This window comes from Temnothorax americanus, unplaced genomic scaffold, assembly GCF_048541705.1.
Source record: "Temnothorax americanus isolate GAGA-0224 unplaced genomic scaffold, ASM4854170v1 Scaffold119, whole genome shotgun sequence".
In the NCBI taxonomy this organism is placed as follows: domain Eukaryota; kingdom Metazoa; phylum Arthropoda; class Insecta; order Hymenoptera; family Formicidae; genus Temnothorax; species Temnothorax americanus.
Window position 1 is genome coordinate 138042 of NW_027509252.1, and position 101733 is coordinate 239774.

The 101733-nt window shown below is 40.1% G+C and overlaps 2 protein-coding genes, 1 long non-coding RNA gene and 3 pseudogenes across 4 annotated transcripts; 3 read left to right on the forward strand and 3 right to left on the reverse strand.

Moving 5' to 3' along the window:
- The first annotated feature begins 48052 nt into the window (after nucleotides 1-48052).
- LOC143908885 (uncharacterized) lies at nucleotides 48053-49735 on the forward strand (annotated as a pseudogene). The gene is made up of 3 exons (XR_013260289.1): nucleotides 48053-48304; nucleotides 48397-48593; nucleotides 48681-49735. The product of XR_013260289.1 is annotated as an uncharacterized LOC143908885 (transcript).
- LOC143908884 (uncharacterized) lies at nucleotides 48309-51757 on the reverse strand (annotated as a pseudogene).
- A 10356-nt stretch (nucleotides 51758-62113) lies between these two features.
- Nucleotides 62114-66941, forward strand: LOC143908878 (uncharacterized; annotated as a pseudogene).
- A 381-nt stretch (nucleotides 66942-67322) lies between these two features.
- On the reverse strand, nucleotides 67323-68602 carry LOC143908881 (uncharacterized). The gene is made up of 4 exons (XM_077426710.1): nucleotides 68431-68602; nucleotides 67868-68214; nucleotides 67697-67786; nucleotides 67323-67658 (listed from the first exon to the last, which is right to left on the reverse strand). Exons 1-4 carry the CDS (start codon nucleotides 68600-68602, stop codon nucleotides 67323-67325), a joined length of 945 nt encoding a protein of 314 aa, XP_077282836.1.
- A 7721-nt stretch (nucleotides 68603-76323) lies between these two features.
- On the forward strand, nucleotides 76324-77404 carry LOC143908883 (uncharacterized). Its single transcript, XM_077426712.1, has 3 exons — nucleotides 76324-76543; nucleotides 77067-77239; nucleotides 77334-77404. Exons 1-2 carry the CDS (start codon nucleotides 76327-76329, stop codon nucleotides 77186-77188), a joined length of 339 nt encoding a protein of 112 aa, XP_077282838.1. The 5' UTR covers nucleotides 76324-76326; the 3' UTR covers nucleotides 77189-77239; nucleotides 77334-77404.
- Nucleotides 77405-79361: 1957 nt separating this feature from the next.
- On the reverse strand, nucleotides 79362-80528 carry LOC143908886 (uncharacterized). Its single transcript, XR_013260290.1, has 3 exons — nucleotides 80383-80528; nucleotides 79663-80071; nucleotides 79362-79583 (listed from the first exon to the last, which is right to left on the reverse strand). It is a non-coding gene; the product is annotated as an uncharacterized LOC143908886 (long non-coding RNA).
- Between the last annotated feature and the right edge of the window lie 21205 nt (nucleotides 80529-101733).

Below are 101733 nucleotides of genomic sequence, written 5' to 3' on the forward strand. Positions count from 1 at the left end.
TCCGGGGCATGAAAATGAAAAAATCGCGGTTGTTTTCTGATGGGGAGGGTTAAAACATCCGGAACCCCGGGGAGTTTGAAAAATGGGGGGGGGTTTTTAAATGGGGGAAAAAAAGATATCGGGGAATCGTGAATATTTTTTGGGGGTTTTCCCCGGGCCGCGGTTTAAAAGATACGGTGATAATCCGGACGCGGTTTAAAAATACTGTAATGGTCGCGGACGGGTTTAAAAAACCGGTTCAAAACGTGGGACGCCGGAAAGCGGGCCGGAAATCCCGGGGGGGTTTGGGAAAAGGGGGGGCGTGCGGCTCCCTAAAAGGGATTTTGGGCGGGGGGTGACGGGTATCGCGGGTTTGGATTCCCATTGGGCGTATATCAGCGGCTAAAAACCCCTTTTGGGGAAAAGGAAGTTTTTTCCCCATTTCCTGGCGCCCATTCGTGTAGGCGGGAGGCGGCCCCGGGTGGCCAAGACCCCTTTGGGGATAAAGAAAAAACTCTTTACCCTGGTTCACCCCGGTTTTTAAAAGGGTTGAAGGGATTTCGAGCAAACCCCAAACTTCCCTGGAAAAAGGGGGAAAAGGGTTCTCTCCCCGGGTTTTTTGCGTGGGATTTGGGGTCCCGGGGAGGGGAATTTTGGTCGGTTTTTTTGGGGGTGGGGGAATCTAAAACCTACAACATTGCTGGTTTAAAAGCCCGCTGGCGGTCGGGTGGCGGGGGTTTTCCCAGGAAAACCCCCGCGCCCGGGGTGGACGGGGGGGGCTTGGGGTCGGGCCCCCCCAGCCCCTTTTTCTTTTGGGGGCTTGGCCGTTTTTTTGGCCCGCTCGGCGCTCCGAGTCGGTTCCCCCGAAAAGGTTTTGGGGATAGGGGGGATGATCTTTTAAAAAAAAGGGAAAAACTGCCTTTTCCGCCGGGGGTTTCGGCGGGCGGCCCGGTGATGCTCCCGGGGGGGAATTTTTTTTAAAAGGCGCATGTTAATCACCCCCTCCTTTTGAGCGCAATTGGCCCCCCCGGTTGGGTCCCCGGTTTTGCCGATTTTTTTTCCCAATTTTGGAAAAGGCCCCTTTTGGGAAACGGAACCCCGAGCCCCTCTCCGGGTTTAACCACCTTTTTTTTTTTTAACGGTTCCGGGGAGGGGGCAGGGGGAAATTTTTAAATATTCTTTGTTGCCCTTTTCGGTGTCTTGCCCGGGGTCGTAGTAATTTTTGGGGGCCCGGTTTTTGCTTTGCTCTCGCTTTCTTTTTCGCCTTTTTCTTCCCCGGTCTCGTGCCGGGAGGGGGGGTTTCCGGCGCGGTTTTTAAATCTTATACGTGGATTTTGTCGGATCCCTTGCCGCTTTTATCGCGCGGGTCCAAAATTGGGGGGATACTAAAAGGGCCCGCACCTCGGGGGGGCCCCTTTAAATTTTCCGGCGCGGGGGTTTTTGCGTTGAATGCGGGCTGCTTTTTTTGGGGGTGGGTTCCCCGGCCTCCCCGTCCCCCTTTTTTGGTGCCCCACGCTCGTGGGCGGAGATTATAAAAATTTTTGTTGTCGCTGGAACGCGTGTGCGGATGTTTCTCGCGAGTTCAAAGGGCCCTCCTCGAGATGTTTTGCGGCCTTTTTCGTGGGGGGCCGGCGGGCGGTTTTTTTTTGGGGCGGCGTCTCATTGAGAGGGATACCCCCCAAACCGTAGCCCAAATGCCGGGGTGTATCCTTTTGCCTCGTCCCGGCCCCCGTATTGTACGCAAATTGCACTCCCGGTATTTCATCCCAATTTCATGATTTTGGTCACAAAATTGTTTTACCTTGTCTTTCCCTTCCCTCCTTCCTTTTTTTTAAAAACCGGGGTTTGAAATTTTGGCCCCTTGCACGGGCGTATATGCTGTCGCACGTGAGGGGGGGGCTAGCATTTTTTTCAATTTTTTCGCGGACCGGAGCTGGGGCCCCATTATCTGCCCAAGATTCCCCCCTGGGGGGCCCCCCCGGGGCCCCGGTACAGTATGCTTTCGGGCCCAATGTTTGCCCGTGACGGCAGGGGCGGTGGCCGACGTAAGGGACGCATCTCCACCCCATTTTGAAAAACGGCCCTTTGCATGGTCAGGACCATGAAATGCCCCCCCCCTTTGAGCTTTGGAAAGGGGCCCCCTATTAATCCAAGGGTGCCCTTGTTCCCGGGGGCGGCAGGGAAGGGGCTGTACGTGCCGGCGGTCGTGTTTGGGGCGACTTTAGGGCTTTAAGCATTTTGACATTTTCGGCGTACTGCCTTTTTCCCAAAAACCCTCCACCCCAATAATATTACTGGCGCCCCCGGGGCCTTTTTTTTCCCGCGATCCCCAGAGTTCCACCCGTGGGGGCGTCGTGACTGGTAGGAATTTTTCGGGGGGGTTGGTCTTTGGCAAACCACTTTTTTCCATTGCTCCCCGGCGGGTGTTTTTTTAAAATTGAGGCTTTGGAGGAGGGGGAGGGAGTTTTTCCCTCCTTTTTTTTCGTAGTCGGATATTCGCGCGGGGCGTTTGAAAGGGCGGGGCAACGTGCGGCGATACCAGGGGAAAAGGCGGGGGGGGGTTTTAAGGGGCGGCTGCCCGTGGGCGGGGGGCCAAACAGCGCGTCTGCCCCCCTTTAAAGGGGCCCCCTTCCTGTAGCGGATCTCTATGTCATATTTTTGGACCGAATGCCCACCCCCCATCTCCCCTTTGGTTTGGTCTTTTCTCCCAACCACCGAGCGACTGGGGGTCCGTGAGAAGGGTAAAGGGTCCCCCCCCTCAAAAATAGTCCCCGCATGCGGCTTTTTCCCCCCATTTTTACGGCTAGGCATTGACCCGGGGGTTCGCCTGTAAGTTTCGTTCGGCCTTTTTTGAAGTTGGGTTTTTCGTATGCGAGGGACTCTTTCCCCCTCCAAAAATTTTTGCGTTACAGGGGCCCCTATTTCTCCCCTTTTGTGCTGGGTGGGTTTTTGCAGGACAAAACGACGCTAAAATCCGGGCAAGGAAAACCCGGGCGCGGGGGTCAGGTCGTCTTTAATTTGCTCAATGCTTTTCGTTTTCCCCCCCGGGCCCCCCCAACCCCCCCCCGGGGCCCCGTTTTTTGGGGGGAAACCGCGTGGGGTTTGCGCGGCGACGGTCCCCGAAGTCTTTTTAAAATCCCCCTTTACCAGGGGGCGACCCCTTTAAAAATTGGGGCGGATTTGTTTTAAAGGTTTTGGGGGCCCGGCCCCGGGGGGGGTTTTTGGGTTTTCTTTCTCGGGGTCTTTTTCCTTTCCCTTTTTTTCCGGCAACGATGTGCCCTAGGTATTTTAGGGGGTTTACGCAAATCGCCTTTGGGCGGATTGATTTTTTAAAATTCGCGTCGCGGAGCCGTGGGAAGGATCCTCCCCCTTATTTTTGGGAGTTTTTCCTTCGAATGCCCTCGCAAATTATTATATTTCGTCGAGGTAAAACCGAATCGGGGGGGTTCCCAAATTTTGGGTCCGACACGGATCTAGTTTTTCGTTGGAACTACGGGGGGGGAGTGTAGGCCAAAGGGCCCTTTCCTTGAAATGAAAGACCCCTTCCCCGGGGTCCCCGGTAAACGCGGTGAGGGGGCAAACTGGACGGTGTGACGGTATCCCCCTTTAAACCGCTTTTCAGATCGGCGTGGAAAGGTATTTCGCCGCCCGCGTAATTTATCAAGGTGGGGGAAATCTGGGGAAAAGCGGGTAGGCTCGGGCTCGGTTGCGCCCTTTTGCCCCTTTCCGGGAAATCAAATAAAAATGGGTGCTGCCTTTTTTCTTTCTAACCACGCTAGGGGCAAAGCTCCAGGCGCTGTGGGGGGGTTTTCTTTATTTACTTACCCGTCTCGCTCCATTTTTCCTCGTTTTCGCTGTCGATAACGGCCTGCTTTCCCGGGGTTACGGGGGGCCGGGAAATCTTTGTTTGATGGGAGGGGGGCGGTCGGTTTTCGGGCGGGATTTGGGTGCGCCTTCTGTCGGGGGGGGTCCGGGGGAGGGTTTTTAAAAACAGGGGTTAGTTTTTTGCTCGAGGAATTCTCGGGCCCTTTTTTCCCCTCGGTCGGTTTCCGGGGGTCTTTCCCCCCCTCGTCCGGCCGTCCCGGGGGGGGTTTTGGGGGCTTTAAAATTTTTTTGGCGGGGCGCGGTTACTGCGCGACCGATTTTTGCCCAAAAATCTACTCCGAGGATCTGCCCCGCTAGGTTCGGGCATGTTTTAAAAAATTTATCCCCAATGGGTGCTTCTCTTGGGGTTTTGGGGCGGTACCCCGGCCCGGGGGCCGGGGAAAAAGTTTCGGGGGGCCCGGGTTGGGCTAGTTGCACCTCGTTTTTCGTTGGGGACATCGCGAAGCCGAGGGGTTTTTCACGGGGTCGCGCGGTGTTCTCGTTTTTGAAAAAGGGTTTTCGGTTTCCCCTTCGAGTAGTGCCATGAGGGTTTTTTTTCGTTTACCCGGTGTCGAGGGGGGGCGGCCGGGAAAAAATTTTACGGGGAGGAAACCCGGGGGGGGGGGCCGGGGTTTTTTCCGGGGGTTTCCCGGCGGCCCTTTCCCGGCGGGGGGTGGAAATCCCTTTTTGAAACTCCATCCTTGCCCGCACTGAAGCAAATTTCCGCGCGGGTCCCGGCAATCAATCGGGTGTGTTTCCCCTTTTTTTTCACTTCCAGCAGCATTCCTGTCGGTTTTTACGCGGCCGGGGGCAATTGGCGCTTCGGGGGGTAATTTGGTTTTCGCGGGGCGCGTTTCTTTTGGTTTTTACTGAAGCCTTTCGTATTTGCTGGCTCGCTGCTTGGGGGCCCCGAAGGGGGTAACGGAGTCGCCTCGCCAGATGCGGCTTTTGGTAGTCGGGGTGCAAAACCTCGTAATTTTCTCGCTTTTTTTTCCCCGGTGGAGTATCCCCCCCGCCAGTCGCATGACTTATAGGGGTGTCCCGTAAATTTTTCGTAGGGGGGTCCCCTTTCCCCTGCGTACGGGCCGGTCCGTTAACGGGGCTGTAGTCCGGGACCCCGGGGGGGGAGGAAAAGTTTCCTTAAAGTCTAAAGATAATCGTGCCCAAACGAAACCCTCCGTCCCCGGTTGTTCCCGGGACCAGAGGAGCGCGTTTTTCCTCGCAGAAGTTTTGGGGAAACCGCGGGGCCCTTTTTCGCCGAAATTCGTACCGGCGGGGAATTTGGGCGATCGCCGAAAACCCCAGGGATCCTTTCCTTTAAAATGTTCCCCAAATTTTTTTCCCCCCTTTTTGGGCCATGGGTCTGGGTGGTGGGGGGTGCGGGTTTTTGGGGCCCGGGTCGGCCCCGGGAAATTTTTGGTTAAACCCGGGAAAGTCGCGGTGGGTTTCGGTCAGTTCCAGGCGGGGCGGGGGGGCGTTCTCTAACGGGTTTTTCTGGGAAAATCCCCGGGATTGGGGGTTTTGTAAATTGGGTTAAAACGGTTTTTCGGGGCTCTTCGAGGGGCCCCCCGGGTTTTTCGGCCCGAGGTTTTGGGGTTCGCTTGCTAGCTCGGCTTTTCCAGCCGATTAAAATACGGGCCCTTTATTTTCCCCTGTCTTGTGCTTGATCCTTCGGTCGGGTTCCCCCGTTTCGGGCGGCCATAAAACAACCTAAGCTTCCGAAGCGCGGATGTTTGCTCGCGGGGTCGGGTTCGAAATAGGCCGGAGGAAACCCAAACTCGGTTTAAAAAATTTAAACAAAAAATAAAAGGTTTTTTTATTCAATTACCGTGAATACATAGAGAAGCTCCCCGGGGGCGGTGAAATTTTTACCAAAAAATCCGGGGTTTTTTGCTCGAGGCACGGATTTTAAAACGATCGCGGATCGGGGTGGTTTTCCCTGTGATAGATCGCGGGCGCGGGTTTAAAAATGGCGGTGAAAACAATATCGCGGAATCGCTGAATACGTGGGATGGGTCGCGGGCGCGGTTTTTCAAGATACGTGATAAGTCCCCGGACCGGTTTAAAAAAAGATACGTTTAATAGGTCGCGGACCGGTTTCAATACCGGGTTTCCCCCAGAGCGTGCGGACCCCCGGTTAAAACGTGAGCACGGAGAAACGCTGGGTTTCGTCGCGATCGGCGGGGGGCGGGGGTCGCCCGGGTTTTTTCGGCCGGTTACGCGGGACGCAGGTTTTGGGGGTATCGCGATTGGGCGTGATATTTGAGGGGGGCTAAAACCCCCTTTGCGGAGATAGGAAACCTCTATTTTCCGGGGCCTCAAATTTTGTGTAGGCGGGAAAGGGGGCACCGGGGGGGGCCAAACCCCTTTGGGGGTAAGAGAAAAACCCCTCTTACCCTTTTGGGTTTTTTCCGGGGTTTACAGGTTTTTGTTTGGGATTTTTTAGTCCCCGCCCCAAATACTTCCCCCCGGGAAAGGGAGAGGCTCTCTCTACCCTCCGGGTTGTTCGACTGTGGATTGGGATCCTTTAGCCGGGGAAACGGGCGGATCGGTTTTTGGGTGGCTCCGGTTGGGTCTAAAAACCTAGCAACATTGCTCGGTTTAAAAAATACGGCCCGCGGGGGCGTTGGGCGGCGTGGCGGGGGGAAAGCGACGGGAACGCCGCCCCCGGAGGAACGGTTGGGCGTTGGGAAGTACGGCGCCCCACGCCGCGATTGGTTTGGTGGGTCTCGGGCCCTTTTTTCGGCACCCCCCGCCCCGGCCTCCCAGTCTTGCCCCGCTAAAGGGCCCTTTGCGGCGAACGCAAATGACTCGTTTAAAAAAAAAAACCAACAAACGTGCCCCTTGGGCTCGCCCCGGGTGGGGGTTTTGGGCCCGGGGGCACCGGCCTGTGCTCGCCGGGAATGATGCGTTTTAGGGCGCATCGTTTGTCATTGACAATTGTCATTAAAAATCCTTTACGATCAATGCATTGTACAGGCCACATTTGTAAAAGTGACAGATTTTCAACTTTGTACATATTCATGTTATTTGAGGGACTCGGATAATGTAAAATATCAGATCTGTTTAGAAATTTATTACCAAAAACAACAATCTTATTTTCCATTAATCCAATGTGCTTAATCATCACGATAGTTGCATCAGTCAGGAAGCAACAGTTGTCTGGCCTTTTATTTGATAATTCAAACATGCGGATTTGTAGAATTCGGTGCTCGTTGTGGCAACCCAAAGAAAGTTGTGACACAATTAGCTTCTTGAGTATAGGATGCTTCAAAATCTTCTGATTCTTCTTATTTTGAGGATGTTGATCGTAACTGTACTTTTCGATTAGTCGTCGATGAATTTGTTGCAAAAGATTAGCGTGTTTTTGTACCATTCGCTTCAACACTTGCATATGATTTTCAACATCAAAAGTACTGTATGAATCTAATAGACCGTACATCTTTACATCTTCATTTAAATGAATAAGAGAGTGAATGTTACTCACAACATATTGCTCCCCATACAACGTCTTAAATTGCTGTACAAAATAAATCAGCAATTCTTTAGCATTGTGAGACAGGTTGTTTCTGTAGCGTTGTTTCTGTAGCAATTTCGGGGATCGCACAATATCCGTATAGCACAATTGAAACTGTTAAAGTGAATTAAATATTCTTCAGGAAGAAAATGTTGCAAAATAATCGGTACAAGATATAACAAAAAAAAACCGAAATTCAGTGCCTTTCCATCGACATAACTCCGACAAGCATCGAGGTTTTCTATTGAAGTTCTTAGGCACCCATTGCGCTGTGACAATTATGGAATCTGACAATTTTTTTATAGCCTGTGAACTAAACCTCGGACGTCGATGATTATCTAACCAGCTCATTAATAGGTATTTCATGACACCCAAGAATACTACGTGCAAAGAATCAAGGGGAAATTGTCGAACCATATCAATAGACAAACACTCAAACGGTGATGTTTCAATATGGTGTTCTTCGTTCGCTCTGCTTCTGAAAGTATCGTCAGTTCGTAGCGGTGCTGATTCAGAAAGAAAAACCATTCGATCTCGAAATTCACCTTCCTCAGTACATTTGTCGCAACTAAAGTATCCATTGAACTGTTTGGTACATTTAACATAAGACCGTGCAGGACTGTCACAAACTATGCATCGTAAAGTAACATTATATCGTTTTCCATTTATGACAATTCCTTCATCTTGTAATTGTCTATACTCATCGATAAACGGTTTCAGGTAGTTATGAACTGAAGATGGTTCCTTGTTACCATAATAAATCCCAATTATAAATGGTCTATTCAAAGAAGAATGGACAAGTTTTCCTAAAATAGGCCACAAACATGTTCCGGTAGATTTCGCTATGGGTAGACCATCGATATTTATATCAAACAATAATTCTACTTCGTTGATACAAGTTGAATCATGCAGCTGCTCTTCGATCGCTTTCTTCAATCCATAATGAAGATATTTTCCAGGCGGACAACAACTAATTTCGAAATTAGAAGTTCGAGGTGTTCCCAATAGAGTTCGAGAATCTTGCGGCAAATCATTAAATCCTGTTTTTCTAAGCAGTTTCAAAAGGCGGTTTAAATGCATATGTTTTATTTCACACTGTACCGCAAATGATTTCAATTCCTCAGCGAAATTTAAAGTATTCTGAATAAACTGAGGATCATCTTCAGAATTTTCTTCTGAAGAATCAGTCTCATGTCTACTGTCATCTATTATATCTTGTACAATTTGATTTTCATGATCCACCTGAATGTCCTCAATATCAATGTTGTCTATAAAATTATGTGTCTCTTCAGATTTGTTATCAATTTCTGTTCCAAAATTTTTTCTTTCTTCAGGTTGCCTCTGCCTAATGTAACAAATGTCAGCAGGTTGTAGCTCGTTTGTAATCACTGAAGATGAATCAAGACGACGTAGATCCTTTGTCCATTGGGCAGCGAGTCGGCGAAAAATCTGCCGTTTTGACAGATTCGTGTACCTTTTTCGATTCTGCATTTTTTTATAATTATTATAATTTTAAGTTTTTTTGAAAATTATTGTACATAAAAAAAGTGGAGAAGAGGGAAATATGGAATCCCACTTTGTTTTTGAGTAATTTCTTGTACTACATTATAAGCTCAATTTTTTTCATTCTTGATATGTTTAGGTGTTTTAACTATTCTATTGGCCAATTCTAGCTGTCAATTTATAATTCTTCGCTTACAAAAAAAGCTGTATAAAAATTATCGAAAAGTGAGCAATTAAGTCACAAGTCGTAATGTGCTGGTAATATGGACCCCACTATTTTTTAAATGCAAAAAATTTAAAAAAATTCACAAAATGTTGAATGTCTTTCAAAAAAGTAATCTATTTAAAAACAAAGTTATTGTAAAAGAAATATATAAAAAATATATTGTTTTATCAAAACATTAATATATAAGAAAAAAAATGATCTAAAGACAAAATTTATTTTTTTTCATCTATCAAAAGAACCACACATTGCATAAATCACATATATTCTTCTTTCTTTGCTCTTGCACACTCATTGTTTCTCCAGAAATTACATGGAATCCATGTAGATATTGACCCAGCACTTTGGGGATCTATAATACAAACATTGTCATCTTGAAAAACAATAGCAGTTACTGCAAAACAAAAAGAACTAAATATATTTAAACGTATAAAAATGTGTTAGAATTTAAATAACATGATATATGTTAAGTGTCTGGTTAAGTTCTAAAAATTATCTATTTAAAGAGAAATAGATTAATTAATCTGCCGACATTAAAAATTAACAAACCTATAATGCTCTTACCCCTTACAGGACAATGTAACAAACAAGTTCTAGTCACTTTTAAATTACAACTAAGTGTTTTTCAGATATGGAGGAGTTCCATATTACCATCTTCTCCTCTAATTTATTATAAAATGTATACACCATATATATATATATATATATATATATATATATATATATATATAAACCATTTTTCATGTAATCCAAAATTATGATAAGTTATTATTGAAAAAACCTTACCGTAAAGATACTTGTTTCACTATAAAAATAATTTTAAATCGAAAAAGTTGACAGTTCTGTTAGACATTGCTGTTGTTTTCGCTTTCATTGAATTAAACATATGGCCGATATTCATAGTCGGATCTTAATTTCAAGCTCGTCTTAAGTAATATCTTAAGATGCTAATACGGCTGTGTGATTGGTTCATAACATTTTAAGATCGTACTTAAGACGATCTTAAATATAAGATCCGATTATGAATGTCGGCCATAATGCGAAGAATCAATAAGATCGAAGAACGCAGTTAAAGGTGAGAATAATTTTGTACAAATACGAAAAATTCTTAGATTATCATACTAAACCAGAGGTAACTCAGAACAAAATATATGTGTAGTGCACAATAAGCTATTGTAATGAGATTCCACTGCAAACGAGTAGACAAATGCAAAACTGTAGTTACAAAAAGAAAAATAATAACTGATGCATTGAGTAACTTTTTAGGTAAATAACATATCACGTAGATAAGGTTAGCAATAGAAAGGTATTAGAAAGAATTATTATAAGAATAATAATATATGTAAAACAATAAAAAGTGAGATAAAATGGTTGGACACCTGTTAAAAGACAAAAAAATTAGTTTGCGAAGGAGACAGATATTGGAGGTAGAGACAGAAATAAAGAGAGATAGAGATAGACCCAGATTATAAATTATTGTTCGCAAACAGTCAAAGACATAGGATACTCTACTTTCAGGGAAATGCGTAGTGAGCTTAATACTGATTTTAATACTGATAAAATTGATTTTTTTAATCATAAAAATTAAGTAAAAAGATGAAAATTTTTTATTTAGCTGAAAAGATTCTACATTATATACACGTACACGCGCTATTTTTATTTCATTTACACATTGATCTCATGAGAACATTGTAACCAATTTCTTTTAAATCTGCACGAATGTGAAAGCTTATGGAAATAAGAATAGTATATTGCACTACAAGGGCAGAAAGTTTGAGATTCCTGCACAGCGCGCCATCGTGCTCGAGGCGAAACCGAGAGCACGATGGCGCGCAGTTCAGGGCTCTCAAACTTTCTGCCCGTGTAGTGTCTGCCTGGTCGAAAGTACGGAAGAATGACATGTGTGTGTTGAAGATATTGATGCCTGCCCCGACATTTGCGGCACGAGCGAAGCGAGTGCTGCTGGTCGGGGGCAGGCAAGGTGTCAGTTTGCACTATCAATTGTGCTTCCGCATCAAAGTTTTTGGTGACTTCTTCCTCATCTGTTGACTCGCCAGATGATAGTTCATGCATTTTCTTATTTTTATTTTTATTACACTAATCACAATCACTTTCTGAATAGAATTTACTAATAAACATTATCATTGACTAACTGTAAACAAATTTTTAGGTTATACGAGTGAAAGTAAAAGTAGAGGTTGGGGCAATGTGAATTGGGTTTGTGGTAATATTGTGGTAGGGATCTTGTCATATATTGAGTGCCAGTGCACGCAACTAAGTTTTTACTCCCGCTATTCTAGATGGCGCGCATGTAGTTTAACCAAGGCATAAAAATGAGACTTTCTGCCGTGGAACCGGGGCCGAAAGTACGTACTTTCGACCGAGGTAGTAAGAAAATAACTTTTTATAAGTAATAAGAATAAAGTTAAACATGCGTAGGTTAGCTCAAGACAAGAAAAGATAAAGATACGCGTCCAACCTATCTTCAAACTTGGTGATAATGATTGATAAATAGATGTTGATGTTTGACTTCATTCTTATTACTTACAAAAAGTTTTTTCTTATTTCCATTATCTTTTACATTTGTGCAGATTTAAAAGAAATTGGCTACAATGTTCTCATGAGATCAATGTATAAATGGAATAAAAATAGCGCGTGTACGTGTATATAATGTAGAATCTTTTCAGCTAAATAAAAAATTTTCATCTTTTTATTTAATTTTTATGATTTAAAAAAAATCAACTTTATCAGTATTAAAACCCTAGCTCACTACATTTTGATCCAGTATATCGCTAGACGTTTTTCGGTTTTCTAGTTTTTACATAGTAACACAGTTTTCCAACTTTCTTATAATAAGTTCAGCTAAACTCAATTTATTTTCTTCACCTGATATTAATATAAATATTTTATTCAGATTTTGGCTGCGTTTGTTTTGACGCTTTCAGCGCTGAAAGCATCGCTCTATCCATTTAATATTCAATGTACAAAGCGTCAAGACAAATAACCCAGCCTCTGTCCTTTCAAGCCCTACATTACAAGCTTAAAAATATCAATTACAATGAAAATAACAAAGTCGAGCGGTCACACAAATTGGAGTATGATGAATTAAGAACTCGAAAATAAGTGTCGCTAGCTAGGGTTAAAATTCTCACAAAATGTTTGCAAAATGTTTGTTTATATTGCAGATTTCAAAGTGCTTCAAGATAAAGTTTTTATTGCATTAAAATTAGAACCTATATATTCTTAAAACTCTAAAGTATTTAATTATAAAGCCATATTTTAAATTTTTCCAACAGTATTAATTTTAATTTTCTGATTTTTTATATATTCTGTTCTTAGTGATCAGGAGAAAGAGTCTAAAATGTACCATTTTTGAGAATTGTTTGATGAATATCTGATTCAGCGAAGAGCCAAACTAAACAAATAACTATATGAATTATTTCATGCTATCACAGTGTTTTATAAATTACATTGCAATAAAACATGTAGTGTATAAATTTTGCCCGATAAGTTTGTCCATAAGTTTGTTTAGATAAATTCGTATAACATTGTAGTGTATGGCCAGATTAATATAATTATATATACAACGTTTCCTAATGTAATTTTGTGATGTGAGCAACATTGAGGTTCAACGGGTTATTGAAAGTTACCTACTTACACTTATAAATAAATCTATATTTATATTTATTTATAAGTGTAAGTAGGTAACTTTCAATAAACCATTGAACCTCAATGTTGCTTACATCACATAATTACATGATTAATCTATATATTTACTTTTGGCAATGTATTATAGGCGTGACGTGTCAGCTCGAATCCTTCGAGTTCTCACAATCATAACAATAAGGTTTTACCTGTGGCAAACGTATAGGCGTGACGAGCCAGCTCGAATCCTTCGAGTTCTCACAATCAGAACAATAGGTTTACCTTTGGCAATAATGTATAGGCGTGACAAACCAGAGCTCGAATCCTTCGAGTTCTCACAATCAGAACAATAGGTTAGGTTAAGTTGAATCGTTTATAAAATGTGCGATCTCGAGTAAAAACCTAGTAAAAATCGAAATCAGATGTAAATTTAATCATATCACAACGTGTGTGATGATGAGGTTATCGAGTATTTGCAAGAAATTAATTTAAGAAAATTAATAAAATGTTTTAATTACCTTCAAATTTTCTTCTCGATGACAAAAATTATTAACGCGGTCGTACGTGCCAATACGTACGTTGTCAATTACGGCCAACTAATATTACGTCCAAGCGTAATATTCTCCGATGCAGAAGCACGTAGAAGCGCGAAATAGCGAGAAAGCCGCCAGGAAGACCAGGAGAAGACAAATAGAAACTGATAGAAACGCTGCAATGCTGCCTCGAGACGGCTCGAGAAAGCATTATAGACTGCGCATGCGTATTAAGTGAATTCTCTTCGAACCTATTATGAATAGAAAAAGAATTCCTTTTAAGACCATTTAGATTAATTCCATAAGAAGTCATTTCTATGGAATTCTTTTTGAAGGAATTCTTTTTGAGTTTATTTCGGACAAATTACGGGTATTCTTAAAGAATTTGAAAAGGTAAAATCTTTTCGAATTCATAACGATCAGCTGTGCTTGAAACAACTTATTGAATATATATAATTAATTAAATTTTGAGGTTAGAGATATTAATATGTACTTACGTGTGAAAACTACAATTGGAATTAGGAAATGCTTCTGTTTTGCATATCAAGCATTTCTTTGTCATTTTAAAATGTTTTTGCTTAAATAAGAAGAAGGTTAGCTAAAAACGACATAGAGATAGAACGAGATAAAACATCGAGAATACCGAGGTACAATCTTTCATGACCTGCTCATTACTACACATGCGCGCATAGACAAAGACAGCAGGGGCCCATATGCAGCGTTCTCTTTCTATTCCTCTATCGTCTTTTCAGCATGGATATAGGAATATAGGGATGTAGTATAAGCCCAGAACATAGGTGAGGGGAGTGAAGCCGAAATGCGGGGGGTTATGTGCCTAAATTTCATTGATTACAATTGTGCGCATGCTCAGTATCTTGTGCCGCGCCAATCGTCACCGGCAGGTTAGATGTAAAATAATAAAATATACTTAAATTCTGCTGTAAGAAAGTTAATGATGAAAATATTATATAGTGTTATCGTATATATATTATGAATTATAAACATATTTATATTTGTAGGACGCGTAATATTTGTAGGTTTAAATGAAAGACAGAAGATGTATATAGGTAATTGTAAAATAAATACTACTAATGAGTTTAGTCTATACTGTAAATAAAATATAAAAAATATTACACATTAATATAAAGAATAGTATATATATATATATATATATTTAATTATACTTTTTTAATTATATTTATAATTTTTTCTACCTACTTCACATGAGTCATGTCAAATAGTAAAAACGTAAATTGATTGTAAAAGAATTTATATCAAGGTATTTATTTTAAGTTTGCAAGGAAAACGGTTTATCCAAAAATGGCCCATAAAGTAGCATTAATTAAACACAAACAGAGATAATAATATAAAAGTTAACAGAGATAATAATATAGAAGTTAAGTATATATATATAATTACGATAATACACATGTATATTCCAAAGCAATACAATTTATTTCGAATTGTTACAAAAGTTAAAACATAAAACAGAATAGATATACTAAATTATAGTTTATTATATTATTAATGAACCAATACTGTATTATATATAAATAAACAAACAAATGATTACTGACCTTTAAATAATGTAAGTTTATTTAAAAAATGACGTCGATTTTTTGATTTATCTTTGTCAATACTATTTAAAGTAATAAAATGCAGACGAATTTTGACATATTTCTGTATGATAGTTCGAATTAAATGAACAACATAATTTTCCATGACGGAATGATCGTGGACATGTTCCGCCAAAGTACTGAATATATCAGTCTGTATGAAGTATGTTAAAATTCGATTTGTTAAATTGTGGCCATGAAATTTTTGTTTTATAAATATGCCGCTCTCATGAATAGCACAACGAATTTCAGTTTCACATTTACGAGCAATCTGTATTACATCATTGAAAGGTTGGATTAACCTCCACGACTTTTTCTATTAATTAAATTATTTTTATTTGTTTTCGCTACTAATGCGGTTATACAGTTTTTGCAGCGCAGAGTGCTTCTTAATTGCTTAATTATATAGCCTGCAATGTATTCTATAATATTGGTTGACAATTCTGTTATTTGTCTGATATTGTTCATATAGGCATGATCATGAGATAGTGAAATAAATTCATTATTATTATTGTGATCTTCTTCCAATTCGTCGCTTAATCGTGCTAATCTGGAAGTGGAATTAATAATCTCTTCAGAGTTTTGAATTGTGTTTGAGGATGTTACATGCAAAATTGATATTTTCTCTAAAGACATGCAATTTTCACTGTTGGATTTACGTATGTCTGAATGAACTAAAATCTTTTTCATAGCAGCTTTAAACTGCCTCACAGTGGGATTATTATTTCCTCCTCCATGATGTCTTAAACATCCGAACAGTAATTCAACATGATCCTGGCTTAACTTATAGAATGGTACATATTGTAATAATTTATTTCGTTTACACAGTTCCTCATACAATATTAATGCACTTTCGATGCAAATTAAAAATCCTATAAATCCGGTTTTTCGACGAGAATTAATTATTAATTCGCCACTTGTAGTTTTCAATGAAAAAATATATTTTTTACATTCACTAAATTTCTCTTTGATTAGTGCTAGATTTGAAAAGTTTAACGCTTTTTTAAATCCAAGTTGATGCATATTCCTTGAATTTAAAATGTCAAAAAGATCGTTAAATATTGATAAAAACTGTATTGTTTCTTCACAAGATTGAAATTGTTCTAACTGCATATCATTTTTACAGAATGAAAGGGCGTCAGCAACTGATTTACTAAAAATTTGAGTTGCTAAACGTACTTTCATTTTTTGTTTTGAATAATTAATATGAGCATTGCACAGTTTATTACCCAAATGCATTCCCTCACTTTCTTGTATATCGTGTAATTCAGTAATATGTGACCATTGTACAAAATTATTATTTACGTCTAACAAAATCTTGCTGTCCCCAAGTGTATTACGGACTAACTTCAGCATATGGCAAGGATAAAAAAACGTTACCACTTTTTCTTTCGTAATTAGATGAGGAAATGACGTCTGTAATAAAGAAACATTACTGAAATCACATCCAAGCTGTCGAAACACACTGAAATTAGTAGAAGTCCCGTCACACGTGACAGAGATGATTTTTAAACCAGTCTCATGCAAAGCTTTCAGGCATTCTGTTAACAGGTTACTCTTTTCAATTGCAGACATTCCTTTAATAAAATAATACGCAACAGGAATTTTCCATGCACCATTAATACAGGTCACCATAAAAACCAACGCTTGTGAAGCTAAAGTGCTATCGTCACAGCCAATTTCGCTACCTAAATCTACGTATCCACTAAATTGCACACCATCATATTCTACGTGCTCACGAATAGCCATTTCATCGAATTGAACACTGCCGCATAATGTATAATTTGTATTTTGTACTCGGTTTTTAATTGACTCTAAAGCTTCTGTAGTAATTCCAGTATTGCCATTTATTGTTTTATACCATGATGAAATGGTTTTTGTATGTGGTAAACATAAATTAAAGTGTCTGCGAACATATTCATAAGCACGCGGGGAATAATAATGCAATGTTAATGCAAACACACGCAGTTGTGGGTTGTATTGTCTTGGAACACGTTCATTTTTTTGCTTTTTACACAAGCGTTTAAATAATTCATTAGACCCACCTAAGTTGAGTAGCATTTCACTTTGTTCTGCTTCTAATATGCCTTTCTTTCGCAATGTATCCAAAATGCATTTCAATGTTACAACTTGCTTGTCACGTCGACGTGTACTGTTTGTTGTAACCCTCGTATTTTTTTATCATATTTTTCCTTCTGGTATAGTAGCTGTTTTCGCAGTCGACACTTTTCTGGAGAATTATATACTGATGATGTCATTGTAGTTTTATCCTCCATAGATGGTTGTGCCATCGTTGCTTTGTCTGTTGTAGATAGTGCTACAAATAATAACAATTATATATTATATTATTGGTAATTCTTCAGTTTAGCTACAGCAGCACAAAAAACGATGAACTTAGGTTCATTCGACGTGTTTTTGCACGAAACGAAAGAATCTGGCAGAAAAAAGTGTCGCTCTGCCCCGCGACGCGAGATATTAATCGTTAAAGTTGACAGGAATCAGGTTATGATTCCTGTCATACCGACGACATGTAGCAACACTAACTGCGGCCACATGCGCATGCTCAGTGGTCGCACGCGCATGTAAAACTGCGCCAATTTTAAATGAATCAATCGTGCAGAATAACCAAGCATCTCGATTCAAGCAGTTAGGTCTCACGCTGAGAGTTTCTTTAGTTTAATTATGCGTGGGAAGCATGCATGTGCTTTATAATTTCGCCGAAGGCCTTCCCTCGCACCCCCCGTGTGTGTGTGTTTGTGTGTGTGCTTCCCCCGCATAATTAAATTAAAGAAACTCCAAGCGTGAGACCTAATTGCTTGAATCGAGATGCTTGGTTATTCTGCACGATTTATCTGTTTAATGATTTTCGTTAAAGCAGGGCACACACACACGTGTGTATGTCCTGCTTTATAGAAGTTGTGATTTTCGTTAAAAAAAAGCGTCATTTGTTATCAAGGTCACTCTCCTGAATGACCTTCGGAAGGTTTTAGCCGTCGCTCGTTACTCGTTAAAAAGTTATAAACAAAAAAAGTTTGGAAAATATAGCAGCTATTTTGAGTATTGAAAAGTTCACGCATACACTTTCCACGCGAACCTAGGTCCACCCCCACCCTTCCCCTGCTTTCGGGGGATGTGCGGTAGCCCGTTCCTTGTTTACGTGTATACTGTTTATGCACACACAATATATATGTCGAAATAGTTCACGCATACACTTTCCACGCGAACCTAGGTCTACCCCCACCCTCCCCCTGCTTTCGGGGGATGTGCGGTAGCCCGTTCCTTGTTTACGTGTATACTGTTTATGCATACACAATATATATGTCGAAATAGTTCACGCATACACTTTCCACGCGAACCTAGGTCCACCCCGACTTTCCTCCTGCTTTCGGGGGATGTGCGGTAGCGACATATATATTGTAAGCGAGAAAGGGGCTACCGCACCCCCCCCCCGAAAGCAGGGGGAGGGTGGGGGTGGACCTAGGTTCGCGTGGAAAGTGTATGCGTGAACTATTTCGACATATATATTGTGTATGCATAAACAGTATACACGTAAACAAGGAACGGGCTACCGCACCTCCCTCGAAAGCAGGGGGAGGGTGGGGGTGGACCTAGGTTCGCGTGGAAAGTGTATGCGTGAACTATTTCGACATATATATTGTGTGTGCATAAACAGTACATACGTAAGCGAGAAAGGGGCTACCGCACCTCCCCCGAAAGCAGGGGGAGGGTGGGGGTGGACCTAGGTTTGCGTGGAAATAAGTGTATGCGTGAACTATTTCGACATATATATTGTGTATGCATAAACAGTATACACGTAAACAAGGAACGGGCTACCGCACATCCCCCGAAAGCAGGGGGAGATGGGGGTGGACCTAGTTTCGCGTGGAAGTGTATGCGTGAACTATTTCGACATATATATTAGTTATTTATGCCTTTCAATACTCAAAATAGCTGCTATATTTCACTTTGCATGCGCGTGCGACCACTGAGCATGCGCATGTGGCCGCAGGGCATGGTCGTAGTCGCTGCATCTCGTCGGTATGACAGGAATCATAACCTGATTCCTGTCAACTTTAACGATTAATATCTCGCGTCGCGGGGCAGAGCGACACTTTTTTCTGCCAGATTCTTTCGTTTCGTGCAAAAACGCGTCGAATGAACTTAAGTTCATCGTTTTTTGTGCTGCTGTAGCTAAACTGAAGAATTACCCAATTATCATATAAACAATATTTTTTATTTCTACATATTATACTGTCTACAGTCTTTCAAATTATAAGCAATACGTACACATAAATATTTGTTTTACTTACAGCAAGTAAGGTAATCTTCTTCTTGTCTTTCTTCCACTTCTGTAGGTATTACATTTGGTAATATTGACGGTAATACATTTGGTCTTAGTCGAATTCGTAATGGGTTCGTGTCATCGAAAGCTTCTCGTGGAAAATTGGCCGAACAAATACGAGCAGTATTGGGGATGTATGAAGGAAGACCCAAGATATCAGTCCACAAATTGCGACTAGTATCATTTTTTGGGATACTAAAAATAAATGCTACTATTATATTGAACAATTTCTTACAAAATATTTTACTAATACTATATTATTTTATACAAATACTATATTATTTTATACAGAATTAAAAATAAACCTAACCTGTAAAATGTAATCTTCCGATTTTTATCAACGTTTATTTGTTTCCAATTTTGGCAATTGGATCGATTTTTACAATTTGGCACATAACATTGCACTATTTTGCTTTTTTTTCTTTTTTGCTAACAAAAAGAAGAGTATATTTGATAATTGTCTCACTGCAAACTCAGTCTCACTGCAAACAGTCTCACTGCACTTGCGCACCATTACAGCCAATCAGATTTAGGCACATAATACCTCGTCCCTTTGTCGCGCAATGGCTTCCCCACCGTGAACTCATGCTCCATCCCTATATTCCTATATCCATGGGCTGCACTAGTTCAGAGTTTATCTTTTTTACTCCACAAAGGAAAAATAAACTCTGAACTAGTGCAGCCAGTTCAGCAATAAAAAACAGACTTTATATCTGTGTGGAATTATATCTGAATGACAGATTATCTGACATTTCTCAAGTTTATAATTTCTAGTTTTAAGGTTAGAAGAACTATCATGTTTCTATCATAAATTGTCGGTTATTTTTAATAACTTATTTAGATATTAAATATTTGTAATTCCAAATTTTATTAGGCAAAAATACATCCAACAAATATAATTTTATTAAAATCTAAGTGAAGTAACATAAATTAAATATTTGCTAATGTCAGTCTAAACTATGATCCCAACAATATTCTTGAAGCATTGATGTTTTAATGTGAAGGGACTTTTGTCTTTAACCTATCATATTTCTGTTAAAAATTTTTCATATATTATTCAACTAAATTTCAAAGATGAATAACCATAGCAGTGCACTGTTCTCAAAAGCGTTATTGGTGTTCAGAGTATACTGAAAACTGGTGATTAAAATGTTCACAAATATCACAATATTATACTGATTTTATTATCTTTTGCAGCTATTGACAACGCGCCACGATTTCTATGTGTCATCGGAGAATCTTCAAGGAAAACAGGGATTAATTCCAATTTTATTTCAAGACAATATTCGAAAAAATCACTATTGGGAACAAGTGGCTTGATTGCGTACAAAATTACCTACTGTATTGTTTTAAAAGGTTAATTTGAAATTAATAAATACAATCAGCACTTAAAGATTAAGTTATTTAAGAATAAGTAATAACGATTTTTATAATGCATTTAACGTTTTCAATCCCATTTTCACGTGCATATCTCTATATTTTATTGCTTAGAAATAAAAAAAAACACAAATGTCTATTTTCAGAAATAAAGTAGCATATGGAATACACATTAATGGCACTTGGATTGGCACTTGGATGGAGCATTTGGATCATCATATAGTTTATAATGTAATATAATATGGACGAATAATTAGAAAGTTCAAATCTGTTAATGAAAACGGTTCAACGTGAACACATCTACTTCGTCGCATCTTTCGCTTAAATTTAAAAAATAAATAACAATATTCTTTTCGTTTTAAAACAAAAAGCTTTTGATATAGATGCGACAAGAATTGAACAGTTGGACTATTTAAAAAATAGCACGATTTTTAAGATGTTTTTAACATTTTTCGCCAAACTCTTTCCTGCGCCCAAATCTTTGTTTTACATTTATTGCATAAATTTTAGAAGAAAATGATTTCTATTTTGATCAAGAGACACGGTAGTGTCTTGCGCCAAGTACACGCGAAGCGAGACCGCACCGTGACTCTTTTACGCGACGCGACGGGTTGCGAGTACCCGAGATGTTGAGATCTCGATAACGAGTGAACGGATCAAGTTCTAAGTAGGCTTGATCGATAGCTTGGGGTCCAATTAGGGGGGGGGGGTTCTCTTATAATAATCTGCTACGTGCCTTACGAGCGGAGATATTGCGACGCAAAGTCCAAATGTGAAAATTTTTTATTAAGATACGTTGTCGTCGTCGTCGTCTACGTCGACCGCTCTTTATAACATACATGTAACAAACAGAGAACGTCACTTTCACTTTTTCGACACTGGCGGCGCAGGTATCGCCAGTTTCGATATCGCGCGCGTATTTCGAAATTAGGTCGATAGACTTATCGGTCAGGAAGAAAATTCCTATTTAGGTAAATTAGGTAATAATATATATTTTGAGTCAGCGGAAAAGAAGGTTCTCTACGCTTCGCAGAAAGTGCCGCTAGGGAATTTTTAAGTCGATTCTTATGAATCAAGCTTGATATAATATATATGATTGAGTCAACGGAAAAGAAGATTCTCTACGCTTGGCAGAAAATGCCGCTAGGGAATTTTTAAGTCGATTCTTATGAATCAAGCTTGAATTCGATGTCTAGGTGTCCCAGGTTGCCGATGACGAGGTCCACATAGTGCGCTTCGTAGTTTTCGGTGTCCAGGTGTAATAATACGTTGAATGCGATGTCTAAGTGTTCCAGGTTGCCGATGACGATGTCTAGATAGTGAGCTCCGTAGTTTTCGGTGTCTACGTGTAATTTTTTATTCTATTGGAAAATACATATATAAACTTTATATTTAAATACAAATTGTATTCCCTTGTTGGATTAAATATTTTAATAAAATATTTGTATTTTGTACTGTTACCTCTGTAATTCTTTGTGACCATTAAAAAATACACATGTAAACTTTGTATTTAAATATCTTGTATTCCCTTGTTAAATTTAAATAAAATTTTTTAATCTTATAAAATTGTTATCATACATTCTTTTCTAATTGACACAATGTAAAGATTTTTCAAAGTAGTGCAACAATTATTTTTTGAGGCAATATACATGTTCTCTCTGTAATTGACGCTCTAATTTAAAGAGATATCATTTCTTTTTTGTAATTGTAATAGATCACTTGAAGACTCTTCTTTTTGATAAGGTAACATAATTTTGTGACGTGTATCACTTGGGATTATAATTTTTCGGAAATAAAGATACTACTGCTTAGATTTTTTCGAGATTTTTCGAGATATAAAGATCTACCACTTGTTATTTAGGTTTTTTTGAGGTATAATACTACCACTTTCTTTTTTTTTTAGGTAACAACATGTACACTACTATACGTGTACTTGGCGCCTTTTTTTACCTTTTTTTAAAAAAGGTAATTTTGTGCGGATATAAAAATACGTTAATATTTGGAACGCTAGCTAGATCATGTGACTAAATTGTCTCCAATGTAGCACGGGTGAATATATTAAAAAGCTTTGTTACCAGAAGCGGATGGGCTGCGCGAGCGTATATTATGTATTTCTAGATCTCAAAGATAAATAACTTTTGCTCTAAAACAGTATTAATGGTCAATATAAATGCTATCAAAATCACATTTATATTATTTACACAGTAGTGCGAATTAAAATGTTTTTACGCTTTCGGCGAATTTTATTTCTGCGCGCGTATATCTGTATTATATTTATTGTTTAAATCTAAAAAAAATAAAATTTTCTATTTTGTCTTAAAACTACGTTAATATTCGAACTTCGTACTTTCTGAAACATGTTTATAATGTAACACGAGTCAACATTAAAAAATTTGAGATCTAGAAATACATAATATACGTTCGTAGCCCATCTGCTTCTGATAACAAAGCTCTTTAATATATTCACCCGTGCTACATTGGAGACAATTTCATCACATGATCTAGCTAGCGTTCCAAATATTTAACGTATTTTTATATCAAAATTTTTTATTTTTTTTCAAGATTTATGCAATATATGTAAAACAAAGAGACGTGCGCACAGGAAAGAGTTTGGCGAAAAATGTGAAAAAAAAACATCTTAAAAATCGTGCTATTTTCTAAATAGTCTTATTCAATTCTTGTCGTACATATCAAACGTTATCAAACTATATCAAACGTTAATATCGTTTCCAAATGAAAGGAATAGTGTTATTCATTTTCGAGATTTAAGCGAAAGATACGACGAGGTAGATATGCGTCCACATTGGACCGTTCCCATTAAGAGATTTTAACTTTCTAATAATATTCGTCCATATTATATTACATTATAAACTATATATAATGATTCTCAAATGACGTAATTAATGTGTATTCCATGTGCTAATGTATTTCTAAAAATAGACATTGGTATTCTTTTTCAATTTCCTAGCAATGAAATATAGAGATACACACGTGGAAGCGGGATTGAAAACATTAAACGCATTGTAGAAATCATTATTGCTCATTCTTAAATAACTTAATTTTTAAGTGCTGATTGTATTAATTTTAAGTAAGCCTTTTAAAACAATACAGTAGGTAATTTTGTACGCAATCAGGCCACTTGTTCCCAATAGTGATTTTTTCGAATATTGTCTTGAAATAAAATTGGAATTAATCCCTGTTTTCCTTGAAAATTCTCCAATGACGTTGTAGAAATTGTGGCGCGTTGTCAAAAGCTGCAAAAGATAATAAAATCAGCATAATATTGATATTTGTAAACACTTTAACCACCAGTTTTCAGTATACCCTGAACACTAATAACGCTTTTGAGAACAGTGCACTGCTATGGTTATTCATTTTTGAAATTTATTTGAATAAAAAATGAGAAATTTTTAACAGAAAAATGACAGGTTAAAGACAATAGTCACTTCATATTAAAACATTAATGTTTAAAGAATATTGTTGGAATCAGAGTTTAGATTGACATTAGCAAATATTTAATTTATGTTCCCAAGCAGCATTTTGACGTCCACCCGATGTTAAGATAAACACACTTAACGTTGGTATCCAACGTTTTTGCTACGTCGTTTCAACCCTCTTTTGCACTAATTTGGGGAATCAAATTTAGGTTGTACCAACGTTGGAATCCGACTTATATAAGTTAAATTGAGGTTACATTTTTTCCACCAGTTTTAACGTTGGTATGTAAACTTTGATTTTGTACACTCTGCTAGACCTGAGGTTATTTTTTCACAACGTACATTTTAGGTGTAGTTTTCGTGCTTCCATTCAAACCATATGACGGCATTGGTGTAATAAATGTATCAAAATACGTACTTATCAATTTGGCACAAATAAAATGGCTTTATAGGAAAAATATAGTTTGCGCAGTCTTTGATACTATTGTAATTTTGCCATAAATACACGAACCCAGCACTGAAATTGTATAACAAAACCCACTTTATTGATAAATGTGGAAATGATAGGTCAAAATTAGACGAATCCTTTCTAAAATATTCCAATTTACTAAATATTCTAATAAATAACTAAAATTTTTCAAAGTGTAGATTTTAATTTTTTTTCATCAAAATTACTTTTAAGATAAATATGTTGTCAAAACTTTAACAACAGATATTATATAAATGCTTTAAATTGTTAATAAAGTGCGTTAAAAAATTTAAATCTAAATATACTGGAAAATGGCGGATTATTTGCCTTCCTCTTTGAGGAATGAAAATGGCGAAGTCAGCGTTCCACACTATATCAAACTTTACGTAGTAAAAGGTGCGATAAATTCTACTAAAATTTGTCTTTTTGTATAAAATAATTAATTTTTTCCGACTTTTCCAAACTAAGTAGTATACCACTATAGGCAAAATTGTACCTATATTGACTAAAAGTCTTAACAAGGTCGCCAAACTGACTTAACATGTCGATAAAGTATTAATTAGTTGAAAATTCTATACTAGATTTGCGAATGAGTCGTATATCTTAACCAAATCCGACCTATGCAATACCATCTATATGGTGATCTAGAGCATGGTTATAGCAGCCGTGCAGCCGAGCGAACGCGCTCTCGAGCTGTGAACCCCGCGGCGCGCGCGCGTTGTTTCCCGACGACGCGACGATAACCGCGTGAGATGAGATGGACCGGTTCGGCCGTGGATCGTCAACATTCGTCGCATAGTCCTCGTAGCTCACGCACGACGCCGCGAATTGCCGTCGACGATTCCCGCTTGACGCAGCAGTAATCTGCTCTACATTTTTTTAGGCAGAATTTGTTACCATTTCTCGCGATTTCTTAACGTATTTTCAATAGTAAAAACCATGTATAAAAATTTCAGATGGTATAAAAACGTTGTGGCTAGAAATGTGAGAGATAAAGCAAGCTTATTTTCAGTGAATCAAAAGTAACTTTTTTTACTTGCACCAATTATTGATATATTATTATAGTTTTATGTGATATTTTTTATATAAATTAATAACGCAATATTTTAAAATAAATATAATTAATAAAATTAAAATAAATATATAAAATAAATTTAATTATCATAATTGCATTCGCGCACACATTAGTGCGTACGAGTGATATAGTACTTTTATAATCAAATTAACTGTCGAATTCTTCACTACTCATATCTGAATCTCCATATTCACTCTCGTCGCTGATTTCGTCCTCGGAATCTCTTTCGTACGAAACACCATCATTTCCTTCCAAAAGATTAATTGGACTGTCAGAATATGCGGTACTACACGTTGGAAATTCTTGTAGCTCTTATGTGTCTTCAGTGTCTGCAAGAAATAATAATAAATCAAACCTATTTTCACCATGCGCGAGCTCATTACATTGAATGGAAAATATTTTTTGTTACCTGAGTCAACGCTGATGCTATGTTCTTCAAGTGCTACATTATCAATAGATTGCGGTACTTGATCTCCACTAAACCAATTGAAAACATATTTATTCGCTTCAAGTTTCCAACCGCAATCAAGAGGGGATAAAGTTGTCGGGTTCTTCAAATGAGCATTGGTCCAGATTTGTGAAATGTAAGCTGATCTGAGGAGGTGTTCCCGAAGCTCTGATTGACAAGGCGGCAAAGAAGAAAAATCAAAACTCTTAACGTTTTCGAAAAATAATTTTTCATCCTTGTTTTTGTAAACTGTTAAAAACATTAATGCCCTCACTTCATTTATCTTATTAGTTTTTTTTTGGCCATACATCCGGCATACAAACTCTTCTAATGTATCAAATTCTGTGTCATCCGATGACTGACATTTACTCAAACTAGTGAATGCAGCAATATATTTTTCAGATTTTGCAAATAGCGTGTAGGGCCGTTTTTTTCCCTTTCGGAAAAATGCCGGATTGAAATCACAACCAGTTAGAGCATGGAAGGCAGCTAGAGCGTCACATATATTTGATCCCAACGTCTCGTACAATTTACTAACGTACAATTTACTAACACCTTAATGAAGTGCCAACGCCAACTTCCATCCACACCTTTACTTCAGGATGCACAAATTTCATATTGTTTAACATTATTATCAATATATCCGTGTCTGAGCATCGCACGAGAACGTTAAATGGTGGCTGAAGTTCTTCGAAATTGCAGACATGATAGATTATTTTGGTGTCGGCCTCTTCGTGGTTTGAGCACGTTTGATTATGTTCAATTGTTCTTACAACATTTCCGTTGACAACTTGATATCTGTAACATTCACAGTAGTTCACGTAAACAATTTTATTTTCAAAAAGCAATGCCATCTCATTTCGCTCCCAGCTTGTCAAAAAATATTCCACCAAGTCTTCTTTGAAAGTGATATTTTTCAATTGAGCTGAAAAGTCAGAAGAGCGTGTCGATGGACCTCTAATTTCAATTTTTCGACCTCGATGGGTCCCACAGCTATAAGAAAACTGTCCGTTCGTTAATATCAATGAAAAATATAATTGTCATGATTTGACTATGTATTACCATTTTGGCAACGTCTACCAAAGATTTAGCCACCTTTCAGCGGAGGTAGAATGTGATTTTTAATCGAAATAGTGCATACACTGCTTGTAGACAAAAAATCAGCTTTGTAGATTAATATTCCGCGGCGGAAAATGCAAAACTTCTCCGCGAACTGCAATGGCCCGGCGGAGCGCAGCGGCCGCGGTCACGGGCTTGCATTCCATTGCGTCTACCGAGGCTTTAGCAACATGAGACGATCGGTAGACTGTATTTTTTGGATGTCTTATTCAATAAACTATTCCAGAAAAAAATTTTAGCCTTGTAGATATAAGTCAAAAATGTTTATTTTTTTCACACTTTGCGTGGGTGGTAGACCTGACATAACAACGCTTCCGACGCGGTAGAATATTATTTTCCGGTATGTTTTTATGTCATCTGTGAGTATGTAAAATTTCAATCTTGTAGATATAATACATTTATGCAATTTTTTGCAACATGTTGTTTAATTTTTTACTCATTTTTGCAACATTAAAAGTTTGGTAGACTTGCACTTTCATCATTGATACTGTCTAAACTATCATGGGAAAAAAATCTAGCTTTATAGATATTAACGCGAAAAATCTGTCGCTATCTCCCGGGCTATACATTTAGATGTGTGTGGACCGATGAGAACTGCGTCACATTCTGGCGCAAAATACTTTGTGACATTTATCGATGATAGGTCGCGTTGGTGCGAGGTTATCTTTGTGAAATACAAAAGCGATGTTTTGAGTGCGTTTAAAAAGTACAAGGCCGCAGCAGAAACTTTAACAGGGAGAAAAATAAAAGCATTACAGTCGGACAATGGAAAAGAATACTGCAACAAGGAATTTGACCAATTCTTGGAGCAAAACGGTATCGCGAGGCGATTATCGACACCGCATACCCCCTAACAAAACAGTTCCGTGAAGTTGGCACCCGACTTTAACAAAATGAATTTTTTAAAAAAGGAAATTGTAGCATTTTCTTTGTAGTTGTTTGTAGTAACAATAATTTCGTTTGTAGTTTTACCAATTTTGCAAAAACAAAGATTTTTAAAAATCACTCTTGCCTAAAATTGAGATATTTGAAATTCGCTTGCGCCATGTGTTTTAGAATCGTTTGTAGTTGTTTGTAGTAACAATAATTTCGTTTGTAGTTTTATCCATTTAAAAATAACAAAAAATTTAAAAAATTACTCTTACTCAAAATTGAGATATTTGAAATTTGTTTGCGCCATGTGTTTTAGAATCATTTGTAGTTGTTTGTAGTAACAATAATTTCGTTTGTAGTTGAATAATATAAAAGTTACAACGTATTTGCAATATACAAATAACGTATCTCTGTCAATTTTAAAGATATCTCGAATCCGCTTGCGCTATGTGTTTTAGAATTTTTTGTAGTTGTTTGTAGTAACAATAATTTTGTTTGTAGTGGAATAATTTAAAAGTTGCAATGTATTTGTAATAAACAAATTACGTATCTTTGCCAATTTTAAAGATATCTCGAATCCGCTTGCGCCATGTGTTTTAGAATCGTTTGTAGTTGTTTGTAGTAACAATGATTTCGTTTGTAGTTTTATCCATTTGGAAATAACGAAAAATTAAAAAAATCACTCTTACTCAAAATTGAGATATTTGAAATTCGTTCGCGCCATGTGTTTTAGAATCGTTTGTAGTTGTTTGTAGTAACAATAATTTTGCTTGTAATTGAATAATATAAAAGTTACAACGTATTTGCAATATACAAATAACGTATTTATTTCAATTTTAAAGATATCTCGAATCCGCTTGAGCTATGTGTGTTAGAATCCTTTGTAGTTGTTTGTAGTAACAATAATTTTGTTGTAGTGGAATAATTTAAAAGTTGCAATGTATTTGTAATAAACAAATTACGTATCTTTGTTAATTTTAAAGATATCTCGAATCCGCTTGCGCCATGTGTTTTAGAATCGTTTGTAGTTGTTTGTAGTAACATTAATTTCGTTTGTAGTTTTATCCATTTTGCAAAAACAAAAATTTTTTAAAATTATTTTTACCCAAAATTGAGATATCTGAAATCCGCTCGCGCCATGTGTTTTAGAATCGTTTGTAGTTGTTTGTAGTAACAATGATTTCGTTTGTAGTTTTATCCATTTGGAAATAACGAAAAATTAAAAAAATCACTCTTACTCAAAATTGAGATATCTGAAATCCGCTCGCGCCATGTGTTTTAGAATCGTTTGTAGTTGTTTGTAGTAACAATGATTTTGTTTGTAGTGGAATAATTTAAACGTTGCAATGTATTTGTAATAAACAAATTACGTATCTTTGTCAATTTTAAAGATACGTAATTTGTATATTGCAAATACGTTGTAACTTTTATATTATTCAACTACAAACGAAATTATTGTTATTACAAACAACTACAAACGATTCTAAAACACATAGCGCGAACGAATTTCAAATATCTCAATTTTGAGTAAGAGTGATTTTTTTAATTTTTCGTTATTTCCAAATTTATAAAACTACAAACGAAATTATTGTTACTACAAACAACTACAAATGATTCTAAAACACATGGCGCAAGCGAATTTCAAATATCTTAATTTTGAGTAAGAGTAATTTTTTAAATTTTTTGTTATTTCGAAATGGATAAAACTACAAACGAAATTATTGTTACTACAAACAACTACAAACAATTCTAAAACACATAGCGCAAGCGAATTCAAATATCTCAATTTTAGGCAAGAGTGATTTTTGAAAATCTTTGTTTTTGCAAAATCGGTAAAACTACAAACAAAAATATTGTTACTACAAACAACTACAAAGAATTCTAAAACACATAGCGCAAGCAGATTCGAGATATCTTTAAAATTGAGATAAATACGTTATTTGTATATTGCAAATACGTCGTAACTTTTATATTATTCAACTACAAACGAAATTATTGTTACTACAAACAACTACAAAGAAAATGCTACAATTTCCTTTTTTTTAAATTCATTTTGTTAAAATCGGGTGCCAACTTCACGGAACTTAACAAAACGGCGTGGCGGAGAGAAAGAATCGGACGCTGGTCGAAATAGCCAGGTGCATGATGCGTCCAGTGTTTTGGGTGTTTCTCCAGTGTTTTGGGCAGAGGCGGTAAATACTGCGTGCTATGTGAGAAATCGGTGCGTGACAAAATCGCTGGATGGACAGGTACCGTATAAATTATGGAAGGGAAAAACACCTACGGTGATATATTTTCAAATCTTTGGTTCGAGAGTGTTCGTGTCGGACAAAAATCCCCAAAAAGGAAAATTTGCCTTGAGATCAGAGGAGGGTATTTTCATAGAATATTCAAATGAATCGAAAACATATCGCGTGTGGCTACCAAAATCGCGTAAAGTAATCGTGAGTTGCGACGTGAAATTTTTGAACGAGTCAGCTTTTGATCGTAAATACCAAGAGTTTCTTGAGGACGAAAAACCCGACCAAATCGAAACTAGAGGACACGAACAGAAAGACGAGTTGATTAAGGACAAGGCAGAGGAGCATCACGCCGAAGGACCTCAAGTTGTCATCAAGGAAAAACATCACACAGAAGTACCTCGAAATGTCATCGTTAAAGCATCTAAACGAAGGGCAACGGAAGGCTCTACTCCTTTACCAACGAGGCTTCAACCACCGAAACGTGGAAAGTGAAGGCTGATGATATTGCGTACCGGATCGGTTGGAAGGCCAAGAAAACTATATCATCTGGACGCTAACAACAATGACGGAAACGATGGTGAGGATAGTGAGGTTTCGGATGATGAGGGTCTACCTGGTGAAACTCCAGACAATGATGACGCGTTTATGGAATGTAACTTAACAATAACACACGATCCTGCAGTGTGGCAAGAAGCGGAGCAAAGCGACGACGTCGAAGACTGAAGAACAGCCATGGAAGATGAATACCTTGCGCAGATACGTAACAACATTTGGGAAATTGTACCAAAACCGCAAAAGCAAAAAGTGATTGGTAGTAGATTTGTTTTCTGTACCAAAGATAGTGGACTAATCACAAAGAAGAAAGTACGTCTCGTAGCAAAGGGTTGCTCACAACGTGCAGGAGAGGATTTCCATGAAACTTATTCCCCCGTGGCAAGATCGACTTCAATTAGACTATTGACGGCATTGTCGGCAGAATTGTGGTTGCAAATCCATCAAATGGATGTGGTAACCGCCTATCTCAATGGTGAACTGGAAGAGGACGTGTACATGGAGGTACCTGAGCAGTTGCACGAGGTATTGACAAAGATCATCGCTGGAAAACACGTAGATTCAAATGCGGAAATAACTCAAAAAGAAGATATTATAAGAACTGCAAAACGTTGGCTACATGCATTGAACGCACATCAAGATAGTGTGTGCTTATTGAAGAAAGCACTTTATGGATTGCGACAATCAGGGTTGCAATAATATCGCCGTCTTGTGTCAAAACTGAAGCAAATGAGTATGCGACCAACGGACCAAGACCCATGTGTGTTTACATCGCGGAGGAAAAATTGCGTGATGATAATTGCGATTTATGTCGACGGTATTGTGATCGCAACCAACGATCCGAGCTGGATGAAGGAGGTAAAGCGGAATTTGGCGGAGTCATTTGAGATGAAAGACTTGGGACCAATGAATCATTGCCTGGGAATCATGGGGTGGACACTTCTTTGTATAACCTCGGATCGTCGAATAGTTCCACCCAGTGCCACATAGGCTAGATGGCGCAAGCGTTATTACCAACACAATCAAAAGTAATCATGTAGGTGAGCGCGTCACGTGATTACTAATACAGTGTCTGCGGTCAACAAAGTCAGCAAAGAAAGTTAACAGTCAACGTACGTTGTGTGCAATACTCCATCATCAGGTAATTGTTTTGTCCGAAATTATTTTTGAAGCGTGTTACTCATGGTCCTAACGTAAATAGCATAAATAACTATAATAATGTACAATACTTATTCTTAGAGAAGCATTCGAAAGATGTATAAGTAGAATATTTTTTAGATGTTTTGTAAGATATATTTTAGACATTTACGTTATAAAATATACCAATGTTTATAAATTTATCTTTGGTAAAATTTATCACAGGTAAATTTATAATCATTGGACTTACTTTGGCTTTTTATAACCTATTTTATTTATTATATCTACCTTATATGCTATTGTTGTCTTACATAATTATTAATATCTCTTTTAAATAAATAATTTGCTATTTCGATAGTTGCCAACAGTTTGTTATCTTGTAAGTATTAAATATAAGCATTATATTATTTCAGTTATCATGAGACAAGCATGTATTGTGCCAGGTTGTGCTTCAAATGCACGAACCCCGGCACACATATTTCCAAAAAATGTTAATCAACGTTTGTTATGGCTAAAAAAATTAAAAATAGAAAACATAGAACATGTTATAAGTCTTGCAAGGTGCAAACTACGTGTCCGCTATAAACATTTCTCTGATGACGATTACATTTATTCTGCCAATAGACGCAAATTAAAAGATAATGCTGTACCATGTCTCAACATACCAAGCAGAATCAAATGTATAGCAGCAAGTAATAATATTGATTCTCAGCAAGCCTTAATATCTGATTGCAACTTAGAATTTTGCCCAGATATTATTGCATTAGAACCACGAACCACTGCAGTCAGCACATGAAAATCAAGACATTAGATATGCTACATACATACAAGAGGTAAAACACATTTTTTACTGTATATTCTTTCTTATTTCAATTTATTTATATTACTACATGAAGAGAGAGAGAGAGAGAGAGAGAGAGAGAGAGAGAGAGAGAGAGAGAGAGAGAACAATAAGTAAAATTGCAATGTTATTATAGCATGACATGAACAGTAAATAGAATTAATGAAGTAATGAGCAGTAGTATGGAAGTAATGAACAGTAATGAAGTAATAGAAGAAACATTATTGTCTAATGCAATAATGGAACATGTGCAACATACTGAAGGCGAAACGAGAGACAAAGTTACAAACTTTGCATATAAAAGACATGAAAGGCAGGTACAAAAATAGTGAGATTTTTTATTTAATTTTTTAATCTTTTCTAATATTTTTTGGTATCAATATGTAAGAAGTATCATATTTTAGAATGAAGTGCTAGCTACCCCAAATTGAAGACAACAAGAAACTAATGTACGTTTGTTCAAACAAAGAACGTTACTACTAGATTGTAGAAGACAAGCTGATCTTACACCAAAAGCAGCCAAGTTGTATAAAATAGCAAGAAACCTTTTTAAAAGAAAAAGGTGCATAGAAGCACAAAATTCTAGTATGAGGAGAATTTTAAGAATGAGTAAACGTCTTCAGAGTACAAATTTTATTGAACAATACGAAGAACTTTCTAAAACACAAAGAATATTAATTCAGATGCAATTACGGACTGCCCAACAGCCATCCCACGTGAGTTGAAATATAAGTAGATTCTCAGTACTGTCAGTATTTGTCATAACATATTTTCTAATAGAGGAGTATTATCCAACAGATCGAACAAGCACATTTATCAGTATGTGCAGAACGTGCTGATCAGCCGTTCAACACGGACTACATGTTTGTGGTAGGCTTATTTTTTTTTTATGTGCATGCTATGTGGTATACAGGCTTATTTTTATTTTATATTTTTTTTACTATTTTTTAATAGGGAACTATTAACTATTTTGTACACGTACATAAGCTTTAAACGTTTAATGCATGGAGAGCTGCTAATTATTGCGCTTAAATAGTTCACGATTAATTTTTATTATTTTTAAAGCCTTCATACGTAATGTTGTGCTTTCAAAAGTATAAAATATTTTTTGACAAATAACTCCTTAATTATACAATGCAATATGAATGTACTTGTTTGCATGATGCACTAATAATGACTATCAATATTTAGTTTAAAATGCAAGTCCACAAACTGTTATCCGGGATTTAGTTGCACATTTCGGTCCGATTTCCGAGGCGACACCTCCTATACCCCGACTTTGTACCAATTTGTACATGTAATATGTATATATAATGTATGTGAGGTACAAGAGGGTGGCAGTGTGGTCTTGTGGTAAAGCGTCAGACTCGTAATCCCGAGGACCCGGGTTCGAGTTCACCTGACCACAAGAATATTTATATTCCAAACTGTACCCCCCGCACAAGTGGGGCTCATGCGGAGAAACTGGGCTATCTTTTGGATGTAGGAAAAATTAAATTAAATTAAATTAAATTTGAAATTCGCCAAGTGATTGGCATTCTCTATATGCATCTCGCCACTTAATGGCACTGTGCATGAGAAATTAAATTTAAAATTGGTCTTTAAGCTTGGGGAGCTTGGGAGTTTTTTTTTCATAATTTAATAATTTAATAAAAGCGCCGCTTGTTGAAGTATAAAAAATTAAAAAAAAAACTCCCAAGCTCCCCAAGCTTGACGACCAATTTCAAATTTAATTTCTCATGCACAGTGCCATTAAGTGGCGAGATGCGTATAAAAAATGCCAGTTACTTGGCGAATTTTAAATTTAATTTAATTTAATTTAATTTTTCCTACATCCGAAAGATAGCCCAGTTTCTCCGCACGAGCCCCACTCGTGCGGGGGGTGCAGTTTGGAATATAAAAATTCCTATGGTCAGGTGGACTCGAACCCGGGTCCTCGGGATTACAAGTCTGGCGCTTTACCACAAGACCACACTGCCACCCTCTTGTACCTCACATACATTATATATACATATTACATGTACAAATTGGTACAAAGTGGGGGTATAGAAGGCGTCGCCTCGGGAATCGGCCCGAAATGTGCAACTAAATTCCGGCTTTGTGTTATAATAATGTTGTTTTTAGGCCAGACGATATACCGTGGATGAAAAAATCCTCGCCATATCTCTTTTGCAGCGTTCCCCTAAATGTTATTCATTGATACAAAACTTATATAATATGCCTAGCTCGAAAACGTTGAAACGTCTACTACAGAAAGTTGTATTAAAGCCTGGCTTATGTAAAATTATTATAAAATATTTACATGAAAAAGCAAAAAAGATGCATAACAAGGACAAATATTGCCTTCTCATGTGGGACGAAATTGCTTTAACACCACACATACAATATGACTCCAAAAATGATCTTATTACTGGCTTTGAAGACTGGGGAATGAGGAGAACTAATAAATTTGCAGATCACGCTCTAGTGTTCATGTTACGAGGCTTATACAGTGGCTGGAAAATGCCAATTTCATTTGGATATTGCGATAGCCAAACTAAAACACCTCAATTACTGCGTTGTATAAAGCAAATAATTACTGCTGTAAACAAAACTGAACTTGAAATTGTCGCCACTGTTTGCGATCAAGAATCCTCCAATGTGGCAGCAATCAATACATTGTTGAAAGATACTGCACGAAAATTGTGGAAACAGGAAACAGAACACCGTATGTATAGTTTTATAAGTACAAAATATTAAAAAGTAAGAAAATGTACTGGTAAACATTATAAAAATTAACAGATTTATTACATTTTAATAAATAAAATCGTAGATACTCTAGTGATTTCTTCGCTTTTGTAAATGTCAATCTCGTTTCAAGATACACAATCGATCTTGTAAGCATTTTGTATGGTGATGTTGTATGGCGATGCAAATATATGTATATGTAAATATATATGTACATTGTTATAGGCCGTGCATTCGAAGTAGATGGTAAAGAAATTATACCATTTTTTGATCCTCCTCATCTAATTAAAGGTGTACGCAACAATTTGCTTAATAAAGATTTGGAAATTAATATTTCACGTACAAGTAAAAGCAGACAATTTGCTTCGTGGAAAACGATTGAATTAGCCTACAAAATTGATACCAATGTTAATAATTTTAATCGTATGTTGCCGAAAATTACGGAAGAACATGTGGTTTCTGACAAAATTAAAAAAATGAGAGTGAAAAATGCTACACAAATATTTAGTAGCACTTTCTCAGTTTATATTGGGTTGTTTTCCCATATGCAAGGTAAACATTTTTCATATATGTAACTATAAAATACAATTAGTAATAAATGGAAACATACCATCTTGCATAAGGAAATGCTTCTCAATTTGTAATTAATACTTAACATATTTTTTCAGGGCATGTTGATACGCGAATAGGTCCTTTAAGTATACCTAAAGAAGAAGCAGTTACAATGAGCGAGACACTACAGTTTTTTAACGATTTATTTGACTCCGTAAACGGATACACAACAAAGCCGGAAGCACCTTTGCGCTCAGTGGTAAAAGAGAATAGTGCTCATCACGAATTTTGGAAGGATGCCATACGGCGTTTTAAGGCAATGAGATACGTACATCCTGTTTCGAAGAAACCATTGACAAGATCTTTATGTATACAAAATTGGATTAAAAGTATTGACGCTTTTCAAGATTTATAGACAGTATTGGAAGAAAAAGATTTTAAACAATTTAAGCCACGTTACGTCAACCAAGATCTTTTGGAAAATTTCTTTGGATGTATACGCTCGACAGGTGGCAGGGATATTAATCACACTTGTACCAACTTCTGTGGAGCATACAAAGTGCTACTTATTAATAATTTATCATCGCGACATTCAATCGGACGAAATTGCGAGAATATTTGTGATGGCCATTTGTTATTCTCATTAAAAAATTTTATTTCTGAAGCACATGAAGATGACGCCAAGTTTGATGAGAAGAGAATGCGCCAAGATGAATGCGCTCACATCGTTGAAAGTCCCTCAGAAGAAATAAATGAAAACAGATGTACTTACAAGATAGAAGTGTATATAATATTGTTGCGCCCGTGCCGAGACGCCCGGTAGAGGCCCGAAAGGCAGTCGCAAAGCGCTGCGTGACGTCGAGCCTTGACGACCAGCTGTTGCGTTTGTTTGTTTACTTCTGCCGTCTGTCAGATTCTCCGCCGGGCCTTCGAACCGTTCAGACGTGTTCATGAGCCATTGTTCTATTACATTACTGCATTAAACGAGTTCTTTTCTATTTGTGTGAGTTTATTCCCGGTAACGGGATTGCGCGCCGCGTTCGCGAGTGAGTGCGTGAAGGTGTGTGCTGCGAACGCGCGGTCGAGCGCAACAATATATTAAAAAATAATTTGTTAATAAAAGCATCATTCAAGCACTGTGATGCATGTAGAGCTACTATAACAGACAGTGCAATCTTGCAACAAATACTGAAAAGGGCAAAAACTTTGGTGAAAAAATATATTACCAGATTTTGCTTTAAGTCTAAAATTAAAAGTATTATTGAACGTGAAATGGAAAAACAGTTCGATTTCACCTTTATAAAATGTCAGCAATAAAATGCACAACTGAAAAATGCAATATTGTCTACTATTGTTACTACCTGCCTTAAAAAATTTTGTACAGCAATAAATAGATGTTTTAATGGCAAATATACATCTACAACGAAAAATCCTGTTCTCATATCCGCCCAAATAAAGTATCGATCAAGGATAAAAAAAGACGTAAACCAAAATCAGGTATAATAACATATATAACATGTACATACATACTAATGTGCACACAACTATTTTTTTCATATTATAATTTATAATATTTATCATCTCATGCACAAATGTTTATTTGTGTATGTATTTGTGCAGTACAACAAAATAGAGATGCAGTACAGAAATAAAAATACTTTTTGCCAGAACAATTACAAATCAGAAATAAAGTACGATTTTGAACAAAGTAACGCACGAAGTCCAAGTCACGGATTGGAGAACAGAACAAAAGCTGAATTCAGAAACGGCCGAATTAAGTGTATATTATATTAATGGATTATTTTATATAATGGAGCGTGTTTGTAATAGCCAAACCGGTGCTTACGTGTTAGGTAACAATTAAGATTTGTATATGTAGACGTTGCTGGCGCATACGGCTTTACATCGTACATTTAAAATTATTATATACTTTTGCTAAACTTGTATACACCAAATCTAATTTTATTTTAATAAAATACTGTAAATATATATTTACATGTTTATATATAAAAATATTTGCAGTCCTTTTTATTCTAGGAAATAATCATATCTTACAGATATATAACTATTGAAACAAGAAACAGAATTTTTTTTAACTTAAAATATATTAATTATTTTGCCACGATTAAAAATTATGTAGTTTTATAGTTTTCATCAAATAAAGTCAAAAATGTGTTTGCAAAAAAAAATTCTCATTGTTTCTTGCTTCAATAATTATTTTTGTCCTTTATATTTGAATAGAAAGTATAGAGCACTTGGTGGCTACAGCTATACATATATATATGTATATCTCGATATATATATTGTGGTAGAATCGATATATGTCGCATCGATTTTAGTTCTGGATATATGCTGCATAGCCCAGATGGCAGCACAACGATCCGAGAAAAATATAAGTAGAGTGTCCACCCCCTGCTGGGAATCGAGTTTCAACAAGACGAGAATGACTATAGTGTTGTCTTAACACAGCGTCAATACACTGAAGCTATCTTGGAGCGTTTTGGCATGCAAGATTGCAAACCAGCGAGGACTCCAGTCGATACAAATGTGCAACTGCCAAAACCGTCACAAGCTAATGAAAAGATAATGAGGCAATATCCTTTCCAACGTCTCATTGGAGCATTGATGTATCTTGCGGTATCTACGAGACCAGATATCGCGTACGCGGTCAATTTCTTGAGTTAATTCAATACGAACTATTCAAATGAGCACTGGCTGGCAGCCAAAAGAATCCTCAGATACCTGAGGGGCACCGAGGGTCATGGTCTGATGTACCAAAATCAGATATACCATTGTACGGAGTAGTTGACGCAAATTGGGGTGCTAACACAGTTGACAGGCGATCATATTCTAGATACGCATTTATCCTAGCAGGAGCAGCAATATGTTGAGAAGCTCGAAAGCAACGAACTGTAGCGCTATCGAGTGTAGAGGCCAAGTATATGGCCATGTCGGAGGCCACCAAAGAGGCGATTTATCTTCAAGGCTTATTACGCGACACAGCAAGGCCATGCGACGAGACCATACTATTCAACGACAACCAGGGAGCACAGCGTTTGGTATACAGCACTGGCGTGCATCATTCAAGAACCAAACATATCGACTTGCGCCGCCATTTTATTCGAGATCATTGTGCATCGGGCGCGATTAAGCTTCAGTATATGTCTACCAATGATATGCCGGCAGACATATTAACCAAGGGATTAACCGGACATAAACACATTCAGTGCCAGGATGGTTTGGGGATGATTGATTTGCGCGAGTAACCTAGCTCGAGCCTACGACTTCGAGGGGAGGTGTTGGAGATACGAAGTGGCTCCACTCGAACTAACTGGTCGCAACATTACCGACGCCTATCTATTCTATTTTCTGATACTCATGGGTTCAGTTCAGTTCTCTTTCTGGCGTCGCACGGTTGACCACGTGTAATCATAATCGTTGTAATCATTCTATATATTAATCTGAATAAAACCGCGTTATATAGAAACAAACTCTAATTATCACCCGCCAACAAAAGCTTAAAATGGTTATTTATTTTCCTCAACTGTTCAAACTTCTTCCATCAAAAATTTATCGGAGATATTCTTCCAGAATACGAGTCAAGCGCGGTATGTGGTGCGCAAATAGAGAATTAATAGTTACAGAAGTAACGAATTACAATGTATATACGTATATACATATATTCCAGCAATTAGCAAGTTTCTACTTGCACATTTAAAAATAAATAAGAAAGCAATGTGCAGGTTTCTACTTGCACTCTTAAAAACTTAATAGAAGCAATGTGCAGGTTTCTATTTGCACACTTAAGAACTATGAGGAAGCAATGTGGAAGTTTCTACTTGCACACTTAAAAACTATGAGGAAGCAATGTGCAAGTTTCTACGTGCACTCTTAAAAATCTAAAGAAAGCAATGTGCAGGTTTCTACTTGCACACTTAAGAACTATGAGAAAGCAATGTGCAAGTTTCTACTTGCACACTTAAAAACTATGAGGAAGCAATGTGCAAGTTCCTACTTGCACATTTAATAATTATGAGGAAACAATGTGCAAGTTTCTACTTGCACACTTTTTTATTATCTTAAAACACTATTTTTTAAAGTCTCATTTATTGAGACTTGAGATGTTCTAACTTCTCCTTCCTCTTAGAAAGAGATAGTGAGAATAGTGAGTAAATTAAGGTTCAAAGTTAACCGACGTTTGTAAAATTACGACAATAGATTTTCTCGTCACTTTTGAAGTACTATTGTTGACGCGTTTTTTTTTTAAGTGGTTTCCCCTGTAGGCCTAGTCCACTAAAAAATAATATTGGGATGTAATCAATTTTTTTTATGATTATAACTATAATATTGAATTTATTTGTTAAAGAAGAAAATAAAAATATATATATATTATTATACATATAATATACTCCTAGAGACAGAGTAGAAAATATAAAATATTTTCTCTATCATTATATTTTTTACTGTATATATGTATACTGCAACCCGATTTTCCTCGGTCTCGCTAGCCGAAGAAGCGCGGCTGCAATTGGATTGACTTACCGCCAGACGATAGCTCAAAAGAGGATACCGAGGTCAGATTCCTTACGGTAATTCCTGTATCTAAAGTCTTGGACGATACCTTGCAATTGGCCGCCAGGTGCGATTATAGACGCGCACCACGTTTCGGCAATGCTCACCGTAGCCTCAATGGCCTCGTCGCGAGCTCAGGGCGTAAGTCCGCGCGAAAGAGGTGGAGGTGGAGAAGGAGCGTGACACAACCGACACACAAAATAAAGCTCGGCGATAAACAATATTAAGTAGGTATATTTCACATAATAGGCGAACAAATCGTATCGGAAAACCAGGGCCGGACGTCGCTCGAATGGCCGGTACCAACGCGGCAATCGGATCGGCCGTTAGCGCGCGCGAAGTGCGTGATATTCACGCCCGCAAGACTCCCTTCGCGAACGAAGCTCTCGAGCGAGCCCCGCAATCTCGGTCTGGATACGCGCGACCACGCGGTAACGCCAATCCGCCCCCGTCTTAATCCCCCGATTCCGAACGCACGGCGATTCTTATGCGCACGACATGAACGATTCTTATTCACCCGACATGACAATTCTCACCGACTCGATATCAACGATTCGCACACGCACGACACAATATACGCAACGCCACGCAATGGCGAACTCGCGAGATCCCTCCTCGAGCCGGCGCGACGATATTTGCCCGCGCACGCGACGCAAAATATCCGCGAGGCTCGCGATGCACCACAAGATGCCCGGCGCGGTCCCTCCCGACACGCACACGGGGCTTCCGTACACGACACGCAACAATATACCCGAATACGTAAATCTAAACACAATATGCACCGGAGTGTACCGCTCGCGGCACGCCTCCGTCCACGATTCACAAAACACGCACGGCGATAGCCGCGAATTAACTGCTAATCGTACACGAGCTTTCGAATAGGGCTTTCAGAGAGGCTTCTGGCTACGATCTCGGCCGGCCACGGGCCCGCGATCCCGACAAACAGCCGCGATAATTTTTCCGGCACCCATGACGGCGGGAGCCGGTGGCTAAGTACGGCACGCAATCAGGCCGATTCACACGGTAATCTAGTCGATATACACGCTTACTTGCGCCGACTTAAAAATTCCCTAACGGCACTTTCTGCCAAGCGTACACGGAGAGAAAAATCTTACCTCTGTTGCATGGAGAACCATGCTTATTGTTTGAGATCGCAAACGTAGCATCGCATCAAAGTAGCATCGCGTTCGGCTGCATGTCAGCACATGCACGCTTGCAATAAATTTCGTTCTCACATTTTATAAGGTGAAAGTGACTAATGTTCGCGTAAAATCGTCGCATGAAAATTGGCAAGGAAACATTCGGTATAGCATGGATCTTTCGAGATTAGCTTTCCAGAAACTTTAACATTGCCATCAATAATAAAGTCAAACAACAACGCTAGAACAAAGGAACGATCCATGTTATACACAAAGCACACGAAAACAGGTGACGACCCCGTCGGGTCGCCACGTGAAATCGGTGACGTCGGCTCCATGACGCGGGCCTCCGACGGCCAATCGCCCTCCCGAAATTCTGGGAAATCCGCAGGGAGGGAGTTTCGCCTCGGAAGCGTTAAAAGGACCGTCGCCGCGCCGCGGAAACGATTTCGCTTGCAGATCATAGAAAACCCGCTTTCGCACTCCGCTTTGCACACCGCTGTTCCGCGTTTCGAACGTTTTCGCCGCATCGCTAACCGTTGCTTCTGTGCGCGCTCCACGGCTTCCTTTGAAAAAGGGAAAAAACTGTATAGACCTGTACATATTAGACATTACTAAATATATTCGTTTATTTAGCTATTCGATACTTGTGCCTTGTTTTTGTGGTCGTCTCGTTACCTCGCGCTATCTCGCGCAACCGCGTGCTCTCGAACACTTATAACACATAACCTCTCCGCATACGTCACTAGCAAAAATCATATATACTCCTATAGTAAGAAATAACGCGTTTCGAGTACAAGAGATATCCCTACTATATTAGTGAAATCTTCATGCGTGTACGCTGTTAACGGCATGCTCGGGAAGTTGCAGTTCTTACCAACAGCGCATGTCAGCTGGTTTGCTTTGAACGCAAGAACGTCATGTCTCTCACGGAGAAAAAAATCTTACCTCTGTGGTATCAGCGCCTCTCATACATAAAAAGCATGTAACGCTGCCTTGCATCAAACGCATGAATTTGTCCGTTTAAGGCAAGGATAATATATTGTTTATTATATAGGATTGTTTATTTTATATATAAATGATATAATTAAAGTCTGTCCGGAGGAAAGTATATTTAGATTATTTGCAGATGAGACACGACCGTAAGTGTAACAGGAGAAAGTTGTGAGGAATTAGAAATAAAACTAAATATGGTGCTCGGTATACTTGAAGAATGGATGAATGTGAATATGTTAAAAATGAATGCAGATAAGACCAAATATATGATAGTTAGAAATATAAGGAAAGAAATAAAAACAGTCATAATAGTAAAAAGTTGGGATGGAACTATAATTGAGCGTGTCGAGATAACAAAACATCTGGGTGTAATTATCGATAGTAAACTCCGGAGAATCACTGTGATTATATGTTAATGAAAATAAGGAAAAAAGAGAGTTTTTTGAATAGAATAAAAAATGATATATCGGCATACACTCGATGTACTGTGTATAAGTCTATCATAGCGTCTCACTTTGAATATTGCGCAACGATGTTAATAGGCATGGGTGAGACGCAACTGAATCGACTGCAAGTGGCACAAAACCGTGCCATGAGAGTCATACTGCAATGCTCGCGATATACAAAGGTAGAATTGATGCTGCAAACCCTTAAGTTTTTCTTTTCGCTTTTTCTGAGTGTTTGCTGTCATTTTTACTTCTCCCTGAGAGTAATTATCATGAAATAATGGAAATGGATTTCCATTATTGAGCCATTCATCGTCGTATGCGAATTTATCTCCAAAATTGCAGAAAAGTTTTTTTTCCAGAAAAATAACATTTCTTATGTGTCGTCATTGTTGTTGTAGCGATTTTTTCATTTGTATTTTTGGTGGTCTCCGCAATCTTTACTTGAAAGTCGGTGTGAGTATCGACTTCGATCGGAGTGTATTCTCGATCATCTGTATGGTCAACGACATTTTCTTGTACAATTTCTTTAATAGTTATGGTTTCCTCTGTTGTATTTTTTCATCATTAATTTCGACAGGAGAAATCCCAGTATCCTTTGGGATCCATGGTATAAGGTTTTTTCCAATATGCAACCTTCTACGGCTTTTAAAATCGTGTTTATTAAAGTGAACTGCGCATAATCCTGCTTTTTGAATTAATGCCGGGGACCACTTAGATCTTAAATTTTCATTACCCGTTTAAGCATAAATGTAGTTTATATACACAAAAAAAACATCACGCATTTTCAACACGTTGCGTAAATAAATTTTATTTCATTAATCAAATAACAACAACACACAGATTGACGAATGGCTCGAGGTATCCTAATCACTTTTTTATGAAAGGTGAAAAATAATTATAATAAAACGTATTAAATGTATGTGAAAAAATTAGTAAATTTTTCAAAGTAATCTTTATTTTGTACAATTTAGAAATTCAAGAAGCCTCTTTTACGCTTAGAAAAAATATTAATTTTTTTTAATGATACTATTTTACATCTGCCTTAAAAAGAGCGATAAATTCAAGATTCACGCTGAAGATACCTCGAGCCATTCGTAGTGGCTCGCAACGGGACAGCAACTCGCGCAGATTGAAGCGTCCTGGAGATGATATTTTTTTATATATCTATAGGTATAACGTATGGTTTCTATAAATTTTTTCCTGCAAAATTCGAATTTGTTAAGAACATAGTTTAACACATATCGTTTTATAGTTATTTCAACCTAAAAGAAGCCGAAAAATGATCTTTTTGGCACATTTAAGTACAGATATCTCCAAAACCTGACGTGATAGAGCAATTCGGGAAACAGATTCGGTTTCAGCACGTCAAAATCCTTCGGAAACAACTATTGAAATCTGAGGGTGAAAAAAATCGAAATTTGTCGGCTTGTGTATAATAATACTATTTAATAATGATTGCAAGAAAATATTATTTTTAACACTACAAAATATAAATAAATCAATAAAATTTTTATTTATTTTTATGTGTACATATTGTTACTCTAATATAAATAAATGTATGTTGTCTAAAACAAATACTCCGATAGGAAAACATTTACAAAAGTGTGACGAGAAATCTGAATGAAACTTAAAATGCTGCAATTATGTGTATATATGTGTATATATTTCGAATACATGTAGAAATGTAATTTTTTCATTACATATAGAAAAATATTTACACAATGAATTTTTAAATAATACGTCAGTAATACAGTAGCGTTATGGAAAATCATCTTAATGTAATCATTATGTTTAATATTTTATTATGGTAAACTTTAAAACTGTGTTCGGAATCAAATCTATTACACCGCGTGAAATAAATTAGTAATAAATTCTTCGCTTCGGATATTAATATATAATTTCTGTTTCGTAATATTAAATGTAGTAGATATTTTGTTCCGGAAATAAACGGCATATTTCTTGAAAATAGGGGTTCAAAACGTTGCTTGTTTTTGCCTGTGCCGGCTCTTCCCTGTGTCTCGAGGCCTTAATGCGCGAGGTAAACACCCAGGGCGAAGCGAAAGACGTCGGCGAAAGCAGCTGATCGACACCGAGATCAGCTGAGCCGTTGACATTAGTCAAAATTACCGTTTTCTTGGGCTGTCGACAGTTGATTAATCCTGCGAACTTTTTGGTTCGTTGCCCCGGGTCCGGAGTTCGAGAAATGTCGCGACAATAAAACCTCGGACTTCCGCGCGCGGGTTGCACTCGATCTAAATCTTCTCTCGGTGTGATTACAAATATGATTCCGTATTCTAATTGTACGATTTCGTACTGAATACATATCTTTTGTTGAAGCTCACGCTTTCGCTGCTCGCTTATTTCGCGAGAAAGTCGCTGCTTTACCAAAACACAACATTTAAAGCAGTAAAGTGTTGATAAATTGAAGTCTTTTTGTTAAAACAGAGAATACTTTATTTTGCGAAAGTCGCTGCTTTACCAAAACACAACATTTAAAGCAGTAAATCGTACCTATGTAGGTTAGTGACGCGCTTTAAAAATATTTAAGTGTTTAAAGCGCGTCAACTAACCTATATATGCACCATATATGCTATATTTTCCAAACTTTTTTGTTAATAACTTTTTAACGAATAGCGAGCGACGGCTAAAACCTTCTGAAGGTCACTCGGGAGGGTGACCTTGACAATATATGTCAAAGTCAAGGTCATCGGCAGGTGGGGTCTTTTTATGCACATTTACCGAAAGTAAAAACGACCGCTTTGATTTAAATCAATAGAGAGGATGAATTCCATGATAAAAATGCTATAATTATTAATTAATGTTAATCTTAAACTTCCTTTTAATTTACAAACAATTAGAATCAAAAGCCATGCGATCCATGCTTAGGTCTTTGACAGCCTTATATTAGTTTCTGTATACATATATGTCTATATATATACTGTATATTATATGTATATATATAGACATATATGTATACAGAAACTAATATAAGGCTGTCAAAGACCTAAGCTTGGATCGCATGGCTTTTGATTCTAATTGTTTGTATATCGTTACGATCCTATTTCTCCCATTATTATTCCTTTTAATTTATTTTATCTTTCGACGGATTTGTTATGTAACGAGATTATTATGATGTATTACAGTTAATTAGAGGAATTTATTTGATTGATTGAAAAAGTCTCTGTAAAGCACGAAACGTTCGTTATTTTGACGGAATATTAAATTGCATTATTTAGAATCCTGTTGTTTGGTTATTGGCTCTTGTCCTTGTTTTATCTAAGACATACGAGCTTTATCTACGTACATATTTTTTAATTTATACATATTAAAATTATTGCAATGTTAAAAAAAAACTAATTTTTTACATTATCTCATAACGGAAAAGACCACCACCTTTTCGTGGTTTCCGTTGAACAACAATATGTACGTAATCTATTCGTAAAAGTGAAATACACAGAACTGTTATTGCAAAAATTTGTTTTTTAATTTTACTATATTTTACAAGACATAGTAACTTGTGCCAATGTCAAATAATTAATGAAATAAAATTGCTTAAAGTTTCCATGTGCGTAATCTATCGAACCGGTAGAAGCAATTTTCTAATAGTAAACGTGGACGAGCGAGTAAGACGATTGGATAGAATGCTGAAGGTCTCAAAAGTTCGAGTCCTGGTTTATTATATAATAACAATGTATTGTTATTATATAATAATAAAGACAATATATTTTGTAATTTTTAAAAATAATTTCTTATTTTTTTATGAGCAAATCGTTAACTTTCTTAAAGTTGTTAAAAAATATGCGAATAATTTTAATGATTGTTAAATAATTTTCCTACTTTATATATATATATATATATATATATATATATATATATAATATCAATAATTATCAGAGTAATTAATAAGTACGACAAGACCTAGGTGTGCGCGCGCGCGACCGCGAGCGCCGAAAAAGAAGCCTAGCACGATTCTCGCCGGTTCACGGCGGACCGAGCGTCGAGCATCTGACATCACTGCATTTACTGCTGAAATCTGGCATCGCTGCAAAATTAGCCTAGCACGTTTCTCGCTCCGCGCTCCTCTCGCGTCTTGGCTCTGCTCGGCTCTGTTCGGCTCTGCTCGGTTCTCGTGGTTGCTTGCCTTGCGTTTAGAGTTCACGTAATAGAAGAAACGAAGAAAGCGGAAATGAATAAAAAAAGTCATGAAAAGGATGGGCAAGAAGATCTGAGGAGGAGTCTAGAGAGAAAGAAAGCGGAAGATAGAAGAAGTGAGAGGAAGAAGCAAGAAAAGGAAGAAGCAGATAGAAAAAAAAGGTTAGAATATTGTTATTCTTTATTTTTAGATTAGATTTTTATAGATTTCCATTCTTAAAAAAGCCGTGTTAAATTGAATAGAATCGTTGCCTCTTTTCCACAATGTTGATTCTTTCATTGTGCTCACTTCGTACTGCGAGATTATTGTCAGCACAAGGATACCATAAGGGTGCAGTCCATTTACTTAATGCTACAAATCCTTCGAAACATTTTTCTTCATCTTCCTTTTAATTCCAAAAAAAAGGAAAAGAACAGTTCGAAGAATTTGTAGCGTTAAGTGGACCACAGCCTAAATTGTATTTTGGTAGCTCAAACGTCAGGTTATCGTAACTAGGTTGTTGAAAAAAAATTATATATATATATTTTTTATATGTAAACGTGTATTAATAACACCAAAGCACAAAAATATAAAAAAAAAATTTTTGTGTAAATTTATAAATTATTATTAATAATTTTATCGACGTAAAAATTCAAGTTTTGTGATCATGAAACGCTACGCAATTAGCGTACGGGCTCGTGACGTCACGATGTTACATGGTCACGCCGCGAAGACTGGATACGATGTGTATAAAATAAGCTCTCCAAATCGACTGATAATAAATTCGATCATTTAGCCGAATTTCAACGGAGAATGTGTGAACAAGGCTTCGTGAAAGCAAATAGCAATAATTTGCCGCAAATTAACATGTTTGCGGTGTTAGAATTTCTCAAAGATGATGATCGTTTCAATGCTCCAGAAATACGTTGTGCCAAAGCTTCATTGTAAGTATACGTTTGTAATAATTACGTTTCAATGTATAACTGCTCATTCCAAATAACATTACTACGAGATTTTTATCGTAAATTATTTAAAGGAACTATCGTGAGAGCTATGGAGATGCAGCTTTAGGTTATGTCCAAGTAAAACGTGAAGGAGACCTCTGCATTGTGAAATGTCGAGTATGTCCTGAACATAGGGTTCGGAGCAAAGCATATTCAACAACATTAATCATTAATGAAGTAACAGAAAAAATCATAGACGTTCAGTGTCATGATTGCGCAGCAGCAACAAGTATCTATGAATATATGCAATAAAAAGTGATGCGTTTTTACCTGTTCTCATTGCCATGCGTTCCTTAAAATTTGTCTTACATTACAGGTGGATGTAAACATGCTTTAGCAGTTCTCATGTGGGTACATCGAAGGAGCGAAGACCCTGCGCCTACAGAAATAACATGCTATTGGAAAAAATCTTGTTTGTCAGGTGTAGGAACGGCACTCAAATATGTCAAAGTCAAAGATTTAGTCATTCAGAAAGTACATAAACTAAAACGAACATCCATTCCCGATAATAGCACTTTCTTACACGACGTTCTAGAACTGGCAGAAAGTAAACAAATTGACTGTCAAATTTCACGACTAGAGGTTGACTTGAAATGTCTGAAAACAAATAATTTATTGTTGCACTGACTCCTTTTAAAATTTTATTTAAATGGAGGTCTGATGTCAGGAAATTTTCTTACTTTTGCCAGTTCTGAGATGACTCAAGTTTTATGCGATGAAGCTGAACAATTGACACAAAACCAGAGGGATTGCCCACTGTGGTACGAACTCCGATACGGGAGAATTACAGCTTTTAAGCTGTACAAAGCAGCACATTGTACAACAAATAGTGAGTCGTTTGTTAAACAGGTAACAGGGGTGAGTAAGGTGCATGAAACAAGTGCAATGTTACGAGGAAAGGACTTGGAAAAACTAGTGCTGATAGAAGTAAAGCGCGAACTAGATACACGAGTTAAGAGTGCTGGACTGTATCTATCACCAAATCATCCAGCTCTTGGTGCATCACCTGATGGTATGACCAACGAATACATTGTAGAAACAAAATGTCCGTTGAATGAAAAAGCGTTGGAAAGATTCTTGTCAAAAGATAAAATTATCAATTCAAAGTGCGTAGCACAAATGCAATTAGAAATGTTAGTTACAGGAAAGAAAAGAGGATTATTTTGTGTGGCTGATTCAGGCTTTGAAAATACAAAAAAAAAGTGCACATGCAGTGGCTTGCATACGATGTAGAAGTAGCACAGGATTTAGTCAAAAAGGCAATGCTGTTTTGAGAAAGAAATATAATTCCATTGTTATTATCTTCTGTACAGAAGTAAGGTATCAATGTATAAAACTATATATGTAACAAAATATATAATATATTCAGAATTATTACCCACTTGTGTGTATGTGTGTGTGTGTCATACTATTTTTTTATTATTGGTGAATGTAAATTTATTAACGCCGAGGCAATCACGATAATGTCATCAGTGTAAGATAACATACTACGGTTTATAACAGCATGTGGCTTTAGAAAATCGAATTCACGCAATCTCCCAATGACACGTTCTACGTGGATCCGTAAGCTAACAATGCGCTTGGTTTCCAAAACCTCAGATTTCGTAGGTTTATGTGTAGACGATACGCTTGGTAGTTTTATTAACTCGCAATGTTTTTCTGCTAATAAAGATTCAATATTTTTAAAACTTCGGTCCGCCATAACAGCACATTTTTCAGGAAGCTGATCTAGTATACCACACTTCTCAAACAATAATACATCTGATATTCTACCTCCATATCCAGTAGAAATGAAATTGATAAAGCCATCCGGTCCACAAGATATGAAATACTTTATCGTGTTACACTTTTTATATTCAGACCGAGTCAAGGCTTGATTTACGGGATCACTCGGTTTTTCGATTTGTATTTCCAGAGCATCTACTATGGACTGGACATGATTGTATGAGCTTCGAAAAGGAATAGGCAAAGTTTTTTTAACTAAGTCAGGATTTGGGAAGAAAATCAAAGTTTTTAGTAAGTGACTGAGTATTGGAACAGTTTTGTTGAAAACTATACTTGCATTACTAGGACTCATACAGAATTGTTCAGCCAGTCGTTCTAACGTATCTTGTCTTCTTCATCTTCATCTTCATTAAACATAACTGTATATTTTGGATACTTACATTACCTTTCGTGCTCAAAAGATGCAACAGTGATTTCCATTCGTTTGGAATCCCTAGGTACGCTTTCATGTTGGTACTTATGAAATAGTTTGTTACATTTAATATGTCACGTTTATATTTATTTGGGCTACTAGGATTATCGAGACTCGTTTGGTCGCTAAACATATAATAATCATGAGAACTATTTATATCTATCGATGTAGTTGTAGTGCTTGTCGATATGGTGTCATTTGCATAGGACATCTTAGAAATAATAGGTTTTGTCGGAGAAGTTGCAACATTCGTACAAATGGGTAATTTAATCGGGGAACAACATTTATTTACAGTCGATACTGAAATGTTGCACGTTGTATAAACGCTACGATAATGTGGTCGAATTTTGACCAGTACGCCAACACTGTGCTGCATCATGGAAGTCTGTATTCCGACGTCTCTTCTTGTATCCGCAACTTCCTGTATTTCACACACAGTGAAAGTTTGTTCAGCTCGAGATTTGAGACCGAGTTCATTTATCGCAAGCTTATTTAAGGCAGCAGTTATATTGGAATCCCTTATATTCTGTTCCGATGCATCTGCAGCATTTGTCGAAGAAGACTCGAATGCTTCTGTAAGGATCTCGTTTATTTCCGCTCGTCTTTGTCGTTTTTCTGCTACTATACGTGGAGTTGAACATGTTCTACGTTTACGGTCGGGCTGGCATTCGAATTTATGTGGAATAACGTTTTTTCTAATTTTTATTGGACCTCCCATCATCATGTAATACTGATAATTTTCCATATCCTCTCGCAGCTATAAATATAAAACATTTATAAACATTTAAATTTAAAACAATTAGATTAAGTTATTAATAGATAAAATCCTATCAAAAAAATAATAATTGAACAATTTAACATATACTTAGGCTGCAAAAACTTACATTGAAATGGTCTTCACAGCAAAAAATGTTCGATTTGCTGTTTTTTATGTTGTCTCTCCGAACGGCATTAAACCATTTTTTACGAAGTTTCACGTCTTGTGGTACTGTCGCGAACACTTTATTTGGTGTACTTTTTGTTGTAGTACCACAGAGATGGACGAAACACGTTCTATACATTTTAATTGTTGCCATTTCTATTAAAAACTCAAAATCTCAACAGATATCGTATACGGCATGTAAGATTGTGACGTCACAGACCGCTTGGGTAACTTCGGGCGTGATCGGCGCGTCATCGGCTATGAGTTTAAATTAATATTTGTAACGATGCGCCCCGAAACGCATCATTCCCGGCGAACATCAGCCGGATGCTGCCCGGCCGAACACCCGCCGGGCGAGACAAGGCACGATGTGTCTTTTTTTAAACTATCCATCGCGCGTATTAGTCCGCAAACGGACTTAGCGCGGCAGCCGATTCGGAGCGCCGAGCGATGCCGAAAACAGCCAAGAGCCGCCAAACGCAATCGCGGGGTCGGGACGCCGTACTTCCCGAACGCTCCGCCGCTTCATCCCGGCGCGCGCGATTGCCGTCGCGAATACCCCCGCCACGCCAACACGCCGTCGCGGGCGTATATAAACCGAGCAATGTTGCTCAGTTTTAGATTCCGCCGTGAGCCAGCAAACCGATCCGACCGATTCTCCGCTGCTCACGAATCCCGAAATCCCACAGTCGAACAACCAAGAGGTAGAAAGTGTTCTCTGCCTCTGCCGAGTAAAGTATCTAGGCGGTTGACTCGAACTCCCTTACGAACACCTGTGACACCGGAGTGAACCAGGGTAAGAGAGTCCTTCTCTTACTCGCCAAGGGTCTTGGCCACCCGGTGCCACCTTCCGCCTACACGAATCGGTGCGCCAGGAGATAGAGAGTACTTCTCTATCTCTGCTAAGGGTCTTAGCCGCTCGATATCGTGTCCCATCGCGACCCAACGCCTTACGCGCTCACTGTCGCCGCTATCCAAGCCTGCGACACCGCGTCACCCGCGCCGAAATCGTACGCCGTACTTTAGCGAGCCCGCGCGCCCGCCGATCTACGAAACTCCGCGATCTCCGTGTATCGTCGTTTTACCGGCGTCCGCACACTCCGCGATATCTGTACGTCACCGCCCTTGTAACCGCGCCCGCGATCTATTATACGTATCCACCGACTCCGCGATCACTGTATACCGCCGCTATCGTAGCAGCGACCGCGATCTTCGGTATATATCCACCGCTCTCGCGAGCACCTCTATGTATTTACGCTTAATTGAATAAACCTTATTTTGTTTTGTTATATTTTAACCGAGTCTTGTGTCTTCCTCCGCGCCTACTCCGAACCCTGACCAGCCGCGAGCTAAATCCGCGCTTCGGAAGCTAGGTTGTTTTATATTTTATAAAATCTATATCTCCGTTAATATTACGAAAAACATCAGGACGCAATCACGGGAATAATATCTCGGCACAACCGATGCCGCGTAGATAAGTGTCCGGACGTGAATCGCGAGTAGCGTAATTACACCAGCGCGAACAACCGTCTGACGCAATGGATACTATCACGCAATAAATGCTCGGCCGGGTGAATTACTACGCACAACGAGACACGCGGGCGTGAACGCAAAGGGCGCGAGAAATGGCGCACTCGCGATATTGAACGTCGTTAGAAACGCGCCTACCGCGATCTCCAGGAGTTTATCGATTTTGGTCGCGATCCTACGGCCACAAAACCATTCCGGTGCCCCTCGCTTTCGTTGTCAATCGCTAAGTACGCCTGGTCGGCGAATACGTTAATTATCGCGAATCATTCCGAGCGAGAGCGCGACCCGGGGAGCAGTGTCGTGGCTTTACATAAAAGATTACCGAGGCAACCTTACCGTAGGTCGATTCCCTCCTGAGGGTTCTCGTCGTCGTCCCAAGGGCTGAACGGATCACCGCCAGGAATCTTACACGCCTGAAAGGGCGACTTAAGTTCGCAAGACAGAGTACAACGGTTCGCAGTTACGTGCGTCGGCGATCGAGAACGGCTCAAAATGCTCTCGAAATTTCGCTCGATGGCAAAATCGATAGCGTACCCCACCCCGGGCGTACGCGGCCCCGCAACGCTATCGCGCGAACCAATAGGGGATAAGCTCGCAAGTTCGCGGTGTCTCCTTGCACAGGGCCGTTAGTCACGGCTTTTCGCAGGGCGCTCGACGGCCCTTCGTTCGCGCGGCGAATTTTCGGGATTCTTTCCGGCAGCGGACAGGACGTGATTGCCTTCGTGTTTCTCCTCTTCGGTCCGGGGATGGTGGCTATCCAGCCCGGAATCCGGTTAGTAGCGTAATGCCCGTATCACACTAGCGATTGACGACTGCGTCTGCGTTTGCGTTTGCGTTTGCGTTTGCGTTTGCGTTTGCGTTTGCGTTTGCGTTTGCATTTGCGTTTGCGTTTGCGTTTGCGTTTGCGTTTGCGTTTGCGTTTGCGCTTGCGCTTGCGATTAGCTATTTGTCTCACATAGTGATTGCAAGCGACGGACGACTGATCGTGTATACATGAGAATTAAAAAATTGAAAATTGTGGGGAAAAAATACATTTTTATACTTGCAAACACAACTATTTTAAGTTTACTGATTATATGAAAAATGGATCGGTACAGGAAGAAGAGAATATGCGCTATTTTGATGTTTCTAATTTTGAGGCATGAAAAAGAGAGACAAGCATTTCGTAAAAAAAGAATATGGGTTAAACCATGGGTAGCTAGAAGGACACAAAAAGGTTGTTTCCGTAATCTTTTTTTGGAGTTACAACTAGAAGATCCAGAGAAGTATCGCAGGTAGGTATAAAATCTTTTTTTCTGTGACTATGTATAGGTTATAATATAATCAACAGAATGTGATTTAACTATAAATTGTTAATTAATCGCTTTCAATAATACTAAATTTTTCTGTCAGATGTCTTCGTATGACCCCAGATATGTTTGAAGATCTTGTGGAAAAATTGAGCCCATTAATTAAAAGGCAGGATACACACCTTCGGCAAAGTATCTCACCTGCAGAAAGGCTTGCTGTGACATTACGTCATTTAGCAACAGGTTGTAGAACAAGTCTGCTTCAAGCAAGTTACATATTTTACCTATTTTCCATTATGAAACAATTCTGTTGTCAGTTGTACAGGCAAAAGTCAAGAATCATTATCTTATCATTTTCGTCTTGGGCAAAGCACTATATCAGGAATTATGAAGGATACTTGTCGTGCCCTCATTTCTGTTTTGCAAGAAAAACATCTTAAATTTCCCGACAGTGAATTAGCTTGGAAAGTAATTGCTCATGATTATATGTGTTCGAGATCCGTCGAACTTTCCTACGCGAAACATCGGCTCGAAAACATTATTATATTTCACATCGAGAAATACCGATGTTTATGTGGTTCGAGCTCTATCGAACTTGGGCGAAACATACGTTCCCCGCGATCCCCGGCCCTCGAAGCCCATCGATCGCGATCACGCGTTACTAGAGTGCTCCCTTATTTGTCGAAGCACGGAAACGGCTGTTGTGACGCGTAATATGACCATACGGACGAATAGCGATTCAGCTCTCATCGCGCGTTCGTTCCTGAAAAACAACCCTCTTGAGTAAACGGCGAATTCGCTCGCCGGACAGTCAGTCGTTGCTGAGGATTCCTAGCCTCAAGTCGTGGGCCAGAACTTATAGCCAAAAGTCGTCGCGTATCAATCCTCGTCTAAAGATAGCACGGCTCTCTCCCTCTAAAATCGCGGCTTGAATCGCTACTCGCTCGTTTCGTCTCAAAGTGCGGATCTAAGATACTTATAGTTCTTCATTAAGTGTACTACTTAGCGAGGGGTCCGAAAACTTCCGCTCGTGCTCCGCTCAAGATTTCCGTTCGACGCGTACAAGATCTCCGCTCCGCGAGAGACTTCGACACGAGAAGCCGAGACAAGATTTCCGTTCGCGATACCTGGCAGAAAGTACGAACGACTCAGAAGATTTCCGGATCCGCGGCGCACGATCTGTTGTTCCCCCTCGCGTCTTTTCCGTTCTTGAAATAAAGACTATATATTTCTTTGTGCAATCTGTGTTCCGAGTGCTTTAATCCTCATTCCTCCCGCGAATTTACGACTCGCGTTACACACGCTTCTCGCTCAACTCTGAGCGGAATCCAGATTCAGGGCGACCGTCAAAAAGCAACGCCCGAACATTTTGGTCCTTCGAGCCGGATAGAAGCGTGTGGATGGTCGAGTGTGTGACAAGTGTGCATATTCGTCACCATGTCCGAGCATCTCGAGAAACAGCTGCAGTTTAAACGTTCGATCGAGCGTTATCTCGATAATTTCAAGAAAATCGGAAAGGGGAACTTAACCCCGGCGAAAGTGCGTTCCCGCAATTAATCTCTAAAGGAGCTCTGGGCTCCGTTCTTCGACGGCCACGCAGATCTCCTGCATCGGATTCCTGAATTGAGCCGAGCAGCCCTGAGCTACTTCCAGGACAACGCCTTCGACACGACTCTCGCAGCCTATCAACACGCCCTCGACTACATGACGGAGTGCCTGGAGGAATTGGAGCCGGTCGTGAGTCCGAACCCTATTTTCTCGAGTTCGCGATCGAATTTAACGGTACCGGCGTTCTCTCTCTCACATCTGCCTCCGATTAAATTGCCTTCGTTCGATGGCGACCACGACGACTGGGAGACGTTTTGCGATAGATTCACCGCGTTAATTAAAAATAACAAAGATCTCAATGATTTCGCGCGCATGCATTTTCTCGCTTCATGTTTGAAGGGTCGCGCGGCCGAGTGCATCGCAAATATCTCGATTACCGCGGATAATTTCGCCATTGCATGGCAAGCTCTCATCGCGCGGTACGAGCACAAACGAAGGTCTCTTAATTTGCATCTTTCTACTCTAATTGAGTTACCGAAAATCACGCGCGAGTCTGCTTCAGATTTACAGACATTGTACGATAAAGTCAGTACCGCGGTAGCTTCTCTTAAAAATCTAAAGCGCCGACCTGATAAATTGTGGAACGATATTCTCGTTCACCTCATCGTACATAAATTAGATCCGATAACGCGTAAAGCGTGGAGTGTAAAATCGAGCGATACCGATGATCTGCAATCATACGAAGACCTTTGTCGGTTTCTCAAATCTCGTACCCGCGCGCTCGAAGACTGTGCGATCGGTTCCTCAAGCAAAACCGCGTCGAAATCTGCGAACTCGTCGCGAGTGCACGCCGCAAACGCCTCCGCCAACGACTCGACTCCGTGTCCTTTACGTAAAGCGTCACACTTCATAAATCTGTGTCCTTCGTTTATAAGCAAGAATGCGAGTCAGCGTCGAGAGGTAATTAAACAACACAAAAGGTGTTTTAATTGCTTAAGTACCAAACACTCCGTGCAGGATTGCAAAAGTAAATATTCTTGTCGCATATGTCATAAAAGGCATCACTCTCTGCTGCATTCTGACTCGGACTCTTGCTTCAGTGCCACAGGCGCTGTCTCTAACGACATTTCGTCCTCAAAGGACAATGCGGCGATTAACTGCTCGTCGCCTCAAGCCTCTGACTCGAAATCGGAGGTCAACTCTCTTTTTGCGGCGGCGAAAAATCGCTCGCCGATTCTATTGGCGACAGCGTGGATCACGGTCCGCAGTTCGTCCGGCCGTACCGTCGTCGTCAGAGCGTTACTCGACCAGGGCTCCGAGATGACGTTCATCTCGGAGAACTTGGCGCAAACCTTGCGAGTCAAACGGATTCGCATGCCGATCTCGATTTCCGCCGTCGGCGGAATTAACGCCGGGACATTTCAAAACACGACACGCATATTCATTTCGCCGCGCGTGTCTCTCGTCCCGTCACTCTCGACTACGGCGCTCATTCTCCCGTCCGTAACCTCCTACATTCCGAAACGCAACACGGATATTTCGTCCATCTCATATCTCTCCGACTTACCGCTAGCCGACACGGATCCGACGAGTCGCGATCCAATCAATCTCATTATTGGAGCGGATCTCTATGGTGAGATTATTTTCGACGGCGTGCGTAAAGGGGGAATCGGGCAACCTATCGCGCAAAATTCTCTATTCGGATGGGTCATCTCCGGACCCGTCAGTTTAGCCGCGTTTCCTGAACAATCCTCAGCGAAAGTTCCTCTAATCTCAACGCATCATATTTGCTCTCTCTCGCTGGAGAAAGAACTCCGCCGGTTCTGGGAAATCGAGAAGTTTTTGCAGCGATCCGCTCTTACACAAGAAGAGAAGGATTGCGAAGAGCATTTCCGCTCGACTCATTCTCGCAATTCAGAGGGACGCTACGTCGTGCGTTTCCCATTTAAGAAAGGACCTCCTATCAAAATCGGAGAGTCTCGAGTTCAAACCGAGAAAATGTTAAATTCGCTAACTCGTCGACTTCGTGACAAACCGGAAGTTATGAAAGAATATCAGAACTTTCTCGACGAGTACGAACGTCTCGGACACATGCGACCGTTATCTCCCGCACAAGACAACGAACAAAGCGTCTATCTTCCACACCACGAGGTGATTCGGGAAGATAGCGTTACCACACGTCTCCGCGTCGTGTTCAACGCGTCAAGCGTCACCTCTAACGACCTCTCTCAACGACCACTTGCATATTGGTCCGAAAAAGCAAACCGATATTTCCGCAATAATTGCGCGGTGGCGCAGATACAAGTACGTTTATTCGGCGGATATCGCGAAAATGTATCGCCAAATTCTCGTCGATTCGCGCGATATAAATTACCAAAGAATTTTATGGAGACGATCTTTTCACGACGCGATAATTACTTTCCTGTTGCTAACCGTGACTTATGGCCAAACCTGCGCGCCCTTTCTTGCCCTTGCCGTTCTCGAGCAATTAACTATCGACGAGGGTAAACACTTTCCCCTCGCCATTCCGATTCTCAGAGAAGATATTTACATTGACGATGCCGTATTCGGAACTGACGACAAGCCTCATATTCGACAAATTCGAGATCAGTTAGTTGCCTTATTAAAACGCGGCGGGTTCGAGTTAAAGAAATGGGCAAGTAACTCCCCCTCTCTTCTAGACGATATTGACGTCGCAGATCATGGGCTAGCCGGTAAAAAGCCCTTCGCGCAAGACGAACAGCTCAAAATTCTCGGTATCGGGTGGAACCCCTCTAAAGATGTTTTCGAATATCGCGTCGCGCTTTTGGATAAAGTTCCCGATACCAAACGTACCATATTGTTCGCTGTCGCGAAACTTTACGATCCGTTGGGTTGGGCCACGCCTGTCACGATCGCCGCGAAAATACTCATGCAAAGGCTCTGGCAACTTAATATCCAGTGGGATGAGCTTCTTTTCGAATCAATTTTCGCAAGATGGAACGATATATATTCTCGTTTATCAGCTCTCGGTCACGTGCAAATTCCTCGTTGGAACGGCCTCGGGCCCGATGCCGAACGTTCCGAAATACACGGTTTCGCGGACGCTTCGAATCATGCTTACGCCGCCGTTGTTTATATAAAGGTAGTGTCTTTGTCGGGCAAAGTCACGATATCGCTGCTTGTTAGTAAATCTAAGGTCGCTCCTTTGAAAACGATAAGCATACCTCGACTCGAATTATGTGCGGCCTTGCTTCTAGCGCGACTTATTGATTTTGTTCGAACGTTAAATGGTTATCAAAATCTTCCGTATTATTGTTGGACGGATTCCAACATCGTGCTTGCTTGGATCGCTCAAAATCCTTCGCGATGGAAGACGTTCGTCGCCAATCGCGTTACTCAAATTCAAGCTCTCGTTCCGCGTGCCTCATGGCGACACGTCTCAACTAACGATAATCCCGCGGATTGCGCATCGCACGGCATTTTCGGCGATGAACGTCTAAATCATGAACTATGGTGGCACGGCCCTTCCTGGCTCACTTTCAATTCCAACGAATGGCCGATCGGCGACACGCGTCTTCCCAAAAGCGCTCCCCTCGAGGAGAAAACTATCGCTTTGCAATGTCACGCCTCCGGTCAATGGGATCTCGCCACGAAATACTCCTCATGGCCTCGGTTGATTCGCATCACCGCGTATATCATTAAGTTTACCCGTTTCTGTCGTCGCGATCGACCTTCCGACTCGCTCAACCTCGCGCTGACCGCCTCTCCTCCCTCGAAAAGTATCGCGCTCTCCGCGCCCGAATGTAATCAAGCTAAAACCTTTTGGTTTAAACAAATTCAAGCCGATCTGTTTTCGAGCGAAATCAAAGCGTTGTCACGAAATCAAAACCTATCGACTAAAAGCTCGATTCTCTCTCTTCGACCGTTTTTAGATCAAGACGGAATTCTACGCGTGGGTGGGCGCCTCGGCAACGCTCCCTTACCGTTTCCCGTACGCCATCCTATCTTATTATCTTCGCACCCCCTTGTCAAGCTCCTCGTAAATCAAGCTCACTTACGAGCCCTGCACGCGGGACCTCAGCTCACTTTGAATATTCTCCGTCGCGACTTCTGGATCATTCGCTCGCGTAACATAGTCAAAGCGGTTATACATAATTGCGTTACATGCACGCGCGAGCAAGCGGCAGTTCCTACTCAAATCATGGGCAATCTGCCCGAGCCACGCGTAACTTCGACAATTCGCAGTTTTCTGCACTGCGGTGTGGACTATGCGGGACCAGTTCTTATTCGCGCTTTCTCCGGTCGCGGTATTACCTACCGCAAGGCGTACATAGCCTTATTTGTTTGTCTCGCGACGAAGGCTATCCACTTAGAATTGGTTGGAGATTACTCCACTCCCGCGTTTCTAAACGCTTATTCCCGGTTCTGCGCTCGTCGCGGTCTTCCGCAATGTATGTATTCCGATAACGGAACTACCTTTGTCGGGGCAAACCGAGAAATGCATCGAGCGTACAAATCCGCCGTTCAAGACCCAAACTTTCTAAATTTAACCGCGTCAGATAACATTACGTGGAATTTCCTCCCCTCTTCAGCCCCGCATTTCGGCGGGCTATGGGAGGCGGGCGTGCGGAGTGTCAAAACTCATTTGCGTCGCGTCTTAGGGACTCACACTTTAACCTTCGAAGAATTCTCGACCTTATTGTGTAGAATTGAAGCGTGTCTGAATTCTCAACTGATCGCTCCTCTCGCCGACACCCTCGATGACTACGAATGTCTCACCCCCGGTCATTTTTTGGTCGGATCCGCTCTCACGGTCAACCCGGAACCATCTTTGCTCGATCTAAACGAGAATCATTTGTCGCGATGGCAACTAGTCCGACACATTAATGAAAAATTCTGGAAAATGTAGAGTAACGACTACGTGAACACTCTACAACAACGAGCAAAATGGCGAACGGTCAAGCCGCCGATCGGTCTCGGACAACTCGTCCTCTTGCGCAATCCCACGTTGCCCCCGTGCAAATGGGAGCTCGGCCGCATATCGCAATGCCATCCCGGGCCCGACGGTTTCACGCGCGTAGTGACCGTGAAAACGGCCACTTCCGAATACCAAAGGCCAATCGTAAAACTATGCGTTTTACCGGTCAACAGCGAGGCGACGAGCAATTAATCATACTTTTTGCTTCAATGCGAGACGCGCGTTAGATCTAAGTATTATATTCTAAGCTAGTTTAAGCAATTCATCTATGTTATTCCACGGCGGGCGGCGTTGCCCCTTTAATTTCCTGTATGTTTCTGTAAACTTCTCGCGCTGATGTTTTATGTTTTTCTATTATCGCGCATTATTTCAAAACTATCGTTCCGAGGCGGGCGGTATGGTCGAGATCCGTCGAACTTTCCTACGCAAAACATCGGCTCGAAAACATTATTATATTTCACATCGAGAAATACCGATGTTTATGTGGTTCGAGCTCTGTCGAACTTGGGCGAAACATACGTTCCCCGCGATCCCCGGCCCTCGAAGCCCATCGATCGCGATCACGCGTTACGAGAGTGCTCCCTTATTTGTCGAAGCACGGAAACGGCTGTTGTGACGCGTGATATGACCATACGGACGAATAGCGATTCAGCTCTCATCGCGCGTTCGTTCCTGAAAAACAACCCTCTTGAGTAAACGGCAAATTCGATCGCCGGACATTCAGTCGTTGCTGAGGATTCCTAGCCTCAAGTCGTGGGCCAGAACTTATAGCCAAAAGTCGTCGCGTATCAATCCTCGTCTAAAGACAGCACGGCTCTCTCCCTCTAAAATCGCGGCTTGAATCGCTACTCGCTCGTTTCGTCTCAAAGTGCGGATCTAAGATACTTATAGTTCTTCATTAAGTGTACTACTTAGCGAGGGGTCCGAAAACTTCCGCTCGTGCTCCGCTCGCGATCGTTCTTCTGCCGCGCGCTCAAGATTTCCGTTCGACGCGTACAAGATCTCCGCTCCGCGAGAGGCTTCGACACGAGAAGCCGAGACAAGATTTCCGTTCGCGATACCTGGCAGAAAGTACGAACGACTCAGAAGATTTCCGAATCCGCGGCGCACGATCCGTTGTTCCCCCTCGCGTCTTTTCCGTTCTTGAAATAAAGACTATATATTTCTTTGTGCAATCTGTGTTCCGAGTGCTTTAATTCTCATTCCTCCCGCGAATTTACGACTCGCGTTACACACGCTTCTCGCTCAACTCTGAGCGGAATCCAGATTCAGGGCGACCGTCGAAAAGCGACGCCCGAACAATATGCAAAGATGGAATTTTCCGAATTGCTTGGGTGCCATGGATGGTAAACACTGTCTGATAGATCCTCCACTTCAGTCTGGTTCTTTATATTTTAATTACAAGGAAACATTCAGTATTGTGCTTTTGGGGCTTGTGGATGCTCAACTCAGATTTATATTTGTTGATGTGGGCACAAATGGGCGAGTATCTGACAAAGGAATATGGAATAAATGTACCCTAAAACATCATTTGCAGAAAAATGACATTAATATACCTCCACCAAGCCCTCTACCAGGTACCGAGCAGGATTTTCCTTATGTGCCCAAGCAGCATTTTGACGTCCGCCCGACGTTAAGATAAACACACTTAACGTTGGTATCCAACGTTTTCGCTACGTCGTTTCAACCCTCTTTTGCACTAATTTGGGGAATCAAATTTAGGTTGTACCAACGTTGGAATCCGACTTATATAAGTTAAATTAAGGTTTCATTTTTTCCACCAGTTTTAACGTTGGTATGTAAACTTTTATTTTGTACACTCTGCTAGACCTGAAGTTATTTTTTCACAACGTACATTTTAGGTGTAGTTTTCGTGCTTCCATTCAAACCATATGACGGCATTGGTGTAATAAATGTATCATAATACGTACTTATCAATTTGGCATAAATAAAATGGCTTTATAGAAAAAATATAGTTTACGCAGTCTTGGATACTATTGTAATTTTGCCATAAATACACGAACCCAGCACTGAAATTGTATAACAAAACCCACTTTACTGATAAATGTGGAAATGATAGGTCGAAATTAGACGAATCCTTTCTAAAATATTTCAATTAACTAAATATTCTAATAAATAACTAAAATTTTCCAAAGTGTAGATTTTAATTTTTTTTTCATCTAAATTACTTTTAAGATAAATATGTTGTCAAACCTTAACAACAGATATTATATATATGCTTTAAATTGTTAATAAAATGCGTTAAAAAATATAAATCTAAATATACGAAAAAATGGCGGATTATTTGCCTTCCTCTTTGAGGAATGAAAATGACGAAGTCAGCGTTCCGCTGTAACCGGTCGGTACTACTGGAGGCATGAATCAACGCTACGTGTCCTTAGAAATCAACGGTCGCCACTCGGTTTGACCTTTGAACCACCGAGAAGGTAAGTATCAAACGATATCTCGAACAATGAATTAGACTAATTCTCTTTTTTTTTTCAGGTTCCTGCCACCGCTGGATCATCGCCGTCATCGATCAGGATCGTCGCTGCCACCGGAATCCAGGATCAACGGGGGACTTCGAGTGATCGACGCCAATGGATCAGGTCGTCAGAAGGTAAGTCCAATTTAATAAATTCTCGATATTTTTTATGAAAATGTTGTTTAATTTATTCAATTATATTGATTTCCAGTGTTGTTTGTTCACAAAGTTTCAAGTCACACAAAATGTCGGACGTTCGTATACGCAGGCACACACGCCCTGTTTATCTACGACGCACGAAGTTATTTTGGTCTAAAAAAGTCTTTCGTCAGTGTAAAGACGACAATTAACGCGTTCCGCGGGCGTTCCCGGTTGTTACGAATGTTGGCGAGCCGTAATTATCGAACTCGTATGACGATCGCGGTGACTTAGCGCGACGACACAGAGCGAAGCTTAATACGTGTTATACGCTCGAACATCCCCGAGAGACTGCTTCGAGTTGCTCGTCTCGCTCGAGCTCCCCACTATTGATACCGTATACCCCCACTTGGGCGTATCTCCCGCTTTCTCTCGCCGTTGTCTACGCGTCGGCCGCCGGTAATTTTCCACGCGGGTGTTTACGCCGATCGCGCCGAACCCCGTGGAAATTTCCACGCTTATTGCGCTCGCGCGGTCGCTCCGTCCTGGCAACAGGGTAGTCGTTTTCCAAATTTCGAAATTTTGCTCGGCCGTTGACGCCGACCCGTGCGCCGGGCCTATTACCCCCTCTAAGATCCCCATCCGGGCGACTTCCCTGAAGAAGACGTCCGGGTGCAGAGCACCGGGCTCGCCGACGACGCCGACCCCTCTTGGCGCCTATTCCGAACCTGGTATCACGATTCCCGCGGTTTCTCCCCGCAGAAGATGTCCAGGTCGCGAGATGGCGGACGGTTTTCTAACTTCGTCCCCGGTCGTCGGATTTTGACGGCGACCGGATCTGGACGTTCGTACGGGCGTCCCCGTCAATCGTGAACGTCTTTTCCCCGTAGATGACGCACCTAGAGCGAATTCCCGGACAGTCCGCCATTTTGTTACCCGGCCGACAGAGCTCGACGGGACCCGGTTTTGTGGGCTCGGCGAAGTGCCCCTAGACGTCGGGAGTGTCCAACTCCCGTAGACGACGCACCTAGTGCGAGTTCCCGGAGGGTCCGCCATTTTGCTATCCGGCCGACGAATCTCAACGGGACCCGGTCTCGTGTTCTCGGCGAAGTGCCCCCAGCCGTCGGGAGTACCCGACTCTCGTAGCCGACACACCTAGTGCGAGTTCCCGGACGGTCCGCCATTTTGCTATCCAGCCGACGGATCTCAATGGGACCCGGTTTCGTGGGCTCGGCGAAGTGCCCCTAGACGTCGGGAGTCTCCAACTCCCATAGACGACGCACCTAGTGCGAGTTCCCGGACGGTCCGCCGTCTTACTCTCCGGCCTTTTTGTCTTTCGCAGTGTAGGGAAACTTCTCGGTCGTCCGCACGAGAACCTTTTCCCGGAAAGTGTGGTTGGGCTTTCGCCCTGTCACGCCGCCGCGTGACCTCCCATACCCGCGCCGACGGGAACAAAATAACATCGCGTAGCTCCATCGCCTCCAAACAAATACAAACGAACGGAAAGAAAAGGAACCATATTGGCGCGGCAGATTACCCTTGTATTTAATGGTGCGCCGGATGGGATCATTGTTCGCACTGCGACCCGGCGGAAAATGAAAGAAAACTCACCTATACGGCCGTGGGTGACAAAAGCAAAATCCTAATTTATGAACGTCGTATGACTCTGTTCCCATCCTCGGGACGCAAACGCTAATCTTATATCTAGTCTCGACGGGCCTCCGCCTCGTCCATGTCGGAGCCGCCGCTGCCCTCCGGACTTCTAAAGGACGCCACGGACTCGTGGTCGCCCGCAGCGGGATCGCCCCCTGCCGTTCCTTCCTTTCCCGGCGCCTTGGTCCCCTGCGCCTCCGCCTCCGGGATCTCGGGTTTTAAAAGACACAATAAGAGGAAAAAGAATGAAGAAAACAGATTAACGGACGACTGCCCGAAGACGAATTCCGCGTCTAACACGCCCCATCGCTCCCATACAGTCCGGCCCTTTCGCCTCCTCCTTCGTGGTCCCTGCCGGTGACGCGCGCGGCTGCACCGCATTATATCAAATTTTACGTAGTAAAAGGTGCGATAAATTCTACTAAAATTTGTTTTCTCGTATAAAATAATTAACTTTTTCAAACTTTTCCAAACTAAGTAGTATACCACTGTAGGCAAAATTGTACCTATATTGACTAAAAGTTTTAACAAGGTCACCAAACTGACTTAACATGTCGATAAAGTATCAATTAGTTAAAAATTCTATACTAGATTTGCGAATGAGTTGTATATCTTATCCAAATCCGACCTATGGAACACCATCTATATGGTGATCTAGAGCATGGTTATGGCAACCGTGCAGCCGAGCGAACGCGCTCTCGAGCTGTGAACCGCGTGGCGCGCGCGCGTTGTTTCCCGACGACGCGATGATAACCGCGTGAGATGAGATAGACCAGTTCGGCCGTGGATCGTCAACATTCGTCGCATAGTCCTTGTAGCTCACGCACGACGCCGCGAATTGCCGTCGACGATGCCCGCTTGACGCAGCAGTAATCTGCTCTACATTCATTTAGGCAGAATTTGTTACCTTTTTTTGCGATTTCTTAACGTCAGTCAGAAATGACCACAGGCGACGTTTCACAACGTTAGCGTTTTACAACGTTTGATAACAAAACGTTGGTTTACGTTGGGAATTACGTATTGAAGTCGCTCGAAAAGTGTAGTGCAGAGTATAACGTCAGGCGAACGTTAAATATCTTAACGTCGGGTAATAGGACTTAAACTGTTTTGAATTTGACGTTGGAAAAGTGATAAAAAAAGCACGTCGTAATTTTAACGTTTAGACAACGTCCAAAAAACGTTAGTAATTATAAGTTACATTTTATAACTTTCTTGAACCGCTTACAACGTTGTGATTAGTAGAAAAGTAGTCCTTTGTCGGAAAGTTAACCAAAAAATGCTGCTTGGGTGATTATAGGAGATGAAGGTTTTGCTCTATCTACAAATGTGCTTATTCCTTATCCTAAAGAACAATGTACAGGCAAAAAGGAGAGGAGAATTTGTAACTACAGGTAACTACAAGTAAAAGTAAAGAAAAAGGTGTTTTTTTTATAAATGAGTATTAATTAAATTCTACATTTAATAATTGCAGATTGTCTAGAGCAAGACGATGTTCGGAAAACGCATTTGGCGTTATAGTCAGCAGATTTAATATACTCAGATCTCCTATGAGATATATGACCCAGATGATGCTCGTGATATTGTACTGGCCATTTGTTGTCTTCATAACATGTTGAGATCTCACAGTGTAGGCCGTATAATGTATACTCTACCAGGATTCATTGATATGGAAAATGAAATGACAGGTCAGTTCCAATATGGAGATTGGCGAAGAGCACAAGGACAAGGTTTAATACAGTTGCAACATCAAGGAGGCAACCGCCATGCTTCTGCTGCTTTGCAAATGCGAGAGACTTTATGTGAATATTTCAATAACGTTGGAAGAGTACCATGGCAAGATGAAGCAATTCATTGACAAGTGATATACTTTTGAATTAATATACTTTTGTGGAACTTCCTATTTTGTGTTTACTACAGTGTAATATATTTGGAAATTAAATATTTATAAATAAACAATTTTTGTATTTTTTTTTAAACAAAGGATTAATTTTATTTTTCTATTATGAACATAAGAAATATCAGTAGATAACATTTAATATGAGTAAAGGCTATAATATGAGTAAAGGTTATAATTTTTCTATCAAGTCTAAAGAAATAAAATAAAACAAATAAAATCTGTATGTTCAAACTAAAAATAACATTCTCTATATGTTGAAACGCATAGTTGCTTACTAGATTAATGGTAATTAGGTATTTTTAATTGTATTATGTTTAGAAAAAATGTTATATATTTATTTTAAAACTGAGACAGTAGTTTTAATATTTCATTTTCACACAGTTTACGCTGATCAGGTGTCATTTGACGCAATCTTGCTGCGATAAACGATCCTAATGTAAAAGCAGAGTCAGTAGGTGTAAATGAATCATCAAGTGTAGTTTTTGGTTCCGGTTTGCACAAAACTTTAATAGCACCAACTGCTTCTTCCATTAAAGTGTCAGACTTTCTTTTAGCCTGTCCTCGTTTAATATACATCTGATTCTCAGCATCTTGTATTTTGGGAACTGATGATAAAGGCTTTGTTAATGCTGCTGGCTGTGAATACAAAATATTCCATGAGGAGAGGTTAATATTCTGGAAGTTTATAATATCAACAACTTGCTTTAACTTACTGTGTGGCTTGTGCTTGCAACACTGCTAGATGATATTGATAAATCTGTGGAATTATTGGACAACACTTCCGTTGGTTGAATCATAAATTGCTGCAACAAATAATTTTATTGTACTAATTTCTCAATAAAATATGTTCAAACGTTGTCAAAGCACTATTTCATTAGTCTTACTTTTGTAGAGTCATAATAAACATTTAAAACTGTAGATTTCTCAGCAACAATTTCTTCTTGATCCTCTTCCGCTCTACATAGTGGCCATTGTGTCAATGATTCATTTGACGTTTGTTCCTCTATCTGTGACATAGTATCATCAGGTTTCTCTGAGGAAATAGTGAGATTTGAGATGGAAGCACTCTGAACTGTTGCCTTTTGTAAAAACTTTAAACGATCGTACAGAGGCCACTTGGGAATATAAATATCCGCAGTGCCCTTTCCACTGCGTTTGGACTCCTTCACTCTCCTCAAATTTGACATGAAAGTATCTCTCATACTTTTAAATCTGCTTGCTACAATAGACCCTACAAAAGAAGAGGACATTTTACTTTAAAAGCATACAATTTATTTGTACACATAAACTCTTTTAACTTTTGCATTATACACAGATGTGTTAATTTGAAAACTATACAAAATCAATACATAACCTATATTATGTACAATGTTATGTATTAGTTATTGATAGAAATAATTTCTTAATTTGTTTTTTTCTACATTAATATATATAATACAATATTTACCTGAGAAGCGAGGTCCTAAAAAACGGGCCACTTCTTCCCAAACCTCTTCTTTCAGATCTACTCTTTTGTAGAGCTCAGATGTACAATCCCATAGGATAGGTCTACACACTACTAGATTGATCAATGTAAACTCAATATCTTTGGAAAATAATTCAGTTTTCTTTGGTGGCATGATTATTAACGTAAATTCACGTTCGTAAATTTCCAGATCTCTTCAATTTTCGTTTCAATACAACATGAACTATATGTGCCACTACTGGTCACATGACTACAAGTCGCTTTGTGATTGGTTATGTTTGCGTTCACCATTATGAAAAATAGACGGACGGCTAAATGGGAATCGCGAATCGCAATCGTCAGCAGCTTCTTGCTCATTGGTCAAGAGATAATCGTAGACGCAAACGCAAATGCAAACGCAGTCGTCAAATAGAAATCGTGAATCGCAATCGCCAGCAGCTTCTTTCTCATTGGTCAAGAGATATCGTAGACGCAAATGCAAACGCAGACGCAGTCGTCAATCGCTAGTGTGATACGGGCATAAGGAGGGCAGGTGAGCTGATTTTTGCCTCGGCGTCCCGGGGCCCTGCCTGTACGGATCCGCCCGTCGCTATGTCACGCGCCGCGCGCGTATCCTCTCCCCTGCGCTCGGCGGCCCGTAAGCATCACCGAAATTCGCTTGCCGTCGTCTGATTTCTCGCCTCTGTCCTTGTCGTCGACTCCGTTTCTCCTCGAGCCTCCGCATGATCTCCGGAACTCCTGTTTTCAGCTCGGTGTGGCGCCGCGTAAATAATACATAATAAAATGAGGGTTTAGCATAACGCAACGCGATTAGAACAGGCCCCCTGGAGATCTCACAGCGATTCATTGAACCGTCCTCGGGCATAAAAGGTCGCGAAACCTGCGCCTTGTGACGGCGGCGGGGCGCTGCAACGGTGCAGCGAAACTGCCACGTCACAATATATATAACTGTATATGTATATAAAGATAATCAAAATGTTAATTTTGATCGTATATATATTAAGAATGAGAACCAATAACTAAGACAATAAATAATTTAAATAAATATGTTTTGACTGTAATTTTTATATGTCACTAATATATGTGGTCTATACAATTAAGTACAGAAAAAAATGTTTATTAATATATAAAAATATATAAGTAGTGAGATAAAAATAAGAATTCTAGGCCAGGGATCTCAGGGGGGGTGAGGGGCGGGGGAGAAGGACTCGCGGCCAAGGGGTCTGCCGGGGGGGGGGAAACTCTAGCGCCGCCGTCATCCGAGAGGGGGGGGAAGGGGGGTGATCTGCGTTGCCACCATATGGTTGGTGGGGGGGGGGAAGGGCTTCGAGATAGAGGAGGTCCTAGGGGGGAGGGGAGGGGAATCAGGCGAGCGCGTCGGGACATGTTCGATAAACAAATGCCACCTCGCGTCGATGTTCGGCCGATAGTATTTATAAACAGATGTCATTTCACACTTCAAATACGAGCGAGCGCCTATAGCGGGCGGCTATAATTTATGACCTGCGACTAGCGTGACACCGCGGTTCTTTTCACTTTTCTTCGTAGGAAGAGCCGCTTATCGGTGTTTCGCGGCGCCATTCGGTTATGGCGTCGCGCGTTACAAAGGCGAGCGCCGATGACATGCAGCTAGATTTTATAAACACTAGACGGCATAAGCGCGGCAATGCGACTCAATAACGAATATCATCTCGCACTGTGGATGGCCGAGCATCGATGGTCGACGTGGGTACTCGACCAAAAATTTTATGACTTAACCGTCGCGGTCTCTCCTCTTTATTTTTCTGTCTTAGGAAGAGCCACTTATAGGTGTTTCGCGGTGCCATTCGGTTATGGCGTCGCGCGTTACAAAGGCGAAATATCGTATATAAATATACAGTATAATAATGTATATAGATTTCCTCTCTCGCTCGCGTTCTCTGTCGCTCGCGTCTCTTCGTTCGCGTCCTCTCTCGCTCGCACCCCTCGCATCTCTTTTCATTATAATAAATAATTGGGAGAAGGAAAGATAATTTTAGATACAGTGATATGCATTTTAATATATACATTTATTTCTCATGTAATGCATCATGTACAATATTATCTGCAGCATACGCCAACAGTTTACAATCAATAATTGAATTCTTATCATAAAATTCACGCAAGATTCTAACTGCATTACATTTATTGGTGATACAATTTTGACGTAAAATGATTACAAATTGTTTAAATTTTTCACTTACACCATGAACATTTTGGCATGGTTGAAAATACACATTTTCGACGCAATGTTCTAGTTCAAACAAGAAGAGTACGGTTGACGGTTTCATGTACAAGCTGGTGTCGCACGAGGCCAATTTTACAATATTTGCGTCACGTATTTTAACGAGTTCCAGATCTCGAAACGCTAGCGATGATGGTCCTGCATGCGATTGTGACTGCACGAGTTGCTGAATATCTGCACGTCTTTTGATGAACGTCACCCACGTTGCATGAGGCAGAATTATCCGATTGCCTCGGTTATCGCCAATATGTATATCCACAGAGGACATAGGTCCCACGTTGATCTTAATATTCAAATATTTATAAGCTGTTGCTGTCAATGCGTATCGTCTGCCTAGTATACGAACCGCGCGACGCTCCAACGAAATGCTATAGAAAAAATAATGAGATTACTTTCAAAATAATACAATTCGCAAAAAAATATAAAAAAATATAAAGCTCTATAAATTATACAAAACTTACTTGTTTTCACACGTTGGAGTTTCAACATCGGGAATCGGCACGTAATAATTCATACGTCTACTGCCACTGCTGTTACCGCCGTTGCTTTCTCCAACGGAATACATTCTTTCTCTCGGTTATGAGAAGCGGACCGTTCGCACAAGCACTCGATACGAGACTAGTCGTATATAAAATTAATCGAGTACACGCGACAGCACCCACTATAACCCTTCCAAAAAAACTATGATGAAGAAGGGGAAAAATAATGTTTCTGGAACGCCCAATTAGCGCTCTGAATTTTAGAAGAGGGGACTAAGGATGTTTTTTCTTTATTAAGACGTATATCCCCCCCCTCCACATGACATCAACTGACAAACATGTTCAAACATGTTCGTCTAAAACTGATACCCCCCCTCGAAGCTATCGAGTTAGAATTCGTCACGTACACCTACTTATTCTTTAATTTTGTACACTATCGACTAAAAAGTAAAGGAAATTAAACATTGTAAAATTTACACATACATATAAAATTTATTTTTTTTAAAGATGACAATTATTTTTGGCGTTTCGACCACCAGTTAAATATTTTTAATACATTTTGCAACGCGCAATTCTTACGTGTTTTCCACATCGCATAGTATTGGTAGCATCTAGAATATTTAAAGATTCGATATCTTCGTAATCCGAGTCGTTCAACACGAGTATGTCACACGTCGCGCGTTATCGCTGTAGCCGTCGTACGTGCAATCTGACGGTGATCTCTTCTCCTCGAAAATCGAGCAATCGTCCGTCTTGATCCGTGACGCGTATCGTTAGATCCGTAACGCTTCGCGCGATGATCTGCAGATAAATGATCTGCGCCGGCGTTTCCGATATCTTATATCCCGGTGGTACGCTCGGTGAAAATTCGTGTATCGTGTGAACACGTTTGCCGTTGCCGTACGCACCCGCGGTTACGTTACACTCCACGCGGATAATGTTTACTTTGATAATATTAATCAATGCGTCCGATTCGTGCCACTGTATCAGCTGCAATATACGCTTCGACGAGAATCCCAGCAGCGATCCAACGTTGTTCGGTTTGTTAAAGTTCACTCTGAAAACGCACTTGATCTCGCTCTTCATCGTATTGGAATTTGCGCGTAGAACTATCGGATATTTTGCAACCTCGTCTTCGTAGCCGTTCGCGCGAGCGGTCGCCTCTCGCGCAATATTCGCGACCGACGTACGATCATCGTTAGAACAATTTACGCGTCGCGGGCGTTTTCGTGAAATTTTGCGTTTCAAAAACTCATGTATGGGTCGTATCTCGTACGATCCCTCGGGAATCGTAATTTCCGTATCATCCTCGTCAAAATAAAATTTATTGTTCAAAGAATTCACGTTCGGAGTAGTCACCGTCGCTCAGATCCACTGCGGGAAAATAGTGCTCCGCGAGGATGCTGCTCTTCCCGGTCAGCGTGAACGTTGATATGTCGGCTGAAACCGTTAACGAATACTGAGTCACCACGGCGCACCGTCAGGCTTTAAATTAGCGTCGATCGTCCGGAGAAATCGCAGGCACAATTGTCTACAGATGTTCTGATCGTATCGCTGATAAGACGTGCAATTGTACTCGATCTTCGTCACGCTCGGCCCGAAATATCGCACCAATTCTTTCGGCGGTCGAAGATTGCCGAAACTGTCGAAATATACGACTCGAGAGTAGCTCTCGAGATTGATTCTCGCAAATGGACATATTCCTAAAGAATACCTATAACGGAGAATGAATCGCAGCTCTCGGCGAGCGAACTTTTCAAGACCTACTCGCAAATCGACACGACGTTATTTTACTCTCGGAGATCAGCTCGCCAAGCTCGAACGCTGTTCGTATTTTGAGAGCTACATGATGACACAAAGGAATTTATTGAATAATGCGGAAATCATGAACCATTGTAGAATACTACTGTGACAGAAATAAAAATTTTTTTAATTTTTATGTTTTGCGAATAAAATGCGAAAAATTTATAATTTAAAGAATTAGATAAGAATATTTTTAATACATTCTCTTATTACTTGGTCAATAATTAGTTACACTTTAGTTTTACATACTTTGCACGTTTTAGTTACAGCGCTGAAATTAAATATATTTTTACATCGCGAATTAAGTACATTAAAAAAAAATTATTTAATATTTACATGTAAAAATCTAACATCAAGGTATTTCGCAAACTAAAAACTAAATAATAATATCGCACTATGTATTTCACTTCACAATTTGTAAGTCTGTAGAAACATTTAATTGGGTTCTCAAGTAAAATTTTTTTATTAAGCGGTATTCATAATTAATGTAAAGAATCTAAGTCGATTTTTAGTACTTTTTGAATTAAAAAAAAACCCAAATTTGAGAAAGTTATAGCTTTTTAAAGTTTCTTTGATGACGGCAACTTCAAAAGATTTCGCAACAACATTATGACGTCACGCACATTTTCTGTACTATATTTTCTTCAATTTTGAAGATATTGCAAAAATTCAAAAAGTTTACAAAGAAAGTATGCCATGATCTATCGAAATATACTGTTAGGTAAAAGTCGGTTGAAGACCGAATTGTTGGGAATCTTCAATTTACTACTTTAGAGCAGATCCGACACCTGCGATCAATCCATTGCTTGACCCAGAAGGTCTTTTTGTTGTTATTTAACACACTTTTTCTTTTTAAAATACTGCTGGCCACTATAGTAGCCGCAAGTCTCTTCGTTTACAAGACATTATGATGTCACCACTCTCAGAGATCGACTAAAAAAGTACGTAAGTGGACACAGTTTTGAGAGAACTCTCCGAAAGAATACTCTCTGGATTCTCACAAGATGCTCGCAAGAGTACAATGTCAGAAAAATTACTCTCAAATGGACAATGTCAGAATAACTCTCGAGAGCTACTCTGGAGAGTTTTACTCGCAGGTGGACACGCGCCTTAATACTCTCGAGAATATCTCTCGAGAATATCTCTCGAGAGTTATTCTGACACTGTCCATTTGAGAGTAATTTTTCTGACATTGTATTCTCGCGAGCATCTCGCGAGAATCCGGAGAGTATTCTTTTGGAGAGTTCTCTCAAAACCGTATCCACTTACGTATTTTTTTTATTGATGTTTGAGAGTGGTGACATCATAATGTCGCGTAAACGAAAAAACTTGCGGCTGCTATAGTGGCTAGCATTATTTTAAAAAGGAAAAGGGCGATCATGGCGCAGAAAGATATGCGCTGCTCTAACGAGCTGAAGATCCGATTTCAAATCCGACCGAAAATTGTCGGTTTTTATTTGATCGCCACCTCTCGGAATGGTTAATGGCAACCCGCCGAGTGTGTATCTCTAAGAAAGCAGAAGGGAGGCCTCGGATTTTATACATTCCGAACTTCAGGAGGCTATGGCTTGAACTTGAACTATAGTGCCGTTGAAACAACAAAAAGACCTTCTGGGTCAAGCAATGGATTGATCGCAGGTGTACATTCGGTGCTGGATCTGCTTTAATTAGAGAGCTTGAGATTGAAGACTCTTAACAATGAAAAGTTTCTGCAGACTTACAAGTTGTGAAGTGGAATACATAGTGCGATATTATTATTTAGTTTTCAGTTTGCGAAATACCTTGATGTTAGATTTTTACATGTAAATATTTAATAATTTTTTTTTTTTTTTAAATGTACTTAATTCGCGATGTAAAAATGTATTTAATTTCAGCACTGTAACTAAAACATGCAAAGTATGTAAAACTAAAGTGTAACTAATTACTGACCAAATAATTAGAGAATGTATAATATTAAAAATATTCTTAATTAATTCTTTAAATTATGAATTTTTTTGCACTTTATTCGCAAAACATAAAAATTTTTTTATTTTTGTCACAGTAGTTATAAAGTATCGTATTCCGCATTGTTCAATAAATTCCTTTGTGTCATCAAAGGAACAAACTTTTGCCATCTTGGTTTTTACTCTCAACATGAAGCTCTCAAAATACGAACAGCGTTCGAGCTTGGCGAGCTAATCTCCGAGAGTAAAATAACGTCGTGTCGATTTGCGAGTAGGTCTTGAAAAGTTCGCTCGCCGAGAGCTGCGATTCATTCTCTGTTATAGGTACTCTTTAGGAATATGTCCATTTGCGAGAATCAATCTCGAGAGCTACTCTCGAAAGTTTTACTCGCAGGTGGACACGCACCATTAAAGTTATTCTAACATAAACAAAAGTTAAGGTAAAGCTTGTGGTAAACCTCGTAAACTTTGACATGCAAAATAATTAAATTTACTAAAATTAAATGTTTCTATTACACATAATTCAAGCTAAACTAATTAATATTATCTAAGGCGTAAGACGCTACGGCAATGCCTATGCAATACGTGTGCTACCTACTGTTACTACGTTTACGCGAGCGCGTTACTTCTGAAGTAACTTACGATAATTCACTCGTTTACGCGTAGTAAATTATTGTAAGTTACTACAAAATCTCGTTTACGCGAAGGAATTATCGTAAGTTTAGTATGGGCTAGCTCTAATACTTTTTCGCCGCAGTGTATAACATCTGTCGCTCGACGTTCGCCGCGCCGCGCCGCGCCCCGCTCGCCGCTCGTCTCTCGACCCCCACCGCACGCCGCGCGCCGGGCACCGTGCCAGCCCAGCCAGCCGCCGAGGCCCGCCTATATCGCTCCTTGTGCGCTCATTCGCTCAGACGTTTTATTTAATAACTCGTTAACTATTGCAAATTTTGCAAAATGGTACGAAACTTTTCTTTTCAGTTTGACCCAATCTACCCCCCCTATTCGGGTGGGTACTTTTATTTCGAACACCCTGTATAATATATAAGATCATCTTAAGTTCATCTTTATAGGTACTATATGTAGCGAACACACACACACACACAATACGAGTCGTACAGCATCTAAAGATAAACTTAAGACAATCTTAAATATAAGATTTAACTATAAATACGGGCCTAAGTATTTAACATTTTGTTACATAATTTTAGGCTGCGTTTCAGAACCACGGTCTTAATGCTCGAGTGTCGTTTTGTCTTTGTTACTTACGAAAAGTTAAAGAAGAACAGAGCATGCTCTTTGCGCTAAGAGCGTTGTTCTGGAAGCCCTATAATATTTTATGTAATAATTTTTTAATACAGATGATGGAAAAATAATACGACGAAGTGCGATGAATAATGGCAAAGAGGACATCATATTAGATGAAACTAGTCAGTACGAAGAATCAACGATGGTCGATAATTCTTCTGAGTCTACGGATATAGACGAGTTACTTATTGAAGAAGTTTCTAAACATGAAGTATTATATAATTACAGTATACCTGTTGAACAACGTAATCGAACTGTAACTACTGAAACGTGGACAGAAGTTTCAAAAGCTTTGGAAGGTATGAAAGTCATATTATTAAATTATATACAATATATATACATACATACATACATACATGCATACATACGTATGTATATACGCGCGTGTGTGTGTGTGTGTGTGTGTGTGTGTGTGTGTGTGTGTGTGTGAGTGTGTGAGTGTGTGAGTGTGTGAGTGTGTGAGTGTGTGAGTGTGTGAGTGTGTGAGTGTGTGAGTGTGTGAGTGTGTGAGTGTGTGAGTGTGTGAGTGTGTGAGTGTGTGAGTGTGTGAGTGTGTGAGTGTGTGAGTGTGTGAGTGTGTGAGTGTGTGAGTGTGTGAGTGTGTGTGTGTGTGTGTGTGTGTGTGTGTGTGTGTGTGTGTGTGTGTGTGTGTGTGTGTGTGTGTGTGTGTGTGTGTGTGTGTGTGTGTGTGTGTGTGTGTGTGTGTGTGTGTGTGTGTGTGTGTGTGTGTGTGTGTGTGTGTGTGTGTGTGTGCGTGTGTGTGTGTAATCAACCTTGTAATTAAAATAGTTTTTTACTCAAATGTTTTACGTATTCTTATAGGGCGTTTAGACCCGAAACAAGCCGCCAAAAAATGGAAGACGCTACGAGATAGTTACTCTCGTGAGCTAGCCAAGGAGAAATTGCCAAGTGGAGCAGCACGTCCTACTTCAAAGCGAAAGTAGAAGCATTTCGATAGAATGGATTTTTTGCGTGATACAATTTATAGAAAAAAATATATACTACATTATTTGAAACTAATTGTATTGTGCTATTATATTAAGTTTATCATATATTTAAACTATATAAACATAAATATTACAATTACAGAACAAGTGATAATCTTCTTGGTGACAAAAATGAAGAAAATATACCACCCATTCCAAAAAGACGACAAAATGGTAAGTATTTTTTGGTTTTTAATGTATATTTATATTAAAATGCTCAAAACAAATGTATTATTTATTTGTTATATATTTTAAATGTATTATTTACTTATTTTTTTATTTTTTAGCGACCGTGTCGACGGGTGACACAGCATCAACCTCTGCATTCGATAAAATTGCAGATGCAATTACTGCAATTAGCGCAATTCCTAATGTGCAATTGCCAACGTTACCACTTCCAGACAACAAACAGGATGAGGTAGATGGATTGATGACTATAGTCTCGGCGCAATTGCGAAGACTCCCGGAACGAGAAAGGAGAACTTTGATATTCCAAATATTTTCATTCGTAAATAATAAAATTTCAAATATTTAGTTGTTTCAATAACTTTTTCAATTATGCAATAAATTGTTACACGGTTTTGCATTCTGATAATAAAAATAGACTAAACGTTCAAAAAATTAAAAAATAAAAAATTAACTTCAAAAAGTAGTAGATGCATCAAACTATCTACTATTTTTTAAGTTAAATATTTACTTATAATTTAATTTGTGATACATGCAATGATGTTAAAGACTAAATTTAATGTAATTTGTTTTAATTAAACATTAGGAATACGGTGTTTATTATAAACATTAAAATAATTGAGTTTTTAATACATTCAATATATTCATTCGTTTCGATAACTTTTATTTATGGAATGCAGAACTGTGCAAATTTTTATACGTTTTTGCATTCTAATAATGAAACAAGACTGAGCGTTCAAAAAAATCTAAACATTAAGTTTAAAAATATTTAAAATATTACGTTTTGAGAAATATATTATTTTTATTTAAATATTACTTATAGTCGAATTTGTGATACATGCAATTGTATAATGTTAAAGGCTAAACCAAATGTAATTTATTTTATTTACATTTAGAGAAATATGGTGTTTATTATAAACATTAAAATAAATAAGTTTTTAATACACTGTGTTTTTATATCAAACAGTTCAAAAAATGCTATTTTTTTATTGTTCATATTACTTATACAACTTCATAATATATTTAGGTGTTAATTTATCAAAAACATACATTTATTAATTTTTCAAATACATAGAAAAATAAATTTCAAATTCTATTGCTCTTCGAGTCATTTCTTACTGATAAATTTGTACAAATTGCCATGGGACGGCGCCTTCTTCATTGAAATAATCTGTAAATTTATTTCGAATATTTGCAGCCCTCTTGAACACGTATGATTAGAACTAGCAGCAATACTTTGTAAAGCAGAATTATTTGTTTCAACCATATTTCTCCAAGCACCTGGTATAATTGATCCATTATCTATTTCTCTATCGACCATGTTTGGAGTTATAAATGTTCCTCTTCTTGTTAGATCTTGCTTACGAAGCCAGTTATGCAAAACAACTGTTGCTTTTACCATTTTTTCAACAGTATTGACTTTTGCAATTGTACTTTTTCTATAAATTTGCCATTGAGCTGCAAGTATTCCGAATGTATTCTCGATCATTCTTTTTGCTCGGGATAGTCGATAATTGAAAACTTTTTTTTCAGTTGATAGTTTTTCTCTGCCAGGATATGGTTGCATTAAATATGAACTCAATGGAAATGCTTCATCTCCAACAATCACATACGGATAATTGGAACTTCCTTCATATCTGCACATGGAACATGCATGTTTCCTTGTGCAAATCGTTGACCCATTCGAGAATTCTTAAAAATACCACCATCGCTCTGACGGCCAAAAGCTCCAATATCAACTAAAGTGAAGAGATAGTTAGCATCACACATCGCTAATAATACAATGCTGTGGATTTTTTTATAGTTGTAATACATCAAACCGGAATGTTCAGGACTCTAGACAATATAAACAAATAAACATTTTAGTGAAATTTTGGCAAATATATGCAGTGTTCACACTTGCATGAAAAAAGTGCATATCATACTTGATACCTGTATAACGACATGCTTTCCATCTAAAGCTACAATACAATGTGGAAACTGCCATTTTTCATCAAAATCATGAGCAATTGCTTTCCAGTCTAACTGATTACATTGTACCAATACAAGTGGTGATAATATTTCCTATAAGAATTCACACGTTTCGGCAATAATTTGAGATACTGATGTCAAACTAACAAGATAGTGGTACGACATTGATGTCATACTATCTCCACTCGCTAAATATCTATAATAAGAAATAAAATGACTAAAAACATGAGCTAAATTTAAAAAAAATTGTTTTACATTTTAATAAAATTTCAAACCTTAAGCATATTGATAATCGTTGTTCTGCTCCAATTGGTTCCCGAATGACATACTGTCGAGTAATTTTTGGACCTATTAATTGCAATAACTCTTCAAATTGAATAGTACTCATTCGGAAATAATTTCGAAAACGCAAATCTTCCAATTTTAATATGGGTAAAGCAGTATGATAAAATCCATAACGTCGACGTTGTTGAAACAATTCAGTTACCCAAATCCGTTTCTTTTTATAATGCCGCTTCGCTTTTGAAGTTTCAGTGACCCAAGCTACAATTGCACTAGTTGCTAGTGCAATGGCAATTTTTTGTCTCCTCCAAATTTCAACATTATGTTCTTGAACCGCTTTCTCACATTCTTTGTACCATTGATACGATCTTTGATTGTACGACATTATTAAACCAAATAAAACTGTAAAAATTATGTTAAATTAAGGAAAAATTTATAAAAGATTAGAACTAGATCTTGATTACCTAATAATATTATTTGCGTGAATTTATGCACAATTCATCGCCCCAGCAAACCACGCGCCGTTACTTTCTGTGTTGAAACGTAACCTCACTAAAGCTAGAACAGTACCATCACATAATTAAATTGATAATCAATTATTAAGCAACCAAGATCCTAACCTTAGGCTTTTCTTTAATTTGATTACATATTATATATATATCTTATGCCACTTATTTATAAATTTAAATTGTTTAAATACACTAACAACTCACCACAATATTATTTTTAGGTTATAATTTAATGTCGTGCTGTTGTGCTGCTGCTGCACCTTTTCATGAGCAGCAAGTACGCTCTAGTAAATTTTGGACACGTGACTGATTTGCTGCTGCAGCATGCTGCATATGAAAAGGCACCTTTAGCCTTAATGCGTTTTCGCGCTTCCGCAGCGAGTATCTCGTCCGCCGCGTGTCTCTCGGTAAGATCGCGGTTACGCGAATAGGCTATGTCGTGCTCGCGACACGCCGCGTCTAATGGATTAATACCTTGATCGCCTCTCGCCAATCGTTCTTGTAAACGAGTTCCCGGACCGTAAAATTGATAGCTGGGAATGTGTAATTCGAACGGAAGTGTGTTTATCGCGCGATTTAATAGGCTTCCACCATTTTTTTTTGTTGACATTCGCCGCAATCCTTTATCATTGGCGCGGGACCGTCGATGTGCGTTCGCTGCCACGGTTGATTGTAATGTTCGTAACAGCGACGATATGCTTGAACCTCCAAATCCGCTTTTATATGTTCCGGAAGCTTGTCCCACACGTAGTGGACGTGATCGCCGCACGTTTACAACAGAACGGCTTTCGGCACAAATTGCAGCTGTTCGGCGCTCAAACCGCGAATATCGGAAGGTCTCGACAGTAGGACGAATATCTTTGCTACTGAGCGATTCGCGGTTCCGCTCGCCTATAAATAAACGTTCGAGTCAGCCAGAGAGTCGGCAGTGTGGAAAGAAATTAAATTCGTGCGACAACCGTTGGCGATTCGCGTGACCAATTGCGACGACAGATCACGGTCGATGGGGGGGCAACGTGGAGATACGCAAGCACGGTACGATGTTACCGACTACTATACGCGCGATCATTTGCGGCCCCTCGAATTGCGGTAAAACCAACGTCTTGATAAGCTTGCTGGAAAGTCCGCATGGTGTACGTTTCGAAAACGTGTACGTATACTCGAAATCGCTGCAACAGCCGAAATATCAATATTTAGAGAATTTGTTGACATCGATCGACGAAATCGGCTATTTTACGTTCTCCAATAACAGTGACGTCATTCCACCAAGCGACGCACGTCCAAACTCGATCTTCGTCTTCAATGACGTGGCGTGCGATAAGCAAGACGCTGTGAGAGAGTATTTCTCAATGGGCAGGCACTCGAGCGTCGACTCCTATCTCTGTCAGACGTACGCGAGAATACCTTAACATCTGATACGGGACAACGCAAATCTGCTGATCCTGTTCAAACAGGATGGTACCAATTTGAAACACGTGTACAACGATCACGTGAATACCGACATGTCGTACGATAAATTTTGCTCGTTGTGCCACAATTGTTGACAACAAAAGTACGGATTCGTAGTGATAGACAAGGACAGCGCGCTTTTGAATGGCCGATACAGAAAAAGATTTAACGTGTTCGCGATACCGTAAAAGCGATCAGTCGTTGCCGTTACCTCGTCGGAGGTGAAACATTAGCGTTATTACAGAGAGAGATCGACACTCTGCTTTTTTTCAGCGATGGCTGCGATCGACGGAAGCGAGAATATTCGCGAACGCGAGAAAGTCGTGAAAGAGATTGCAAAGACGAGTAATTCGATTTGCAAGAAACTTCGCGCTTTGAAGACCGGTAAGATCGAGAAGGACATTGAGTTGGACACGCACTTTAAACCTCTCATCGGGCCGTTGAAAAAGATCGTTGACAACTCGAGCTTGATCGCGGTGAAAAAAGAGGAGCCGACGGAGAGCGACGCTGACGCGAAAATCGAACCGCTATCCGTTCAACAGCGCAGGGAGGAGGAGGAGGATGTTACACCGAAAAGAAAGAAGAAACGATCAGACTCCTGGCCGGATCTGTCATCGACACCGTGTAAATCTGATCAATCGAAACGACCGATAACCTCTACACCGATAACCTCTACACCGACGTGAACCGTGCAACGTACAAGTCCCGATTTTCTTGAAACCGCGAATGTTTTCGAAACCACGGACGACTCGATCAGGACGACCGTTCATAATCGGTTGCAAACGTCGGAGGGTCGAAAATGGTTTATAGAATCGTTGGAAGATCACTTGGGTCCACTGAGCCGAATTTACATCGCAGATGTTTTGGGCGCCTGTCCATCGATGGACATAGGCGTTTATCTCGGCAATAATAAATTGATGCTCGGTAATAAAAGTTTTGACGTGGACAAAGCGGATAACATTTATATCGACGGCGTACGATACGCCGGTATTTACGAGTTGATCTTCAAGAAACTCAATGACACGATCTACTCGGAGGACGAAAAGATTAAGTACAGGAGCATACTGTTGGAAACGAGTGCTCATAAATACAAGCATGATCCTCTCGGACGACTAAAGGGCAACGTGGGATTCAAGTATCGATCCGTAATCTCACCGTTGATGTCTACCGAATCCAAGAAGAAAAAATCCGGAAAAGGACTATCCATGCCTCGCGCGATGACGCTAACCGATAAGATCGACTACGTGCACTGGGACGACTCCAACGAGCTGGTAGATCGTCTGCGATTGCTCGACGCTTCGCGTCAAGCTGGCAACAATGCCCACGACAACGAGATCATGTCGATCATCGAGGAACTTTGCGAAGCCGGGCTTATTATAAATTAAACCATGCGACGGCGATCCGTTCAGTCAGCGTCGAAATGCCGATCAACAAATTTAGATTGTTCAAGCACAGCGGAGACGCGACGAATGCCATTTCGTACCATCGGTGGAGCGGATTAATGAAAAATTTCGTGCGCAATAACGCTCTGTGCTGCGTCGCCACGGACTTTGACGCAAAGTCGCGCAAGATTCGTCGCGTAGCGCAACCTGAGACTGACGGTGATGCGGTTAACAAACTGTACGTTGATCAATTCTTTAAAATGTTAAACAATTAACGAAAAGAATCAGACGAGAAGCTGACTGCGTTCGAGAAGGATCTGCAAACGTTACGGACTGTGATAAACAAGCTTCGCCATTCGACTACCGTTGAATCGGACGCGACAACGAACAACAACAACAATGGACAAACGGTTCAGCAGAAACGACTATCGAAAAACGTCGAGTGAAGAGAAGCAACGGTTTATTAACGACGGCGAGGAACAGCAACAAACGACTCGAGAACGGTTGTCGGACGGCTGTCTAGCGGTTCGAGAACGGTTGTCGGACGGTTGTCGAACGGTTCAAAAACAGCTTAAAAACGATTACGAGCGGTTTAGAAATAGCTGCGAACTACGCGGAGACAGGAAAGGCTACAAACGGCTAGAGAACGTCGACGACGACAACGACGAATGGAAATAAACGGCTAACAAACGGCTAACGAGCAGTTATAAACGACAACAAAAACATGACATCGCTAAAATCCGACGGATGTAAAAATATCGAGAAGCAACGATTCGTCGAGAAATTGCACGCTCCGGCGAGAAGAAATTTTCCCCGAAGACACGTCATAGTGCGAGAGTACGATGACCTGTGGCAGGCTGACATCGTCAAGATGCGTCCGTACTCACGTTTCTCAACGGAGGCTACCACTACATACTTACCGTCATCGATGTGTTGAGCAAGCACGCGTGGGCCGTGCCACTCAAGGGTAAAGGCGGAAGCGAAACAGCTAACGCTGTCGCAGAGATCATTCGACACAGCGGGAGGTGCCCTAGTAACCTACAAACCGATATGGGGAGGGAATTTTACAACACCGACGTGCAACGTCTCGTGAGGAAACACAACATCAATCATTATTCCACATATTCGGTATTGAAGGCATCGGTCGTCGAGCGATTCAATTGCACGCTCAAGAACGACATGTGGAAGATGTTTGCGCTCAATAGAAATTACAAATGGGTCGACGCCTTGCCGCGACTCGTATCAGATTACAACACGCGCAAGCATCGAACCATCGGCATGCGACCCGTCGACGTTACTCCCGCGATCGCCGAAAAACTCTTGGCTACCGTATACAGCGCGATAAAAATCGCGGGTCCGGCAAAGTTTAAAGCGGGCGACTCGGAACGCGTCAAGTCAAGAAAATAATGGTAACGATGAAAATAATGCTAATTATGAAAATAATACTAATAGAACATACCGAGATAAAAGAGAGACATTTTTTTGAAATGATGCAACAACTAAACTGTTTTTGGAATTATATGAGAAAAACAGTGATCTCTTAGTGAACAGAAAAATTAAAACCAAGAAAATGTTATGGCAAAAAATAACAGAAAGTATGCAAAAACATGGATACAACGTGACACTTGTACAAGTCGAAAATAAATACAAGTCTTTAGAGAGATCGTTCAAAAATATGATTTTAAATAATAATAAAACAGGCAGAACTCGCATGTCATGTCCATATGAACAGTAAATATTAAATTTATTTCAAATTTAATGTAACTTTATGGATAACATGCAATGAAGTACAATGCGTTGATAATATTTACAGACAGTTAACTAAACTTCTAACTAACTAAATAAAAGTTTATAGTCGTATCTTATTTCAATACACGTATATTGAAGTAAGATGCGACTATGAATTCATATTCTTTGTCCCTTATTCCTTTATTCTATTCCTTATTCCTCTCACTGTGTCTAAGTCTTTAAAGTATTCAACATCTTATAGCTTCTGCACTCAATCAATGATATGAGGAAATCTTTTTACGTTACATTACCAATTATACGAGGGAATCCTTTTCTTTCTCTATAATATGTTGCAGTTTCTTCTTTTTCAGCTAATGTTGGATATTTAATGATGTCAGGTGCTAGTAACATTATAAAATTTGTTACTCTTGTTATTATATTGTACAAAGTACTCAGTGTTATTCCAAATCGATTAGCTACATCACGATATAATGCAGTTTGATGTCCTACGAGTAGTAAGTGGGTAGGTATGGGGCGTCAAAACAAACCCCCTCCACCGACCTCTCCGGGGCCAGGGGCGTGGCCAGACGGTCTGCCCACGTGACCTCGGAGCGCTCTGATTGGCTGCCGCGTGAGGGGTGGGGGTAAAATGGAGCGATTTGATTGGATACCCCATACCTACCCAGCGTCTGATTGGCCCTCCCTCCCCTGAGGTGTCTAGTGTCTAGTGATTTTTTTTGGGACTGCACGTGGTGGACGACTACGAAACAAAAATGTCGGATTCAAAATAGTAACTAAATGGTGCGTTTTGATTGGATACCCCATACCTACCCAGCGTCTGATTGGCTCTTCCGCCTAAAATGTCCAGCGTTTTTTTGGGTCTGCACGTGGCGGACGACGCTGAAGTCACGCGGTAAAATAGCGGAAGAGCCGGCCAGCGCCATTTTGGTGGGAGCACGTGGTAGACGACGCTAAGCTCGAAAAAGGATATGATGCTAAGATGGCGAAAACGGAAAGTGTAATTTTTAAGAGCGTTTTACCTCGAGGGGCGGGGGAAACAGGAACGGACAGGTTCGCTTTATGACGTGGTGCAACTATTTTAACGTTAGAGAAAAAAGGAATGAATAAATAGACGGAGGGGGTTAAAAAAATACAAACATCAAGAGACACGGTAGTGTCTCGCGCCAAGTACACGCGGAGCGAGACCGACCGTGACTCTTTTACGCGACGCGACGGGTTGCGAGTACCCGAGATGTTGAGATCTCGATAACGAGAGAACGGATCAAGTTCTAAGTAGGCTTGATCGATAGCTTGGGGTCCAATTAGGGGGGGGTTTCTCTCATAATATTCCGCTACGTGCCTTACGAGCGGAGATATTGCGACGCAAAGTCCAAATGTGAAAATTTATTTTTAAGATACTCCTCCTCCTAACGCTCTCATTCAATATTATTATGATTATCAGAGAAACGTCGCTTTCACTTTTTCGACGCTGGCGGCGCAGGTATCGCCAGTTTCGATATCGCGCGCGTATTTCAAAATTAGGTCGATAAACTTATCGGTCAGGAGGAAGATTTCTATTTAGGTAAATTAGGTATATATATAATAAATATTTAGGGCGGCGGTGTGGTCTAGTGGTAGAGCGCCAGACTCGTAATCTGAGAAACCAGGTTCGAGTCCATTAGAGCCATGTAACATGGAAAAGTTTTTTTCCGAAAAACCGCGCCCCTCCGTGCAAGATGCGGAGAAAACTGGGCTCCGTCTTTTAGAAGAGACGTTAAACCGTTGGTCCAAAGGAGGAAACAGTAAGGTAGTGGATGAATTGGAGGTTAGGGTTGGGTACGTCCCTTCAAAACGCCCTTTAAGGCCCCTTGGGGTATATAAAGTAAAATTCTTTATCTTTATCTTTATTTAATAAATATTGAGTCAACGGAAAAGAAGGTTCTCTATGCTTGGCAGAAAGTGCCGCTAGGGAATTTTTAAGTCGATTCTTATGAATCAAGCTTGAATTTGATGTCTATGTATCCCAGGTTGCCGATGACAAGGTCCAGATAGTGCGCTATATAGTTTTCGGTGTCCAGGTGTAATAATACGTTGAATTCGATGTCTAAGTGTCCCAGGTTGCCAATGACGAGGTCCACATAGTGCGCTCCGTAGTTTTCGGTGTCTACGTGTATTAATACCTTGAATTCGATGTCCACGTGTCCCAGGTTGCCGATGACGAGGTCCACATAGTGCGCTTCGTAGTTTTCGGTGTCCAGGTGTAATAATACGTTGAATGCGATGTCTACGTGTCCCAGGTTGCCGATGACGAGGTCCACACAGTGCGCTCCGTAGTTTTCGGTGTCTACGTGTAATAATACCTTGAAATTGATGTCTAGGTGTCCCAGGTTGCTGATGACGAGGTCCAGATAGTGCGCTTCATAGTTTTCGGTGTCCAGGTGTAATTGTACGTTGAATTCGATGTCTAGGTGTCCCAGGTTGCCGATGACAAGATCCACATAGTGCGCTCCGTAGTTTTCGGTGTCTACGTGTATTAATATTTTGAATTCGATATCCACGTATCCCAGGTTGCCGATGACGGGATCCAGATAGTGCGTTTCATAGTTTCCGGTGTCCAGGTGTAATCGTACGTTGAATTTGATGTCTAGGTGTCCCAGGTTGCCGATGACGAGGTCCACATAGTGCGTTTCGTAGTTTTCGGTGTCCAAGTGTAATAATATGTTGAATTCAATGTTTAGGTGTCCCAGGTTGCCGATGACAAGGTCCACATATTGCGCTCCGTAGTTTTCGGTGTCTACGTGTATTAATACCTTGAAATTGATGTCTAGGTGTCCCAGGTTGCTGATGACGAGGTCCACATAGTGCGCTTCATAGTTTTTGGAGTCTAGGTGTATTAATAACTTTAAATTTGAATGGGTGCGTTCAGCCGATACTCCGCTAGCCTAGCAATCGTGAGCAGTTGCTCGTTTTTGCTCGTTTCTTCTCTTTTTAATCCAGTAAGTCAAAAAAGAGGAAACGAGCGAAAACGAGCGACTGCTCACGATTGCTAGGCTAGCAAAGTATCGGCTGAACGCACCCAATGTAGGACACGTAGATATCGAATTCGAGGTATTAATACATGTAGACACCGAAAACTACGAAGCGCACTATGTGGACCTCGTCATCGGCAACTTGGAACACGTGGCCATCAAATTCAAGGTATTAATACACCTGGACACCGAAAACAGTAGAGCGCGCTATGTGGACCTCGTCATCGGCAACCTGGGACACCTAAACATTGAATTCAAACTTGATTCATAAAAATCGATTTAAAATTTCCCTAGCGGCAGAATTAAAATTATGTCATAACATAATAAAAATCGCTGAATTAAAATTATGTCTAGACATAATAAAAATTGGACAAAAATTATGTTTAGACATAATAAAAATTTGATAAATTAAAATTATGTCTGACGTAAAAATAATTATCAAAAATATCGATACCTGAAGATATCGGTACATATACAGTTGCGAACAACATTCAGTAAGACACGCAAATAAAAATAAATAAAGAATTTTACAGTTAACGACTTATTAACATTAATCATGTTTTATTGCGATTATGTTTTATGTTGAAATTGAAAAATATATACAAGGTGTACAACTAAAAAGGTTACAGATTATTATTTTTAAAAAACTGAGCAAAATATTAAATTGTTGTTTTCTTTAGAAATAATTGTCCGTAACACTTTTAGCTTCATACCTTGTATTATATACGGTTTATGAAATTATAAGATATATTGTTTATAAGATTAAGATGCGTAACACTACAAAAAGGCGTGATATCCGTACAAAATTACCTTTTTAAAAAAAAAGGTAAAATGAGCGCCAAGTACACGCATAATAGTGTATATGTATTATGTCGTTACCCTGTTATGTTGTTACCTCGAAAAAAACAAAGTGGTAGTATTATACCTCCAAATAGCTTTATCCTGTACATACTGTTTATACAATGCGTAATATACTACAAAAAGGCGTGATATCCGCACAAAATTACCTTTTTTAAAAAAAGGTAAAAAAAGGCGCCAAGTACACGTATAGTAGTGTATATGTTGTTACCTAAAAAAAAAGAAAGTGGTAGTATTATACCTCGAAAAAACCTAAGTAACAAGTGGTAGATCTTTATATCTCGAAAAATCTCGAAAAAATCTAAGCAGTAGTATCTTTATTTCCGAAAAATTATAACCCAAGTGATACACGTCACAAAATTATGTTACCTTATCAAAAAGAAGGGTTGCGCTTCAAGTGATCTATTACAATTACAAAAAAGAAATGATATCTCTTTAAGTTAGAGCGCCAATTACAGAGAGAACATGTATATTGCCTCAAAAAATAATTGTTGCACTACATTGAAAAATCTTTACATTGTGTCAATTAGAAAAGAATGTATAATAACAATTTTATAAGATTAAAAAATTTTGTATAAATTTAACAAGGAAATACAAGATATTTAAATACAAAGTTATTTACATGTGTATTTTTTAATGGCCACAAAAAATTACAGAAGTAACAGTACAAAATAAAAATATTTTATTAAAATACATAAATTTTTCTTGTAAAAAAACTTGGCGCTGCTAGACCTCAAAATTTTAAATAAATAAATAAACTTATTTTATACTTAATTATAAGCCGCATTATCCGCCGTCCGCGTAGTCACGCACACCCATATCACTCACTCCCACATCCACGCTGATAATCATTTAATATTACTCCCATTGTATTCTTCTCTGAATTATTTTTATTTATTGTTGTTTTTATTTATTTAAAAGGTCTAGCAGCGCCCCAAGTTTTTTTACAAGAAAAATTTATGTATTTTAAAAAATATTTTTATTTTGTACTGTTACTTCTGTAATTCTTTGTGGCCATTAAAAAATACACATGTAAATAACTTTGTATTTAAATATCTTGTATTCCCTTGTTAAATTTATACAAAATTTTTTAATCTTATAAAATTGTTATTATACATTCTTTTCTAATTGACACAATGTAAAGATTTTTCAAAGTAGTGCAACAATTATTTTTTGAGGCAATATACATGTTCTCTCTGTAATTGGCGCTCTAACTTAAAGAGATATCATTTCTTTTTTGTAATTGTAATAGATCACTTGAAGCGCGACTCTTCTTTTTGATAAGGTAACATAATTTTGTGACGTGTATCACTTGGGTTATAATTTTTCGGAAATAAAGATACTACTGCTTAGATTTTTTCGAGATTTTTCGAGATATAAAGGTCTACCACTTGTTATTTAGGTTTTTTCGAGGTATAATACTACCACTTTCTTTTTTTTTTTAGGTGTTTATTACATAAAATAATACAATGATACGGGAGAATAAGTATTTTTTTAATTATTCTTAAAAGTACACGCCTGAACATGGCAGCATTTAACGTGAAGTTTTACGCATGAGTTTTTATTATGAAGAAAAATTTTACGAAATAATTTTACAATCAAGCGATCATTGCGTTCGCAATTGCCGCTAAACAGATTAAGAAACTGGCAAAGATTATAACCGCTACACATAAAATATAATAATACAAAGCAGTATTGTCCGCAAGTTTGAGAGAGCGTTCCTTGTAGTGTCGTGGTGTTCTATCAATGCGTAGTGGAATTCCGACGAAGGCGTAAGAGGAATCTGGAGTCCAAAGGTGGTAGTCCGTAGCTATTAAAATACGTTCCTGCTCCTTGTTCGTCGATGTAAAAAGCGACCCAATGTTGACCGGGCCGATCGTGATTGTCCGTGTTAGCGACGATGGCTGTCGACCTCGTCCACACCCTCGGCAGTCTGTCGGCAGGATATACGCCCGCATATCTGACACTGAGATGATGCAACGCATGTAAGATTTTTAACGAGTTCATTTTTTACACAGCGAGGCGGTGATTGCACGAGAGAAATTATTTGTATAATTTCGGGGTTTACCTCTTTTGGAGTTGTCGCACTAGTGTTCTTGGATAGAGACAAATGTATCGGTTCGTTATTGAATATGTATTCTTTTCTTACGTCCTTTACTGAATAATAAGCTTTTGCCACTTCTCTTTCCTTTTTCTCTTCTGTCTCGTTATTTTTTTGCAACTGTTTTATTTCTATAGCGATGTTACCATCGGTTTTTTCACCCTCGTCGTCGTCGTTGCTTGTGTCCAAATTTACGTGTGATAAATTTATAATATCGTAACTCGAGTCGATGCTGCTGATGCTGCTGTTGCATTCACTGTTGTCTCGCAAGACTAACCAGCGTTTCAATTTGAAAGCGTTACGTAACGCACAAACAATTTTGTCCGTAGTCGAAACACGAAATCCATGATGTGAGCAGCGTTGACTGTACTCTCGGGCCTCCGGTAAACTTTTGAACGGTGGAGAAATTTCTTCCAGATTATATATGTTTCTGGAAAGTAGTCGATTCAAGTAACGAGCCTTTTCCACACCTCTGCAGTAGATGTAGCGCACTTGTTGCGTTATTTCTCGCAGATGTAACGTGAAACATTTGAGATTGGTTTCGCCATTGAACCACTCGATTCCATGATAATTTCGCGAAAGCCAGTTATTCTCACGTCTTGACTTTTCGGGTAGATCGTCAAATGGATAGGGAGGCGTCATAATCCAGTGTCCGGCGATCGCTGCGTTATTCGCGACAACTGCGACTTCTTTCGGAATAAACTTTCCGTTGACATCACGAAAATCTTATATGTTGATGACCAGATCCATAGTTCAAAATGCACTCTCTATTTTTTCAAGCGAAGCGTTGACGTCCGTGTCTCGAGTGAAACTGAATCTCTCTCTCTTTTCACAGGACTTTACGCAGGAAAATGGTGATGGGAAAAATATGTAGTGTGTGGTGGGGTAAAAATAAAGCATGTACCGTGTAAAACTGTGAAATATTATTTGTCGACATTTGTCATTTAACCGGCAAAGTCGACGATGATTTGACGAGAGGAGTCGATTTCTAGAACATTATCAAACTCGGCGTAAACGATACAATTAACGGTTGTGGTAAGTGCTTTTTCAAATCGCATTTCCAGTCATAAACTGCCATGTTTCACAAGATTCCAATGGCCGGCAAAATTGGCTGATAAGTCGGATGTAAGATCAAAGGCGAAAAGTGTGCATCCTTCGGCGTAATCTTCTCTACTTATAGAATTACCCTCGTTCAAAAAGTGTATACCGGTTCCCGAAAAGAGAGTGTGATAAGCTTCGACGTAGAGTGGCTCGTCTTTTGAGAAGCTCGGCTGTAGCGGTCTACTGGGAATTTGTATACCGTCGGCGTACAGCGAAAAGAAATTTATACCATAGTTTTTGAAATTAAACGGGTTTAATTTTCTATCGCCGTTGAACGATCTGTTATCGACAAAACCGACTATTATCCGTTTCGGCAGTTGACCGAGTATTACATTGTCTATCGATTCTCCTACGAGACCCGCGTGAATCGTAAATGTTTTAACTTCGACTCTCGTAAGGGGATATTTGGCGGTAGTTTGACTCAACATTTTCGCATGCGCGAGTAAAATGCCAGGACTTATTTTTGCTCTTCTCACTAGCAGACTGGCGTCTAAAATGCGTATTTTTGGCGTCAATCGATTTTCCATAAGACAAAACGAATCCTTCGAACGAACGAGTCTCATTCTAACTTCCACACCGTTAATTAAAAATTTATCCTGATTGAAAACGTCGCAATGAAGATGACCTATGAGATCTAGCGCGTGTCCGTCCGGTATGTCTCGACCGGCACTATTCGGAGAAGAGGAGTTTGTACGTCACCTGTTACATAAGGCTCGCAAATATCGCAATAAACGAACATTTTATCTGGAATACCGCGCTGCAAACTACAAGGTTCACGACTATAGAAAGCTGTTTCGCGTACACCTTTACTTTCGTTAAAAAATCCAATTTGCAGTAAACGGTTTTTTGGAAATAAAATAAATTGCGTTGCGCCTGGCATATAATTCGCCATAATATACGGGATTATTGAGAAGAACATGTCCTAAACCGAGGATTTGTAGAAGAGTATCGGAAACGCTCATATAATGTATTAGATCGCATTCGTTTGCGTTACAGGTAATGTTGATGAGGATTTTTCCTCCAGTCTTCTCTTGCTGATCCAAATAAAAGTGCGAGTCAGCTTGTTTGCATGCTTCATTAATTGCCGAGATAAGTTCTGTGGTATTTTTGTAAAGACCGTACCATATTGTGCCTTTCTTCGCCACCTGTGCTTCTTTCTCTCCCGGTTTAGTATCGAAGAAGTAGATTTCATTTTCTTGATAGCGCAAGTGTGAAAGAGTACTTGGAAATTGAATCTCGCTAAGCGCGACTTCCCATTCGCCGTGTAAGTGAACAGTTTGAGGTAATTCCGTAACGAATTACGAGGTTCTATTTTCCGAGAAATAGCGCATACTGCTATTGCTCGGAAGAACTATGAGAAATTGATCGTCCCTCATCTTGAGGAAGAGAAGTTAAATTTGAAGCGGGGATTCAAGTGTCGAACTTGCTGGGATACCCGCGCCAGCTAAGTAACACCTGTTTATTAGCGCCGCGTCCCCTGGTCTTTATCACGCGATCGACGATAAACTCTTCTTCCCGCAAGTTTTTCTCAACTCTAGCTAATTACTGTTCATAAAAAATACCGTCTATGACCTCATCCGCTAAATCGCTCAGTTCGTACACGCGTGGTTTTCGCCACTCGAGAACGCGGTGAATTCGAAATATCTCTTCACTCCACCTCGCCTCGTATTCTTTCTCGAAGGTAGCTTTTGCTCTACTGACGCGAACGAGTTCTCCGACGCTGTATTTAGCTTTTCGCGCTCGTTTCATCTTTTCGCTTTTTCTCCATCGTCAAACTATATTTTCGCGCGCTACACGAGCGTTTTCTCTCGTAACGACAGCCGGCTGCATTCTGATGGAGGAATGACGGGTGTGATTGTAAGCGCTTACGATATCTTGCAAAACATCGACGTAGCGCCGCGTATTTTTATGCGTAAAATAGCGCCACATTCGCTCCTTCAACGTTCTGTTGAAGCGCTCGACGACGGCAGCTTTGATATCCGGATTACGGGCCACGCGAAAACGAATGTTGTTTTCTTCCAGAAACTTTTGCAACGGACGTCCGATAAATTTTTTACCTTTATCCGTTTGTAAGTATACCGGTACAAGCCCGTCGTTTTTCGAGAGCACGCGCTGGAAAGCCGTCGTCACGTGCTCACTCGTTTTGTCTCGTAGCGGTTCTACCCAGACATATTTACTAAGCACGTCAATCACCAGAACATACGAATATCCGTCGTTGTAACTTTTGAGATTTCGGAGCTTGATCAAATCGGCTTCCCACAGATCGTCCATATTCGACACGTTGTAATGCAACCGTGGAAATTTTTTGCGCGATGGAGGATGCAACGTGTAAGCGTCTTGCGTTTCGAGCCAACGCGTGACTTCGTTACGGAAGAAATTCGGTTTAGCGGCATGCGTAAGATTATCCGTTGCCGAATAGCCCGCGTAATGTCGCGGATCGTAGTAGAATTTTTCAAGATCCGTCATTTCTGTTTACTCCAATCGAGTAAGCGTCTTTTCTTCGCCTGCTGTGAATCAACGGTACTTTTTGGTGTCTCATCCGACGGTGTGGAACTCCTGAGAGGTCGAAATGTCGCGATATTCGAAGAAGAACTAGCGGATAATAATTCCTTATTTTTCACTAGTATCGAGGGGACGTTTAAGACGCGAAGTAATCGTGCGAACTGAAGTCTCCCCGTTGCTTTCACGGTTTTTCTTTCGCGCATAGCCTCGTTTATCAGGTCGTCGATATTCGAATCTTTTATAACGCTGCCGTCTATAGTGACGACTCCATCTTCGTTCCAGCTAATTCTACTTGGAACTGCTTCATTGAACAAATACTTTAACAATAAGCGAGCATTCGCGCGATAAGTTTTTGGTACGCTATCCAGTATTCTTTTAGTGCTTTTCGACATATTACGCTCGTTTGACGTGACGGTAGCAGCAGCAGCAGCAGCAGCAGCAGCAGTGGCGGCGGCCGCGACGTCATTTTTCGCCATAATGCAGCTAGAATGTGAAGCCGATTCGAGATCGCGCGTTGTCGTCGTTTCGTAGTCGTCGTCGACGTCGTTGATGTCGTCACGACAAATATCGTTGTCCGCATTTTCGTCCCCTTCATCGTTGCACGCGCCCCGATTTCGCTTTCGCGCTACACGACCAAAATAAAGATATCGCCAAAGTGCCTCTTTATATTTTTTCCATTTCTCCCCGACGTCGAGTGGTAAGGGTGAATTAAGAATGAGACTCATCTCCGCATCCAGTCGCGATAGAGGTGTTTCCGGTGTACGCACGGAAATATTGGCGTTCTCCGAATTTTTGCTATTTTCCATCGTTCGTTCGCTACCGACGGCGGTAAACGCGGTGGGGAGCGTTTGTTGCGATAATTAACGCTGCATTCTTTCGAGATTTTCCGTAGTGATCAAAACCATCTTTTTTGCCCTTTTCATAACGCGCGTTTTAATCTCTTCCGCCGATAATTCGCGACAGTAAGGCGGCTAATATAGGACCGATAATATAAGGTAAGAATCCACCTTGTTGTACCAATAGCTTTCTTTTAGCCTTCAAATTACTGTCTTTTGACGCGATGCGACGCAGCGTCGCTTTGTGTTTGCTTAATCGTTTTTTTTTCACGTCGTTTGAGCGGAACGTTACCTTTGAGCGTGTTGAAAACGCATTCGCTGATACACCGTATTAATTTATCGTCAGCGGTCCGTAAGAAGGTCGTGCGTTGATTTTTGTTCAAATACAGCAACGCCTCGAGAAGACAGGTATTTTTCTTTCCGATCGAGCGTCTGGCGTTTTTCGTCGCTCTGTCTGATTTTGGGTTATTTTCTTTCTTTTCCATCGCGAGAAAGTTACACGACTGACCAACGTGTGCGCTAGTGCGCGTCTTTTATACGTAGCCGTTGGAAAATGATCTACGTGGTTCGTAGACAAAATGTGCCCTATCGTCGGGAAAAATACACGTTCGAAATCGATATTCGTCCAGAGTCGATTGTTTCAAATCGAGCAGTAGATACCCATGCGGTCTCGACGTAGCGTCGTAGTACGCCTTTTCTAAAAATTTTGGATCGTTGGGAAAGACTTAACGCGCTAAATGACAAATTTGTTCACGATCGCGAGGATTCTTGAAAACCACGATGTAATTTGCATTGAGCGATATATCCGTTGCCCGCGTCCTTGATTAAAAAGATTTTGCGAGATGAAAATTACGCTGAGATTCTTATGATGACTGCCTTTGGTAAAGAGATCTACGATCGCGTCGCTCGATGACGATTCTCTCATAAGATCGTCGATTATCACCAATTTAGGGGAAAGCGGATCGGCGGAATAATCTTCCGGACGTGGCAATCCCTCGCGAAATTCAATTATATTTTTCTTCACCGTTGCTTCCTTGCACGCGTCGTATTGTAATTGACGATAAGCCTTCTGCCACTCGGCGTAATAAAACAAAACGTCCGCACACGATCAACGTCCAGGGATGTTTCCAGCGCACGTCCATTTTGCAAAATGATTGACTCGGATTCCGCGCGTGACTTCAAAAAGAATAATTTGAGGAGGAGAAGAGCGGAGAAAGGAGAGGGGATAAGGCAATCAACGGCGGCGGCGGCCCGAACGCGCGCACCAGCGTACCTCTGCAAACGCTCGCGCGAGCGAACATCACCGCGGCCGTTGATCAGCTGATTCGCGCGCCGCGGTGGACATAAGCTTATTCACCCGTCTTAGCTTATGACGATTCATTCGGTTTTCAATACGTAGGGATACAGAGAGCATACGTCCACGTAACGTATTTTCTCCGTACCCCAAATTTCGCGTCGGGTGGCGATGTTTTCCGTGCGTCCTCCGTAAAATGCGTCGCGAGGATCGAGAAGTGAGTGTTTCAACAATGGGTAATTTTCTACATAATCTTTCATCGCCTGATTTTCTCGCAACTCACGGTCAAAATCGCACTCCCACATCTCCGACACGAGGTACCCCCTCCTTCGGAGACGACATGTCATTGCGAGTGTTCGTTTGTAGCGCGCGTCGATCGTGTCCTCGCGATTCGCGGACGAAGGTTTTCTATCGCGATTCACTTGAAAACATGTGGACATCCGTGCCAAAAGCAACCGTGAAATTGTAGTACGTAACGGTGCGTCTCTTTGTCGTCGTCGTCGTCGTCGTCATTAGTCGGCGTCTCGTAATATCCATCAACGCGCGTGCCGTCGATTTTATGCTCGCGCCCTCGCCCTGCGTGAATTATAGGATGCCCGAGCTCGTGCTTTATCCACACCAGCCACTGTAGAGCTTTACGCGAGTGATTATCGGCGAATCTGTATCCTCCCGCCGGAATGATTCCTATTTCCTCCTTGCGCAGAAAATTTTTGCGAAAAACTCTCATACACGTGGAAGCGATAGTCGTGCATTTTTCGAACAGACACACGTTCCCGCATTCCAAAAAAATTTTTCTGAAAGCCATGCACGCGCGTCGAAGAATATCCACGTCGTTACAACAATATTTAATAATTTTACTTTGAAAATTAAAAATAAAGTTGTTACGCGTCATCTCCGCGTGCCACGAAAGAAAGTGTTCGCGTTCTTTCGATTTCATTTGCTCGAGAGAAAAATATCGTGTGTCGGGTATCAGACCGATATAATCTTGATTTTCGCGGGTGTTAAACAAATGTGGAAAAATACCTTTATCCAATGTATCCTGCAGCCCGAAAGCTTTAGGTAATTTGGATAATTTCATAAGCATATAATTTAAGCTATCGATAAATTTTGTATGTCCGACCGTCATCACGACAATTTTTGTTCCGTTTAAAATTATTTGTGGTTCTTTAGTCTTTTCCGTATTTTCGACAAAATACTTTAGAATAAATTGCGCATCGAACGCTTTCGCATTATGCATGATGCAAATAATTTTTTTTTTAACATTTTGTTTTTTGCGTTACAAAATCAACGAACTCTTTTACAGGATCGCGCCGAAATACAAACTCGCGCACTCCACACCAACGGCATCGCTCCGACATGTCGTCTATCGCGGCGCACGTTTCGCAAATCTGTTGCGCGACGCAAAGAGTCGGTACGTAAACTTTGACGTTGTCCGTACTTTCGAGCGTCTCGTCTTGACGCGTTTCGAAATCATAGGACACGAATGCGACGCGTTCTTTTTTGCTATCACGCTTGTTCGTTGCATTCACTCCGTCATTTTCGTTTCCAAGCGAAGTGTCTCCCCCCCGTGCCAGCGTAGTATTCGTACCCTCGCCCGGGTCGTCGTTTACGTCGGCATTACGTCGAAGAGGACGCATAAAACATAAATGATTAGCAGACTGCAACGAACAACACGTCTTGCAATACGAAACGCCGCATTCGTGTCGCGAACCTCTCTTGACGAATCGCTTGCAATTATCGCAAATTTTCACGGAACTGCAGACGCTCACGAGCAATTTACCGTCGTAAGATTTTTGCGCGAGATGACGTTCGAAACACGAGTTTCCGAAAAACGCACGATTACACGCCGCGCACTTGACAATTTCTACTTCGGGATTCTCGCACGAGGGTGTAGCGTAACAGCGCGGACATTTTTTCGAACAGCGATGTCCTCTGTCTTTACGATACGCAGTGTTGCACGACACGCAAAGTTTTTTTTGAGTACCGGCGTCGGCATTTAAATTTAAAATCAAATTGTAATGGCGCGAACGCTCGTAAAACATGATATTTAAACGGCACGTAGGCTCGCGTTCTAACGAGGCGAGTAATTCGGCACCGTCGTACAAAGGATTCTCGCCTCTACCAAAATTGTTGGAATTATATACGATTATTGCTATATTTTCATTCGCGAGAAAATGTTGAAAACGTGTAATCTCCGAAATTCCGCACCCGTCTTTGGGTATCGTAACACCGGCGTTCCTCACCAGCTCCAACGCTAATTCACGCTGAAGCGCGGAAGTCCGGCATCTTACGGTATTCCACCTGTCGTGCAACACTCCCGTACGTAGATTTCCGCGCTCACGATAAATTCGTGCCAACACGAAAGAACGAGGTGGGCACAAATTATCTCGATTACCGAGATCTAAAATTGACTGCTTAGTGATGGCTGTTATCCTGTTTGTCGCACCCCCACGACCTACCGGCATCGCAACGTTGAAAACGCGCACGTAGAAATTTTGCGCGATATCAATTCCCCCGTTACTTTGCGCGATCGAACTCACGATATCCCATATATTCTCGGGTGTTAAATGTCGTGCTGAGCGAAACGATAGCCCCGCCGGACCGTGCGTTAGTTCCGCCAACTCGAACAATAAGCCGACGTAATCTCCCGGACCAGTCGAACGTAACGCGTACGCGTGAACGCGTTTTCTAACCAACGCACAGTATCCTCGCCTTCGGGTATCGGACGTACTTTAAAACTAGCATCCCTACCGAGTATTCGGAAATTTCTAAATTGTCGCGCGTTTTCTGCCACTAAATCTATATAATTAAATTGACCGACTGCTGCTGCTGCTGATGGTGATCCTGCTGACGTGCCTGCTCCTGATGTTCCTCTTGCTCCCTCTCCACGGGGGTATTTTCCTCCTCCTCCACCTCATCGTCTCTCTGCGATTGAAATCCGTCAGCGTCGGCAGCAACAGTATTCCACCCCTCCTCCTCGCTAGCACTCTGCATTTGCGTATCATCATCATCGTCAGTGTTCGGAGCAACAGCAGCGGTAGGATGATCCGCACCACCTCCACCCGACTGTACTAAAAAATAAAAAAACTTAGTATCGTACAATATCGATTCATATTACGTTTAAAGAGTTCAAATTTTTTTCACGACCGCGATAGAGCATACTAAGGTAACTCACCTTTAGTTGCTTTTATCACTGGCGTAGGTCAAACATTTTTTTTTTTTTAATATTTGTCTCTTACTAATTTTCCGGAGACAAGGATCGAACCGGCGAGTAAGAAACATTTAATCAGAAATAATTACTTGTGTAATTAAAACAAAAAAAATTTACGGAATTAAAATTATAATAGACAAATATTATTACCTTCATAATTCCTGGGTGCGTATCTCGTCGTCGTCGTCGTCGTCGTCGTCGTCATCGTCATCGTCGTCGTTGTCATCGTCATCGGTTTCACTAATAATATCTTGGTCAATATTATCGATATTATCATCACTCTCCTTCCCCTCCTCCTCCTCTTCTTTCTCCGCCTCGTTCATCACCTCCTGCGACTCTTCTGCGTTTCGAACTTCTTGTTCTTGTTCATGTTCTGCTTCTTCCTCTTCCTCTTCCTCTTCCTCCTCGTCGTCGTCGTCGTCGTCGTCGTCGTCGTCGTCTTCCATCAATATTCGATCGATTACCCCATCGATCGTCAAAACATCATCATCAGATACCGATCCTTTTTCTTCTTCTTTTTCTTCTACTCCCTTTCCTGGTAAAATGTAACCTTCGTTATTTTTTTATTCGCTGCTAAATTTTTATCTTAACTTATTTTTTAAAAACTTACCACGCGGCGTATTAAATATGACCGAATCGGGTGAGCCCACAATTCTCACCTCCGCTTCTTGATCTGCTTCTTCTCCTTCCACCTCCTCTTCTTCTTCATCGTCATCTAAAACAGTGTATAAATTATATTTGTTTTATTATACAAATATTGCAAGTGTTAGCTTTTACGCGTTATTATTATAGTCTCTTACCGGAAGATAAATCGATGACGGGGATGTTGTCTGCGGGTGGTGGTGCCACGATTCTAGCTCTTCCTATAAAATTTAATATTTATAATATTTGTTTTTTTAATGATTAATTAATTTTATTATTTTTAACTTACGTGCTGGTACTGCCTCTTCAGCAATGTTTTCTTTCGCTCGACGTCTCTGTCCTCGTCGGACCGGTTGGACAGCGACAATACGGTTCTTTACTATTAAATTAATTTAAATTTTAATAATAAACTTCATTATATTAAACTTTTAAGGTGCAATTTTTATTTCTAACACTTACCTATTCCGTCGTTACGACGCATAAATCTCGCAATATGCCCTCTTCCTGCGTCTTTTTCTTTGTGATCAAAACCCTCACGCAATGATAAAATGTTGGAAATGATGTTCACCAATCTTTGATTTCTCTTACAGTAACCCAGTTCATCCATAACGGATAACAGGGTACTGGAGCACCCATCCGCGAAACGTAAGAAAAGACGGTAATTCGCCTCTTCGTCGTTTGTCACTGCTTCTACAAACTTACGTTGCTCATTTAAGCGATTGCTTAAATTGCAACTCACTTTGAAAAAATCGACTAAAATTGCGCGGAGAAACATTTTTGCGACACTTCACTTGTCTGACTAACTATAAGAGCGTTGCAAGACGACTCCAGTACGACCGGACAAGTAAGGACTAACGCTCAGATATAGTATTACAGACTATTTATAGTTGAAAATATTTTCAAAAACTTCTAGAATAATGGCGTGACAAAAATTTTCTAGCTATCCCATTGATTACCAAATTCGAGGCTTTCCCGCCCATTTTCTTCCCACTCTCCGTTACCCGCAAGAGGGTGAAAGGTTTTCGGAGAAAAGTTATTTTTTTTTGCCATAAACCTTTTTCCGTTTTGTTCACAAAACCATATTCTTATATTTAAGGCCTTACAAAGAATTCTTTATTAAAACTTTCTAGTAATGCTTTATTCCAACATGTAACTAGACGGTTTTATTATCGCAACTGAGAAATTTATTGATTTATTGCTTCCAGTGTAAAAAGCCAAAAACTTCTAGAATAATGGCGTGACAAAAATTGTCTAAGGTCCTGGTTAACAAATTCGAATCTTTCCCGCTCACTTTCTCTCCACCCTTCCTTTCCGGCGGAAGAAAAAAGTTTTCGGAGAAAGGTTATCCTATGCCATGAACCCTTTTCCGTCTATTGTTCACAAAATTATATTCTTTTATCTAAGGACATACAAAGAATTTTT

Bases quoted from the DNA above. Each gene is read 5' to 3' on its own strand.
- LOC143908883 (XM_077426712.1), top strand. From the start codon at position 76,327: ATGAATAATGGCAAAGAGGACATCATATTAGATGAAACTAGTCAGTAC. The intron at 76,544-77,066 runs GTATGAAAGTCA...GTATTCTTATAG, and splicing joins AGTTTCAAAAGCTTTGGAAG to GGCGTTTAGACCCGAAACAA.
- LOC143908881 (XM_077426710.1), bottom strand. From the start codon at position 68,602: ATGCCACCAAAGAAAACTGAATTATTTTCCAAAGATATTGAGTTTACA. The intron at 67,787-67,867 runs GTAAGACTAATG...TATTTGTTGCAG, and splicing joins TTTATTATGACTCTACAAAA to CAATTTATGATTCAACCAAC. The intron at 67,659-67,696 runs GTAAGTTAAAGC...ATAAACTTCCAG, and splicing joins TTGCAAGCACAAGCCACACA to AATATTAACCTCTCCTCATG.